The sequence below is a fragment of the Rhinopithecus bieti genome, unplaced genomic scaffold (assembly GCF_001698545.2).
Source record: "Rhinopithecus bieti isolate Rb0 unplaced genomic scaffold, ASM169854v2 scaffold_9981, whole genome shotgun sequence".
Lineage (NCBI taxonomy): Eukaryota > Metazoa > Chordata > Mammalia > Primates > Cercopithecidae > Rhinopithecus > Rhinopithecus bieti.
Window position 1 is genome coordinate 2,622,295 of NW_016806838.1, and position 124,121 is coordinate 2,746,415.

General features: G+C 51.7%; 9 protein-coding genes and 1 pseudogene across 17 annotated transcripts; 5 read left to right on the top strand and 5 right to left on the bottom strand.

Annotated features, from left to right (window-relative positions):
• Nucleotides 1-12,859: 12,859 nt before the first annotated feature.
• Nucleotides 12,860-26,093, top strand: AARS2 (alanyl-tRNA synthetase 2, mitochondrial). Of its 2 annotated transcripts, XM_017878103.1 has the most exons (22): nt 12,860-13,136; nt 13,965-14,156; nt 14,696-14,841; nt 15,070-15,237; nt 15,796-15,940; nt 18,846-18,991; nt 19,211-19,319; nt 19,707-19,745; nt 19,848-19,959; nt 20,770-20,903; nt 21,348-21,492; nt 21,723-21,895; nt 22,007-22,120; nt 22,218-22,358; nt 23,113-23,250; nt 23,361-23,470; nt 23,628-23,736; nt 24,031-24,153; nt 24,384-24,494; nt 25,106-25,189; nt 25,304-25,414; nt 25,890-26,093. In XM_017878103.1, exons 1-22 carry the CDS (start codon nt 12,894-12,896, stop codon nt 26,052-26,054), a joined length of 2,958 nt encoding a protein of 985 aa, XP_017733592.1. In that variant the 5' UTR covers nt 12,860-12,893; the 3' UTR covers nt 26,055-26,093. The 2 variants fall into 2 exon arrangements, with proteins under 2 accessions (XP_017733592.1, XP_017733593.1); XM_017878104.1 differs by lacking the exons at nt 18,846-18,991; nt 19,211-19,319; nt 19,707-19,745.
• Nucleotides 26,094-27,529: 1,436 nt separating this feature from the next.
• DRC5 (dynein regulatory complex subunit 5) lies at nt 27,530-47,300 on the top strand. Of its 4 annotated transcripts, none has more exons than XM_017878108.1 (5): nt 27,530-29,760; nt 38,950-39,319; nt 40,339-40,907; nt 44,311-44,499; nt 46,483-47,300. In XM_017878108.1, the coding sequence occupies exons 2-5, from the start codon at nt 39,043-39,045 to the stop codon at nt 46,690-46,692; spliced, it is 1,245 nt and encodes a 414-aa protein (XP_017733597.1). In that variant the 5' UTR covers nt 27,530-29,760; nt 38,950-39,042; the 3' UTR covers nt 46,693-47,300. The 4 variants fall into 4 exon arrangements, with proteins under 4 accessions (XP_017733597.1, XP_017733594.1, XP_017733596.1 ...); XM_017878105.1 differs by having other exon boundaries at nt 44,311-44,760; nt 46,483-46,708; XM_017878107.1 differs by having other exon boundaries at nt 29,209-29,277; nt 44,311-44,760; nt 46,483-46,708.
• A 93-nt stretch (nt 47,301-47,393) lies between these two features.
• Nucleotides 47,394-54,062, bottom strand: TMEM151B (transmembrane protein 151B). Its single transcript, XM_017878109.1, has 2 exons — nt 52,992-54,062; nt 47,394-51,418 (listed from the first exon to the last, which is right to left on the bottom strand). Exons 1-2 carry the CDS (start codon nt 53,352-53,354, stop codon nt 50,285-50,287), a joined length of 1,497 nt encoding a protein of 498 aa, XP_017733598.1. The 5' UTR covers nt 53,355-54,062; the 3' UTR covers nt 47,394-50,284.
• A 29-nt stretch (nt 54,063-54,091) lies between these two features.
• LOC108533517 (transmembrane protein 151B pseudogene) lies at nt 54,092-54,680 on the bottom strand (annotated as a pseudogene).
• A 7,034-nt stretch (nt 54,681-61,714) lies between these two features.
• On the top strand, nt 61,715-69,562 carry NFKBIE (NFKB inhibitor epsilon). The gene is given in 7 exon segments (XM_017878115.1): nt 61,715-61,855; nt 61,857-62,497; nt 64,825-64,927; nt 65,634-65,856; nt 67,218-67,306; nt 67,474-67,713; nt 68,470-69,562. Coding segments are annotated over 7 exon segments (1,503 nt in total). The 3' UTR covers nt 68,536-69,562.
• A 614-nt stretch (nt 69,563-70,176) lies between these two features.
• SLC35B2 (solute carrier family 35 member B2) lies at nt 70,177-73,625 on the top strand. Of its 2 annotated transcripts, XM_017878112.1 has the most exons (4): nt 70,177-70,341; nt 70,859-71,052; nt 71,245-71,399; nt 72,086-73,625. In XM_017878112.1, the coding sequence occupies exons 1-4, from the start codon at nt 70,331-70,333 to the stop codon at nt 73,022-73,024; spliced, it is 1,299 nt and encodes a 432-aa protein (XP_017733601.1). In that variant the 5' UTR covers nt 70,177-70,330; the 3' UTR covers nt 73,025-73,625. The 2 variants fall into 2 exon arrangements, with proteins under 2 accessions (XP_017733601.1, XP_017733602.1); XM_017878113.1 differs by lacking the exons at nt 70,177-70,341; nt 71,245-71,399 and having other exon boundaries at nt 70,972-71,052.
• A 212-nt stretch (nt 73,626-73,837) lies between these two features.
• HSP90AB1 (heat shock protein 90 alpha family class B member 1) lies at nt 73,838-80,725 on the bottom strand. The gene is given in 14 exon segments (XM_017878110.1): nt 73,838-74,231; nt 74,342-74,539; nt 74,542-74,674; nt 75,167-75,435; nt 75,556-75,703; nt 75,827-75,924; nt 75,927-76,016; nt 76,220-76,385; nt 76,836-77,144; nt 77,278-77,411; nt 77,595-77,754; nt 77,857-78,063; nt 78,680-78,826; nt 80,223-80,725. Coding segments are annotated over 13 exon segments (2,169 nt in total). The 5' UTR covers nt 80,223-80,725; the 3' UTR covers nt 73,838-74,121.
• A 79-nt stretch (nt 80,726-80,804) lies between these two features.
• Nucleotides 80,805-94,762, top strand: LOC108533446 (cuticle collagen 2-like). 3 transcript variants are annotated; one of them, XM_017878117.1, is made up of 3 exons: nt 80,805-81,091; nt 92,403-92,528; nt 93,863-94,762. In XM_017878117.1, exons 1-3 carry the CDS (start codon nt 80,915-80,917, stop codon nt 94,106-94,108), a joined length of 549 nt encoding a protein of 182 aa, XP_017733606.1. In that variant the 5' UTR covers nt 80,805-80,914; the 3' UTR covers nt 94,109-94,762. The 3 variants fall into 3 exon arrangements, with proteins under 3 accessions (XP_017733606.1, XP_017733607.1, XP_017733605.1); XM_017878118.1 differs by lacking the exons at nt 92,403-92,528; nt 93,863-94,762 and adding exons at nt 81,367-81,512; nt 91,789-92,396; XM_017878116.1 differs by lacking the exons at nt 92,403-92,528; nt 93,863-94,762 and adding an exon at nt 81,367-82,194.
• On the bottom strand, nt 94,071-104,566 carry SLC29A1 (solute carrier family 29 member 1 (Augustine blood group)). Its single transcript, XM_017878114.1, has 13 exons — nt 104,252-104,566; nt 100,866-100,945; nt 98,749-98,830; nt 98,429-98,631; nt 98,174-98,313; nt 97,739-97,873; nt 97,555-97,652; nt 97,346-97,424; nt 96,766-96,861; nt 96,121-96,231; nt 95,799-95,884; nt 95,224-95,423; nt 94,071-94,811 (listed from the first exon to the last, which is right to left on the bottom strand). The coding sequence occupies exons 2-13, from the start codon at nt 100,892-100,894 to the stop codon at nt 94,700-94,702; spliced, it is 1,371 nt and encodes a 456-aa protein (XP_017733603.1). The 5' UTR covers nt 100,895-100,945; nt 104,252-104,566; the 3' UTR covers nt 94,071-94,699.
• Nucleotides 104,567-110,312: 5,746 nt separating this feature from the next.
• On the bottom strand, nt 110,313-116,445 carry MYMX (myomixer, myoblast fusion factor). 2 transcript variants are annotated; one of them, XM_017878296.1, is made up of 2 exons: nt 111,583-111,615; nt 110,313-111,099 (listed from the first exon to the last, which is right to left on the bottom strand). In XM_017878296.1, exon 2 carries the CDS (start codon nt 111,075-111,077, stop codon nt 110,823-110,825), a length of 255 nt encoding a protein of 84 aa, XP_017733785.1. In that variant the 5' UTR covers nt 111,078-111,099; nt 111,583-111,615; the 3' UTR covers nt 110,313-110,822. The 2 variants fall into 2 exon arrangements, with proteins under 2 accessions (XP_017733785.1, XP_017733786.1); XM_017878297.1 differs by lacking the exon at nt 111,583-111,615 and adding an exon at nt 116,401-116,445 and having other exon boundaries at nt 110,320-111,099.
• Nucleotides 116,446-124,121: the final 7,676 nt, after the last annotated feature.

Below are 124,121 nucleotides of genomic sequence, written 5' to 3' on the forward strand. Positions count from 1 at the left end.
GGCCACTGCACTCCAGTCCGGGCGACAGAGCGAGACTCCGCCTCAAAAAAAAAAAAAAAGAAAAGAAAAGAAAAGGAAGAAGTGCTATGAAGAAAATGAAATAGTGTAAGGGCATGGAGAATAAAGGAAGGAGAGGCAGGACTCAAGGCACAGTGCTCAGAAGGCTGTTATGAATTTAATTCTCTCTTCTAAGAACACCAGGAAGCAATTTTATACTTTTTTTTTTTGTAGAGAGATTAGATTAAAATTCAAGCACTTAGTATAGTCTGTATAGTAGTTACAGCTCAATATATTTATCTATTATGTCAAAGAGGACAATGGTAACACAGTCAGGGTTACATTTATGTTAAATAGAGGCCTTATCATTTATCATTAAATTTTCATTTCAGCAAAATTCAAGAGCTCTTTCTTTCAGTATTTTATTTGTTCTATTATATTATCTTTTTTCACCTGGTCGCAACATTTTGCATGAAAAGCAAATGTGATAAATACATCTTTGTTGAAAGCCAAGTGAAAAGCATCTGTATATATGTATATGTGCATACACATATGTATTAGTCGGTTTTCACACTGCTGATAAAGACATACCCGAAAGCCAGGTGTGGTGGCTCACGCCTATAATCCCAGCACTTTGGGAGGCTGAGGAGGGCAGATCACAAGGTCAGGAGATTGAGACCATTCTGGCTAACATGGTGAAACTCCGTCTCTATTAAAATAAAATAAAATAAATCGCTGGGCATGGTGGCGGGCACCTATAGTCCCAGCTACTTGGGAGGCTGAGGCAGGAGAATCACTTAAACCTGGGAGGTGGAGGTTGCCGTGAGCCGAGATCACGCCACTGCCCTCCAGCCTGGGTGACAGAGTGAGACTCCGTCTCAAAAAAATGGACTCACAGTTCCATATGGCTGGGAGACTTCACAATCATGGCAGAAGGCAGAAGGCACATCTCGCATGGTGGCAGAGAAGAGAGAATGAGAGCCAAGCAAAAGCGGTTTCCCCTTATAAAACCATCAGATCTCATGAGACTTATTCACTACCACAAGAACAGTACGGGGGAAACCACCTCCATGATCTCCCACCAGGTCCCTCCCACAACATGTGGGAATTATGAGAGCTACAGTTCAAGGTGAGATTTGGGTGGGGACACAGCCAAACCATATCACATATATGGGTACATACATAATATACATACATATGTGTGTATACACACATACACTCTTTATGTGAAAGAATGCAATTTTCCTTAAAATATAATTTAGGCAATTTTCCTAAAAGTCCATGACCATATACTGCTGGATTTTGGCTTTGACTTACGGCTGAGTCAGAATAAGCCAGGTCTTAACTCTGGAGACTAGAGAGGTAAGGAAAAAGTTTGGGGTGAGACCCCAGGAATGCCAGCCTCAAACTGCATTTCAGGGAAAGAAAATTCTCATGACTGACCCTACTCTACCTTTATCTTTCCTCGCTTCTCCTCTGCCTTCTACTGTCTTCTATCCCAACTACCAGAATCTGGACTCTCTTTCTGAGTGAATACTCTCTAAGGAAAAGAGAACGTCAGGTATCTTTCAGATATCAATATTTCTGTGAGACTGCTCCAAGGTAATTAATTACTGACTTTATTTCACCGTCTGGCAAGTGCCATCTTATACTTTCGACTGATCATTCCCCACAGTCTCCAGCTTGGGCAAGGGTAACATCATCGTCCTCAGACCTGACAACCAGAGTTAAATAATTTGTCCGTCCTCTATCTGCCTGTCATTGAGGATAAGGGTGAGTGAGTTCCCACTTCCGTGAGCACTGTTTTAACTCCCCGAGGCCCCTGGCTACTCCTTCGGCTTTTATCGCTGCTTAAAGATGAAGGAAGAGATGCTATCAGCTAAGGACCCTTCCTAATCCTGGGTGATATAGCCTAGGTAATGTCTGCTTACCTACAGTGCAAGACAGCACATTGGCCACCCAAACGTTCACCAGAACTTGTCCCATGGGTGCAAGGAGCTTGGAACAAGAAGGAAAGGGGGTAACTCAAGATGTTAGTTTCATGGGTCACATTTCTCAAGGAAGAGAGAAGCTTCTGGATCTGGATGGGCTTTTCAATTCCAACTTCCATAAAACACATGTACTCCTTTCTTTAAGGAAAACTCAACTTGTCTTCGGCCTTAGGACTGTTTGGCCATCTCTCCAAAGAGCCTTCCCTTATGCCCTAAGCCAGGGCTGGATTCTGTGCTCCACTATCCCAGATCACTGTTAATGTCTGCATGCTCATCTGTCGGTGTCCCCCACACTCCAGTGACTGAGAGCTTCCTGAGGGCAAGGCTCTATCAGCCTTGGCTAGAGCATAGTAGCCATTCCATAAACATTTGTGGAACTGAATTGAATTCACATGCTCTCTTTATTACATCCAGCAAATAAAGTATACCTCCTTTTACTGTCATCATTAAGGAATTTTCCAGAGATATTTCCAAAGAATTAAAGTTGCCCCTCTTAGGACTCAAAGCTTGTTTGTTATTGAGTTTCTAAATGCTTTGAATAATTTCTTGACTTGTTAATATAAAGTAGCCTTTCTTTCATGCCCTGGGATAAAATCATTGGCTTGGGAGTTTGGCTGCTATCATAGAGATTTAAAGCATCTTAAACAGAAGAGTTTATTTCTTTCACATATAATAATGCAGGAATAGATAGTCCAAGGCATCCGTGGTAACTCCACGGGGTCGGAACCCAAGCTCTTTCCAACCTCTTGCTCTGCCACCCCTGGGTGTTACCTTTCTTAGCACTCTGACCCCTAAGACCAGATTCCAACTCGTAAAAAAGGAGAGGCAGAAGGGCAGAGCTTACATGACCTGGCACATCTCACTTCTGCTCCTAGTCCAGGGACCAACAATGTATCCACATGGCCACATCCAGCAGCAAGACAGACTCAGCATCTGTGGTCTGTGCAAAAGCTGTTGTATATCTAAAAGAGAGAAGGAAACATTGAGCATGGCAGTTAATAGCACGGACTCTGGCCCCAGGCTGCCTGGGTTCAGATTCCTGCTCTACCATTTACTGTCTATATGATGTCCAGCAAGTCACTTCACTTCTCTCACTTTCTTCATCTGTAAAATGGGAATTAGAACTTACCTCATTGGATTGTTGTGAGGATTAAATAAGTTATTACATATAAAGCATGTTACCTGGTACATAGTAAGTACCCAATAAAGAGTAGCTACTATTAATAATATAAAGGAAGTTACTGATTCCAAGGGCCCTGAGTGAGTGTGGGAAAGATCCTCCTTTGAATTGAGCTTCTCAGACTTTATGGCAGCACTTCTTGCTGCTCAGAGGCCTTTTTTGCTCACTCCCATGCTCTGGGCTGTGTCCCAGATGGCTTAAAGCCACTGGAAGCTGGTGGGTCAGAGAAATGGAGTGCCATCGTAAATTGGAATCAACTTGAATTTGATGTTTTATCTCACTCACATCCTGCATGCATTTTTAATAGCATCTCAAAGACAATGGAGTAAATTGATAGCAAATGAAAATTGCATTAATGTTAGGATTCTTAATTCTGTGTTTACATTTCCATTCTCCAGACATCCTTACAGACAGAGGGCCCATTTCAAGAAGGCGTAATGGAATTCTCTGTTCTAATTTATTAAACACTTTTCATGGAAAGGCTTCCTATCACAGGTTTCTAGACCAAAGACAGAACAACTATCTCCTTCCCTAATAGCTCAAATGAAAGATGGAAGTCAGATACTCTGGTAAATGAGCCAATTTGACTCCCAAGAGCCACAGACATCATATAACACCTGACTTCGTAGCATGTCTTCTGAAAGATAATGTTATTCTACAAACAAAAATCCCGCATTTAGCAAGGGATCTGTCTAAATATCTTTAATATCTTTATGAAAGGAAAGGACTTGGTGATAAACTTACCTGTAGAATAAACAAGCAAAATAAAACTAAGCAAAGAAAAATGAAACAAAAACAAAATAATGTACCTTGACAGCAGAGCCTCATAGACATTTACTAAGATGCGGAGTCTCTGTCTCACAGTGTGGTGCTCGTCTTTGTAACTGAAATTATGTTTAATCAGGGAAAGCCACAGCCTAAAATTTCCTTCTCTTATTTCTTCCAAGGACATGGAGAACATTGTTTCCTGTTATTCTATGTCTCTCTTTTTATATTTTATTTATTTAATTTTGAATGGAAAGTTCATTTATATAGCTTGCAAAATCAAAAACCATAAAAGGCATACAGGGAAAGCCTCTCTGCCACCCCACACCCCGGCCAAGCCCCACCTCCACCCCATCTCAGTTAAAACCACTGTTATTTCTTTTTTCTTTTTCTTTTTTTTTTTTTTGAGATAGAGTTTCACTCTTGTCACCCAGGCTAGAGGGCAGTGGCATGATCTCAGCTCACAGCAACCTCCGTCTCCCAGGTTCAAGCTAGTCTCCTGCCTCAGTTTCCCAAGTAGCTGGAATTACGGTTACGCACCACTACGCCTGGCTAATTTTTGTATTTTTAGTAGAGACGGGTTTGCCATGCTGGCCAAGCTGGTTTTGAACTCCTGACCTCAGGTGGTCCCCGTGCCTCAGCCTCCCAAAGTGCTGGGATTATAGGCGTGAGCCATTGCGCCCGGCAACCACCATTATTTCTTATGTGTCCCTTCCAGAGCTACACAAGCAAATATGAGTACGTGTTTGGTTTTTGTTTGTTTTTTGTTTGTTTGTTTGTTTGTTTTCATTCCTTTATATGCAGTAGTAGCATACAATCACACTATTCTGCATGTTTTTCTTTTCAAGCTTGGAGATCTTTTCATAGCATTACATACGGACCTTCTTTATTCCAGATTTTCTAGAGGAAGGGAAAAACACTACACAAGACCCCTGGCCTTGGTTAATTCTGATGAAAAAATTGATTCTTAATTGTGAGGCCTCCAGGAAAGCTGCCCAGACACTTTGCCACATGAGCTTTATTGGCTAGTCAAACGCACTGCTTAGCTAATAGGGCTGGGATTATAGATGTGTTCTTTGTGCATCTCAACCCCTCTTTCCTTCTTCCTTCCCCTTCATAGTACCAAAGCATCTCAGGTCCATCACTGGAAGGCAGTCTTCTAAACAACACAAACCCAGCATTCACAACTACACTTTAAAAAAGCTGCTTAGCCAGGCGTGGTGGCTGACACCTATAATCTCAACTCTGTGGAAGGCTGAGGTGGGCAGATCACTTGAGGTCAGGAATTCAGACCAGCCTGGGCAACATAACAAAACCCGTCTCTACAAAAAATACAAAAATTAGGCAGGCATGGTGGCTTGCACCAGTAGTCCCAGCTACTCAGGGGACTGAGGCAGGAGGATTGCTTGAGCCCAGGTGGTAGAGGTTGTAGTGAGCCTAGATTGCCCTATTGCTGTCCAGCCTGGGTGATGGGAGTGAAACTCCGTTTCAAAAATAAAATAAAATTAAGGCTGGATGCAGTGACTCACGCCTGTAATCCTAGCACTTTGAGAGGCCCAGGTGGGTGGATCACCTGAGGTCAGGAGTTCAAGACCAGCCTAGCCAACATGGTAAAACCCCATCTCTACTAAAAACACAAAAATTAGCTGGGTGTGGTGGTAGGCACCTGTAATCCGAGTTACTCTGGAGGCTGAGGCAGGAGAATAACTTGAACCTGGGAGGCAGAGGTTGCAGTGAGCCGAGATCATGCCACTGCACTCTAGCCTGGACTTTCATATCGAACACTGAATGACCTCTCCATGTAGATGTCTAATTTGAAACTTAACATGACCAAAGCAGACTTATACAAATAAACAAACATACTCCCTAGAGCCCACAGTCCCATCCAGCCTCTACTGTTTGTTTGGCTCTTTCCTGAAAAATTCCTCCAGAGTTGCCTATGCTTCCTGTCTCCACCTTCTTGTCTCCCCTCCTCTCCCACTCCAGTTGGGCTTTCCTTCCCATCATCCACTGAAACTGCTCCCATCTTGCCTGATCCATTGGTTAGGTCTCCGCTCTTTTTCTGCTTAACCCCGCACAGCACCTGGCACACTGGCCACTCCCTTCTTCTTGAACACGGTCATCTGGAGGCCTTGGTGCAACCACACTCTTTCCAGTTTTCCTCCTGACCCTGACTGCCCTCTCAGCCTCTCCTACAGGCATCTCCTGTTCCAGCTCCCCAGGAAGCACCCAAGATCTCACCTTCCTCTCTTTTTCTCCATCCTGATCTTCCACTAGATGATCTCATCTCATCCAGGACCACCAATGTGCTAGTAACCCCCTAAATCTACAGCTGCAGCTAGATCTTGCCTCTGCACTCTGGACTTTCATATCGAACACTGAATGACCTCTCTGTGTAGATGCCTAATTTCAAGCTTAACATGACCAGAGCAGACTTTTTATTTCCCTTCCACAGACCCGCTCGTTCTCCAGTTTTCCTGTCTCAGTGAATGGCACCACCACCCACCCTGTTATTCGGGTCATAAACTTAGAAATGAATCTTCTACCCCTTTCTCCGCATCCCATCCATTGGCAAATATAGCCCTACCCTCACATGCAGCCTGAATCTAACCATTTCTCATCTTCACAGCTGCAATCCTGTCCATCATCTCTCTCCTAGACAATGTCAGCAACATCCTTATAGGCATTGCTGCTTCTGCAATGACCCCCATAGTCAACTCTCCCCTCAGTGGATGGATCTTTCAAAGGCATAAATCAGATCATGTCGCTCCCCAGCTTAAAAACTTCTAACGAAACATTTTATCTGTAAATATATATTCCTCCTGTCTCCGTACTCTATAAAAATCTGGAAACAATGACTGACCCAGTAGCAATAAGTATCCCTAGTACCTAGATTGTAGTGTCGAATTACCTTCTCACATTAAAAGTAGCTGGGACTTTTGTAAATGGCTGATTCCAGGTCTAGGGCAAAAAATGGACAAAATGAGCCAGAAATATCTTGCCATAACAGAAAGCAAGGAATCTATCAAAGATTACTAGAGTCATGTCAAATGAACTCAGAAGCCAAATCAAAAAAGTTCCCACTAACCAAAGATGAGACACTTTTAGCTTTAATGGACACAGCACTGTAATTGCAATGGATTGAAACCATCAAATAGGCCAAAATCCATGAGTTCACAATGATGCTGAAAATATAATAATAGCTCACTTTTGGAGAGTGATAGGAACAAATTCATTATCTTGAACACTGATAATCAAAGGGGGAAAAATCAAGCATGTAGCCTTTTCTACATTAACTATACCACTGGTTAACAAATAATTGATTAGGGGAAGCATCTCTTCATAAAAAGACTCCGATTAATAAATGAAAAAGAGATGATAGAATTAACATATCACCACGTTGCACCTTCCAGTGAGTTAACAGATATAGGCATTATGTTATCAGGGCCTGCTAAGATCACAGAAATACAGACAACCAAACATTGATGCACCCTCTGGTGAAGGAGCACCTATGGTCTTGCCAAAGGGATTCAAAATTGTGTCTAATCAAATCTCTACATCCAGGTGCTAATTTGCATGAAATAGAGAAGACAGAGGAACATGTTGAATATGAGTTGAATGTCGAATATGCAGTCAGCAAAAACTTAGACTGTGGGAAACCACAGATCAAATCTCCCTAGCTATGCAATAGATATACTGTAAGGAAAAGGATGGAGATGGAACCTATCGATAAAAAGATGTAAAATATCAAGTCGATATGCTTTTTTAAAACACGTGCAAGCCTATAACGTCTAAGGATGTACATTTGAGTGATAAACTGTAAAGAAATGCAATGCAGGCCGAACTCGGTGGCTCACACCTGTAATCCCAGCACTTTGGGAGGCCGAGGTGGGCAGATCACCTGAGATCAGGAGTTCAAGACCAGCCTGGCCAACATGGTGAAACCCCGTCTTTACTAAAAATACAAAAATTAGCCAAGCATGGTGGTGGGTGCCAGTAATCTCAGCTACTCAGGAGGCTGAGGTAGGAGAATTGCTTGAACCTGGGAGGCAGAGATTGCAGTGAGCCAAGATCGCACCATTGCACTCCAGCCTGGGCAACAAGAATGAAACTCCATTTCAAAAAAAAAAAAAAAAAAAAATGCAGTGATTACTATGAAAGTCAGGGTAATGGTCACCTTTGGAAGAAGGAAGATGGTTGGGGGCAGGGCAGAATCCATGGAGGGGCCGTGGGGTGGCTGCAAAGTTCTATTTCAAGACCTGGGTGGTGGATACAAAGATGTCTGCCTTTGAATCAACAACATTGAAACAAGTCAACATTTGTTTTGGTTGATTTTCTGCATCTATGTTTTATGGTGTGATTTTTTAAAAATCTCTATTGTAGTGTCTGGCAAACTTTTTATAAAAAGGGCCACATATTAAATATTTTAGGCTTTCCAGGCCAAGAGGCAGAATCGAAGTTGTTATGTAGGTATTTCTATAACCATTTAAAATGTTTGCCTTGGAGGCCAAGGCGTGAGGAACACTTGACACCAGGAGTTCAAAACTGGCCTGGGCAACATAGCGAAACCCCATCTCTTTCAAAAATAATAAAAATAAAATAAAATAAAAATAAATAAAATGTAACTACAGTATTTTTTTTAATGCATAAGGATAAACCTCTAGAATTGAGACCCTCAAGGGTTCACCAATACTTGAATTCCTAATCCGGGGGCTCCAACAGCCACTGGTGTGCCCTGATGACTTTGCCAGATTCCCATGGTAACCGCTCCCCTTCCACCCTGGTCCACATTAACCTCCATGTCTCCAAGCCACAGGCAGACGCAGTCACCACCCTCACTTCCCTAAGAAGCTGGGGGAGGGAAGGGGGCGAGTGTTCTTGCGCACGATGAGCTCCCAGCTACACCCACCAACTCTGGGTGAGCACCCCTCCTAGGAGAAAGGGAGAACCTAAGGGCACCTAAGTCTTAGGCCCCAGGACCCTACAAAAGAACGTTTCCTAAAGCCTGTGTCCAGAATCCCCTCACGAGTCCTTTACTACATCCTTGTCACTCAAGGTATGGTCTAGTAGACTAGCAGCAGCAGCAGCAGCATCGGGGAGCCTGCTAGAAATGCAGAATTTCACCCACTCCAGACCTACCAGATCCTAGTCTGCATATTTAACAAGATAGCAGGGGATCCATATGCATATTAATGTTTGACATGTGTTGGTCGCTTTCACAATCCAGATAAGCCAATGCCATAAATAAACACATCAAACCAGAAACACCTCTCATAGGTTGACTTTTTAACCTAGACACTAAAAGACTGCTTTTATGATTTATAAGAGGAAATTCCCAAAGTTGAGTTCCCCATGCTCAGTAAGAGTGAAAATTCCCTCCTATCCTCTCTGACCATCAATCCAGGACAGAATGTCTCACCGATCTTGGGGTCTTGCTCTCAAAGCCAATGGGGAAATCAGAAAGGACACTTTCTACTCCTAGAATAAGAGTGTTACGTCTTTTAAACAAGTGAAAGGGAGAGCACAAAGAATGGCTGGATGCCTTGAACGTACCAAGATAAGTAGGTCAAATGGCGACATAAGGGAAAATCCCAACTCCAGGGAAGATAAAACACCACTGTCTTAAACAATGAAAGGAGCACCCCAAACGTTACTCACAAAACCCAGCTGAGTAACTCCCAAAAAGCAGACCCTATTTGCATGTTAAACCTCAAAATGAAATTCCCACAAATACTGAGACAGTGGATCAGTACCCTTCAGAGAAGTTCCCAGGGTTGGTAACTTCCCTGTCTGATGAGTTTTCTCCACCTCCATCTATCTTGGGAAGCTGCAGGCCTTCAGTTTAACTTCCTCATCAGATGACAGTTGCAAACCAGAACAGACACATCCCAATCCTAGATGAACCACTTTGCTTCACTGGGAAATATTAAAAAGAACCTAATGATTCACCAAAGAGCACCACATTTAAAGAAAAGAAAATTATCATTTTAGTGGCAAAGACAAAATAAGATGAGAGAAAACCTACTTCAAACAGAAAACAACTAAAACATTTTTTTAAAATCCAAGGTACATGCTACAACACAGATGAACCTTGAAAACATTATTTTATGTGAAAGAAGCCAGTTACAAAGAACTACATATTATATGATTCCATTTACATGAAATGTCCAGAATATACAAGTCTGTAGAGACAGAAGGTAGATTAGTGCCAAGGGCTAGGAGGGCTAAGACGATTGGGGGTTAATGGCTAAAGGATTTGGGGTTTCATTTGGAAGTAATGAAAATGTTCTAAAAGGGATTGTGGTGATGGTTGGGCAATTCTATGTAAATATACTAAAAGGCATTGAACTGCATACTTTATTTAAATGGGTGAATTGTATAGTACGTAAATTATATTTCAATAAAGCTGTTTTAAAAAATGATATGGCTCCATACTAGATCCATGTTTGGAGTTTCTAATATAACACAATGACTTTCTGGGCAAAATCTGAAAAAAGACAGTTGATGTCAGTACTGAGTAGAGGCCCCACCAGGTTTGTATGGCAAAACACTCCCATCTCAGTTTGGGAAATAATTTCACAGTCTTGTCTAAAGATCATCAATCTCAGCTGCGCGCGGTGGCTCATGTCTGTATTCCCAGCACTTCGGGAGGTCGAGGCAGGCAGATCGCCTGAGGGCGGGAGTTCAAGACCAGCCTGACCAACATGGAGAAACCCCATCTCTACTAAAAATACAAAATTAGCCAGGCATGGTGGTGCATGCCTGTAATCCCAGCTACTCAGGAGGCTAAGGCAGGAGAATTGCTTGAACCCAGGAGGCGGAGGTTGCTGTGAGCCAAGATTGCGCTATTGTATTCCAGCCTGGGCAACAAGAGCGAAACTCCATCTAAAAAACAAAACAGGCTGGGCGCGGTGGCTCAAGCCTGTAATCCCAGCACTTTGGGAGGCCGAGACGGGTGGATCACGAGGTCAGGAGATCGAGACCATCCTGGCTAACACGGTGAAACCCCATCTCTACTAAAAAATACAAAAAAAAACTAGCCGNCGCGCGGTGGCTCATGTCTGTATTCCCAGCACTTCGGGAGGTCGAGGCAGGCAGATCGCCTGAGGGCGGGAGTTCAAGACCAGCCTGACCAACATGGAGAAACCCCATCTCTACTAAAAAATACAAAAAAAAACTAGCCGGGCGAGGTGGCGGGTGCCTGTAGTCCCAGCTACTCAGGAGGCTAAGGCAGGAGAATTGCTTGAACCCAGGAGGCGGAGGTTGCTGTGAGCCAAGATTGCGCTATTGTATTCCAGCCTGGGCAACAAGAGCGAAACTCCATCTAAAAAACAAAACAGGCTGGGCGCGGTGGCTCAAGCCTGTAATCCCAGCACTTTGGGAGGCCGAGACGGGTGGATCACGAGGTCAGGAGATCGAGACCATCCTGGCTAACACGGTGAAACCCCATCTCTACTAAAAAATACAAAAAAAAACTAGCCGGGCGAGGTGGCGGGTGCCTGTAGTCCCAGCTACTCAGGAGGCTGAGGCAGGAGAATGGCGTGAACCTGGGAGGCGGAGCTTGCAGTGAGCTGAGATCAGGCCACTGCACTCCAGCCTGGGCGACAAAGCGAGACTCCGTCTCAAAAAAAATAAAAAACAAAACAAAACAAAACAAAAATCATCAATCTCGCAGAAATCCCCAGCTGATTTTAGCTTCCTGTTCCAGAAACACTGGAAAAACCAAAATAGGCCAAACACACTTTCAAAACAATACCTTTACTCTATGTGGGCAAAGGGAGAAAAAGGGGATCATGGAATAGGAGTTATAGGTGCTGTCAGAATACAAAGTTGAGAATTAACTATCACTATAGAAATTCAAGTCCAATGTAGATTCCCCAAAGAAACTATGTATCCAAAGACCCCAAATAACTTAACACACACAGAATGGTGGCTAAAATAGACCACCTGGATGGTTAAGGCCTTCTCCATTATTACACTGACCTCAGCGCTGGAACTTCTATTGAGTTTTAGCTTGGCAGATTCTCTTCTCTCTTCCCAATCTGTTTAATTTTCCAAGCCAAGGGCATCATAAGAAACCCCATGAGCACCCTGACTGCATCCACAAGGGCCTGTTGGCTTCAGGGTCACAGCTGCTACTATGGAAAGACAGAAGGGAGAGGTAGGACGGGTATATCTCTTACCTTAAACGAAAACACACAAAACCTCAGTGCATTAGAAGGCTTAGAGAGTGAAATCTCTGCAGCTATCAGCCAACAGCTTCTTCCTGCCTTGACGACCTGGATTCTCCCTGATCCCCAGGCAAATGACAAGACCAAATGTTAGGCAATTAATAATATAGCAGATGCTGTTTGGTTTCTGTGTTCTCCTATAGACTCCTGCTTCAAGGGCAAAATGGCGGTGTCTGATGCCAAGGTCCAAGGGAACTGGCAAATGCCTAGAACGTTGCCTAGCACATACTAGGTCTTCAAAAACTATTTGTTGAATACCTCTTGAATGAATGCTGATACTCCTCTGTCACTCTCTGCCTTCTTCCCTCAGCCTGGAAACACCCACACAAAACACACACACACATACACACACACACGAAGTTGAATCCACACTTGTTTATTGCAACCCCATTTGTAACTTTGCAAAACTAATAAGCACAACAGCAATTACTGCTAGAATACAGATTTCAATGGGCAGGGCATTTTGTTAATTTTGTACCCTAAACGCCCAAAACAATGCCTAGCACACACTAGGCTCTGAATATGTGTTTAATGCCGAATGAATTAAAAACCTACTATGTGCCAGGCGCTGTGCTAGATCGACTTCTGCCAGCGACCCAATCGATTACTTCCACACCGGCGGCAGAGCCGCCCCCTGAGTCCTCCTACAGCCAGGGGCCGCTGTAGGAAACGCCTGGCTTCCTTTCCTCGTCACTCTTTGACCCCGTAAAGTCACTGCCCGGAGCTAAGATGGCAGCGTCGGTGGCAGCTGCAGCCCGGCGGCTGCGGCGGGCCATTCGAAGGTCGCCCGCATGGCGGGGCCCCAGCCATCGGCCGCTCTCATCCGAGCCCCCTGCAGCCAAGGCCTCGGCCGTGAGGGCCGCCTTTCTGAACTTCTTTCGGGACCGCCATGGCCACCGGCTGGTGCCCTCCGCCTCCGTGCGGCCCCGCGGCGACCCCAGTTTGCTTTTTGTCAACGCGGGCATGAACCAGGTGAGGGCCGAACCATACTGATAGGGAGCGGAGTTTGTAAGTTTTCCGGTGAGAAAGACGCTGCAGGATTGGGCAAAAGAAGCGAGAGGCGGAGTTCGTAGCTTTTGGGGAAAGAGGGCGGTGCTTGGTTGGGTAAAGTGATGGGGGTACGGCGCTCAGAGTATAGGGAGGGCTTGGGGAGGGCTTGACCTGGGAACTTCTGAATTGGAATTGAGTATTAGGTCCAGAAATGGCTGGAGTGGAATCCCGTGGGGGCAGACTGGTGGGGGAAATCCCATTTCATTTATTCGCTCTTTAAATAAAGATAACGCTTTCATTAAATATTTACTGATCACCTGTTGGGTGCTGAGTACTATTCTCTAAGCTTTTGATTTTTATCAGCCACTTACCTTTTCTAGACTTCATTGTCCTCATCTGTAAAATAGGGGCGGCGTAAGTTAACCTTAGAGGCCGTCTGGGATCCCTACTAAATAAGTCTTAGTTTTGTACCCTGAAGTTATTGGGTGTAGTTGAAGAAGCCGAGACGGAGGATGCCACATTTCAGTGCCCTGTTTCCAGCTCCCAACACATTCCTCCTTTTACCTTGCTCATTTTACTAGCAGAGGGTCTCCGGTTCATGATTTATTTACCTCTTCTGTGCTCCCCACATACCAGAGATGGCTGTCTCCAGGCTCCCAGGTTGTCCTCCTAGACCAAGATTACAGTGCACTCTCAGGGGCACCGTCAGCCTTCGGTCTGAACAGCCATCCCTATCCCCAATCCCCACATTTCCCTTCTACTGAGAAATTGGGATATCCCTCTCTCCTCCTCCCCGCCATGTGCTTCCAGTTCAAGCCAATCTTTCTGGGCACCGTGGATCCACGAAGCGAAATGGCAGGCTTCCGACGTGTGGCCAACAGCCAGAAATGTGTGAGAGCTGGAGGACGCCATAACGACCTGGAAGATGTGGGTCGAGACCTTTCCCATCATACCTTCTTTGAAATGCTTGGCAATTGGGCCTTTGGAGGTGAATATTTTAAGGTGAGTCTCTAGGGAGCATTGATCAGCCAAGAAGGGAGTCAGTTTGTCCTGTTTCCATTGTACTGTCTGCTGCTTAGGCAGGGCCTAATACCAGATGTGGAGGCAAAGTGCTAGTTGAGCAAGTGTTAACAGGAATTACCTCGCTTCCCTGATTGGATTGTAAGTCCCTGAAGGGCAGAGACTCTGCTTCCTGCCTAATGACTACTCAAAAATTGTTGTTTGAGTAAATGGTCAAATAGCAATGCTAAGGTACTTACTAAAGTTAAAGATCACTCCAGGCTAGAGTAGGCAGCGAATTTCATGTGAAAGTGGGACTTGTTCTGGGACTTGAAAGAAGATAGGATTTAGAAGAAGGGGAAGCTTTCTGGGCAGTAAACACTCAGAGGCAGTAATGGTTCATGGCTTATTCTGGGAACAAGATGGCCGCAGAAATGCTTCTGTCTTAAGTGGGGAGCTAAACTCATGTGGCTTGATTACTTCAGTGGGGTCTCCGTCTCACCCATCTTTCTCCCCCCACCCCATGCTGGTTTCTGCTGCAGGAGGAGGCATGTAGCATGGCCTGGGAACTGCTGACTCAGGTCTATGGGATCCCTGTGGAAAGGCTCTGGGTCTCCTACTTTGATGGTGACCCTAAGGCAGGGCTGGAGCCAGACCTGGAGACCAGGGACATTTGGCTGAGCTTAGGGTAAGTCAACCCCCTACTTATGTTCATTCCTGGAGGGCAGGAGGACTGGATAATGGAGACTACCAGCACCAATCCTCAGAGTCTCAGCATTTCATTCCAGGATACTGTGGACTTAGCCCTGTTCTTCCTCTTGCTGAGCTTCGACTTGAGGGAGGGGCTGTCATGGCAGAGAGGGTCCCAGCTTCTGGGTCTGTCTGTCTCCCACCACTCGCCTGCCTTTCTCCCCAGGGTGCCTGCTACTCGTGTGCTTTCCTTTGGACCACAAGAGAACTTCTGGGAGATGGGGGATACCGGCCCTTGTGGACCCTGTACTGAGATCCACTATGACCTTGCTGGTGGGGTGGGAGCCCCACAGCTGGTAGAACTTTGGAACCTGGTCTTCATGCAACATAACAGGTAAGGGGGTGCTGAAGCAGGACGAGAATCCCTGGCTAGAAGTGGAAAAGGTGGCAATTAGAAGACTTTGATCTGTTTCATATAAAAACAAACACGTAAATGGTGCTTACCATGTGCCAGGCACAATTCTCATCACCTTATAGATGATAACTGATTTAATTGTAGTCTTTGCCTGTGACAGCTTAAACAAGTCACTGCTATTCTCTGTTGAACTTGATGATCAACAAGTTGAGTTGAACTTGATGATCTCAGATTTTCTTCTAGCCTTAACATGTTTTTCTAGGGGCAAAGAATTCTGTCCCAAGATGGGATGTCTGCTGCCCAGGCAAGGGCCCAAGCAGGGGTGAGAGTGGAGATAGCTCTATATGAGAAAGGACGGGACCCCAAGGCCATCATCATCTGCTATTGCAGGGTGGCAGGGGAAGATACTGATTGTCTGGTTCCTCCCATTGTCAGCCCCCTTGGGCTCCCCGCCACCCAACATTTCTCTACTCCACTTGGGCATCTCACACCTGTAATCCTGGGTGGGGCCTCACCTTGCACACCTTCCCTGGACAGAGAGGCAGATGGAAGCCTGCAGCCCTTGCCCCAGTGGCATGTGGACACAGGAATGGGCCTGGAAAGGCTGGTGGCTGTGCTGCAAGGCAAACACTCCACCTATGACACTGACCTCTTTTCCCCGCTGCTCCACGCCATACAGCAGGTAAGTGCCTCTTCCCTTCCAGAAGCCCTCCAACTTGCTCATCACAGCCCTCAGCCCCATTGCATTCCATCTTTGTTGAGAACTCAAGAGTGTTCTCAGCATCTGAGGACAATAACCGACCAAGAATTCCAAGACGTCAAGCAAGACACTGGGATTCATTACTTATTACCTGCTGTTCCTCCTAACTCCTTACCTCTTTCATTTATTCAGAAAATACTTGTTGAGTGCTTGCTTTATGTTAAGTCCTTTGTGTTTGGTACAGAAGACACAGCAGTAAGCAGGAAAGAGATCATGGAGATTATATGCTAGCATGAGAGATAGACAGTAAATGTGTTAAAGAACAAAGTAATAGCTTACAGATTGTGAACAGGCAGTAAACATGGGTGAAAGTAACTAGGAAGAAGGAGGGGTACAGAGGAATCTTAGATAAGGTACTTAGGGAAGGCTCACCAAGAAGATGACCTTTGAGCTGAGCCCCGAAGAAGGAGGAGTCAGCCACAAGAAGCTCTTTCCAGGCAGAGGGGACAGCAGGTACCAAGGACCTTGGTACTGATGGATTAGATGGGGAGGGGAAAGAGACATCAAAGATGGCTCCCAGGCTATTGGCTTGAGCAACACAGTGAATGGCATGACTGTTTACTGAGATGAAGAAGCCTGGGGAAGAGAAAGCTTTCGAGCTAGGTGAATCAAGCTCTCTGCTTTGGAGCATTTCCATGTGTGTATAGCTTATACCCTCCCCATTGCCCCCCAAGAAAGGGCTTGACATATGCCAGAAACAAAAAGGTGGCCAGCCAGCTAAAGGAGAATCCCATGGGATATAATAGGAACATGTGTCAATTAGCTTTTGCTGTATAACAAACCACCCTAATGCTCTGTGGCTTAATCACCAACCATGTATTTGACCCCTGAGTCTGTGAGCTAGAGTTTAGGCTGGGCTTAGCTGGCTCATTCTTTGGTCTTGTGTGAGCTCACTCATCCATCTGTGGTCAGCTAAGAGGCAGCTCCTCCTCTGGGGCTTGGCTGGCTGTCAGTTTGGAGGCAGTAGGGGTGACTGGGCCATGTGTCTGTCATCACCTAGCTGGCTGGTCTGGGCTTGTCCACATCACAGCTCAGCAAGGTTCCAAGACAGAGAGCAGACACATAGGCTTAGAACAGTGTTGTTTCCAGTATATTCTGTGGGCCAAAGCAAGTCGCAAAGCCAGCACAGATTCAGGGGATGGAGAAACAGAGTCTATTCCTTGATGGGAAACAGCTGTAAAGTCCCATTTTTAAAGTGGCATATGCATAGGAAAGGGCCATTTTTGTGAACAGTCTACCACAGACAAGAGGGCAGAGTTCAGTCTTGTGGGCCTTGAAGTCCAAAGTGGGGCTTTGATTCTCAGAGTGGCAAGAAGGGTTCTAAGGGCTGGGTGCGGTGGTTCATGCCTGTAATCCTAGCACTTGGGGAGGCAGAGGGAGGTGGTTCGCTTGAGGTCAGGAGTTGGAGACCAGCCTGGCCAACATGGCAAAACCCTGTCTACTAAAAAATAGAAAAATCAGCAAGGCATGCTGACACATACCTGTAGTCCCAGCCACTTAGGAGGCTGAGACAGGAGAATCACTTGAACCCAGGAGGTAGAGGTTGCAATAAATTGAGATCGTGCTACTGCACTCCAACCTGGGCAACAGAGTGAGACTTCATCTCAAAAATAAATAAATAAATAAAAATGTACATCAGGTCATGCCACTCCCCACTGAGAACTCTTCTTTTTTTTTTTTTTTTTTTGAGACAGAGTCTTGCTCTGTCACCCAGGCTGGAGTGCAGTGGCATGATCTCAGCTCACTGCAACCTCTGTCTCCTGGGCTCAAGCGATTCTCATGCCTCAGCCTCTAGAGTAGCTGGGATTACAGGCACCCGTCGTCACACAAAAAATCTATATTTTTAGTACAGATGGGGTTTCACCAAGTTGGCCAGGCTGGTTTGAAACTCCTGACCTCGGGTGATCACCCGCCTCAGCCTCCCAAAGTGTTGTGATTACAGGTGTGAGCCACTGTGCCCAGCATGATGTACACTTTTAAAAGCCTACTCCTGTTACTGTGTGGAGGATGAACTGGAGGGAGATGAGAGCAGAAACTTAGGAATCAATTGGGAGGCTATTATTGATCCAGGCAAGAACCACAGGGCATGACTTCGGCTAACAGCAGTGGAAGTAGAGACAAGTAGATTGAGTTGAGAGATCTCATGGAGGTAGAAGCGAAAGGATCCACTGATGGATTACGATGGGTAGGGGAAAGAATTCAAAGATGGCTCCCAGACAATTGATTTGAGCAACACACTGAATGGCATGACTGTTAGATGAAGAAGTTTGGGGAAGAGAGAGGTTTGGAGCTAGGTGAATCAAGCTCCCTGCTTTGGAGCATTTCCATGTATGTAGTTTACACTCTCTCTCCCTGCCCACCCCCACAAAAGATGGGAGAGGCAAGAACAGGTAGTGGAGAGCACCTGGAGTCCGACAGGCCCGGCTGAGATCTCAGATCTGCTCCTTGAGAGCTGGGTAGCCTTGTGTCACTGAGTTCCTCTGAGCCTCAGCTTCCTCTTCTGTAAAGCAAGGATACTAATACCTCCTGGAATGGGCTGTTTTGGGGATTAGAGGTCATGTTGTTCAAGTTCTCACCCAGTTCTGATAGAAATTCAGTAAATGATCACAGATATGTTCACTTGTAGCACCAAATATGAGCCCCGTGAGGGCAGGGCCTGGCTCCTGCTCATCCGTGAGGCTTCTCAGCCCAGGACTGGACTGGCAAGGCCATTCTGGATGTGGTTGGCTTTAGGGCTGAAGGCAGATGCTCTAGAGGCGATAAAGAGCACCTGCCTGGGCCAGTTCAGGCAGGGCCACTGGCTGACTCTTTCTCTCCTGCTTCCCAGGGCTGCAGGGCACCCCCTTACTTGGGCCGGGTAGGGGTGGCAGACGAGGGGCGCACAGACACAGCGTACCGCGTGGTGGCTGACCACATCCGCACACTCAGTGTCTGCATTTCTGATGGCGTCTTCCCTGGGATGTCAGGTCCCCCGTGAGTCTGGAAGGGCTACAGAGAGGACAGGGGCTGCTGGGGGTCACAGGTGGAGGAGGGAAGGAAGAGGAGAGGTGGGTCTGGTTGAGCCAGTAGGAGGAATGGGGAGAGGGAGAGCTTTGGGGTGGGAGCACACACTGTGGATCTTGTCCTTCTCACTCCCCATATTGCTGACCATGAGCTGCTAGGGGTTCATGTCTGGGCTCTGAACCCCTTTAGGCTGGTTCTTCGTCGGATCCTCCGTCGAGCTGTGCGTTTCTCCATGGAGATCTTAAAGGCACCACCGGGCTTCCTAGGCAGCCTGGTGCCTGTAGTGGTGGAGATATTGGTAAGGACAGAGCTTCTTCTCCACTGTGGGCCTCCCTGGGCACTCTGGGGAGCCTACCACTGAGCCTAGACAGTGCCCCCAGCCTGGGTGCCCAGAGGTCCCCACCCTAAATGTCCAGCCCAGCATCCTATCAGCAAGCTAAGAAAGCTGTCCTTGCTTACAAGAAGCAGGAAAACTTGAGGCTCCTTGTCCAAACTGCTGAGCCTTTGACCTCATGAGCCCCTTCTGCCACCCTATAGGGAAACCAGTTCCCCATTTGAGTCCCTCTCCCAGCCCTTCAATGTGTCTGAGCCTCCAGGGCAGGTGTCCTCAGGGAGGCCCAGGGTGGGGAGGTGGGGGTGGGTTGGTTGCCTTTCACACCTCCTCAGCCTTCTCCACCTCCCCCAGGGAGATGCTTATCCAGAACTGCAAAGGAACTCAGCCCAGGTACTGGATTCCAGTGGGAGAGAAAGGGTTTGATGGGAGAGTTGTGGAGAGAGACCCTCCTTCCAAGGAGACCCAGCTCCACTTCTGCTCTGTCTGGTTCAGATTGCCAACCTGGTGTTAGAGGACGAGGCAGCCTTCCTGGCCTCCCTGGAGCGGGGTCGGCGGATCATTGATCGGACTCTGAGGACCCTGGGACCTTCAGATATGTTCCCTGGTCAGTGGGATACCGAGCCCATGCACAAGGGACTTGCTGAGACTCGCCAGGGTGGGCAGAGGAGGGAGCTCTGGGCCAGCCCCTTGCCTCATGTCCACCCCCAACCTCTGCCCAATGTTCCTATCTCCCTGGACTCTCCTTCCATACCCAGACCCCTCTGCAGCAGGAACACCACCCTGCCTCTCCCTATGTCCACACTGCCCAGCTAGCCCTGCCTCCTGCTTTCCTAGGTTGGCTTCATAAATAGACTGAGCTTCCCTCCTCCCTTGAAATGACCTGTGCCCAGGGAGTACCCTGGACTACCCCCAGCTCTGGCCTTGCGGCATGAAGCCTGAATGTGACCCCTCTCCTGAGGCTACCCAGTATGGAGGGGGTATTTGTGTTTGGCATCTGGTGGCTTCTGCGTGGTTAGAAGGGCCCTGGACCTTATTTTTCTCCCCTTCTTTGTCTAATCCCTCCGCTTGTCAACACTCTTTTTTTTTTTTTTTTTTTTTTGAGACGGAGTCTCACTCTGTCGCCGGGGCTGGAGTGCAGTGGCCGGATCTCAGCTCACTGCAAGCTCCGCCTCCCGGGTTCACGCCATTCTCCTGCCTCAGCCTCCCGAGTAGCTGGGACTACAGGCGCCCGCCACCTCGCCCAGCTAGTTTTTTTTGTATTTTTTAGTAGAGACGGGGTTTCACAGTGTTAGCCAGGATGGTCTCGATCTCCTGACCTCGTGATCCGCCCGTCTCAGCCTCCCAAAGTGCTGGGATTACAGGCTTGAGCCACCGCGCCCGGCCAATCAACACTCTTTGTCTTCCTTTCTTGAAGCTGAAGTGGCCTGGTCCTTGTCACTATCTGGAGACCTGGGGCTCCCCTTGGACATGGTAGAGCTGATGCTGGAGGAGAAAGGGGTCCAGCTGGACTCCACTGGACTGGAGCGGTTGGCCCAGGAGGAGGCCCAGGTACAAGCTGTGGCACCCCCATGCTGGGTTCTGTTGGGACACCCCTTCCCCAGCCCTGAGCTCCTGGGGGAAGAGCTGTGGATATTGAGAGAAATCAAGAATCTGAGATAGGATCTGTCCCCTCACCTGGGAGGTTTCTAAAACCTCAGGCCACAACCTGTAGAAAGCAACACTAGCCAATGGGCTAAACACAGGAGCAGAAGCCAGCACAGCTTCCTGGAGAGGGGCCTTCCAGGGGCAGCAGTGGGCAAGAAGGCCTAATCCCGAGGATCCTACATGACGGATGGTTCACCAACCAGCCCAGGGGCTCAAGCAGCCAGCCAAGCCCTGAATTCTTATTCCAGAAGGGCTGCAGAGTCCACAGCTGTGTGGCAGGGACAGGGACCTGCGAGGCTGAAGTCCCACTTTCATTCTCCATGTAGTTCTTCCATGCCCATCCTGCAGCACCAGGCACGGCAGGCTGAGCCAGTTCAGAAGCAGGGATTGTGGCTTGATGTCCATGCACTGGGGGAGCTGCAGCGCCAAGGAGTGCCTCCAACTGACAACAGCCCCAAGTACAACTACTCCCTGCGACCCAACGGAAGTTATGGTGAGAGCCTGGACCGAGGTCTGCCACCGCGAGCTTGCCTGACCATTACTGAGAAGAATGTCCAAGATAGTTGCTGCTAGCCCCTATGTATTCCCCAAGATGGCCACCAGGGGTCTCTGTGGCCCCCCCAGCTGGAAGTGCCCTGCGGGGTGCCTGTTAGCCCCAAGGCAGACCCATCTTCACATCTCCAGCCCCTGCCCACCACTAATAACCATTCTGTTCCCTGGCAGAGTTTGGCACCTGTGAGGCCCAGGTATTGCAGCTGTATACAGAGGACGGGACAGCAGTGGCCTCCGTGGGGAAAGGCCAGCGCTGTGGCCTCCTCTTGGACAGGACCAACTTCTATGCAGAACAGGGGGGCCAGGCTTCAGACCGCGGCTACCTGGTGCGGGTAGGGCAAGAGGTGAGTCTCCACCACAACCCAGGCTGATTTCTGTGGGTGGCAGACCCAAGCCTGGGTGGGAGCCAAGGGAAGGGAAAGGCTACAGGCATCCTGACCCCTACCCTCCCCCAGGACGTGCTGTTCCCAGTAGCCCGGGCCCAGGTCTGTGGGGGTTTCATCCTGCATGAGGCAGTAGCCCCTGAGTGCCTGCAGATCGGGGACCAGGTGCAGCTGCATGTGGATAAGGTAAGGATCCTCCCTGACTGTTCCCAATACACTGCAGCCTTTCACTCTCCCCACCCCCTGCCCTCACCCAGGACCCTGGGTGACAAAAGTATTTCAGGCCTGGCGTCTAGGCTGCATGGCGAAGCACACGGCCACCCACCTGCTGAACTGGGCACTGCGGCAGACCCTGGGCCCTGGCACAGAGCAGCAGGGCTCCCATCTCAATCCTGAGCAGCTGCGCTTGGATGTGACCACCCAGGTGAGCCCGGCACAGAAAGACAGGCTTCATGTGAGGTGACAGGCTTAAAGAGAGACAGCCTGCTGTGAGCGGGTTGCTCTTAGAGGCCTGGGCTCTAGGCCCAGCACATCCACCCAATCACTATGGGACCCTGGGCAAGTCCTTTCCCCTTGGGCTCCTCGTGCACCAGTGAGGAGTCAGGCTACAGAGTATCTAGGGCCTCACTCAGCTCTGATGTGGGATTCTGAAGGCCCTCCAACAGGGGCCCTCCCTTCACCTCCAGCCACTCCTTCCTTGTTTCTACTGTCACCGGAGACATTCTTGCTCAAACTGGGCTGTCCTCTCCCTCTGCTGCCACCCTGTCTCCCTGCCCTTCTTACACATCTGGCTCAAATCCTTTCTCCAGGAAGTACTTGCTGGCTAATCCCCATCCCACCTGCTTATTCCCTGCCCCTGCATCTCCTCATCCTGTAGTTCTCTCTTCCATTGGACTGCCCCTTGTAAGCTCCATGTGGGTACAGCCTCCTTTTTCTGTTTCTTCAACTTTTGGTGCCTAGTGAAAGGCCTGGAGCTTCCAGTAAGCCCAACTCCCTGATAGCTTTCTATGGAAAAGAATTGTCTACTCAGCTAGTGTTTACTGAGCACCTATCATGTGCTAGCCACTATTCTAGAACCTGGGGATAGCTCAGTGAACATTGACCATGTTTCAGTGCATCAGTTACAGGTGTGGGACTGACTGCATGTTTGTCTTTCCATTTCCTCCCCACCCCTCCAGACCGCATTGACCCCAGAGCAGCTCCGGGCAGTGGAGAACACTGTGCAGGAGGCCGTGCAGCAGGATAAGCCTGTGTACATGGAGGAGGTGCCCCTGGCGCTCACTGCCCATGTCCCTGGCCTGCGCTCTCTGGATGAAGTGAGTTGGGGAAGCCCTTTTGGTGGAGATTTTGGGCCTCCTTCAGGCATACCTGGAGGCTTTATCCTTCTCCTTTGGCAGTTAACGGGCCTGTCCCCTCTTGACCTCAGATTTACCCAGACCCTGTACGGGTGGTGTCAGTGGGGGTACCCGTGGCCCATGCATTGGACCCAGCCTCCCAAGCCGCACTGCAGACCTCTGTGGAGCTATGCTGTGGGACGTGAGTCACTCCTTTGTGCTGCCTGGCCCAGGGGCCCCAGATCCTCGCCCTTCCCTTGGTCTTTGGAGCCATCAGCCCTTGATGGGAGATGCACTCTGGCCTCTCCCTTGTCTCCTGTCATGCCCCCTGACTTTCTGTTACCTCCTTCCTCCCACAGGCACCTGTTACGTACAGGGGCTGTAGGGGACCTGGTTATCATCGGGGACCGCCAGCTTTCCAAGGGCACTACCCGCCTGCTGGCCATCACTGGGGAGCAGGCCCAGCAGGTCAGCTTGCCAGTAGGCCTGGGACTTCTGGGTTGAGTGGGTGCATGGGACACAGGCAGGTGACATGCTCGGGCTCAGGGGTGCCCAGCAGCAGAGCCAGTATTAATACTTGCACACCAATGTGGCCATATCAGCTGTTGGCAGCTGGCATGTGTTTTATTTGGTGCTGGTGCCTTGATTGGTCTTGATTGTTATATCTTATTTGTCCCTGACCAGTAATGAGTTGAGAGGCCTTGTCCTGGGGAGATGAATGTAAGCCTGGCGGCCCTGACCCTACCTGTCCCCTCCCTGCAGGCCCGAGAGCTAGGCCAGAACCTGGCCCAGGAAGTGAAAGCAGCCACTGAGCAACTGAGTCAGGGGAGCCAGGATGTGGCAGAGGCACTGAGGCTGTCTAAGGACATAGGACGACTCATTGAAGTGAGGGCCACGCCTGCTGTGGAGCTGTTCCCCACCCTCTCCTGGCCCTATTCCCTCCCCTATTCCTCCCTGGACCCCTCCAGACTCTCCCTAGCACTCCAGTCGGGTTGGGCTCCAGCTGGCCCAGATGTTTGTCTACAGGGTGGGTGTCTTCCCTGGCCCTGCTGGTCCCTACCTCAGAGACTATGGCTCAGGGAAGGGCAGGGGTGATGCACTGCTTCTGGCCATAGGCTGTGGACACTTCTGTGATGCCCCAGTGGCAGCGGCGGGAGCTGCTGGCCACACTGAAGATGCTGCAGCGGCGTGCCAACACTGCCATCCGTAAGCTGCAGATGGGGCAGGTGAGAGGAGGTTTGGCTGCACCTATGTGCCCAGAGACACTCCAGCACATATACTGAGAAGTCTCAAGGGCTGGGGCATGGGGGTGAGTCAGAGGCTGTGCAAAGACATGGGGACGGGGTGGTGGCAGCTTCTTCCTTCTCCCGCCAGCTGAGAACCATCACCCAGGCCATTCCCCCACTTCTGTCTCTTTCAAACTGTGTTTCTCCCCCAACTCCCAAGTCTGGCTCAGGCCCCCCAACGCCGGAAGCCTGCTGACTTGATTAGTGCCATTCAGGCCTGATTACACCTCCACTGTGGATCCCCTTTCTCCCGCCCACTCCTGGTCCATCTGTGCTCTGACCTTCCTCCTTTCACCTTCAGCGACCTATTTGTAGGGGCCTGAAGCTATGATGAAAGGAAAGTGGTGAGGGAGGTGAGGAAGGACACATGTGGGACCCAAAAAGGAGGCCACCCTAGGCAGAGTCCCTGCCCCCTCTGCCTGGAGCTGATGACCTTTGGGGTGGGTGGGGGAAGCAGGGGATTGCTTAGCTGGGTCTCAGTTCAGAGGTGGGGGCTAATTGGAAACCTGCCTCTGAGCCTGACCCCTCTGCTCATCCTTCCTGCCCCATAGGCTGCAAAGAAAACTCAGGAGCTGCTGGAGCGGCACTCGAAGGGGCCTCTGATTGTGGACACAGTCTCTGCTGAGTCTCTCTCAGTGAGTGCTGGCCAAGCGGGGCTGCCCCAGGGTCTGAGGAGGGCAAAGTCCTGACCAGGAGGTAGCTAGGGGTCTGGGAAGCTATGGGCTCACTATCTGTCTTTCATGGTCCAGGTGCTGGTGAAGGTGGTACGGCAGCTGTGTGAGCAGGCCCCCAGCACATCTGTGCTCCTACTCAGCCCCCAGTCCATGGGGAAAGTGCTGTGTGCCTGTCAGGTGGCCCAGGTGAGGGAAGTGGGAGAGCAGCCCACCACCCCCATTAATACCCATCCTGGTCCAGCTGTCTGATTCTACACCTTTAATTCTTCCCAGACAAAGGGGCCAAGACTGGGTGGAGGTATCTATGAGAATACTCCAGGACAGGGATAGGGGAATCTCCTTGTTCCTAAAAACAGCCCCTCCCCACTCCAGAAAGCACCAGAGATTCCTTAATTACCAACCCCTCCCAGGCCTCACATCCCTTGTAAACAAGTAGCAGATGTTCACATTCATAAACCTCCCCACACACATTTCCAGCCCAAACCTTCTCCAGCTTGTCACCCGACTGCCCCACCATGTGCCCAGCTGGGAAGGGCACATGATCACCTTCAGCTGATCACCTTCAGCTGATCACCTTCAGCTCCACTCTTGAGGATACCTTGGGTGGATGCTGGCAGGGAGGGCCACTCTGCATCGCTTCCCCTTCTGATTCTGTTCCTAGGGTGCCATGCCCACCTTCACAGCAGAGGCCTGGGCACTGGCAGTGTGCAGCCACATGGGGGGCAAGGCCTGGGGCTCGCGAGTAGTGGCCCAAGGCACCGGAAGCACTACTGACCTGGAAGCTGCCCTCAGTACAGCCCGAGCCTATGCCCTCAGCCAGCTCTGACCCAGGCCCGCCCAGGGACCCACGTGGACTGAAGGCAATGCCAGGAGCCCTGAAGGAGCCAGCAGAACCTTCCCACTGGCTGAAGCGAGGACTAGAGGCTGGAGGCCAAGCAGCTGAGCCAAAGAGGATCACCTGGGCTAGGCCCTACATGACACAAGGAGACATGGGCTAGGGAAGGCAGAAGTGGGCCCAAAGACACACACCCCCTTGGTGAATGAGAAGACATGGGCAATTATGGCTGTGACTGTACATTAGAAATTATTTCACTGGGCTGGGCGCGGTGGCTCAAGCCTGTAATCCCAGCACTTTGGGAGGCCGAGACGGGCGGATCACGAGGTCAGGAGATCGAGACCATCCTGGCTAACACGGTGAAACCCCGTCTCTACTAAAAAATACAAAAAACTAGCTGGGCGAGGTGGCGGGCGCCTGTAGGTAGTCCCAGCTACTCGGGAGGCTGAGGCAGGAGAATGGCTGTGAACGCGGGAGGCGGAGGCTTGCAGTGAGCTGAGATCCCGGGTAAGAGGAGACTCCATCTAAAAAAAAAAAAAAAAAAAAAAAAAAAAAAAAAATTATTTCACTGGCCGGGCATGGTGGTTCACGCCTGTAATCCCAGGACTTTGGGAGGCCGAGGCAGGATCATGAGGTCAAGAGATCAAAACCATCCTGGCTAACACGGTGAAACCCTATCTCTGCTAAAAATACAAAAAATTAGTCAGGCGTGGTGGCACACGCCTGTAGTCCCAGCTACTCGGGAGGCTGAAGCAGAAGAATCGCTTGAACCTGGGAGGCGGAGGTTGCAGTGGGCTGAGATTGCACCACTGCACTCCAGCCTGGGTGACAGAACGAGACTCTGTCTCAAATAAGTAAATAATTTCACAGAGGACAGGAAGCTCCAGAGGTTCTGTTACTTTAAGAAAGAGTAGTTTTGCCCCTCCCAGCAACCTGGTATGGGTGCCCTAACACCAGTCTGAACTCATACTGTCTGAAAGGCCACCCAGGATCCACATCAGGCCATCTTCATTGCCATGAGTGTTCAGACAGGCTCTGTGTGCCAGGCAACAGTGGGCACTGATGAAGGGCTCCCTGGCTACTGGGACGACACAGAACCATCCTGTGAAAATCATTTCAGCAGTGGAGACCTTTGCTATCACTTCTTTAATTAGCAATGACCTCTAAATTAAATTGGGCCCTGCTGGTTTGTTGATGAATTGAGCAACTGAGAACGTGGCGGGCACCAAACACGATTCCTTCCTTCATAGAGCCTGCTTCTTGTGGAGGAAACAGGCAGTAAAGCAAAAGAAGAGGGTCAGGCTTGATGGCTCATGCCTATAATCCTGGCATTTTACGAGGCTGAGGTTGGAGGATTGCTTGAGGCCAGAAGTGCAAGACCAGCCTGCGCAAACACAGCAAGACCCTGTCTACAAAAAAAAAGTGATCTTCCTGCCTCAGCCTCCCAAGTAGCTGAGACTACCCACGCTTTGGTCCCAGCTACTTGGGAGGCTGAGGTGGGAAAATCACTTTAGCCCAGGAATTCAAGGCCACGGTGAGCTATAATTGCACCACTGCACTCCAGGCAACAGAGTGAGGCCCTGTCAAAAAAAGGGAGAAAGTGTCAGATGGTGATGAGGTCTGGGGGAAAATAGATAATGGGGATTAGGAGTGTGGACGGTGGTAGTCCCTTACCGAGAGGTAGCATGTGAGCAGGCAGCTGGGAGGTGAAGGTGTGACCCATGTGGAAATCTAAGGGAAAAGCATTCCAGGCTGAGGGAACAGCCAGTGCAGATGCCGTGAGGTGGGGGTGAGGTGGCCAGTGCCACTGAGCAGTCAGCTGGGATAGGAGCAGGTGATGAGGTTGGAGAGCAGAGTCAGACGAACAGTACACTTCTTAAAACAAGTTGTACAGCACCTGCCTCAAGCCTGAGCTGAAGCTGAAAATTGACACCTCAAAGCAGGAGGAAGCCAAGAGAGGGAGGAAAGCCCTCCTTCCCTACCAGAATGAGTCCACCTCAGACAGCCAGATGTTGGACCTCTGTCTCTGTTCCTAGATCTCTGTTGAAGGAAAGGGCCTCAGGGGACCTATGTTCAAATCAAGGGCTCCCTGGGTACCAAGTTCTCTCTAGTAAAAATTCTAGCAGCGTGGGCCTGCCTGGCATCATTTTCTGCACAGTTTCTCATTCTAATTAAGGCACAGATGATTTGCTGTTGAGGCACTGGTGAGGCCTTGGACGGACCCAATCCCCGGTGCCTGGCCCCTCTGCTTGCAAAGCTTTGCCTCAGCATCCTGGCCACTGGAACAGTAGTCACTGTTCAGCAGTGCTCACCACAGGCCCTGGTCCAAGTTCCTCCGCGGGCGCCAAGATGAGTTGTGGCACCCCTGATTTATTGATGAGTTAACAGAGCGAGATGTACATCCAGGGTAACCAACTAGTAGTCCTCGGCAGAGCTGAAATTAAAGCTACCCTTTGAAACCCCCACCACCCTGGCTGCCTCTCTCTCCCTGAAGGCCAATTTCTTTTTTTACTAACCGTCCCTCTGAAGTCTGTCCCTCTTACCCTCCAGGAGATCAGGGGCCCCAGCCACATCTTGTGGCGCCAGGGCTGGAAGGGTGTTTGGCACAGGGCATGGGCTGTGTGAAGGAGCGCTGTGTTGGCCTGGAACCTTCCTGCGTCTGGTGCCAGACTTTCAGCTGGGGAAAAGGTGGAAGGTGCCCTCCCGCAGGGCCTAAGGTCAACAGGAGACCTCAGGGGAGTTCAGTGACTTATACAGGTTCCCTGGAGAAGGTCCGTCCACCCTCCTCATCTTCCACAGACGCTTTTCCTGGAGCAGCTCCCTATCCATGGCCACACAAAAGCTACCAAGAGAGCACAAGCACTCCAGATCAGCAACCTGCCCGACCTCCGCCTCCCGCAGAAAGCCCACCCGTTCCTAGACACGTCCCACGGGAGCACAGGGCATAGCGCAAGGCCACGGTCCCACTACCCCCAAAGCGGCCGCTTCCACGGAACCGTCCGAAGGGCTGGCCTCGCCACCCTGCGCGCGAGTGAGCCGCTTGCCGGGCGCGCAGCTGCAGCCGAGGAAGCAGCAGCGCCTCCTCCTCCGAACCGCGGCGCACTCGTCCTCCCAGCCCGGCCCGCTCCTAGCAACGCGGGGCGTCCCCAACGACAACGACCGGCGCCGGCGCGCGGGACTCTGCGTGAGGCGAGCGCCGAGGCTCCCGAAGCCGGTGAGGCGACCTCGGGGAGTGGGGACACATAGCCCCGGTCTCCCTCATCGGGGTCTGCTCAGGTCAGCTGGGCCCGGGAGCCCCTCTAGCGTCCTCTGCCCACACCTGCCAGAAGCCCACAGGCGGCCATTGCCTGGGTTCCGTTTTCTGTGGCGGGGAAGCGCCGGTCCGTACCAACGGGAGAATCCACGCCCTCCATGCGAGGACGCCCAGCGCCTCCTCCCCACCACAGTCACTGTCTGCAGACCGTCTGGCCCGGGGCTGGGGATCCGAGTGAGGCGAGGAGAGGGCATCCGTAGGGCGTGGAGGAGAGCGGTCCCAAGCTCTGGGGCCCCAGGCTTCTCCGAAAGGCCGTCCCTGTTCCCAGCACCCGAGGGCTGTAATCCCTCCCTCGTGTCCAGAAGCTTGCTTCTGCATCTCCCTCCCACTGCACTGCCTGTTTTCCTGGGTTACCAAGGAGAAACCAGCGCCTCTACACCCCAGGTAGGATGGGGGAGGGACCCCGTGGCCTTTGGAGCTGAGCTTCCCTGCTAGGGTGTCTGAGCTGAAGGTAAGGAGGGGTGGGAGCAGAGCCGCTGGAGTCCCTTTTGAGACAACAGACCTGAGTGGTCAGGAGTTGGGAGGAGGCCAGCCCAGGGGCTGTGATAAGTGAACTGGCGGTTTCACCCAGCCCAAGTCCAAGTACGCGGGCCGAAGCTCGGTTGAAGAAAGTTTTTTGCCCTTCCATAAATGAAATTCCCAACTTGGGAGTGACTTACCCCAAAGTAAGACATGGTGGGCATGAAAGAAATGGAGGAGGTGAGTGTAGACAAAAACCGAGAGTCCTGAGGACAGAGGAGGGCTCTCCTGAGGGAATCTGGGGTGGGAGTGGCTGAGAAGGCAGTCAGAGAAGTGAGTGCACAGCCAGCTCCTAGGGAAGTATCCCAGGCACAGAGGTGCTGTCTGCCCAAAGAGGACTGGGTGTCTCCACTTCTCGGCTAAGAGCAAGGGAGGTGAGGACAGTTGAGGACCAGGACTGTGATGCACAAGAAGATGAGAATGCTCACCTACAGCATCTTCCTCGTGTTCCCATTAGGGCAGGTGGAAGGAGCTCCTGCCCAGAATGGTTAGATTTAGCTGGGGACCTGAGGAAGGATGGAGAAGACCGGAGACTTCCGGTGGAGGGAATGTGCCAGGGGCAGGAGAGCACCACTCTGCAGCACTCCGTTGGGCTCCTCGGGCCCTCCAAAGGATGCAGGCAGTGGTCCAGCCTTGCAGAAGGCTCCTGTGCCCAGCAATGAACTGGAAGAGGGAGCCTGGACTATTTAGGTCAGCACCAAGGGGATAACCCTGGGCTCCGTGTTGGTGAACAAGAGAGTTCATGAGCTGGAGAAAGTGGGAGACTCACTGGAAAAGAGCTGTGAATGACTGAGTTGGGAGCAATTTATAAGCAACCCCAGCATCTCATGGAAGTAAGAGCATTAGACAGACGCAAACTAAAACCTCAGCTTCTCCACTTACTAGCTAGTGACATTTAGTAAGTTACTTAAGCTTTCTAAGTTTCAGTTTCTTCATTTGTGAAACAGGGACAATAGTGTTAAATAATAATCCTCAATAATTAATTTGAGAATTTAATAAAATTATGTAAGTAAGCCATCTAGCATCTTCACTATATCTAACACACATCTTGAGTGCTGGCTCTGAGCCCAGCACTATATGAAATGTCTCACACACATTAACACCTTAATCTTCTGAGTAATCCTATGAAATAGGTACTTTTAAGTACTGTCTCCACATTATAAATGAAGAAACTGAGGCAAGCGGGGACCTGCCCAAGGTTGCACAGATAGTAGGGGGCACAGTGGAGATTTGACTTGAGGCAGCAGCACAACTCCTGAGTACTTAGCCAGCTGCTGTCCTGCCTCCTGCTATGTACATGCTATTGAAGGCCTGGAGCTCTCAATAAATCATAGCTATATATAGCCAAGGGTATGGTTCCCAGAACACCTGTCCACCAGATTCAAGCCATCAGAAATGAGGACAACTCTGGCCAAACTGGAGCATCTTGTCACTTTCTATTACCCGTGCTTGGGCATGGAAAGAGCAGTCCTTCACACCCGGTCCTTTGAGTTAATGGCCTGGTATGGACGTTATTCCCTGTGTGTGATTTCAGGACCCTGGACCCTGGTCCTGAGGATGCACAGTAGGGACCCAGGGGAGGAGGACTGGCCCTTCCCTAGGGACTGTGGTACCGGGTTAGAGACACAGCCATGTGAAGCCAAACAAGCTGATAAAGGCAGGTCCCAGAGAAGTGAAAGTCCACTGCGTATGTCCCCACTCTCCCACTTTCCCCCTCTGAGAGCACAGCACATCCTTGGATGGGGACACCAGGTGGTGGCACAAGACATACCCACTCCTCGTGGCCCTGACATCTCTGGAATGTCAGGATTCCTGTCCTGCCCATGTTCAAGACTGGAGTCTTGAGCGTGCTCCTAGTCTTCAAACTCTGGGATTCTCTGACTGACCCAACAGGTTCCCCAGGGAAGGAAAGCTCCAGAGAGGAAGGTGACCCTTCAGCCACCTCCAGGACTGCCCTGGAGTCATTGGGGACTGTCCATGTGCTCCGGGCCCCCAGCTATTGGGTATGCACCCATCCCTGCAGGCTCCCAGGGAAGATAGTGCCGCCTACTCGCACCCTCAGCTGCAGGCTGGTGACTGCCAGGCCAGACTAAGGCCAACCTGTGAAGCAGGCAGAGCTCTCTCAGACTCCTGTCTTCTCCTGTGCCCACTCCCTCCCCACCTCCTCTCCTCTCCGTGGTTATCCCCCTTGCCTTTTTTTTTTTTTTTTTTTTTTGAGACAGAGTTTTGCTCTTATTGCCCAGGCTGGAGTGCAGTGGCACAATCTCGGCTCACTGCAACCTCTGCCTCCTGGGTTCAACCTTCGTTTTTTTTCCCTAATTATCTTATAAACCACCTGCCTCAGCCTCCTGAGTAGCTGGGATTACAGACATGCGCCACCATGCTTGACTAATTTTTGTATTTTTAGTAGAGATGGGGTTTCACCATGTTGGTCAGGCTGGTCTTGAACTCCTGACCTCAGGTAATCCACCCTCCTCGGCCTCCCAAAGTGCTGAGATTACAGGCATGAGCCACCACACCCGGCCTTCCTTGCCCCCTTTCTAACTTTGCTTTGTAACTCATTCACACTAAGGTGTGGAATGAATATATATATCCTCATATAGTCATGTGTATTATACACGTAATTTCTGCACACTTAAACTGTCAGAAGCAATAGATTACAAAGTCTACTTTTTAAAAAGTTTGCTACATTAGGCTGGGCACAGTGGCTCATGCCTATAATCTCAACGCTTTGGGTGGCCAAGGTGGGCGGATCACCTGAGGTCGAGAATTCAAGACCAGCCTGACCAACATGGAGAAACCCCATCTCTACTAAAAATACAAAATTAGCCAGCCATGGTGACGCACGCCTGTAATCCCAGCTACTCGGGAGGCTGAGACAGGAGAATCGCTTGAACCTGGGATGTGGAGGTTGTGGTGAGCTGAGATCACGCCATTTTACTGCAGCCTGGGCAGCAAGAGCAAAACTCCATCTCAAAAAAAAAAAAAAAAAAAAAAAAAAAAAAAAAAAAAAAAAAGTTTGGTACATTAGTGTCAGTATACATTTTATGATTTACTATGCTTTTGTTTGACCTAAAATGATGAGATGTGTTTTTAAAAAGCAGCTCAAGGTTAACATATGGATATAGGCACACAAGTATTGATATTAAATTTTGTTTCATTTAGGGGGAAAATGCATTTACCCTAACAGGGATGAAAACTGTACATTAGGGCCCTGAAATTCCCACAGTAAAGTACCAAAGGCCTGGGAGGGCTCTCAGCCCAGGGAAGCCCTCCCCACTTCCCAAGGAGCAAGAATATTCTTTCTTCTTTCCTAGTAGAGGGCAGGAACAGCCAGGGGAGGGGGACATACTGAGTGACTGTGGAGGGGTAGTGTATTGTGACTAGAGGTAGGACATCTGCCCTCAGATGCTGGCCCCAGCTCTCATAGGTGTTTTAGGGCCAGTCATTTCCTGTTTCCTTGTTTCTTCATCTGTAAAATAGGGATAAGGAAGCCCATCCTAGCTCCATTATAGGGTGGTTGAAGAATCACATGAGATTTTTTTTCTTTTTTAGAGATGGTATCTCGCTATGTTGGCCAGGTTGGTCTTGAATTCTTGGCCCCAAGCAATCCTGCCTTGGCCTCCCAAAGTGCTAAGATTACAGGTGTGAGCCACCACACCCAGCCTTTTTTTTTTTTTTTTTTTTTTTTTGTGAGGATAGTTCTGAAAGAACCTTGAAAGGACCTTGTAACTGTTAAGTGCTGGACAGTTGTAAGGTGCTGATACTGTCCCAGCCCTGGAGACATGGAATGTGAGACTAGAGGCTCAATGTAGTCAAGAGAGGAAGAGGCCACAGGAGTGAATCAGGTCCTGTGAGTAATAACCTGGGGGCCTTTGACCCTTCTCAGCTATCCCATTGAACTCTTTCATCTACTGATTTAGGATTTTTCCCATAATTTCACTCACCAAACAGTGAGCCTTTTGGTCAAAATGGGGCAGGACCTTTTGGTCAAAAGGAGTAGAAACCCAACACTTAGCTTTGGCAAAGGGACTTATTAGAAGGCTGCCAACTTAGCTCTCAGAGCTGAAGGCACTGCCAAGGAGCCAGACAGCTCTGGGAGCCTCCGGGACTAGGCATGGGGATCGAAGATACCAGGATGCTGTCTGGGTCTATCTTTCGTTTCTGCTGCTCTCCCTCAGGCTTGATTCCCTCCTGCCACAAACAGACCTTATAAGTGTGGAGAGAAATGACTTCCAGTAGCAGGAGATCCAGATCCTTCAAGGACACATGTCCTTCTGTCTCCCTCCACTTGGACAAATCTCAAGAAGGACTCTGATTGGCTTATATCAGATAGCCACCCACAAACAAGTTGCCGTGACCAACAGGATACTCCTGTTGGCCAGAATCTATTATCAGAAGCCAGTGGAGCAGCCCCAAACACCAGCTACCTCGCCTAAAGCAGACCTACCACTAGGAATTGGAAACAAAACTGAGGAGGAGACAGCCCCTACACCTCAAGCAGCTCACAGTCTAGTGTGGGTGTGGTGAGAGGGTGGGCAGTCAGGTCACTGGAGTGATGCAGGTACTGGAAAGATGGGGTCTGACAATGGGAGGGGTTGTTTTGTGGCATCAGGGACAAAGAAGCACCTTGCCTTCAGAGAGGAAGTGGTGCCTGAGTTCAGACTCAGAAGACCAGTGATTGTTCCTTTCTATGGCTGAGATGGTGGGAAAGGCATTTCAGAGGGAACAATTTGAGCAAGGGCTTGGCAGCATGAACTGGGCTGCTCTTTGCAACCCAGATGCAAAGAGGAGCTTATTTCCAACAAGGTGTCCAGCCACGGAGGGCCTTACACACCAAGGTGAGGAGGCTGGATTTTACCGTAAGCAGTGCTGAGCCACTAGAGGGCTTACAAGGAGCCTGCCACAGCGGCTGTGTGAAGGCTGGATGTGAGAGAACCAGACTGGATGCCAGAGACTACATGCCCAACAGCTGACGCTGTGATCCAGACAGACACTGGGGCCCTGAGCTAAGACGGCAGCAGGAAAGGAGAGCTGCCTGGGTGGGAGGCAGAACTGAATCAGTAACTAGATGGTGGGGTGGGGTGGGAGGGCTGAAAGAGAGGTGACTCCGTGGCTTCTGGTGCTAGCATCTGGATGGATTGAGTTTGAGGGACCTAGGCAGCATCCCAGTGGACTCGAGTCTGGAATGCAGATGTAGGAGAGTCTGGCATTACTCACACCACCACCCCCCAGCCTCACCATCCTGGTAAGCAGTACCCTCTGCTTCTCCTGGGACATCACAGTTAGGAAACCCCACCTGGAAGAGGTGAAAGCTAGAGCCCATCAGCAGGAATGAGTGGATGACTATGGCAGAATTCTGAGGGACCTTGGCACATGGGGGATGGCCAGAGGGAGAGAAGTCTGTGGTGAAGACTTTTGGAAAAAGAATGGTCGGAAAGTAGGAAGAGAGCTAAGAGAGTGGCACACCAAAGGGTGGCCCTCAAGGGCAGGGGTCAGAACGTGGCCTGCCGAGGGAGGAGCCACACTCCATATCCTCCTCATAACAGTGATAGCGGGGCAGCAAGGAGTTAGTTTTGCTCGTTATCCTTTTAAATATACTTTGTTTTCTATTTTGTTAGTTTTAAAAGTAGATTTTTAAAAAACACTTAGAACTAAAATCCTCCTTAGAAGAATCTTCTGTGTCTGGTAATAATTTGCCTGCCAAAATATTTTTGTGATATCCATTTTTTAAAAATCAAGAGATGATTAAATGAAAATTATCAACTCTGATCTTACGCAGTTAATTTTTTCAACATTTGCCTGCCTTATGGTATGGATGATCCTGTAAATGCTGAAGGTGGTAGGGGCTCATTTTTATACCAGCCATGCACACGGCAGCCATGTGATTTGGAGTGAGGCCCTGCCCCTTCCTTCTGAGAAGTTGGTTCAGGGCCCTGGAATATGCCCCGATGGGTCCTGCTGTGTCATGCCCAGAGGCGGGCTGCAGGCACGAAACAGCAGCAAGAGCAATTAGGACCAGATGGCAGGAAGAACTCCAGGTCCTGAATATAAGGTGCTAGGTGGTGGGACTAGAGTCACCTCATTGCAGAGGCATCCCGCCTGGCCCCGGGTGGGGTTTCCCAGGTGTGGCTCCCCAGGAGAAGAAGGAGAAGGGACTGCCTGCCAGGATGCTGAGGCTGGATGGTGCTGTGAGGAATGACTAAAGAGCCAACTCCAGGGCAATGCATACCAGCAACCTGGGGCTCCCCCTGCCAAGCCTGGTCCTGCTCCCTGGGTGTGGCCCATGGGTGTCCAGGGACATATCTGGGACCAAGGGAAATTATAGAATGTTTTAGGCCAAAACCAAGCAGGAGTTGGTCTGGTCTGTTGCCTCTGACCTTTCTCCATTGCCTCTGTCGTGCTGTCTGTGAGCCCCCAACACCACCCTGCCTCCTTGCCCTTCACATCGATCCTGAAAATAGGGAAGGACCTCAGAAACTTTGCACTTATCCAAAGATACCATCTCGGGTCAGCATTCAAGAAGCAGGTCTCCAGGATGTGTTCTCTCCAGCCTCAGACCCCTGCCCCTCATAGTACCTTCGTTCTCCACACACCCCTCCTATATTCTTTACAATGATCAATATTAACCGACCATTATCTCAGGGGGATCTCCACTACAGCCCATGTAGGAAGATATTATTATCCAGTTTCACAGATAAGGAAACTGAAGCTCAGATAGGTTAAGTAACTTGGCCAAGGTCACAAAGACATACCTGGCAAAGTCAGAAATGCAAAGTCAGCTGGTACCGCTAAGCAACAACCCCCTCCAGCCCTACACTCTGAGAGGCCATTAGTCAAAAAGCACGATCTGGTTATTCCACAATTCTGGACACAATCTGTGTGTGAATTTGCATTTGATTTGCATAAGGGATGTCACAATACCTAGATATCTTTCCTGCACTATCCCTCTCCCCGCCACCTGCCTCTCAACCAGGATTTTCCTCCTTGAGATGCCTGGCAGGCTGGGGAGCACCATCTGGTCCCTCCCTCTGCCAAGGACGCCTTTGCTGGTTCAGAGTGTTCCCTCCCACCAGCCACTACCCAGTGCACTGAGTTGTCAGGGTGCACATCTGATGGGAAACTGCCTGGAGGAGGAGCTAAGTGCCAGCAGCCCCATTTCCTCCTGCAGATCTCAGGGCAGGAGTATAAGGGTACAGGAATGGGCAAATGGGGGAGGGTCCCCAGACCAAGACACATCCTCTGTCTTCTGTCTTCAGCCCCAGATTTAGCTGCCTTCTCGCCTCCCACGCCTGCCCGCTGCTGTCTGGAATGCTGGGAGGCTGGGAGAGCTAGAGGCAGACTGGATGGGGAGATGGAAGGGAAGGGACCTGGAGCTTGAGCTCTCAGTGGGAAGGAGGAGAGGAGGCTGCTGGCACCCTGGGCAAGGCATGGGTCTCTTTCCCCTCTCCTTTCTCTCTCAACCTGCACTTTCCAAAATGGTAGCCACAGGCTTAATGTGCCCATTGAGCCATCAGATTTTGAAGACTTCATATGAAAACATAGTATATAAAGTATCTCATTAATAATTTTATATTGATTATATGATAGATAACATTTTAGACATACTGGGCTAAATATAAAATTAATTTCATGGTCAGGCACCATGGCTCACGCCTATAATCCCAGTACTTTGGGAGGCTGAGGCAGGTGGATCACATGAGGTCAGGAGTTCGAGACCAGCCTGGCCAACATGGTGAAACCCAATCTCTACTAAAAATACAAAAATTAGCTGGGTGTGGTGGTGGGCACCTGTAATCCCAGCTACCTGGGAGGCCGAGGCAGGAGAATCACTTGAACCCAAGAGGCGGACGTTGCAGTGAGCCGAAATTGCACCATTGTATTCCAGCCTGGGCAACAAGAGCAAGATAGAAAAAAAAAAAGCTACTAATTTTACCTGTTTCTCTTTACTTTTTTTTTCTTTCTTTGAGACAGAGTCTTGCTCTGTCACCCAGGCTGGAGTACAGTAGCGCAATCTTGGCTCACTGCAACCTCTGCCCTCCAGATTTAAGTGATTCTCATGCCTCAGCCTTCTGAGTAGCTGGGACTACAGGCACCTACCACCATGCCCGGCTAATTTGTGTATTTTTAGTAGAGATGGGATTTCACCATGTTGGCCAGGCTGGTCTCAAATTCCTGACCTCAAGTCACCCACCCACCTTGGCCTCCCAAAGTGCTGGGATTATACGCATGAGCCACCACGTCCAGCCTTGTTTCTCCTTACTTTTTAAAATGTGGGCACTAAAGAAATTAAAATAGCATATGTGGCTTGCATTTTGGCTTGCATTATATTTCTGTTGGCCAGAGCTGTTCTCAACCCCATCCTACGGATCAGGCAGTTGCTGTTCTATAAAATACTTAGTGCAGGGTCCTGTTTTGAGTTGAATGGCTCTTTATTATACCTGTCTTTTGGCAATATACACCCCTCACCCTCAGAGGGCCAGTCCAATGTAGGGTTCAGAGTATGAATTTGACAGACTGAATTTAAACCCACCTGTAATATTTCTAAGCTGCATGACATTGGGCAAGTCAATTTGCCTCTCTGTGCTTTAGTTTCCCAGCAGAAAAATGGGAATAATACAAGTGTCTATCTGAAAAAGGCTTTTCTGAAAAGGCTTTTCTGAGGACACATGAATTAATAGGCATAAAGAACTAAAAAGATTGTCTGGCACAGACCAATTACCGTAATTGCTGTAGAGCTATTATCTAAAATTTTGGGCTGCTCCTTGCTAGTTTCATGTGTCAGATAATATATTATGCCCTTTGGATGCATTATTTTATCCACTCCTCCAAATAATCCTACTGGAACTGCGACCTTCATTTCTAAGAGGCAGCATCTGAAATTCAGAGAGGTTCAGTAACTTGCCCGAGGTCACACAGATAACCAGTGGATGTGTACCTGGATCTGCTTCACTCCAGGGACTGATCCTTAAGCACTATTCTGTACCACCTCTCTTAGTAAATGCCCACCAAGACCCTCCAAAGTAACACCACTACCTCTTCCTTTTGCTCCAGATCCCTACCTGTATCAAGGACCTGCCAGTCTGAGAAGTTTCTTGTCATAAGGCCATCCAGGGGCCACCCACCCCTACATTACCAGACTCCGGCATGCAGGATACCGTAACAACATCAGCATTGTTGGACCCCAGCCACTCCTCGGTCTCCACCCAGGACAAGTCCTCCACTGGAGGACACACTTCAAGCACAGGCCCACAGCTCTCAAAGCCTTCAATCACACCAGTCCCTGCAAAGTCCAGGAACCCACATCCTGGGGCCAATTTCCATCGGATGCGCCGGATCATTGCTGAGGATCCTGAGTGGTCACTGGCCATTGTGCCCCTCCTCACAGAGCTCTGCATTCAGCACATCATCAGGAACTTCCAGAGTGAGTCTGTCCCTGCTTTGGGTGGGAAGAAGAAGGCCAAGAGTGGGGCAAGGTGGGTGGGGACTCTCTGGAGCCAAGACTGCAGAAGCTGGGTCCTGGGGCAGCCCCTGCTCTCCCGTATGGCATCCTCATACCTACTCAACACTTCCCTTCCACCCAGGGCCAAGGCACTTTCTCCTTCTGTTCCCACTGGCAGATCCCACCAGGCTTCCACCCACACTGCACCCTCCATGCCTCTGCCCTCTCCTTGCCTTTTCCACTCTCTCCAGCAAAACCCAGCCTGAGCCATATCTACTTCCTTCTCCAGAAAGCCTTCCCAAGTGAACCACCCTCCACTCTGATGGCGTCTTCCGTGCCATGTAGGGTCTCTTGGTCTGTTCCATATTTTGTGCTTTGTAATATGGATCCTTTCCAAAGATGGGTTACCAGCCTCTCCTACCAGATGGAGCGCTGTCTGAGGACAGGGCCATTATTTCATCTCCAGCAACTATCGTCACCCAGTCTCACTCATTTTACTTGTTTATTGTCAGCCTCCCCTCACTGGAATGTAGACTCCAAAAGGGAGGAGCCCTGTTTTGCTTACTCTTATATCTTCAGCACGTGGGACATAATAGTCTCTCATAGTGGTACCTCCAGTTTCTGGCACATAGTAGGTGCTCAAAAAATTTCTTGTTTTGAAATGGATGAATCAAATAAGATTGGAAGCCTCTGACCTCAGGAATTGTATTCCCCATCAGACCAGGTGGTAATTGAGAGTTGGACCTGAGAGTCTTCCTCAGTCTGGGAGCTCCCTGAGAACAGATGCTGAGATGTCCCCCTTCAGGCAGGGAACATCCCAAAGCTAAAGGCTGGTGTCCCACCCTCCGCCTGATCCCTCCTGAGAGGAGAGGCTGTCTATCCCCTAAGCAGGGAAGGGTCTTCCCTTTGCCTGGTGCTCCCAGGCAGGCCCAGCCTGAGGCATCATGTTGAGGTGTCCCCCAACACTGTGACCCCCTGCTTTCCTTCCTCTGTTCCCAAAGAAAACCCTATCCTGAAGCAGATGCTCCCGGAACACCAGCAGAAGGTCCTGAACCACCTGTCCCCTGACCTACCACTGGCTGTGACCGCCAACCTGATAGACAATGAGAACTACTGGCTCCGCTGCTGCATGCAGCGCTGGCCCGTGTGCCACGTGGCCCACCATGGCGGCAGCTGGAAACGCATGTTCTTTGAGCGGCACCTGGAGAACCTGCTAAAGCACTTTATCCCAGGCACCACGGACCCCGCGGTGATCCTCGACCTGCTGCCGCTCTGCAGGAATTATGTGCGCAGGGTCCACGTCGATCAGTTCCTTCCGCCAGTGCGGCTCCCAGCCCAGCTCCGGCCGGGCGACCAGTCGGACTCAGGCAGCGAGGGAGAGATGGAGGAGCCCACCGTTGACCACTATCAACTAGGCGATCTGGTAGCTGGCCTGAGCCACCTGGAGGAGCTGGACCTGGTGTACGATGTCAAGGACTGCGGCATGAATTTCGAGTGGAATCTCTTCCTCTTCACCTACCGCGACTGCCACTCCTTGGCAGCCGCCATCAAGGCGTGCCACACCCTCAAGGTACTGTCTGCTCCCAGCCTGCCCCCCACCCCTCCTCAGCATCTCTCAGATTCCCTCTCCCCTCCTCTTCCTCCTCTATTGTTACCTTCTTCCCATTTCCTTCTCTTTCATTGGTCAAGTGTTTTTTTAATGCACCCTGCACCAAGATACACGGTTCTGGGGGTGTAGAGATGAACAAGGTGCTGCTCTCCCAGTTCACCAGTTTGTTTCATTGAACAAACATATGCACTCCAGGCCCTGTCCTAGGTGCTGAAGATTCAAGGATGAGCAAGATTGTGCCATTTGTGCCCTCTGTAGCTAACACTCTTGATGGGATAAAGGCACTAATCAGCAATCATATAAACATAAAATTGATACTAGAATAGGGTTGCCAGATTTAGCAAATAGAAATACAGGATATCCGGTTAAATGTGAATTTCAGGTCCAGGCACGGTGGCTCACACCTGTCGTCTTCCAGTGACTGAGGAGGCTGAGGTGGGAGAATCCCTTCAGACTAGGAGTTCAAGCCTGCAGTGAGCTGCAATCACACCATTGCACTCCAGCCTGGATTACAAAATGAGACCATCTCCAAAAAATTTGAATTTCAGATAAAGAGCAAATAATTTTTAGTATATGTCCCGAATATTCCATGGGGCATTCTTATTTATCTGAAATTTATATTTAAGTGGGCATCCTGTACTTTTTTCTGGTACCCCTGAATTGGGATGAATGCCATAAAGAAGAGATACTCTTATGAGAGATTATAAAGGAGCATTTGACCTTGCAGGGGAAGGCTTCCCTGAACAAATGTCACTTACATAGAGATTAGAAGGAGGAGTAGGAGTTATAGTCTCAGAGGGAGGAACATTCCAGGCAGAGGGAGCAGTGCATACAGGCTCTGTGGGCAGAGCGAACATGGCCAGCTCAAAGAGAAAGAGAAGACTGTGTGGCTGGCACAGAGTATGAGGTGGTCAGCCTTGCTGGGTAAAGGAGGCCTTGTCCAGGAGGCTGTCTTTATCCTTAGGAGCTCTGGGACACCATCCAAGTGTTTTAGGCAAAAAGGTAGGTACCATTACTGGATTTCACACGTGAAAATGTCACTCCGTCTGTGAGGGAGGATGGCCTGGGCAGGGCAGCAGTGGACGTGCAGATTACCTAGGAGATCATTGCCAAATCCAGGTGAGGGTGAGGGTCATTTCAGCGAGGGTAGTGTCTGTGGAGTCTCAGAGGAGTGGAGAGAGTCAAGACATATTTAGGCAGACATGTGTCTGGCATGCACGGGCCACACTGGCATAGGGAGGATCTGAAGGAGAAGGAAGGAGAAGGAGGTGAAGTGCAAGACGTCTGGCTTGTAAGCCTGGATGGCTGGAGGGGCCATTTGCAGAGACAGGGAATGTGGGAAGAGGATCAGTTTTGAGGGGGAAGAGTGTAAGTTTCAGTTTGAGGCATCTCAAAGAAGGGGTCATTTTGTTAGTCAGGTAGAGGGTCCGAAGCTCTCAGATGAGAGGTCTGAATTGAATGTGGAAATGTGTGCCGTCTTCATGAAGGTGGCAGTTGCAGCCCTGGATTTGGATGGAGTCTCACAGGGGAGAGCCAAAAGCAAGACAAGGAGAGGCCTGGCATGTGGTCTTAGTGGAAGAAGAGCTTGCCAGGAAGCCAGAGGGAGGAGGAAATGGGGGACATGGCATTGTGTCACAGAGCAAGGGAGGGGTATGTTTCAAGTACAGGGAGTGAGCAACGGGGTGGAATAGAGCTGAGGGCTCGATTTAGTGAACGTGGAGGTCACCTAGGGGAGCTATTTCAGTGGAGTGGCAGGAGCAGAGGCCAGATAGCAGTGGTGTCTGGGGAGAGTGGGAAGTGAGGAATGGGTGGCTGTGATCAGCTCTTTCAAGAACTTGGCTGTGAAGGGGGAAAGGTACAGCCATAACAGATGAGAGCTTTGGGTTCCTTCAGAATAACTCACATATGTTTAAAACCAGTGTAAGGTTCCATCCAGTTGCAAGAAAGGGGATGAATGTAGAAGAGAGGCACGGGTTCATAGACCAATAAGTCAGTGCTTGGTATCAGGAAAATGACAGGTTCCCATTCAATGGCTGGGAAGGCAAGAGGAGAGTTCACCTGCTGAAAGAGGGAGCTCAGCAAGGAGGCTCCTGAATTATGAGGAGGCTGCAAAAAGCTGAAATAGTTGTTGTAGATTATAGGCAAGTATTTTGGCCAGAAAAATATAGTTAGATTGGCATGCAGCGTTACAAGCCTATTGGTGGTTCCAGTGATAGCAACCAGTCCCGTCAGCTGATGTTTTCTATTTTGTCAGTTGCTTGCACACAGGCATGCAGAAAATAGAGAGTGGGGCTGATCCAGGGTAGGGCTTTGCCAGAGAGATGCAATGAAAAGAGAAGAGACACAAAAGACTCAGCTGGGTAAGAGGGGTATAAAGAGGAGTGAACTGAAGGCTAGGGAGAGAGAGGTCAGACACTCAGAGGTCTCAAGGGAGAGAGAGGAGCAGGATAAGCCAGCAGGAAGGTGAGGGGGAGAGGCTCCCATGGACAATATTCATACTGCCAGCCCCATCCCCTTTCCTTCATTCCTTTATCTCATCCTTTTCCTGCTTCTCTACCTCCCCACTTTCTCCCTGGTTCTGCCCTGGCAACCTCCTTCAAAGAGGTCCTCTCCTTGCCCTGGTGGATCTTGGCTGGCAGAGGAGGATGCAGTGAGGGGCTGAGGCCTCAGGCAGGCTTGGATTCTGAACCTGTCTCCACTGCTTCAATCACTGTATTATTCTGGGGAAATAATATAAGCCTCCATTTTGTATCTGCAAAATGGAGAGAACTTTCTCTTCTTCATCGAGATGCTGAAGGTTAGAGATAATGGTTAAGAAAGACCCAAGCGGCCGGGCGTAGTGGCTCATGCCTGTAATCCCAGCGTTGTGGGAGGCCGAGGCGGGTGGATCATGAGGTCAGGAGATCAAGACCATCCTGGCTAACACGGTGAAACCCCGTCTCTACTAAAAATACAAAAAATTAGCCAGGTGTGGTGGCGGGCGCCTATAGTCCCAGCTACTCAGGAGGCTGAGGCAGGAGAATGGTGTGCACCCGCAAGGTGGAGCTTGCAGTGAGCCGAGATCGTGCCACTGCATTCTAGCCTAGGTGACAGAGCGAGACTCCATTAAAAAAAAAAAGAAAGAAAGAAAGAAAGAAAGAAAGAAAAAAGAGCCAAGCATGTAGTAATTGCTCAATAAACAGTGATCTTTCCCCCCTGCTACCTGCCACCAATTCTACACTACTGTGCCATGCTGGTAGGCCTGGCCCCCTCCAAGACCCAGCCAGGTGGCCAACACTAGGTGAGCCAAGTTTGCCAAAGATCTAGGTGGGCAGGCTGATTATCCCTGGCTGGCAGGTGCCATAGACCCTCTGCCTGCCCACAGATCTTCAAGCTGACCCGAAGCAAGGTGGATGATGACAAGGCACGCATCATAATTCGAAGTCTTCTGGACCACCCAGTCCTTGAGGAGCTGGACTTGTCACACAACCTCATTGGGGACCGTGGTGCACGAGGTGCTGCCAAGCTGCTGAGCCACAGCCGCCTGCGTGTGCTCAACCTGGCCAACAACCAGGTGCGTGCACCTGGTGCCCAGTCGCTGGCTCATGCTCTGGCACACAACACCAACCTCATTTCCCTCAACCTACGTCTCAACTGCATTGAGGATGAGGGTGGCCAGGCTCTTGCCCATGCCTTGCAGACCAACAAGTGCCTCACCACACTGCACCTCGGTGGCAATGAGCTGTCTGAACCCACCGCCACACTCCTGTCGCAGGTGCTCGCCATCAACACCACACTCACCAGCATCAACCTGTCCTGCAACCACATCGGGCTGGTGAGCCACCTACTCTGGGCTTGTGAGGGTGGGTGTGGAATCCAACTGCCAGGAGTACTTGTGGGATAATTATGAAGATCACAGACTTTACATACTACATACTGCATCGAGTATGCACACATACTGTGTATCCCAGTGATTATTTTTCCTTTAATCCTTACAGTTATCTAAGTAACTGTATATTAACCCTAAGCGTATTTAACTCTAAATATATTTAAGTATATAACTAAGTATATTTAACCCTACTTTCTAGATGGAACACTAAGTCTCAGAGAGGATTATGAATTGCCCAAGGGCATCAAGTCAGTAGAAAGTGGCAAGGCTGTGGTTCAAATCCAAGATTGATTGAAAACCTGAGTCCTTTCTAATAGACTGTGTCTCTCAAACTTTCTTAACCAAGTCTGAGAGCAAGAAATGCAACTTATGACCAGGCACAGTGGCTCACGCATGTAATCTCAACCCTTTGGGAGGCTGAGGTGGGTGGATCACATGAGGCCAGGAGTTTGAGACCAGCCTGGCCAACATGGTGAAACCTCATCTCTACTAAAAATACAACAATCAGCCCAGTGTGGTGGCATGCACCTGTAACCCCAGCTACTCCGGAGGGTGAGGCAGGAGAACTGCTTGAACCCAGGAGGCGGAGATTGCAGTGAGCTGAGATCGTGCCACTGCACTCCAGCTTGGGTGACAGTGCAAGACTCCATCTCAAAAAAAAAAAAAAATGCAATTTACATGAACACCAACATAAACATAATTTTGAAATTTATGACTTGTGATATATGCTGATATTTTCCTTTACATTCTACTATATTGTATTTTTAAATGCTTCTGTGACCCATTAAATTGACTTTGCAACACACTACTGGGTCACAACCACAGAATGGTGGCATTCTGCCTCCCAACATGAAATTCTTTCACATTGGGGCTAGCCCACCCAACCCAGCAGGGGTTGGAGCTGTGATAACCATTGAGCGGGGCCCTCCGTTAGGTCACTGAACCCTCTGCTAAACCTCCCCATGAGAACCTTGCTCACCTACACAGGCACATACACGCGTGTGCATGCACACACACACACATACACACACACACATTTTCTAGAGGGGGTGCTGTTGACTGCAAGTAATAAAAAGCTTAACCAGAAATGGCCTTAAGCAGGAGGAATATTCAGTGTCTCCCACAACCAGAATTAGAGGGTTATAGGGTTGGTAAACCCCTGGGTTCAGTGCCACCCTCTGCTCTGCCCACCCCAGCCTCATGGCTAACGCCTCTCTAGTGCTTCTCTAGGTCCCAAGATGGCTGCCACAGTTCTGACATCTCACATAGGGACATGCGCAGAGGCAGAAAACAGGAGAACACCTGCTCCCTTTTCTTCTCTTTTTGGAGTGAGGAGAACCTTCCCAGAAGCCACCCCCTCTCAGCTTCCCCCTTGCATCTCATTAGAGTTGTCCCACAAGCCCATGGCTGAACCAAAGGAATGGAATTCTCATCACTGCCAGAGATTATGTTTTTCAAGCTAGTAGGGTTGAGAAATAAATTTAGTGGGTATTGGCTACCATTTTTCAAAAGGAAAAGAATAGAATATGTCAACGTGCGTCACAAAAAGGTTAAGTATTGTTTTGCGAAACTTTATGTTTTAGTCACATCTACATGAAAATGTGTAGTATGTATGTCAGATCCTGGGTAGTGATGTATATGACCCCTTCCTTTGCACCCTTCTCCCAGGATGGTGGGAAGCAACTCCTGGAAGGCATGTCAGACAACAAGACCCTCCTGGAATTTGACTTGCGCCTGTCAGATGTGGCCCAGGAAAGCGAGTACCTCATTGGCCAGGCCCTCTACGCAAACCGAGAAGCAGCCCGCCAGCGAGCCTTGAATCCCAGCCACTTCATGTCAACCATCACTGCCAATGGCCCTGAGAACTCTGTGGGATAAAATGATCTGACTTGGATCATGGCCCCAGCCCTGTCCCTCATTTCATACCCCTGCCATGCCTGCTGCAGAGTATCACTCTGGTTCAGAGGGAGCGGGGAGGGGGACCATGAATATCCTTGGAGTGATCAAGGGTTGTATGGATGGAGACATGAGGCAGGAAAGGGAGACTGGAATGGGGGAAGAAAGGGTATGCAGTAGGAACCCAGCCCCTGTGCCCAGGGAAAGGATATTACTGGACCCCCACAAATGACCAACTTCTTCCAGGAATAGGGAAGTCAGAGAGGTGTCTGAGGGACTGTGCCTGCCAGAGTCTCCCATGGGGGCTGCCTGCCTCCCTGACTCCCCTCCCCACCATTTTCTTCTCTACCAAACAGATCCTTGATCTTCAAACACACACACACACTCTGGCTACAGAGCTATGCCTGGCTCTCTTTGCCACCCTCACCCCTGTAGATGCATTTCCCTGTTGCTTGACTCTGCTTTAGGTGATCCAGTTCTATAGGCCACGCCATCCCCTATTTCCCCAACCCCCAACCTGGGAAGGGGACAACGAAATGACACCAGAGACTCAGACCCAGTGGCCTCCTCTGGGGAGGCAGCTGTAGATGACGACTTCCAGGGAAGGATGACACGATTTCTGCCACCCACCCCAGAGAGCTTCCCTGGGAGGGAGGGAAAGAAGTGCCACACTGGGACAGGAAGTCAGTGAGTCATCCACAACTTTATTATCCACCAGTTTGATTTGTACAATCTTTGCGCTTAAATCCACGACAAAAAGGCCACAGTGTGATGCACCCAATTGACAGAGACCTGTCTTCTCCCCAGCCAGGCCCAGCCCACCCCACAAGCCCTTGTCCCCAGGCCACATGGAGCCTTCCAGGTGCCCTCCATGAGTCCCCATCACTCTGTAGCTGTCCACCTGGGGCCACACCTCCAGGAATCACATCAGCCCCAGGGCCTCAAGAGACCTAGCTGACTGATTCAGGCTGAGCGCCATTCCCCATCCTCCTCAGGCTGATTTATTGGCCCAGAGCCTCCAGAACTGTGTCCCCAAAGGGCAGGTCATGGGCTACAACCCCAATCCAGGAGTGCCTGCTCTCCAAGGACTCCTTCCACTAAGCAGACGCTAAGCAGAGCACCAAAGGGGGCTTGGGAGTGACTGCATGTGTATGCCTGTCTAGGCAACCTAGAGTCTGTCTGTGCCTGACACCCTCTGACAGTTCCGGAGTGCAAACGTGTAGGTGTGAGGGTGTGTGTGTGTGTATAGCCACAGCTGCTAGCAGAGGTTCTAATTAGAGAAACAAGAACATTCAGTGTAAAGTTTAATTTTAGAGATTAATTTTCTGGTTTTTGTTTTCCCTGGCAATCAATAAAGCTACCAAGAAAATAGACCAAAGAATTGGTTTCTCTCTAAGTCTGTGCGTGTGTGGGAGATGAGGCTGTCTGAGACAACCTAGGCAGAAATGGTCAATACAGGCAAAAATAAAAATAGAGGTCCCCCTTCCCCTCTTCTGAGACCAGGCTCTGTCTCAGGAACAGGCCTGAGGGAGAAGGAGCCATGTTCCTCCTCCCCTGGAGCCCTGAGGTGGCCAGGCTGTCCCCACACAGAGCATGACATCCGGGTGCCAGCTGGCTAAGAAATGGAGCCTGAGGCTGCAGCTCACCACCTGTACCTCACAGATGTCCATTCAGAGGAAAGAAGGGTGCTCCAAATGCCAGGCCCCCAAGAAGCACAGACTCGGGGTCCAGGCAGGTTCAGTGCTGATAGGCAGGTGGGCACTGCTGCCAGGGAAACCTGGTGGGCAGCTGTTTCCCCTGCCCAAGCCTCTCTCTCTCTAGCCTCTTCTCCCTCCTCACTCAGCCATCTCTACCTGAAAGTAAAGCTAAACTCTTTAGAAGCCATGGGCCATGGTATCCCCACAATTTGGGCCCCTCTCCCTAGGAAGAAGAAAAGGGGAGCCAGAAGTGATGTTGCATAGGTGGAGGCCACACAGTTGGTGGTGCAGGCCTGGCTGGGCTGGAGGAAGATGAGAGGGGCTGAAGGAGGGGAAGGAGGAGTTCTGATGGCTCAGGCGAAGTAAGAAGCATCAGGGGTGAGAGATGTGGGTGGCCCAAGGGTTATCCTCTCTAGCCTGAAATGTGAGCTCAATCCCTGGGCACTAAATCTGCTGGGGAGATTGGGAGGGCAGGAGGGCTGTTCACAGACATGCACACTGAAGCACATTGGGGTGGAGGTGGTGGGGTGAGCACAGGGAGAGAAGGCGGTGTCAGAGCTTTAGGGGAACAGGATGTGGGGCCAGCGCCCTGGGGTGGTGGCAGGATGCCCCTTTGAAGACCCTGGGACACACAGCAGGGCTTCAGCTCATAGGATAGGGGAGGATGGAAGGGTTGGGCAAGATTTAGAGAATGCTTGCCTCTGACCCTGCCATTGGAATTGAGTTATTTCTCCAGTTGGGACTTGTGACAACATCCTCAGCCCCCCAGAGATGTGTTTGAGGGAGAAGCACGCTCCACTCCTCTGCACAGGTTTAGGGAGGCAAAGGCTGCCCCCACAGACACCCCACCTTTGGAAGTCCTTTCCTCCACCCTCCACTGCCCTCTCCTCTCTTACTCCCACCTGCTTCCAGAGGTCCCCGTTGTCACCCAGGTCTATGTCATGCTCTCTCCCCTTAGTCACTCGCCCTGGCCAGCTTTAACAAGTGTCGCCCGCCCGGGTGTATCTCACACTCTCTAAAGGGAGTACACACCCAGAACCCAGATGAGGAGGCCCCTGCTGGGAGGCTGCGGAGTTTAGAGAAAGGACTGAGGTACACAGTCCTCCACATTTCACTCTCCTCACCACTGCACCCTGGCAACAGCTCTGCAGGACCAGGGAGTGGGAGATGAGTGCCGTCTGTGCGGTGAGCACAGTCCCTCTGGACCTGGAGTGGGGGCCCAGTTAGATAAACAACAGCGGAAGGAGCGGCAGAAGGGAAACCCCAATCTTGGGGTCAGCGCCAAGAAGAGGATAGCAACATTTCCACGGTGTTGGATGGAGGCTTGGGGCTGACACCTGGCCCCAGCCTCAGACCCGCTAAGTGCATTAGCTAGTTGGAATCCAGCCTGCTGGTCACCAAACCACTGCTCCCTCCATAGAGAGAGGCCCCAGGGGAGTGAGGCCACGGAGGAAGGAAAACCCCAAGTTCCCTTCTCCACAGCCTCTAAATCTCCCAGCTGCACGCCAGGACGTCTCCCTTCAGACAAGGCCCAACGCGGGGCCCACAGCACGGTTGTCATCTAACAGTCCGAAGATCTGTTGAAGGGCTGGACAGGAGGGAGGTGTCCCTTTAGGAACTCAGGGGTAGGGCTGTAAGAATGACTCTGCCAGGGGGATCTCGGGGAGCAGCCGACCCCCTCCCACCCATCGGTCTCTTTATGTACAGGGACGACAGGGGTCTCGGTCCCATCCGGGTCTGTCTTGCGGCCCTCACCTCCCTTTCCCTGCCCCCCGCGCGGCTTCAGTCACCGTGGTGACTCGCCCTGCGTCGCACAGGGAGCATAGTCCCGCGAGGGGCAGGAGGGAGGGCGGCGCGGGCCACGCCGGGGACGGAGGTCACAGTGAGGTCTCTACGCAGGAGCCGTGGCGGTGCAGCGGCCGGTGGCTGTGGCCCAGACACCCCTCCTGCCGGTGGACGATGAGGACCGGAAAGTAGAGGGCGTCGTGGTAGGGCGGCGGCGGCCCGGCCTCCTCCTCGTCGTCGTCCTCGTCGTCCCCCATGCTGGCCTGGCTGGACAGCCGCGTCTGCTCCGTGGGGCAGCTGGCCTCGTTGACGCTCCCGCTGCGGCTGCGCCACAGACAGCTGCGCCGGGAGCCGTAGAGACGGCCGAGCGAGAAGCGGCTGCCCCCCCGCGCCGCGCCCCACCGGGGCCCGGGCCGGCCCGCGGGCCTGGCGCAGATTGGCTCAGGGCGCTGCGCGAAGAAGGATGGGACGAGCTGCTGACGGCGCGCTGGCCAGTGCCTCGCAGCTGCGCCGGTAGGGAGCCACGCCGCCGCGCCCGGGCCCGCGCTACCCCTGCCGTAGCGGCACGAGGGCGCGTAGCTGCCGCTCGCCCCGCCGCAGCGCGTCCCGAGCCCCGCCAGGTCCATGAGCACCGCCTCAGAGTAGCTGGGCACCAGCTGCTGGTTGGAGCGGATGTGCCACTCGAGCTCCGTGCTGTCCACTGTGTTGACCCGCGGCAGGCGGTGGGTGAGCGGGGGCAGCAGCTCGTCGCTGGGGCTGAGGCCGCCCTCCGCGCTACTGGCCGACCCCGGGCCCTCCAGGCCAAAGAGCTTCTCCACGTGGTAGTGTGCGTAAGCCGTGCGGTACTCTGCCAGCACTCGCAGCGGCCACGACAGCGTGAGCAGCGCCGCGGCCCAGAAGGCCGAGGAGCAGGCGTACCAGGGCGGCCGGGCCGGGTCCGGGAAGGCCACCATGAACTCACGGAAGTCCACGTTCTTGAGGTGCATGCCCTCGCGTGCCTCCATGTAGTCGTCCAGGCCCTCGTTCTCTGCGAAGAAGCGCGCGCGCTGGCACAGGTACGCGTTCTCGGCCTCCACGCTGGCGAAACTGAAGCACTTGGTGAAGCGCAGCCGCGTGGCCGGCGCGCCCTCCAGCCCCACCAGCGTCTTGGACACGTCGCGGACGCCACAGCGCGCGTAGTCGAACTCGGCCTCCGCCACGTGCGTGTTGACACGTTCGTGGTAGACCTGCGGCGCAGGGGGCAGGCGGCAGGGTCGCGAGGAGCCCATCAGCGGTGCTCGCTTCTGCCCACTCACCCTCGCCCGCCCCATCGCTGCACTGGTTGCCCGGTCGGACCCTAAGTGTGTCTTGGTTTAGGTGCCGGTTGGAGCTGGTTAGGATCTTTCCTTCTGAGTTGCAGAGCAACTGACGCCCTCTGCGTAATCAGACGTGAGGACCAGACTAGAACCAGCCCTACCTGTGCGTGTTTAAATTCTAACTAAACCCTGCGTCCTCTAGGAGTCAGGCCCTGGCCACGAACTGCCCCTCTGGCTTGCCTGATCCATTTGCCACTGCCTCTGTTTTCCAAAGTGCTCCAGCATCACCACAAACAGCCTTCTCTTCTTCTTTCTTCCCTTTCACAATTGTGTTTCCAAATGGGTTCCCCAGAAGCACTCCCTAACGAACCCCTCTGTCTCTAGCCTTCCTGTTCAGGCTATAGCTATCACTCAGCCTCCTTCCTGCTTCTCACCGGCCCCAGGCTTCTGTCTGTTGATCCTTATACTAAGACAGATGGCCTACATCTGGGAACGTCTCCTCCAGGACTCCAATATGTCTCATCCTGGCGAGTCCACAAAGTGCTGATTGACCTGCCCAACCCCAGTGAGACTTCCTATGCCCACCTCTTCTTAGACCCTTGAACCTGAGATCCAGGAAGCTGGGATTGAGCCTAGCACTACCACTTAAGAGCAGCAGACTTTAGACAAGTCACTGAATTTAGGTGTCCATACCTGTGAAAGAGAACTCGGTAGCAGTCACCTCACTGAATAGGTAGAGCATGCTATGATATTGGGCATGTGAAGCCATCTCCAACCATTAAGCACTAATTTTTTTTTTCTTTTTCTTTTTTTTTTTTTTTTTGACATGGGGTCTTGCACTGTGGTGATCACAGCTCACTACAGCCTCAACTGCCCAGGCTCAAATGATTTTCCCACCTCAGTTTCCTGAGTAGCTGGGACTACAGGTGCATACCACCACATCAGCTACTTCTTTTTATTATTTCTAGAGATGGGGTGTTACTATGTTGCCATGAGGCAGGCTGGTCTCAAACTCCTGGCTCAAGAGATCCTCCTGCCTCACCAAAGTGCTGAGGTTACAGGCCTGAGCCACCACACTCTGCCATTAATCACCAAATAGACCCATTAAGCACTAAATAGTATACAGATCCTGGAGCCAGACTGCTTGAGTTCAAGTCTCATCTCCACCACATACTGCCTATTTGACCTTAGACACGTTACTTAAACTCTCCAGGCCTCAGTTTCCTCATCTGCAAAATGGGAATACCTGCCTACCTCATAGGGTTGTTATGAGGGTTAAATAAATGATTTGATGTGTGTAAAATACTTAGAGCAGAGCCTGGCTCCTGGTCGTTGTTTGCTGTTATGACTATGGTTGTTGCTATTGCCCTGCTGTTGCAGTGCTCATGGGAGCTCACTGCCTTGTGCTCCTCCCACCTTCCCCCAGGGAGGTGGGGAGGGAGTAAGGCAGGGCCAAGTGCCACCTCCCATGTTGAATGTCTTGCACTCCCCACCAGCTCCTCACCTGGGTGGTGGTATAGGCGTCTCCGTTGCGGTATCTGGTGACCTGGCGGGTACGGCGGACATAGTGGTAGCTGATGGCCTTCCACCAGATGCAGGGTGTGGCTTGCTGCATGCGGCCCACACGTTCCCGCACACTGCTCACATCAACACGGTGCTGCAGCTCATGGCGGGCTTGGCAGTGCCAACACTCCACCAGGTAGACGGCGTACAACATGAGCAGGAAGGCCAGGGGGATGTAGACATAGCCGTTGGAGCAGGGGCTGTCATGGTACATGAGGCTGTTGCCCTGGTAGGCGCTGCTGAAGGTGAGGCGCGTCACTGTGGTGACGTGGCACCAGGCCACTGCCCCCAGGCAGCCGTACATGAGCAGCGAGAGCAGGAGGCACTTCCAGTGGGACTCACGGCAGAGGGACTTGGTGAAAGAGGGCTGGATGGGACGCTGCTGCTCAGGTGGGCAGGGAGGGGGCCGAGATGAGTGGGAAGTGAGAGCAGGCAGGACCCAGCACAGAGATGGATGCAGGGATGGAGGGGCAGAGGCCAGCACCAGAAATAACAAGCAAAGAGAACAAGGATATGGAGAGAAAAGGTGAGACCAAGATGGGAGTCAGGGGCCAGAGGTAGAAATGGAAGTGACACAGAGCGAGCCATGAGGATAGGAAAGGGGACCAGAATGCCAGTACAGGCAAGTGCAGAGAGAGAGACACCCCAAGAGGCAGAGAAGGATCAGAGCCAGAGATGGAGGCCCAGGCAGCAAACACAGATGGATAGGATGGTACCCAGAGAGCGTCCAGAGACAGACATAAAGACGGCAATGAAACAGGAGAAGGTGTGGACAGGGAAGACAGGGGAGGACAGACAGACAGGCATCAGCGAAGGCAGGTCCCCAGCCCAGACCCCTTCCAGGTCCTCTAGAAAAGGGGGAGGGACCCACTGACATCACCTCGCCACTTAACAAGTGGGGCCCTCACTTCCAGATTTGTTTCAGTCCTAGGTTCTAGAGGAGCTGCTCCCCTCCGACCCATCCACCTCCCTAACCCTCACAATTAGCCTAACACCTCCTTTGGAGAAGGGCCTCCAGAGTGCTGTTGCAGTGCTCATGGGAGCTCACTGCCTTGTGCTCCTCCCACCTTCCCCCAGGGAGGTGGGGAGGGAGTAAGGCAGGGCCAAGTGCCACCTCCCATGTTGAATGTCTTGCACTCCCCACCAGCTCCTCACCTGGGTGGTGGTATAGGCGTCTCCGTTGCGGTATCTGGTGACCTGGCGGGTACGGCGGACATAGTGGTAGCTGATGGCCTTCCACCAGATGCAGGGTGTGGCTTGCTGCATGCGGCCCACACGTTCCCGCACACTGCTCACATCAACACGGTGCTGCAGCTCATGGCGGGCTTGGCAGTGCCAACACTCCACCAGGTAGACGGCGTACAACATGAGCAGGAAGGCCAGGGGATGTAGACATAGCCGTTGGAGCAGGGGCTGTCATGGTACATGAGGCTGTTGCCCTGGTAGGCGCTGCTGAAGGTGAGGCGCGTCACTGTGGTGACGTGGCACCAGGCCACTGCCCCAGGCAGCCGTACATGAGCAGCGAGAGCAGGAGGCACTTCCAGTGGGACTCACGGCAGAGGGACTTGGTGAAAGAGGGCTGGATGGGACGCTGCTGCTCAGGTGGGCAGGGAGGGGCCGAGATGAGTGGGAAGTGAGAGCAGGCAGGACCCAGCACAGAGATGGATGCAGGGATGGAGGGGCAGAGGCCAGCACCAGAAATAACAAGCAAAGAGAACAAGAATATGGAGAGAAAAGGTGAGACCAAGATGGGAGTCAGGGGCCAGAGGTAGAAATGGAAGTGACACAGAGCGAGCCATGAGGATAGGAAAGGGGACCAGAATGCCAGTACAGGCAAGTGCAGAGAGAGAGACACCCCAAGAGGCAGAGAAGGATCAGAGCCAGAGATGGAGGCCCAGGCAGCAAACACAGATGGATAGGATGGTACCCAGAGAGCGTCCAGAGACAGACATAAAGACGGCAATGAAACAGGAGAAGGTGTGGACAGGGAAGACAGGGGAGGACAGACAGACAGGCATCAGCGAAGGCAGGTCCCCAGCCCAGACCCCTTCCAGGTCCTCTAGAAAAGGGGAGGGACCCACTGACATCACCTCGCCACTTAACAAGTGGGGCCCTCACTTCCAGATTTGTTTCAGTCCTAGGTTCTAGAGGAGCTGCTCCCCTCCGACCCATCCACCTCCCTAACCCTCACAATTAGCCTAACACCTCCTTTGGAGAAGGGCCTCCAGAGAACCCCAGGCCTTGTCTCATTCCCCATGTTCTGGACCCTGGTTCCCCTGTGAGTCTCCCTCCTGTGCCCTGACATCCTTCCCTTTGTCCTAGGATGGGAGGGAGGGGGCTGGGGTCCCTGAGCGGCAGGCAGTCCAGGAGGAGGTATCCAGAAGGACAGAGGCACGTGGCTGAGGAGAGGACAGGCATAGGGGATGTAGGACCAGGGTAGCAAGGACGACGTTTGAAGCCCAGCAATTTGTCAAGAGAAATGATTTTTGGTACTCTCCTGGAGCCTGTCTGTTAAAGCACTTGGCACATTCTGTCCCAGGGTTGGCCCAGGATTTGTTTACATGTCGGGCTCCCCACTAGATTGGGTACTCCTGAGGACCCACGCTTCATTCTCTTTGCATCCTAGGTGCCTACCATGGTGCTGGCCCCCAGCAGCCACATCCTAATTGAGTGTTGAGTTTGATTTATTGTAGTGGCCTCTGTTTTCCCACCCCTCCTCTCTGCTTTCTAGCTTTAGGAACCCATCCCCCCACCACCCACACACACACACACACACACATACACACACACACACACAGCCTCCTGCTGGGATCCTGACTTAACCCCTCAATTCCTCAGGTCTGACCTAGAGGCCAGCCAGGGAAGAGAGGAAAAGAGTGGAAAAGAAGGTACAGTAATAGGCATCGAGTCCTGGATCTAGAAGTATGGATAGTTAGGCGAGCTAGGAAATAGCACACAGTACATGTGGATGAGGAGGTTAGGGTACATGTGCCTTTCGGGGAGGCGAGCCTTGTCCTTAGGCGGTATGAACATATGGGCCCCTTCGTGTGCCTACCTGGTTGTGCGCTTGTCCCCATGTGGGTACCTCTGAAAGGGGCTTCACCTGCAGGCCTATTCCCGCTTGTGTGCCTCTGCCCTAGTGCAGGGTGCATGCGTGTGCACAAGTGTGCATGGGAGGCTGGAGTGGGGGTGCTCCTGGTACTTTCCTCCGTCTCTTTGTCTTCAGGTTCAGAGGACTGAGGACTAGTGACCCCAACTAGGGATATGAGGAAGCAGCAGGAGCCTCGTGAGAGGTGCACACACACCCCCCACACACACACACTCCCAATGACCACAGGGGGGATCCCCCTGTACACATCTGACCTCCTTAGGGTCCCAGATCAGATAACACCACCACTTCCCCATGGTACCCTGCTCGTTCTGTAGCCCCTACAAGTCTCCCTTCCTGGCCTTCAAGGGAGAATCCCCCTCTGTGAGACAGGATCCCTGCCACCGTCCCCACCCCAGTAGAGCCTAGCCCCCTCTCTCATAAGCCCAGGGTCCGCGAGGCTCCGCCCCTAGGCCCCTCCCCCTGCTCGGGACCCCTGAGCCCCGCCCCTGGCGCGGCCCCTTCCCCGGCACCGCGGACCGCCGCCGGGTGGGGCGGCGGCGCGGACTGCGGCTGCAGCTGCCGGCTCNCCCGCCCCAGCCCCCCAAACTCCGCCTTCCCAAGCCTACCTAATAACCATCCCCCGAAGGGGTAAAGCAACAGGGACTCCCCACACCCCTTCCCGGCTCCCAACCCTGCTCACTGCACCTCCCTCCCGCACTCCCATCTTGGGAGAATCTATGCCGCAACTCCTCTCCATCTGTTCTCCGTGGACTGTGTCCCCGAGGTTCAACCAACAGCACCCCCACACACGCACACATCTCTGGTTCCCCCAGGTTCCTGGGGCACAGGAGTGGGGAGAGGAAATTGATCCTTGGAACCCTAGGGAAGATCCTTACTCCCAGTTGCATGGTGAAGGGTTAAGGCAGAAGCTAGACTTCGAGAGGAATGGAATAAGGTGAAAGGGAAGAGATTGAAGCTAGAGGTGGGAAAGGACTAACAGAGGGCAGAGGAAGGACATTGGAACCGGCCTTCACTGAACCATCTTCCTTCCCTAAAAGAGCAGCTCCAGAGAAGCAGTGAAGTGTGTGCAATGCCCTACGCTGGAGGGCAGGAAACCTGAGTTCTAATTCTCAATTCTGTCTCTGTCATTAAGGAGTTATACGACCTTGGGCAAGTGCCTTCCTCTCTCTGAGCCTGAATTTCTTCATCTGTGCAGTGAGGAATTTGACTGGACAATTTCTAAGGCTCCCACTTGTGGGTGTAGGAAGCAGGCCAGGCTGAGCCACTGCAAGCAGGCTATCCTTTCAGGCCATCCCACACTGCTCTTCCCTGCATTCCCTGGCACAGCAGGAAGGACCCTGACATTTATTCATTCATTCATTCATTCCTGGATGTCTCCATTCAGTAAACAGGTGTTGGGTACCTATTGTGTGACCAGTACAGAAGTGAAACACAGTTTCCTTCCCTCAAGGAGCACAAAGTCTAATGGGGAGAAAAGAACACGAAAACCAACCATTATGAAGAATGTAATAAAAGCCATGCATGATCAATCTTGTGCATACACAGTTACTGTGGAATCCTACTATGTGTCATTAGAGTCTTTGACATACAGTAACTGTTCTCCCCAATTACTCATAGGGAAGCAAGGCGGAGGGAGAGTGAATGGCTTACTCAAGTTCACCTGCTGGCACTCACACAGCTAGTCCTAGAATTCAAATCTTTCCCACTCAAAAGTCTATGGGGAATATTTGTGGGTAGGAAGTTAGTTTGGGGCAAAGCCTCGATGTCTGATCTTGGGGGATAGGGTACAAGCACACTGATCTGCCCAGAATGTTCCTTCCCCTTATTGGGAACAGCCACTGTTCCCACCCCTCTAGTACACTCCTGGCCCTGTCTTCGTTTTACTCTCTTCCCTTTCCAGGCAGGTGAAGTTGGCTCTCTGTCCGCCTATTGCTTAGAGCTATCCAGCCTGCATGGCCCTCTCCAGGTTGATGGGTCCATTCTCCCTGCCCAGAGGAAGGTGGCTGTCCAGAAGAGGCGAGGGTCTTGTTCACTGCCTTGGCAGAGGCAGAATCTCACTTGGTGATTCATTCCAGCATCTTCCGCCCATGCTTTTTGGGAAGCTGGCCTCACAGCTAACTCCAGCCCGTCTTGTTCCAGTTTCAGCCCCTTCCACGCAATTCAGTCCTCACTGCCCACAGAGAGCAGAGCCCCTAACCTTGGCCTTTCCAAACCCACAGAGGATCCTCTCGTGCTCCCCATTTAGGCACTATAATCTTCCTCTTGACACTCACCCCCACTGCCTTCCTGTCTCCACTTCAAAGGGCTTTGGAGGAGGGACAGTTTAGCTCTTTTGGCCAGCCCTAGAGCTCCCAAGAGACAAAAGGCTACCCCTGCCTTCTCCATTCACACACAGTACCCTTCCCTGGAAGCTACAGGAAAGGGGGGTGAAGGAGGAGGGGGCGGTGGAAGGAGCCAGCTGACCGGCTGGTCACCATGGAAACCAGGCCTGTTTCCTGAAGATGAGCCTAGCTGGGGTGGGTGGAGGGGGGGAATGGGGGCACAAAGGGAACCAGAAAACAACAGAGAGAAACACCAGAGGCCCAGCCTCAGAGAAGACTGGAGCTGCAGAGACGAGGTCAGGTCCCTAACCATGCTGTGGCCTAAGTCAAAGTCCCCAAGTCACGCTTTCAGATAACACTGCTATGGTCCCTCTCCCCATTTCTGGAGTGTTGGAAAGGATTCCTGTCAAGAGTGCAAGCTCTGGTACTGGGGCCAGTGGGTGACTCAATGCTGACCTCATGTGGCCATAAAAGGGACTGCCACACACCTGTTATGGCTCAGGGCCAAACACCTGGCTGAGTTGAGTGGGTTTTTCCTTAAATTCAGACTCCGTATGACTAAAAAGGAGGTCCTTGCACACTCGTCAGTTCTTACGTCCTTGCAGAGGGGTCAGACACTCCCACCCTATGTGGTTTACATCTTGATAAAGAAAAGAAGCTTTCACTAAAAAATATATAAAAGTTTTGGATTACATCAGAAGCATCTCTGCACTTTCTATTTTACCTTGAGCAAGCCAGCTCACCTCTCTGGGCCTCAGTTTCCTAGCATTAAAATGTGGATGATAGTGTCAGATTTTGTATGGGTGTTTTTGGTTTTGTTTCTGTTTTTTGACTGAGTCTCACTCTGTTGCCCAGGCTGGAGAGCAGTGGCACGATCTCAGCTCACTGTAACCTCCACCTCCCAGGTTGAAGTGATTCTCCTACCTCAGCCTCCCAAGTAGCTGGGATTAATTACAGGCATGTGCCACCAGGCCCAGCTAATTTTTGTATTTTTGGTAGAGACAAGGTTTCGCCATGTTGGCCAGGCCAGTCTCGAACTCCTGACCTCAAATGATCCACCTACCTCAGCCTTCCAAAGTTTATAGGTGTGATTACAGGCATGAGCCACTGCGCTCAGCCAAATTTTGAACCCAGTTGGTCTGGGTCTGGAGTTTATTACTATACTTTTGCTGCAGCCTTTGAGGACTGGAGAGGAACATGTCAGGGGAGGAGATTGAGAACATCTGAAATCATGCTGACACAAAGGAAGGAGATGCTTCAATTTGCTGGGCCTTTCCCCTCGTGGCTGCTCACTGGGCTTCATGCTCATCACATCCTTCCCACTCTGGTCCTACATGGGGTTGAAGAACAGGGGGCCATCTTCTCCCCTCAGCCCTCCCCCAACTCTTCTGTCTCCAATCACCCCCTAGAGACTAGGTCCTTCTCCTCTCCCTATCTCTCTTCCCTTCCCATTCTCAGTTCAGATGGAACATTCCTTACCTCTCACCCCACTGAGTAGCTGGCCCCACTGTGTGCCCCCACAACACCCTGTTCTCAGTTCTGTCTTATCCCAACCACTCTGAGCTGTAATTGCCAAGGAGCTTTTTTAGGACCATGGGATTTTTTTTGTTGGTCATAGGGGGGTGGTTATGGGTTATTACTGTGATAGTCAGTTTTGCTTCCAATAGAAAGAACAAAGTCAGACATTACAGGAGATCTTCCATACATGTTTAACAAGTGGGTGAATGATGGATGAATAAAATGAGGTTGCAGGGGATGGGCAGTGGGAAAGCTGGCCTCTCCCCTGCAAAACGTTGCTATCTACACTCATCCACCTTCCTTTCCCCAGTGCTGGAGGTGGAAAAGCTACATGTTTCCTTGGGGATAACCCTGTAAGGGCATTGCTGGCGCTAGGCTGATAGCACTTGGAGTAGTGGGGAGGAACAAGGGAATAAATCATGGGGCATGGGCTTAGGGCTCACTTGTAGTGGGGTTCTCCCACGGCCTTCCTAGGCCCAGGGACAGCGAAAGAGGAAAAATGTTTTCGTACTAAGATTGGGGCTGTGTTGGGGACCTGAACAGAGTGCAACCAAGCATGTCTGGGGCCTCCCCAATCTGATCCCACTTCCTTGACTGCTGGGGTTGACCAGAAACTGTAACTACCTAAGGCCAGGGTTTCACCCTTTGAGGAAGAAGAAACCCCATAACCACTTTGCTTTTTAGATAACAGTCTCCATGAGAAGACGCTCTTTCCAAAAAAAATTTTCATGCCCAATTCCATGTGATGTAGGACGTTGACACAGGAGACCGTCTTCGAGGACCCAGAAGAACTGCTCCTTTAAAGATAATGGGAGTGGCCGGGCGCGGTGGCTCAAGCCTGTAATCCCAGCACTTTGGGAGGCCGAGACGGGCGGATCACGAGGTCAGGAGATCGAGACCATCCTGGCTAACACGGTGAAACCCCGTCTCTACTAAAATACAAAAAAACTAGCCGGGCGAGGTGGCGGGCGCCTGTAGTCCCAGCTACTCGGGAGGCTGAGGCAGGAGAATGGCGTAAACCCGGGAGGCGGAGCCTGCAGTGAGCTGAGATCTGGCCACTGCACTCCAGTCCGGGTGACAGAGCGAGACTCCGCCTCAAAAGAAAAAAAACAAAACAAACAAAAAAACAAAAACAAAAACAAACAAAAAAAAAGATAATGGGAGTCCCCTTTCCCTACCAATACTCCTGGGCACTGATAGGGAAAGATGAGAAAGCAAGAGAAATTGAGATAAATGGGCAGGGGATAGGAAGCAGTGCTTCCCCAACCCATCACCTACATGCCCTCCCCCAAAGATGCCAGCTTGTACAGACAATTAATAGATATTTCTTTTAAAACAAATGAATGGTCCAGGCCCAGTGGCTCGCCGCCTGTAATCCCAGCACTTTAGGAGTCCGAGGCAGGCAGATTGCTTGAACCCAGGAGTTCGAGACCAGCCTGGGCAACATGGCGAGACCCCCGTCTCTACTTGTAGTCCCAGTTACCCGGGAGGCTGAGGCAGGAGAACCGCTGGAACCCAGGAGGCGGCGGTTGCAGTGAGCCGAGATCGCATCACTGCACTCCAGCCTGGACAACAGATCAAGACTTGGTCTCGAAAAAATAAAAAATAAAAATAAAACAAATAAATTAAAAAATAGACGTGACGGAAACAGTACATGCGTGTAACTAATGAGTGAAGGAGGAAGGGGGAAACCGTGAATGAATGAATGAGTGAATGAATCAACGAAGGAGTGAGTCAAGGCCCGGGAACCACAGACTCCAAGCCTACGCAGAGCCCGGGAAGGGGGATTCCGGAGGGGCGGGGCCTCTTTCCGGAAGCGCCCTCCGGGGGCGGGGAGGGGGCGGGGCCATCCGGCGTGCAGCGACCCTGTTGGTCCGGAGGGGCGGGGCGAGGAGGAGGACCCGCTTGGGCGGTTCGGCTGCCCACAGTAACCGCTGGGTGGACCCGGCCAGCGCTCCGAACCTTCTCCTTGCTGTGCGCCGGCCCCTCGGAGCCCCACAGCCCGGGAAGGAGGCCGCCGCGGGCCGGGCGCCCGCTCTGCCAAGCGGACCTGCAACCCGGAAAGGCGGCGCGGCAGAGCCGGTAGCCGGATCCTGCTTAGACCAGGCCCCCGCGGGCCAGCGCCGCGGGCATGTCGGAGGTGCGGAAGGGGCCGGACGAGGCGGACGAGAGCCAGTACGACTCTGGTATTGAGTCTCTGCGCTCTCTGCGCTCCCTACCCGAGCCCACCTCGGCTCCCGCCTCCGGGCCCTCGGACGGCAGCCCCCAGCCCTGCACCCACCCTCCGGGGCCAGCCAAGGAACCACAGCAGAAGGAAGACGCGGATGGGGAGCGGGCTGATTCCACCTACGGCTCCTCCTCGCTCACCGAGACCCTGTCCTTGCTGGGGGGTCCCGAGGCTGAGGACCCGGCCCCACGCCCGCCACTCCCCCACGTGGGGGCCCTGAGCCCTCAACAGCTGGAAGCACTCACTTACATCTCCGAGGACGGAGACACGTGAGTATGGGGGCTAGGCTGAAGCGGGATGCTAACTCTGGGCCTGCCCAAGAGCTGCAACAGGCCGGGCACCCCCACTCCCTCGTGAGGATCCTTCAAGTCCCCATTCACTCTTCCAAACTCCAGACTTAACTCTCAGCCAACTTTTGAGGTCCAGCCAGGCCATGGCATCATCTCTGTTCTCCCATTTCGGGGTGGGCAGAGCTGGCAGGACCCTTAACTCAGGGACCCCAGCCAGCATCTTGGAAATCTACCAATAATCCACCCTTAGGAAGAGAAAATTCCCCTGACCGAGTCCAGTTTTTTTGTTTCTTCTTGCTGGGGAAGGGGACATCCTTATTTGCTCAATATCTGGGATTCCCAGTTCCTGACCTCAGAGTGTTCTGTCTCCAGGAGCAACAGGTGCCAGTTACAGGTTGCCAGTAGGGGCCAGGAAGCTAGGCGTGGGGGTGCCACCAGGGTGTAGGATTGGGGCTGGTCCTCAGGAGGAGGGGGTGAGCCAGGCTGGGGCACTCTTGCCCCAGCAGACAGACAGGCGGCTGGCTGCCCCAGCTTACTTCCTCCTCTGCTAAGAAAGGGGAAGTGAGGGCTAGAGTCAGCGTCCCTGATATCCTCTACCTCCAGAGACCCCAAGTCCCACTAACTGTCGTGTCTTACTCCCTCACTTAACCCTTCCTCCTCCATACCCAGGTGGAGTTTTGTGGGAGTGGGCCAGAGGGCAGTTGAAGTAAAAGGCAGTTGTGTGTGATGGGTTGGCCAGCTGAGGATTTAGCCCCCCAGGAAGAAGAAAACATTGACAGAGGAGGGAAAGGTTGGGATCTGGGGATGAGAAATAGAGTTGGGGAGGGCTGGAATCCCTGATGAAGGGTGCTCATATAAATAGGAGTAGGGGAAGCAGGAGGTGGCTGTCCTAACCTGCTTTTTGGAGATGCAGGGTCCCAATCCTGGGTGGCCATTGATAAAGATAGCTGGTGCACACAGTGGGTGGGAGAGGAGTGACCCAGTCCTTTCTGTACTCTGCCTGGATCACCAGCCCTCAGGTCCAGAACCCCAAGGTTTTGGGGGCTGCATGCAAGATACCTCTGATGACCTTTGATCCAAGGAGAGGGGACTTTTGACGCTGCCGTCTTTTGTTAGCCTCTCAGCCCCAGCCTTTTCCATCTCTAGTTAGAAGCAGGTGTTGTGTCCAGACTGGGTGTGTGTGTGGAGGGGAGAAGTGTCCGGGCTTCCCAGCGAGTCCCCAGAGAGGAGGGGCACTTTCCTCCCTCCATTGGAGGTGTCTGGGCTGTGGGAGGTATGGAAGTGGGAAGAGGAAGTGGGAGGAGGGGATACTGCGGAAGAGAGGGAGGTGGCTGCAAGAATGTGACCCAGAGAGCAGGCCCTGGCCTAGGGGATTTCCAGAGCAGTTCTTCCCTCCCTCCGTCACTCTCCTGGGCCTCTCCTGCTGCCTGCCACCGAAGCCTGCCGCCCTCCTCCCCAAGCAGTCCCCTCCCCAGGCCAGACGGGCCTTTTAGCCAAGCTACTCCCCTCACTAATGCCCCAAGGCAGCTGTCCCGGCCTAGACCCTCCAGCACTGGCTTTCATTTTCCCCACCTGACGTGGGGAAACCCCAAGACTGGAACTTCCCCTCCCAACTACCCCCATTACCCCTAGATTAAGGTTCTTGGCCCCCTCAACAAATACATTTTCTGCACTACAAAGACCTCCTCTTGGAGGTGCACACAGGAATGGACGGCATCTGTTAGGCCCGACCTGGTCTGTGCTATCTGAGAGGTGTCTCTTGACTCCCAGGGAAGGGCAGCAGGACAGGATGCTGCACTGTCTCCTTGCTCCTCTTCCAAGAGTTTCTGTGTCTCTCCCTTGGAATGTGTAACATTGAGTTGCTTGGGGGTATGGGGTGACCCTGCATCTGTCTCCTTCTTTCCTGTGAGCTGGGGTAGTGGGGTGCTCGGCCCTGGAAACCCCCTCTGGACTACTTCGGCAGCTTTCAATTTGGCTTTGAGCTGCGACTGGCCGGGCAGAGCCCTGAGGGCAAAGAGGAGTGGGTGTGGGCAGGCTGGACAGGAAGGCCCTTGTCCTGTCAGCACCCTGCCCACATGCCCACCCAGCCAAGGCCCTCCTGAAGGCCAGCAGTGGGAACTTGGAGCTCCAACCCCTAGGATCCTGGCTTCCCACACCAACCCTCACTTCCTGGCCCACACTCTCACTTCCTGAACCTACCCTATGGGTAGCTAGTTAAAGTTTGATGTGTTCCTTCTAACCCCAAGACCCCAACCCACTCCCTCTGGCCTGGGCCCTAATGCTAAGCCCTGCCTCTGCTCCCCTAGGCTGGTCCACCTGGCAGTGATTCACGAGGCCCCAGCGGTGCTGCTCTGTTGCCTGGCTTTGCTGCCCCAGGAGGTCCTGGACATTCAAAATAACCTTTACCAGGTTGGTGGCGAGAGAGGGTTGTGCCTAGATACCTGTTTGTGCCCTGGCAGCCATCCCCAGCAGCCACACCAGTCCAAAGGCTGCTCACTTAGGAAACCATATGCCAGACACTGAGCTAGAAACTGAGGAGACAGACACAAGTAAGACATGGCCTCTGCCCTGAGGTGCTTGCAGCCTGGGCTGGGGGACTCATATCAACAGCTAAATACACAGCCTGGTGACAAGAGTTGTGATAGAGACACATACCAGCTGCTCTAGGGTCCAGTGTCTGTGTGCAGCAGCCAGGGAAGGCTTACAGAGGAGATGACATCTGAATGGAGCCTTAATAGAGAGTTTTGCCAGGGAGAGACTGCCTGGTGCCTCTCTTTCCTCCTGCAGCCTAACTTCTGGGAGTAACAGGTTTCCCCACGGGGTGAGGGGCTAGACTCTGCCCCCACATGTCCTTTCTCCAGGGCCTAAGGTGACTTACAAGAAAAGTAGGGAGCTACTTTCTTCACCTTGCTTCCAGAATTGGGATCATAAGAGCTTGGTAGGGGAGGGGTGACAGGGGAAGGGCTTGGTAGTATTTCCCTGGAAGAACAGGCTATGGCCTTAATAAGCTGCTTTCAAAGAAGATGCTGGCAGCTGGTGATTCTTGAGGCCAAGCATGTTCCCAGAGGTGGGAGCATGCTGCAGTGGCCCCATGACCCTCTATTTGTGCCTCCAGACAGCACTCCATCTGGCTGTACATCTGGACCAACCAGGTGCAGTTCGGGCACTGGTGCTAAAGGGGGCCAGCCGGGCACTACAGGACCGGCATGGTGACACAGCCCTTCATGTGGCCTGCCAGCGCCAGCACCTGGCCTGTGCCCGCTGCCTGCTGGAGGGGCGGCCAGAGCCAGGCAGAGGAACATCTCACTCTCTGGACCTCCAGCTGCAAAACTGGCAAGGTGTGGACAGTCTTAAGGGCCTGTGGGATGAGGAGGGCATAGGAGATAGGGACCCCACTCTTGGGGAAGGGAGGGTCCCAGCTTATCCATTGGTGCCCCTCCCACTCTAAACGCATAGATATTCCATACATCTTTGCTAAATGAATGAATGGATGATTTGATTTTGAATTTACCCAGTACCTACTGTGTGCTGAGCAGAAAACTAAATCTTGCCCTTAAGATACTTAGTTTAAGGGCCGGGTACAGTGGCTCATGCCTGTAATCCCAGCACTTTGGGAGGCCAAGGTAGGCGGATCACAAGGTCAGGAGATTGAGACCATCCTGGCTAACATGGTGAAACCCCGTCTCTACTAATAATACAAAAAATTAGCCGGACGTGGTGACGGGCACCTGAAGTCCCAGCTACTCAGGAGGCTGAGGCAGGAGAATGGCGTGAAGCCGGGAGGCGGAGCTTGCAGTGAGCCAAGATTGGGCCATTGCACTCCAGCCTGGGTGACAGAGAGAGACTCTGTCTCAAAAAAAAAAAAAAAAAAAGATAGTTAGCTTAATAGAGATTAGATGACCTGATTCATTCATTCAGCAGAAATGTACTGAGGGTTTCCTATGTGCCATACATTATCTTGGGAGCTACACCTGCATCTGGGTGCAAAATAGAGAAAGGTTGAGACGAGCAATAAATATAAGAAGTGAACTATGTAATATGTTAAAAGGAAGTAAGTGCTGTAGTAAAAAGTAGAGCAGAGTGAGAGGAAGGAATGTGGGGAGTAGGAGAGTTGATATGATTGTTAAATATGGTGGTCCAGGAAGGCCTCATGGAGCCAATGACATCTGAATAGGGCCTTGAAGGAGGTGAAGAATGTAAATCTGAATCGAAATCTCTATTACTAAGCAAGGGTCATGAGTGTCCAGACCAGAAAGGAGAGCAAAAAGGCCAGGGGGTCACACAAGGAAGTGGCCACTGAGAAAGGGCTGGGGACATGAGGATCTTAGGTGGCTTTTCAGAAAAGGTGGCTTTCTGGGCTTGAGGGCAGGTTGTGTGTGTGTGTGTGTGTGTGTGTGTGTTGTGATTTGTGTATAGGAGGAGGGTGTTCTTTGGGGGTGTCACTCAGCAGACTGACCCCTGAAGCATGAAAGTTTCAAAAACATGACTCTGAAAAGGTGGAAACTTTGAGTTCCTTTCCCCTTAGACTTTTGAGGGGGTTTTGGGGTTTGCATTTTAACAGTCTTGTGATTAGAGACATTGAGTGGGCAGTGAGTCCCTTGGGGCTGAGTGATAGGGAGGTCCCAGAAGAGTGGGAGTTGGTGGATGCAGATCAGCAGCCCTCACCCTCACCCTCACCCTCACCCTCACCCCATCCCAGGTCTGGCTTGTCTCCACATTGCCACCCTTCAGAAGAACCAACCACTCATGGAACTGCTGCTTCAGAATGGAGCTGACATTGACGTGCAGGTGAGGCAGCCAGCAAAGCACTGCCCAGCCCAGGGCCTGCCCCCACCTGACACAGCCCCAAGCCCCTGCCCAGCAGTCAGAAGTGGTGGCATTCACCTCCTTATCCAGAGCCCAGGCCCAGCACACTGCCTCTGAGGGCCTTGGCTGACATCCTTATTCCTCCCCAGGAGGGCACCAGTGGGAAGACAGCGCTGCACCTGGCTGTGGAAACCCAAGAGCGGGGCCTGGTACAGTTCCTGCTCCAGGCTGGTGCCCAGGTAGATGCCCGCATGCTGAACGGGTGCACACCTCTGCACCTGGCAGCTGGCCGGGGCCTCATGGGCATCTCATCCACTCTGTGCAAGGCGGGTGCTGACTCCCTGCTGCGGAACGTGGAGGATGAGACGCCCCAGGACCTGACTGAGGAAGTAAGAGGCATATGCTTTGCTCTCCAGGGCCTCACTCACCCACAGCAGAGAGGTTCTGTCATTAGCTGAAAGGGCCAGGGAGTCAGGAGTCCTGGGGTATAACCAGGACTCTATCACTGACCAACTCTGGGAACTTGAGCCTGTTTCCTTAGTTGGTCAGGACCAGGGAGCCAAATTTGGACTCCCACAGGGACCCTGCAGTTAAAGTGAATCAGTGAAGTTGGCCAGGTATGAGACAGTGGTGTAATGAGGCCTGTAAGAACCCAGAGAGCCATCCCTGAGGGTCTCTGTACTCAGCTTGAGCACAGGCTTACAGAGCAGGAGTGTAGGTCAGTTTTTCCTGGTCTTGGAATTTTTTGGGAGGTGAAACTCAGATTTTCTGTACAGTCTTTCCTATTTTTAAATGTTCAGTGTAAAAAAGAAACCTAAATGTTCTATGAGTACCCAGCACCCCCTCCACCACCCCCCACAACAACAAACAACTCCAGGTCCATGGGCTGGATCACCTCTAAGGTCCCTCCTAAGTTGGATATTCTGGCATTATCTTAGAAAAGGAAGGCTTGCCTAAGTCCTCAGGGCTCTGCCAAGCCCAGAGGGGCCACTATTTTGAGGATTTGTATGAAGATTTGTTCCCTGATGGTCTTCAACTGTCATTTGGTGGGGAGGGAGTGGCCCAACAGGTTTCCCTGAGTCCCCTTTCCCAAGTTGCCTTTTCCCGTGTCCTCTGATCTTGCTTCTCTCCATTCTCCTTCTCAGTCCCTTGTCCTTTTGCCCTTTGATGACCTGAAGATCTCAGGGAAACTGCTGCTGTGTACCGACTGAAGCCAGGCAGGGTCTGGGATCCTCGGGGCTCCATCTCTTTCCATTTGGAAGCCGGAGTCATAACTGCTGCAGTTTGGGGCCAGGCTGTGTTCTTCTGGTGCCCTAGGGACTGCTGTCGCCAGAGCCTGGGGCCAGCCAGTACAGTCCTGAGCTGAGGAGGAGGGACTGCAAGTGAGAGACAGCCAGTCTGGAAGGAAGAGCTTTCCAGGTGGACAAGGATTCTTGGAAGATCCCCAAAGTCCCAGGTATCCTGGGTGAAGCCTGTTTGCCTCTCTTGAAAATGGGAGGTGCTCTTGTTTCTACCCATGTTGGGTCAGGCTGAACCTGCCAACCAGTGGGAAACATGGACTCTCCTGAGTGAGAAGAGACTGAAATAGGAGCAAGCAGAACCCTGAGGGGTGTCCCATCTTATTGCTGTTGAGGACCCTTAAACACTGCTGTTTAAAGACTTCACAGAGAAGGTTCTGAACTGAGCCACTGGGGAAGGAACTTTCAGTAACATGACACTAAAATGGCAAGAGATGTTAAAAAAAAGCTTTTCCCTTCTAGAGCTGTTTTGTGCGCATGCATGTCTGTGTGCATTGGGGCTTTTTAGACAGGCCTGCCCTGTGACTTTGTCGTGGAGGCAGAGAGAAGGAAATTGTCCCCTGACCCACCTTGCTGGGTGGGGTCAGAGGCCAGTAGTCCCTAGGCCTTTCTCTGTGTCCAGCACCCTGTCCTTGCTGTGGAAATGATGAGGGATAGAAAGAGAGGAGGAAGAATGAGAGGACACAGGCCCTGGAGCCCTCACCACTGCCCTGGGGGCTGCCATCTGGAGAAGCCTGGAGACAAGGGTAACCCAGGGAGGCTGGGCACAAGGGAGCTGACTCTACGTTTTTCCTCCCATTCCTCACCTTCGAGGGCCCTGCTAGGTCAGCCCTATGCTGGCATGAAGAGCGTGGGGCAATAAACCAGCACAGTCGCTGACCACTCATCCAGTGAGGGAGACAGCTGTTCAAAGCATAAACATCCAAATAAAGATGTCCTTGCAAGTTGCAGTGGGTGCTATGAAGGAAAAAGAATAATGGGAAGGAAAAGGATGGAGTTGGTAGAGGGTCATGCTTTGGGTGGTCCGGGAACCCCCGCCTGAGGAGTATCATCTCAACTGGGATGTAAGGATGAGTAAAGGGATGGGGGCAGAGCATTTGGGGGAAGGCCTGTGAATTAGAGGAAATGAGAGCAAGCCAGCGGGGCTTCACAGCGGGTGAGTGAGTGGGCGAGGAACGCTGGTGAGGCCATGTGGAGCCTCGAAAGTCATGGGAAGTGAGGGGACAGAATTACTATCCAGCCAACAAAGGAAGGAGACACCTTCATCCTGTCAGAAAACGGGGGAACTAACACAGAGGAGGGTCTTGGGATGCAGAGCCTCAATGTCCTGTCCACAAGATGGCAATGGTCACCATGACCTCTGGGACGCTTATGAAGGCCAAAGGCGATGACGATGCACAGGGGACGCGCCGGGCGGGCGCATCTTCAGGGCTGGGGCTCCCCACGCCCAGGGCAGGCCAGCTCGCCGGAACCCGAGCCGCGTCTGCCTCCGAGCCGCGCGGGGGCGCTGTGGCCCGGCGGCGGCCCGGGGCGCTGCGTGGTCGCGGTAGGGGCGGAGGGGACCGCGGGGAGGGAGGCGGGAAGAGCGCGGCACTTCCGCTGGCCGCGGGCTCGCTGGCCGCTCCTGGAGGCGGCGGAGGGAGCGCAGGGCCGTGCGGCCCGGGGACTCGCATTCCCCGGTCCCCCTCCACCCCACGCGGCCTGGACTATGGACGCCAGGTGGGGGCTAGGGCAGTGGTGAGCTCACGTGACCGAGCCCCCGGGCCACGTGACTGCCGCACATCTGCACGGGGGGCCGGGTGGGGTCCCGGCTGCTCGGCCGTCGGCCAGCATAGGAGCCAGTGGGGATGGGGGATGCGGCTTGGTTTTGTGCTCCTTGGGGAGCTTCGGGCGGAGGGGCAGGGTACCCTGACGCCCTAAGAACGTGGAGGGGAGGGTGGGGGAAGGGGCGCTGCCTCTGGCTTGAGCAGCGGGCCAGCGCTGGAGGGAACAGAGGAGACCTATGTGGCCAGAAGGGCGGATCCACCCCCGGGGAGGGAGGAAGCCCTGCCGGGCCAGCGCCGGCGTGCCCTCGCCCCTCCTCGAGAGAGAGAGAGAGAGAGAGACACTCTTTGTCCGGGCCGGAGCTGCAGCGGAGGGGGCGGGGAGGAGACTCCGGGCACTACTCCAGTGTGGTCCCCTCTGGAGGGCGGAGGGGATAACTGCGCCCTAATGCTTATGTCCGCTTTCCTTACAGGTGGTGGGCAGTGGTGGTGCTGGCTGCGTTCCCCTCCCTAGGGGCGGGTGGGGAGACTCCCGAAGGCCCTCCGGAGTCATGGACCCAGCTATGGTTCTTCCGATTTTTGGTGAATGCTGCTGGCTATGCCAGCTTTATGGTACCTGGCTACCTCCTGGTGCAGTACTTCAGGCGGAAGAACTACCTGGAGACCGGTGTGTGAAGCAAGGGCGGGGAAGTGAGCTAGGTCGGGAAGGAGGGTATTTATTTGGCCAGCAGTCCAAACGGGATATGAGTTGGAGAGGGCGGGGCGACGGTAGGCCGGACAGCAGGGCAGGCTGGCTGCTCTGGGGAAGAGGAAGTGCTACGGAGAAAATTTGGGGCTTGACTTTGTGTGCTTTCTTCAGGTAGGGGCCTCTGCTTTCCGCTGGTGAAAGCTTGTGTCTTTGGCAATGAGCCCAAGGCCTCTGATGAGGTTCCCCTGGTGCCCCGAACAGAGGCGGCAGAGACCACCCCGATGTGGCAGGCCCTGAAGCTGCTCTTCTGTGCCACAGGACTCCAGGTGGGTAGGTGGGCTCAGGCTCTCTTCCTGGGTTGGATGCCGGTGGGCAGGGATTCTGCGAAGGTTTCCATTTTACCAGTCCCAGAGCTTTGCTAGTTGGTGTGTTTCATGTCCTGCTCCCAGGGGCACACTGCACCTCCATCTTGGAGGTGTTTGGGGGAAATGCTCTTTTCTTTCCTCTTCTCCTCTCCAGCACTGGTACTGAAAGTTCATGCTGTTGTTTCGAGATGTCTGGTGCAGAAGACTTGCCCTATTCTCTGTGATTTCTACTGTGCCGTTATTATACTTCCTTCCTGCACTGGTGTCTCACATACTGTAAACCCACTGATAAAATTGTGGGGGAGCCATTCCGCTTTCCCCCAGTACTGCATGTGAGAGAGTGCTAAGATGCGGGCTCCATGGCATTTTGCAGTGGGTACTAGTTCCACCTCGAATATCATTTTGAACTACAGATACCCAATTCTGAGAGTTCTTGCCTCCCGGAATTGGTTTTTCACACACAGTTGATTCATTCCCTACAAGGTGAATCCAGACTTGGGAGAAGAAACTTCTACAGAGGAACCAAAAAGTGTATATTTTCCTTTGAATCACTTAGGCATCATCCTGAAGAAGAGGGAGAAGTCAATTTTTGTCTACCTTTTCATTATCTTGCTTATTGTCTCCTTTGCCTCTACCTTCCCCAACAGGTGTCTTACCTGACTTGGGGTGTGCTGCAGGAAAGAGTGATGACCCGTAGCTATGGGGCCACAGCCACATCACCGGGTGAGCGCTTTACAGACTCGCAGTTCCTGGTGCTAATGAACCGAGTGCTGGCACTGATTGTGGCTGGCCTCTCCTGTGTCCTCTGCAAGCAGCCCCGGCATGGGGCACCCATGTACCGGTACTCCTTTGCGAGTCTGTCCAATGTGCTTAGCAGCTGGTGCCAATACGAAGCTCTTAAGTTCGTCAGCTTCCCCACCCAGGTGCTGGCCAAGGCCTCTAAGGTGATCCCTGTCATGCTGATGGGAAAGCTTGTGTCTCGGCGCAGCTACGAACACTGGGAGTACCTGACAGCCACCCTCATCTCCATCGGGGTCAGCATGTTTCTGTTATCCAGCGGACCAGAGCCCCGCAGCTCTCCGGCCACCACACTCTCAGGCCTCATCTTACTGGCAGGTTATATTGCTTTTGACAGCTTCACCTCAAACTGGCAGGATGCCCTATTTGCCTATAAGATGTCATCGGTGCAGATGATGTTTGGGGTCAATTTCTTCTCCTGCCTCTTCACAGTAGGCTCACTGCTAGAACAGGGGGCCCTCCTGGAGGGAACCCGCTTCATGGGGCGACACAGTGAGTTTGCTGCCCATGCCCTGCTACTCTCCATCTGCTCTGCATGTGGCCAGCTCTTCATCTTTTACACCATTGGGCAGTTCGGGGCTGCTGTCTTCACCATCATCATGACCCTCCGCCAAGCCTTTGCCATCCTTCTTTCCTGCCTTCTCTATGGCCACACTGTCACTGTGGTGGGAGGGCTGGGAGTGGCTGTGGTCTTTGCTGCCCTCCTGCTCAGAGTCTACGCACGAGGCCGTCTAAAGCAACGGGGAAAGAAGGCTGTGCCTGTTGAGTCTCCTGTGCAGAAGGTTTGAGGGTGGAGAGGGTCTGAGGGGTGAAGTGAAAGAGTCTTCTCACCATTCTCTCCTTCTACTGTAACCCGAGGGAGCTGGCTCAAAGGGCAAAAATGCAGGTGTTTTCTCAGTATCATAGACCAGCTCTGCAGCAGGGGGTGGGGAGCCCAGGAGGCAGCCTTCCCTTTTGCCTTAAGTCACCCATCTTCCAGCAGGCAGTTTATTCTGAGCCCCAGGGTAGAGACAGTCCTCAGTGAGGGAAGAGTTTGGGGTCAAGAGGGCATAGGTAGGTTCCACAGTTCCCCCTCCCAGAAGTTTCCTTAAGTCTTGCCCTAGCTGTGCTCTGCCACCTTCCAGACTCCCTCCTCTCTGCAAATACCTGCATTTCTTACCCTGGTGAGAAAAGCACAAGCGGTATAGGCTCCAATGCTGCTTTCCCAGGAGGGTGAAGTGAAGATGGTGCTGTTGTGGAAAGGGGATGCAGACCCCTGCCCAGCACCACCTCCTATGCTCCTGGATCCCTAGGCTCTACTCCATGAGCCTGTTGTAGGTTTTGGTACTTTAGAAATGTAACTTTTTGCTCTTATAATTTTATTTTATTAAATTAAATTACTGCAATGGACTTGGTCCTGTGTTTTGGTTGACTGAAAAGGCATTATTATATGGTAGTTTTTCAGAAAAACTGCCTTTAGCTTCAGTGTATGCACTCTTAAGACTCACTGGTATTCTGTATCTTAGCTACAAAACCAGCTCAACTTGCTGTGCTCATGAACACAGCAAGAGCTGTGGGGATAGAGAAGCTAGGGAAGAATAACATCCACTTCACAAGGGAGAGCAGAACTGTATAAAAACGGCATATTCTTTATTTTGCATACTTTAATTTCAGAACAAAATGAAGAAAATAAAATAAACCACAACACACAACATCCAATCCTGCTGTCAGAGTAGAGAGGGAATGGGGCTTGACACCCTTGGTTTCCTGCCTTCAACAAAAGGACAGGAGAGGAAAACAACACTAGACATCAGCAGGGGGAGCCAGGTGGGACAGGGGCACTTGAGGCTGCAGTGGGAGCCACAGGGACACTATACAAGGGCACAAGTTTTCCAACTATGAACTTCTAATCGACTTCTTCCATGCGAGATGCATCCTCATCGCCCTCAAGAGGGGGGATCTCATCAGGAACTGCAGCACTGGGTTCCTCTGCTGCCACTTCATCTTCATCAATACCTAAAGTAAAATTAAGCCATGTAAGACTTGACTAAATAGCATCAAGTCAAATCCAGACAGGAGCCTAGTTGCACAAACTCCTTGCCACACCAAGTACCAAAGCTGCTTACCTAGACCTAGCTTGATCATGCGGTAGATGCGGTTGGAGTGGGTCTGGGGATCCTCAAGGGAAAAGCCTGAAGAGAGCAGGGCGGTTTCAAACAGCAGCACCACCAGGTCCTTAACTGCCTTATCATTCTTGTCGGCCTCAGCCTTCTGCCGCAGAGTCTCCACAATGGGGTGGTCGGGGTTGATCTCCAGGTGCTTTTGGCCATCATATAGCCCATGGTGGAGTTGTCCCGAAGTGCCTGGGCTTTCATGATCCGCTCCATATTGGCTGTCCAGCCATAGGTGCTGGTCACAATGCAGCAGGGTGAAGACACAAGCCTATTGGAGATTGTCACCTGTGGACAATCACAAAAGCCTTAGATTTGCATTAGATCAGTGACCACTTTGAAAGAGAAAACAGACACTGTCAAGCCTGTAATTCCAGCAGGGGGAGGAAGAGGTGGACCAATCACTTGAGTTTGAGACCAACCTGGCAAAACCCTCTCTCTACAAAATATATAAAAAATTAGCTGGGTGTGGTGGCACATGTCTGTAATCCCAACCACTCAGGAGACTTGAATTTGCAGTGAGCTGAAATCCAGTCCAAAAAAAAAAAAAAAAGAAAATGATATTTTATCTACTCTCAGAAGTTAACTGAAGCAATGCCTAATCTGTGCCACATTTTATTAAAATAGCCTTAAACCTGGCTAGGGAAGAGAACAAGAGGCAAGAAGGCTTCCAACAGTAAATAGGGGGCCTCAAGCCACTAACTGTGTAGAAACATGATTGTGATGGAGCCCACCTCAAAGGTATGTTACAAAATATATCCTAGCTCCAGAATGGCTTACCTTCTCAACCTTCTTATCTAAGATTTCTTTCATGAGCTTGCAAAGGTTCTCAAACTTTGCCTTGCTCTCTTCCATCTTTTTCTTCTCCTCCTCATCCTCAGGCAGCTCCAGACCCTCCTTGGTAACTGAGACCAGGCTCTTCCCATCAAACTCCTTGAGCTGCTGCACACAGTACTCGTCAATGGGCTCGGTCATATATACCACCTCGAAGCCCCGTTTCCGCACTCGCTCCACAAAAGCTGAGTTGGCCACCTGCTCTTTGCTCTCACCTGTAGGGTAATTAAATGGACTCAGTGACTAAAATGCCTCATACTGCCAGTTCCGTTCCTAGGTAGCCCTGAAATGTGCTCCCCACTCCTCCAAAAAGGCTTCCATCAGAAACAACGCACCAGTGATGTAATAGATGGACTTCTGTGTCTCCTTCATGCGAGAAACATACTCTGACAAAGATGTCATCTCATCTCCAGACTGGGAGGTGTGATAGCGCAGCAGCTCAGACAGGCGGCGGCGGTTAGTGGAGTCCTCGTGGATTCCAAGCTTGAAGGGTGGGAAGAGAAAAAACAATCCAACTTAACTACAATTCACTTTCTATGAGAATGGAAAAATTTGTTAGTAATTACTAAGAAAAGTGGTAAAGGGAATAAGCATTTGCCTCTTTACCTTGAGATTTTTAGAGAATGCCTCATAGAATTTCTTGTAATTCTCCTTGTCTTCTGCCAGCTCAGAGAAGAGCTCAAGACACTTCTTAACAATGTTTTACGAATGACTTTCAAGATTTTGCTCTGCTGGAGCATTTCTCGGGAGATGTTCAGGGGCAGATCCTCAGAGTCAACCACACCACGAATAAAATCTGCCATCAACCAGGATGAGAAAGCTCAGTAAAAATAGCTAGACCAGAGCTGGTACCCAGATTCAAACAGAAGGCTCTACTAGCCTCCTGAACCCTTACACTTACTATGCATTGCAGAAAACCCTTAACCTAGGATATCCTAGCAGAATGCCGAAAACCTCCCAAGACTTCACCCAACTAAATTAGGCCAAAGAGATACTCACTGAGATACTCTGGTATTAACTCATCACAGCTGTCCATGATGAACACACGACGGACATAGAGTTTGATGTTGTTCTTTTTCTTCTTGTTTTCAAAAAGGTCAAAGGGAGCCCGACGAGGAATGAATAGCAATGCCCTGAATTCCAACTGACCTTCTACAGAAAAGTGCTGAAAGAAACCAAAAATAAGCAAGTGATACATTTCAAAAGAGGGCCTTTTAGCCCCAACACCAAATTACCTAAAAGTGGAAGAATGATCCTCCCTAAGCCTAACGGATAGAGCGCACACACACGCAGTTCCCGAGAAAACTGAGCCTTAATGCCCTCAACAATCTACACGAATACTAGCTGTATATAGGAAACAGTCTGCTCTGCTCAGAACCCTGGATGTGTAAGGCTGCCAATAGACATTACCCAGATTTCCTTTAGAGAAAGTGAGCTCATTAGGAAGGATGGCACTTCACTATGACAGGGTAATCAGTAACTGAAAATACATGGCTCTCACATTTCTTTTATCAGCTGGACACGCTCCATGTGTCTATTACCTGCCAACACCCTTCCACTTACACTCATTCCTCTCCATATTTGCATGTTGACCCAACATGCAAAGGCTTCTCACCTTGACTGCCAAGTGGTCTTCCCAGTCATTGGTGAGGCTCTTGTAGAATTCTCCATACTCCTCTTGGGTGATGTCATCAGGGTTTCTGGTCCAAATAGGCTTGGTCTTGTTTAGCTCTTCCTGATCAATGTATTTCTCTTTGATCTTCTTAGTTTTCTTCTTCTTATCCTTACCACTGTCATCCTCCTCATCTGAACCCACATCTTCGATCTTGGGCTTTTCTTCATCATCTTTATCTTCCTCTTCTTTCTCACCTTTCTCTTCCTCTGCCTCATCATCACTAATTTCCTTCTCTCGCTCCTTCTCCAACTAAGTAACAAAAACAGAAATTAGCCTTGGAGTACAAAACACCAGGAAAAGCAGAAGCCAGGGACCATGAGATTCTCCAGAACAGGAAACATCCTGCACGCTAAGTGTAAAAGGTTTAAAAGTCCACACTCACATAAAGGGTGATGGGATAGCCTATGAACTGAGAGTGCTTCTTCACTACTTCTTTGACGCGCCTCTCTTCTAAGTACTCTGTCTGATCTTCTTTAAGATGGAGGATCACTTTGGTACCTCTGCCAATGGGCTCACCTAGAAGAGTTAATCACAAGCGTGTAACAGGGTGAAAGTATATGCAGTTGAGACTTCACCAAATTAATAAAGTGTAAGTAGAACTGCTATGAAAAACTGCTTGACAGGATGCTCAAAATTTCTGCTACTGGTGAGCCCACAAAACTCTAACCCAGCTACCTTGTAACAGAAAAGCTAACTTACCATGGTCAGCCCGCACAGTGAAGGAACCTCCAGCAGAAGACTCCCAAGCATACTGTTCATCATCGTTGTGCTTTGTGATCACAACCACCTTCTCTGCCACCAGGTAGGCAGAATAAAAGCCAACACCAAACTGTCCAATCATGGAGATGTCTGCACCAGCCTGCCAACAAGTTTTTTTAAAGTCAAACACAAAATTTAAAGAAGCAAAAAAATAAAGAACACTGATGACTATGAATGGTGTATGCCAACAGAACTGCAGTACCTGAAGAGCCTCCATGAATGCTTTAGTACCAGACTTGGCAATGGTTCCCAAATTATTTATGAGATCAGCTTTGGTCATGCCAATGCCTGTGTCTACCAAAGTCAGGGTACGTTCCTGAGGGTTGGGGATGATGTCAATTTTCAGCTCTTTACCACTGTCCAACTTCGAAGGGTCTGTTAGGCTCTCATAGCGAATCTTGTCCAAGGCCTGAAAATAATACAAACAGCAACTTACTTTTGCTCTCTCCCAGACAGGCAATTGCTCTGTTGCCCAAGCTACAGTGCAGTAGTAGCAAGGATGACAGCTCACTGCAGCCTTGACCTCCCTGGTTCAAGTCATCCTCCCACCCCAGCCTCCCAAGTAGCTGGCACTACAGTAGGCACATGCCACTGTGCCCAACTAATATTTAATTTTCTGCAGAGACAAGGTCTTGCTGTTGCCAAGGCTGCCCTCAAAACCCTAGGCTCAAGTGATCCTCCTGCCTTGGCGTTACAGGTGTGAGTCAACACGCTCGGTCACTTTTGCTTTCTTAAAGCCCGTGTCTTCAAAGAAAATCTTGGTTTACCTCTCTCAGCCTCAAATCTGATTGTCCCTTATCTTGAGGCTTTAGAACTACAGTTAGTTCCATGAGCCCACCTTTTCTGGACATAGTCCCTTCCCTTTCAAGTTCAAGATGACCAGAGAGTAAGACAAATCTTTTTGGAATAGTTGCAAGTTTACCCCCTTAAATAGTAGTCCCCAACAAAGCCCAAACCACTCCTTTCCTCTCTTCTAGAATGTCAAAAAAAATAAACACACCAAATATGGAAACCAGAGCACTTACATCAGAAGCATTAGAGATCAACTCCCGAAGGAAAATCTCCTTGTTGGAATAGAAGGTATTGATGATGAGAGACATGAGTTGGGCAATTTCTGCCTGAAAGGCAAAAGTCTCCACCTCCTCCTCTCCATGGTGCACTTCCTCAGGCATCTAAAATAAAAATTATCATTAATTACAAAACATGAAGGACTCATATTTAAAAATCCTAAAGGTCATCTCATTTGTTAAGACCTTAAGGAGTTGAGACTGGTTTGACCTGACTACTATCCCTTCCGAAGAGACTGAAAAAGCATTCTCTTAAAATTAGTGTTAAAAAAAACACACTAAGTGGGAAGCCTGAAAATTCAGAAGGAAAAAGAAAATAAGCTAAATGTTCTTCAACCAAACGTCACAGAACCCAGCTACTTAGAGTGGTGACCAGCAGGCTCAGCGTCATCCGGTAGTATGGCAGAAACTCATAATGCTGGTCCAACCCAGGTATCCAGAGATCCCAAATAATCTTTACACAAATTTAAATGTGAAAATCACTACCTACAGTTCTTCATTTGGAGATCAAAGTAACTAGTCTGGCACTAACTTTAAACTGCTCCCCCTGAGATGTCTTCCTAAGACCAGCCCAAGGGCGGGACACTCCTGCCCCACACTGCAGGGAGGAATAACCTGGGATGCAGAGAATACTCGCCCGAAGGGCAATTAAATCCGGACAAAGAATCGATAAAACAAAAGCTCCACTACGACCCCTTCACAGGACAAAATTACAGAACAGGACCAAACCCAACACAAGGAAGATGGTGGCCGTAACCACCAGGCCGACACTCGTCACTGCCGGACATGCGTCGGCACGGACCACGCGAGGAGGGGGCGCCGCCGTGCACCCTCCTTCGCCCCAGCATCCGGGCACTGGGGCGGGGCGCCAGAATCCAGAAGCTTCCAGAACAATCTCAGCTCTAGAGGACGGGCGGAGGAGGGAGCCCATGAATCTTCCAGAACCTGCCCCCCTCCCCGCCCCTCCTCCACCGGGCCTGCAAGAAAGATCTGGAAGGAGACAGTATGGGGTGCCGGAGACCGAAAGCACTCCTCCCACACCATGAACCCTCACAGAACCAAAGCACCCAAGGCGGCTTTAACAATGCGTCCGGTAAGAAAGGTGGCAAAGGCAGTCCCACAGGACCGTGCTGAGTCACCCGAGCGAGCACCCCGCCATCCTGCGGTCCCCTCCAACGCCCTATAGCCGCGTCCGGAAGTGGAGGGGCAAAAATGGCAGCGTCCCGGGCCGCGCGGCCACCACGTGCAGCTGCCCGCCGCGCACTGCCCCAGCCCCGCAGCCCACCTCGCTACGGCTAGGAGGAGCGGAGAGAAAGCCCCACCGCCCAAGCACACTAGAGAAAACCGAGGAAAACTCAAGAGCCCTCACCTACCACTACCCTCACCCTATAAAAATCCAGGGCGTTATCCAAAAGCCACCCGACATCTAGGCACCCTAAAGGACAGAAAAAAAGCAACACGAAAGAACACCAAAGAAGCCTAGCAAAGAATTCAGCCTTACCTTGAAAAAAAAACGCTTACACGTATTAGGGAACAACGTGGGCTCGGTTTCTGATAACCAGGAGGCACAAACGCTGCGCCAGAGTGACTAGAAAGAGCTGCTGCGTGCCCCCAAGGCTCCCTATATAAGGCGAAGCACAGAACAGCCGCCCTCCCGTGGATCCCTCCGCCTTAAAGGAGCATGCTTGTCAAGCCCGCACCTGCAGCCACCAGCCCACCTTGACGTCATGGTCCGAAAAAAGGAGGGGGCGGGGAAGAACCCAAACAACGGATCCACCCACACGTTTGCTTGTGATCACAGCCCCATATCTTCACGTCTAGGACCTGACCCCATCAAGAGCTGGGATAAGGAGTGCTCATTTGGCATATGCGGTGTCTCTACGGGCGAGGAACCCATTGACCTCCCCAAAAACCTGTGGGGCAAGAGTCCCCACACCCAAGGACGCGGCCGGAGCGGGGGAACACCTAAAAAGAACGGAGGCAGTTAACCACTCCGACCGCCGCTCCCAGACCCAATCTTCTTCCTAGTATATGCCCTACACATTTCGCATCCCGACAGAGGGACTGGCATTCGGGACCCGACCTTGGGTAGCCCCAGATGCTGACTCTCCCAGGAGCAGAGGAAGGGCGGAGGGTTCGCGGTGTGGGGTATCTCAGCGTGGGGGAAGGGCGCCGGCGGGACTCTTTGCCGGCATGCGGCGGAAGGCGCCGCAGCACTGCGGCTTTCCAGCAGTTTCCAGGCCAGTCTCGGCGGTCCCGCCCCCGCCCGCCCCCTCCCCGCGGTGCTCCGCCTCTCCGGCTGCGGCCAGGGCAGGATTTTTGCAGCGACCCCACCCGGGGACCGACTCTGACGTGTCCGAGAAGACGCAGGTACTAGCCCAATCCTCAGGGATGGGATGGAGCGCTGGGGAGGGATCGGCTGACCCCTCCTTCCCCGCGTCAATCACACAACACCCAAGCACCTGGGGCGACTCTGCGGGCGTACCGTTTTGCACTCTGAGACTGGAGTCGCTACGGGAGGGACCCCCTCCAGCCCCTGCGGCCGCCACGTACACGGAGCACGGGGACATGCGCCCTCCCTACGCAGGCACGTCAAGCCATTTCTCAAGCTGGTTCGCTTTTTTTCTCCCATTTCCCTCCTGCAGCTATTTGGACGTGGGAAGGAGGGAGTCTCTAGGAGCCACTGCAGGGCAACAGGAGCTCTTGGAGGCCGCGTGACGACGCTGGCCAGAGAGCGAGCGGCTGGCCAAGTTGTTCCCCTTGGCACGAGAACCCCTAGGCCATACCCCTGGTCAGTGAACTGCGGCCGCCGTGTCTGGCCTGTCTCCGCCCTTTTGCCTGCCCTCCAGTCGGCAAGCTGTCCTTGCCTTTCCAAGGCCTCATCCGAAAGCCTGCTGGACCCACAGCCCCTCCAGGAGAGAATAGCCACTCCCTGCTCTGTGCCCTGTAGATGTCCATCTGGTTCCCTTCCTGGCCCACCCCTAGGATGCTTGGGAAGAGTTTCCCCACAGCCACCCACATCGTCCTCCCTCACCAGCCCTGTTGTTACCCAGTCTACATTCGTTAACAAGCTTTGTTCATGTGTTGAATACCAAAGAAAAAGGAGGTCCCTTGCTTTCCTCTTCCTTGTCCCTGTCCACTTCGCCATGCCTGCCATCATCATCCCGATTTTATATCCTTTCTCCCTTTCATTATGGTCTGCAAAAAGCCTATGGCTGGGAGAAGTCTATAAGAAGGGGCATTGGGTGCTCTATTCCTGACCAAAACCGCAAACCAGAGGGAGCGTGATCCCTTAACATGCCCTCTCCTTCTAAGCAGAGGGACCTACGTCATTAAAAATCTGCTCCCCAGTTTACAGAGAGCATTCACAAACTCTCACTGTCCTGTGAGCGGATGAAAGTCAGTGTGCACATTATATCAACAGGGAAGTGGCTTTAGTGACTCCCAGGGTCCCTCTACTCAGAGCCTTGCTGCGCTAGCTCCCTTTCTGCTCCAGAAATGGAGCAGGGATGTGATCTCACCCCTAGGACCTAAATCCAAAGCAGGAATCACTCCTGTGGATGGGCTTACCCTGAGCTAGATCCTTTCAGTGTCAAGACTCAGCTGCTTCCTGAAGACTTTGTAAATGGGAAAATCTCAAATCTTACACCAGCATAGAAATTCCACTTTCTCTGCCGGGCACAGTGGCTCATACCTGTAATCCCAACACTTTGGGAGGCTGAGGTTTGTGGATCACCTGAGGTCAGTAGTTCGAAACCAGCCTGGCCAACATGGTGAAACCTCGTCTCTACTAAAAATTAGCTGGGCGTGGTGGCACTTGCCTGTAATCCCAGCTACTTGGGAGGCTGAGGCAGGAAAATCGCTTGAAATCGGGAGGCAGAGGTTGCAGTGAACCAAGACCACACCATTGCACTCCACTCTGGGCAACAAAAGAGAAAACTCCGTCTCAAAAAAAAAAAAAAAAAAAGGCCGGGTTTGGTGGCTCATGCCTGTAATTCCAGCACTTTGGGAGGCCAAGGCCAGCGGATCACGAGGTCAGGAGTTCAAGACCAGCCTGGGCACTATGGTGAAACCTGTCTCTACTAAAAATACAAAAATTAGCCGGGCATGGTAGCGCCCGCCTGTAGTCCCAGCTACTTGGGAGGCTGAGGCAGGAGAATCACTTGAACCCAGGCAGCAGAGGTTGCAGTGAGCCGAGCACCAGTCTAGGTGGCACTCCAGTCTAGGTGGCACAGTGAGCCTCCATCTCAAAAAAGAAATTACACTTTCTCTTCCAGGAAGCCTTTCAGGACACTGCCTACCTGTGTCCACAAGCTCCATCCTTGGAGATCCTGGGGATGCAGAGGTGCATACACAGGACTGGGAGCCCTCAACACACTGGAGGCTGCAGCAGGCCAAGTGTGAACCATAGGAGGATGGGAGAAGCAGCAGAGGCCCTCAGCTCAGCTTGGGAAAGGGAGCAGTCTTAGGACCATGGCTAGCCAGGCCATGACATGGAAAGCATGGAAAGGCACAGAGCCCCATTAGAGGAACTATAGCTCAGGAACCCCAAAGGGAAGCACAAGGAGTTGAAAGTAGCCCTGCAGATGGGGGTTAGGTCAGAGAGGGCTGCAAATGCCACTGATAAGAAGTTCTGACCTTAAGGGTGAGAGAAGTGAAAGTTACTAAAGACAGACTTAAAACTGCATCTTCCAGACTGGGCACCGGTGGCTCATGCCTGTAATCCCAGACCTTTGGGAAGCCAAGGCGGGTGGATCACCTGACGTCGGTAGTTTGAGACCAGCCTGACTAACATGGAGAAACCCCGTCTCTACTAAAAATACAAAATTAGCCGGGTGTGGTGGCGCGTGCCTATAATCCCAGCTACTCAGGAGGCTGAGGCAGGCGAATCGCTTGAACCCAGGAGGCGGAGATTGCAGTGAGCCATGATTGCGCCATTGCACTCCAGCCTGGGCAACAAGAGGGAGACTCTGTCTCAAAAAAAAAAAAAAAAAAATACGTCTTCCGAAGCCTTATTCCCAGCAGCACTTGGAACCACCAATGTTCCCAAGATCCCTTTTATTCCTCCATGAAACCTCCTAGGCCCAGCCCAACCTTCTGCTGTTGGAGGGTGGCCAGCTAGAGTAGAAATTAACAACCCAAGACCTGCAGCTGGTGGGCCTGCTGTTTGTTTTTTGAATGGCCTGTGGGCCAAGAATGGTTTTTACACTTTTTAATGGTTGAAAAAAAAAAATCAAAAGAAAGTTACTATTTTGACATGGGAAAATTATATGAAATTTGAATTTCTGTTTTCATGAAGTTTTTTTTTATTGTTGTTTTTTGGTTTTTGAGACAGAGTCTCACTCTTATCACCCAGGTTGGAGTGCAGTGGCAGGATCTCAGCTTACTGCGACCTCCACTTCCCAGGTTCAAGCGATTCTCCTGCCTGAGCCTCCCAAGTAGCTGGGATTACAGGCGCCCACCACCACACCCGGCTAATTTTTGCATTTTTAGTAGAGACGGGGTTTCACCATGTTGGCCAGGCTGGTTTCGAACTCCTGACCTCAGGTGATCTGCCTGCCTCAGCCTCCCAAAGTGCTGAGATTACAGGCGTGAGCCACCGCGCCTGGCCAATTTTAATGAAGTTTTGTTGAAACACAGCCCTTGTCTTTGACTGCTTCTGTGCCATAAAGTCAAAGTCAATAGTTGTGACAGAAACCATAATGCTTGCAAACCCTAAAACATTTACTCTCTTGCCTTTTACAGAAAACGTTTGCAGATCCGTAAGCTCCATAAAGCTCAGTAAAGTCTTGCAGGGAGCACAGAGATTCAGCCTGGACAGAGTCTCTGGGGTTCAGAGAGGCCGAGGGGAGTTAGATAAAGCTCAGTGGATGAATAAAACAACTCAGGGCAACAGGACATCAGAGATATGAGCATGGAGAGTAGCTGTGGACCCTGAACCCCTCCAACAAGCAGCCTCTTAAGCTCAGTGCCTGCCAGGTGTGTCCCGTTACTTTCTAGGCCTTCCCAGTTCCATGAGGCTTAGCTCTCTGAATTCCTGAGGGAATACCCTGAACTGACACCCTCCAATACTAGTGAACCTGACATTCAGATGCATTGGACAACCGGGCAGGTCTGCACAGCCAGCGTGGACTCCACCTCTTTGCTTCCATTTTCACATTCCATTAGAACACAAGAGAAGTCTCTTGCACAATTTTTGCTCACTGTATTGTTAGTATTGTTATTTTTTTGATGCCATAGAAAATGGAAATTTTTGTTCATTTCCTGTTTCCCAGAGAGTTCAAAAAGCAATTGAGCAATTGAATTTTTGTTTATTGATCCAACAAGTTGGTAAGCTAGCTTGTTAATTCTTAATTTGTCTATAAATGTTTTGATGATATTTTATAGGTACAGCCGTATCATGTGAAAACAATGACAGTTTGGTTTACCCTTTTCTGATTCTTGTATCTCTTATCTCTTGTTTTAATGCACCAGCTAGGACCTGCAGAACAAGAATAGTGATTCTGGGCATCCCCATCTGATTCCTAATCAGAAAATTAAAGCTTCTAACACTTCACCATTGAACTTTTTTTTTTTTTGAGACAAGGTCCAGGGTCTTGCTCTGTTGTGGGGGCTGAAGTACAGTGGTACATAGCTTTCTACAGCCTCAACTTCCCAGGCTCAGGCGATCCTGCCACTTCAACCCCCAAAGTAACTGGGACCACCATGCCTGGCTAATTTTTTTATTTTGTAGAGACGGGGTCTCCCTATGTTGCCCAGACTGATCTCAAACTCCTGGGCTCAAGTGATCCTCCCACCTTGGCCTCCCAAAGTGCTGGGATTACAGGCATGAGCCACCCGCACCCAGCTGAACATATTTACTCTTTCTATTCCTAACTTGCTATAAATTAAAAAATAATAATAATAATAAAACCACCATGCCCAGCTAATTTTTAAAAGTATCTGTAGGCCGGGCACGGTGGCGTGAGCCACCAAAAGACAAAAGACTCTTATCTTTTCAATTTTTCTTCTATCTAAAGTATGTCTTCTGCCAGGCGAGATGGCTCACACCTGTAATCCCAGCACTTTGGGAGGTCGAGGTGGGCAGGGGCCAGGAGTTTGAGACAAGGCTGGCCAAAATGGTGAAACCCCTTCTCTACTAAAAATACAAAAATTAGTCAGGCGTGGTGGCGGGCACCTGTAATGCCAGCTACTCGAGAGGCTGAGGCAGGAGAATCGCTTGAACCCAGGAGGCGGAGTTTGCAGTGAGCCAAGATCACGCCTCTGCACTCCAGCCTGGGTGACAGAGTGAGACTCTGTCTCAAATAAATAAATAAATAAAATTTAAAATAAAGTATGTCTTCATTTCTAAAATTGTTTTTCATGTCTTATCTCTTTTTTCTTGTACAATTTCACCAAAGGTTTGCTTGTCTTACTTATATATTTGTTTTCGACTTCTTTAATTTCTGTTTAATTTTTTTTTTTGAGACGGAGTCTGGCTCTGTCGCCCAGGCTGGAGTGCAGTGGCCTGATCTCAGCTCACTGCAAGCTCCGCCTCCCGGGTTTACGCCATTCTCCTGCCTCAGCCTCCCAAGTAGCTGGGACTACAGGCACCCGCCACCTCGCCCGGCTAGTTTTTTTGTATTTTTTAGTAGAGACGGGGTTTCACCATGTTAGCCAGAATGGTCTCGATCTCCTGACCTTCTGATCCACCCGTCTCGGCCTCCCAAAGTGCTGGGATTACAGGCTTGAGCCACCACACCCGGCCTAATTTTTTTTTTTTTTAGACAGAGTCTCGTTCTGTCACCCAGGCTGGAGTGCGGTGATGCGATCTCGGCTCACTGCAACCTCTGCCTCCCAGGTTCAAGTGATTCTCCTGCCTCAGCCTCACTAGTAGCTGGGACAACAGGTGTGCCTGCGCGCCACCACACCTGGCTAATTTTTTTGTATTTTTAGTAGAGACGGGGTTCCACCATGTTGGCCAGTGGGGTCTGGAACTCCTGACCTCAAGTGATCCGCCTGCCTCAGCCTCCCAAAGTGCTGGGATTATAAGTGTAAGCCACAGTGCCTTGCCTAGTTCTGTTGTTCTTGTTCTATTTTCTTAACTTTAGTACTTAACACATTAATTTCAGCCTCTCTGTTTTTCCAACATAAGGATTTAAGGCTACAAATTTCTCCTTATGTACTATGTTTACTATAGTCCACAAATTTCCGTATATTACAAATTTCAAATAATATTCAATATTTTTTATTACAATTCAATTTTAAGGATTTTCTGATTTCTTATGGTATCCTCTTTAATTTAAAAGTGTTTTACATTTTCAGTTTTTTTTTTTTTTGAGACGGAGTCTCGCTCTGTCACCTAGGCTAGAGTGCAGTGGCACGATCTCGGCTCACTGCAAGCTCCGCCTCCCGGGTTTACGCCATTCTCCTGCCTCAGCCTCCTGAGTAGCTGGGACTACAGGCGCCCGCCACCATGCCCGGCTAATTTTTTGTATTTTTAGTAGAGACGGGGTTTCATCGTGTTAGCCAGGATGGTCTCGATCTCCTTACCTCGTGATCCACCCGTCTCAGCCTCCCAAAGTGCTGGGATTACAGGCGTAAGCCACCACGCCCGGCATTTTCAATTATTTTTTATATACCCTTTAATTATGTTGTAGACATACAATGTGGTATGTATGTTACTGGCTCTTTTGTATTTTAGACTTTTTTTTTTCTCTCTTTTTTGTTTTGAGGCAGTCTCACTCTGTCCCCCAGGCTGGAGTGCAGTGGCCAGCTGATGGCCCACTGCAGCCTTAACCTCCTGGGCTCAAGCGATCCTCCCACCTCAGCCTCCCAAGTAGCTGGAACTACAGGCATGTATCACTAGCCCTGGCTGATTGTTTAATATTTTTTTGTAGAGATGGGATTTTGCCATGTTGCCTAGACTGGTCTCAGATGCCTGGGTTCAAGTGATCTGCCAGCGTTGGCCTCCCAAAGTGCTGTGATCACAGGCACGAGCCACCGCGCCAGGCCTGTATTTGAGACTTCATTTGTAACTTTAGAAGGTGGTTAATATCTCTAAATGCTCCATATGTGCTTGAGAAAAAACAAACAAAAAAAACCTAGTTGTTAGGTTAAATCTTTTTTTTTTTTTTTTTTTTCAAGACGGAGTTTTGCTCTTGTTGCCCAGGCTGGAGTGCAATGGCGCAATCTCAGCTCACCACAACCTCCACCTCCCAGGTTCAAGCGATTCTCCTGCCTCGACTTCCCGAGTAGCTGGGATTACAGCCATGCGCCACCACACCCAGCTAATTTTGTATTTTTAGTAGAGACGGGGTTTCTCCACGTTGGTCAGGCTGGTCTCAAACTCCTGACCTCAGGTGATCCGTCCGCCTCGGTCTCCCAAAGTGCTGGGATTACAGGTGTGAGCCACTGTGCCCACACAGGTTAAATCTATTAAATCAAACCTGTTAATTGTGTTGTTCAAAACAAACACACAAAAAACTGCTTGCATGCTTTTGTATTTGAGACTTTTTTTCTCTCTCTTTTTTTGAGACAGTGTCTCACTCTGTCGCCCAGGCTGGAGTGCAGCCCTTTATTCAAGAAAAATATAACCTACTTGAAGGCTGCACAGGACATAGCTTGGAGAAGAGAGAGGCTGAAGGTCTCTCTAGACCAGTCAGGGGTGGGGAAGAGGAGGAGTATAAGCCTTGTCTGAGGAAGAATGCTAGAACGTAGGGGCTTAGGGGGAAAGCAGGGATGGAGGGCCACTCTAGGTTGGAGGTCTGCTTTAAGCATGTTGCAGGGCACCAAGGAAAGATGTCTAGTAGGCAGAGGGGTATGTAGGAGAGGCCTGAGTTGCAGTCTTAGATCTAGGCATCATGCTGATGTGAAGTCATGTGCAAGGACAAAAATCACAAGGGAGTGCAGTGAGAAAAGGGCCAGAAATTGTGGTCTAAGACACTCCTGAATTGTAAATCAGACATTTAGTAACCTGCTCTATTAATACACATATGACTATGTCTCACCTTTTTAAGGATTTATCAGTGGCCTAAGGGGTGTGACTAAGTCCTACCTTGCTACCATTGTCAGCCTAGTGCAAAATGTCTGTCCTCCTTCTCTCATCATGCCCACCAGGCATCCCTTTTTGTCTTGGGCATTGTTCAGTGTTCCAGGCCCCTTTTGACTAAGAAGGTAAAACTTAACCCCAAATCAGTTCATCCCAGAGCAGATTATAGCCAGTGGAAAGTGCAGGGGGCAGGTGGCACCACAAACAACCCTGATCTACTTAACTGTTTTGCCTGCCACCTGGCCTGTCCCAAAATGAAGTCATTCCTTTTCAGCATGTAGGTTTCAATGGGCTGGATTTCTGGGCCATTCACTGGCCTCACTGCCACCCCACCCAGATGATGGAATGGTAGGACTGTGATAGTGCTGCTGGGGGGAGAGGAGATCACACCCAGGAGGGGCTGAGGTTAGACATCAGGAGGGACTTTGCTGGTTTCACCTGGTGAGATTATATGAGAGGTCAATGTCCCAGGATTCTTGGGATCCCCGAGGACTTGAAAAGAGAAGACAAGAGTTGTCTTATGTCCAAAATAGGGGAGGAAGGTGGACCACATTTGCATTATGGTGCCATATGATGCCTTGTATTTTTGTGTTCCCTTCACTGACTGGGAACTCTCATAAAGGGAGGAGAGAGAGAGAGAAGAGAGAGAAATATATTTACCTAGTGCTTTGCAGCTTACAGAATATTTTTCCATCCTTTAACCTTTCAGATTCAGTTTCCTGGAGTAAAATGAGCATAGCAATAGTCATCACTTTACAGGGTTATTGGGAAATCAGATAAGGCCATGTAAGACAGTGAGTACAGGGGTGGCTGGCCCAAGTAATGTTGTTATTCACTAGTTCAGTGAATAACAAGTTTCACGACTCACGCGGTTGTCAGGGCAAGTGTGACTATCCCTGCCTTACAGATGAGTGGCGCCGCGACGGAACGAGCCTGGCTCAAGGTCACCCGGACACGGGGCAGTGGCGTGGGTCTGACACGCAGTCTGGTCACCCACCGGCCAGGACGCAGAAGCGCAGAGCAGTGGGGCTGTCCGCCCGCCAGGGGGCGCGCGAGCCGGGTGACCTCACCCGCTCCGCTTCTCGCGGTGGGATGGGGCAGTCCCCGTCCCCAGCACTTTCCACTGGCTATAATCTGCTCTGGGATGAACTGATTTGGGGTTAAGTTTTACCTTCTTAGTCAAAAGGGGCCTGGAACACTGAACAATGCCCAAGACAAAAAGGGATGCCTGGTGGGCATGATGAGAGAAGGAGGACAGACATTTTGCACTAGGCTGACAATGGTAGCAAGGTAGGACTTAGTCACACCCCTTAGGCCACTGATAAATCCTTAAAAAGGTGAGACATAGTCATATGTGTATGACTATACACATACAGGGGCCTGGTCCCCGTCGCCCCTCTCGCTGTCCGCAGCCCCACGGTTCTCCGCTGTCCGCGGGGCTTAGGGACCCGCGTGGTGGTTCACGCTGGAAATATCTGGAGTAGGGGAAGTGAGGCTTGGGTCTCGAAGCTTCCGGGGACTGGAGATGCGGGGGAGGGGAATGAACGCAGGTGGGAAGCAGCCTGGAATAGGCTAGGTGGGGGAACGTACGGTGCGGGGAGGGCCGTCCTGAGGCTCATCCTGGTAAGTGATGGCACCACGTAGCTCTGGGGACCTCACCTCCTGCATCCCTGCTCTCCTGCACACTTAATTTACTTAAGTCAACACATATGTCATCCCCTTGTAAGGACGAGGAGGCGGGGCCTAGGGGAGGAGTGACTAATCCGGGATCACAGCTGGTACGGGGCAAGCCCAGGAGAGAGGACAGAGGCCTTCGTGGGGCCCTGCTGACTCACATTTAGCAGTCACCCTGCAGTCTGGTGCCAGAACGCCAACTTGCTCACTTCCAGCGAGCACCAGGACTGCCAAGGATGCAGAAGGCTCTGAGTGGGCACGTCCTCTCCCTGGGAGCATCTACACAGGGACCCAGGTCTAACGAGATGAGCTGGAGGAGTCCAGGCTGGACACAGGGCCACTGATGAGGTTGGGGCCAGGGGGAGTTCGGCTCTGCCCATTTCCACCCTTAGTGCCAACCTGCCCAGGAAACAGTTGGTCCCCAAGGGTCTGGGGGGACACTGCCAACCTGGCCTCTGAGTCAGATCTGCTGGCTGACCTGGGGACTGCCACTCTTCCTGTGTGTGAAGACTTGGCTTCCAGGAAGGGCTTGCTGGACAAACAGCCCTATTTCCTTAAGGTGACTGCATTTTTCTGTTTACATCCATTTTGAATTACTGTCATAGTTTAACTCTAGTTAAACTTTAACTGGGGGCCGGGTGTGGTCACACCTATAATCCCAGCACTTTGGGAGGCAGAGGTGGGCAGATCATGAGGTCGGGAGTTCGAGACCAGCTTGGCCAACATGGTGAAACCTCGCCTCTACTAAAAAAAAATAGCCAGACGTGGTGGTACGTGTCTGTAATCCCAGCTACTCAGGAGGTGGAGGCTGTAGTAGATCTTGGCAGGGCCAAGATCATGCCACTGCACTCCAGCCTGGGTGACACAGCAATACTCCATCTCAAAAAAAACCAAAAACACTTTAGCCAGGCACGATGGCTCACGCCTGTAATCCCAGCACTTTCAGAGGCCAAGGCAGGATTACCTGAGGTCGGCAGTTCGAGACAAGGCTGACCAACATGGTACAACCCCATCTCTACTAAAAATACAAAATTAGCCAGGCGTGGTGATGCATGCCTGTAATCCCAGCTACTTGGGAGGCTGAGGCAGGAGAATTGCTTGAACCCAGGAGGCGGAGGTTGCGGTGAGCTGAGATCGTGCCATTGCATTCCAGTCTGGGCAACAAGAGTGAAATGCCATCCCACCCCCCACCACCAAAAAAAGCAAAAACAAAAACTTAATTGGGGTTCTTTTGTCAAACGCTCTCCTAGCCCTGGCTTTATATTGCCTCCACCATGGTATTTCCGTATTCACCTCAAAGAATAGATATACAGATACATTCTGACTCATAGACTATACCTAAGGCTTCATTTCTATTTTCCAGGATGGCTGATTACTACGGCTCTTAGCTTTTCAACTGTTTAAAGCCCCAACATTTCATCATAAAAGATTAAACAAGAGGGACATTCCTGTGTTGCAATGGCAGCCACTCCAGGGACAGCAGTTGAAATATTGACTGTTTTGAGCAGAAAACATGACATGGAAGGAAGGTGATGACCAGCAGCAAGCAAGGGCAGCCAGGGATATCTGGTGGATTTGCATGCTCAGCCTTCTCTACTTTACAGGCAGCAAGGTGCTAGCAGGAAGGTGGAGGACCCAGAAGAGACCCCTGCTCCCCGAAGGGCAGGGCCTGCGAGCACCCACTTGGGGTCAGGAGCCATCCCTGCAGCTGAGTGGGCAGGAGACCCAGGAGCTGCTTTTCCTAACCTCCTCACCCCCTCCAGGTTTACCTGTGAAAACACTGAGGTCTGGAGAATGGAAGAGACTGACATTTTTTAGCATTTGTGTTTAAAAATTTTGGGGAGAAAATACTCTAGTAATTTCCTTCAACATCAATTTAAGTACAGGAAGGGAGAAAGGAACTGTATCCTAGTTTTTCCTTTCAAATCAGTGCTGGGGTTGAGAGGAACCTACTTAACATCCCCATCTCTATCCCAGGGTCACAAGCAAGGCCTGCTACCACATGGCTGGAGTGGGGCATGTGAGGACTGTGGAGATGAATTCTGCCTTGGTATAAGGCACATACCATCAAGCCAACATTTTCCAAGTACCTCTGGGAGGCAGGTATGACATAGCTTGAAAAGCCAAAATAGGAGTAAAAAGTACACCCTAACCTCAAAAACATGACAGTGGTAGCTGGAGTAAGGTAAGAACAAGATAGAAAAGTCACAAAATTATGAAAGCTCTGAGGTGCAAAGAAATTGCGCAAACTGGCTGTCGGTGGTAGAGGATCAGAAAACGCTCAGGACACAGACGCATGCTCCAGAGAGCAAGCAGCACCTGCTAGATTCGCTTTCAGATTATTCTTGTGGCCATGTGTGGAATGGACTGGAAGAGACCTGGAAGTCCCAATGGGTCAGGCAGGAGGTGATAAAGCAACCTTAGGAAGAAATACAGAATCCTGAGGCACTGCTGGTGCTGAGGAAGGAAACCCATAGGGCTCTTTGGGGCTTAGGTACAATGGGAGGACTGAGGACAAGAAAGAGCTCAGGTTTGTATGTTCAGCTTGACTCACTCCCAAACAGCACTGCAGACTGGGGGAAGGACACTCAGGGAACCCCTCAGCTTTTGAGCCTGATCCAAAAGGAATGCCTTGTTTTCCAACACCTCAGATAAATACTGTGGTCTGACAAATGATTAATAGCATATGAACTTCAGTTCCCAGTGCCCTGGTATACTTAGCTACTCCATTAGGGCTTCAGAGCTCATCAAAGAGCCTTAAAAATGCGCCAACAGCCCTTAATGAGGCCTGAAGTTCTCAATTAAATTAAACTCCAGTGAGAAAGGAAGGACTGACAAAGGTGCCAACTCTGTAGCCATCCGCTGGCCAGGGCTGAGTGAGCAGCCCGCACTGAGAATTCAGGAATGTCTTCTGCTTTCTGGGAGGAGTCTGAGACTTGTGGGAGGGTAGGGGGTGCTAATTGCAGGGGTGCTGCACTGCGGCCAGAGCTCTGGTCCCACCTCCAGTCAGGAGGTCATTCTTGAGATGGGGGTCCCAGTGGTAGGGCCCTCTCCACTGAGACACTGTCATAGTTCCATATCAACCCACTCCTCCCTAGGCCAGAGTTTGGGTTGAGAAGGGGAGGGTTGGTTTCACTGTGTGGACACACAGGCCTCTTGTTCCCCAGGAAGTCTGGCAGGCTGAGCTTTGGTGTCAGGGCTGGTTGCCAGGTAGGGGAGAACCCTCAGGCCTCAGCCTCTTCCTGCCTGGTGGTATGGGAGTGAGGCCAGGAGCTGGCCAGTTTTGTAGAGTTCATTGCTGGGGCTGGGGACAGAGTGGAGGGAGTGGCAGTGAAGACAAGGGAAAGATGGGGAGCTATCTCCATCCTCTGTTCTGTGAAGCAAGGAAAAACCTGTTCTCTCTGTCTTGGCTAACAGTCTTGGTGTTCTGGTTCTAGGCCTGTCCCTCCCCTACGGCCCCAGCAGGGGGCATTGCAGCCCCTCTGAGGCCAGGAGGACTACCCACCCCCCACCCCAACCCCCGGGCCCTTGGACCCAGGTCCAGTCCTGGCCAGGGCCCAGCTGGGTCATGCTCATCTCCCGGACTCCGGCTGCCAGCCCTCTACCCACTCCAGGGCATGAAGCCACGGCTGGAGGACACAGGGAGCCAAGGAGAAAAAAACAAGAAAGCTTTATTTGAATAAGAGAGCCTCTGAAGGCACCTGGTTTCTGTCAAATATATTTTTTAAAAAGGCAGTAACGTGGCAACTGTACAGGGTACATGATGGGTAGGAACTGGGCATGGGGAGCTGGGAGGGGGACATGGAGAGAACACAGAGGAGGAGGCGCAGGGGAGAATGGAGGGAGGGGGTATATCAGGTCAAACCGTACAACGGTCAGACCCAGCTCCTAGCCACCCCGGGACAGGCGGACAGTCAGACAGCGACACAGACACACAGACACACACACAGAGACACACGTGTTCTCCAAGCCCAAGAGCCTCCACTGGCCTGCACGAGCAGGGATCAATCAGAGCCAAGAGTGGAGAAAGTCAAGCAGATGCCGAGGCTACACCCTTTCCCTCCACTCTGAGCCCCAAGCCCACAATGTCCCCACTGTCCGTCCAAAGGCTCCCTCCCCAGGGCCTGGAGATCTGGGCCCAGCACACGCCGTGGAAAGCAGAAGTCAGTTAGAAGAAAAACCTCCAGACCAGTCAGGCTCACCCCTGGCAGAAGGAAGGGGCAGAAGGCAGACAGGGAGGGAGGCAGGCAGTCCTTCTGTCCATCCATCCTTTGTCACACAATTGCCCGGAACAGGAAGGAGAAAACAGCCCCCAGTGCCAGACCCAGACACAGGAAGAAGGCCATGATGGCTCCTGCGGTCTCCGCCTCAGCCGGCTTCACTTTCCTAAGTGGGGAAGGAAGGGCACGGCTACCTCAGAATGGCTGTACCCCAGCCCAGAGCCTCTGGGTGGAAGGAGGGGTGGGGTGGGGTGACTTGACTGTTGAACCTCATTCTGCTGATCAACCCATCCTAGCTGCCTAACCTCAACCTGGCTTCTCCTCCTTGAGGCAATGTGTATGGTGGGGTTGTCTTTCACTCCCTGCGAGCCCGTCTCCACCTATACCCAAGTAAGCCTGGACACCCACCTCCACTACAGTCACTATCCCCTCAGCCTAGGAGCCCCTCCTGAGCCATCTCTCCTTTCAGCTCTGGGAGCAGGGAGGGACTCTCCTTTTGCCCTCCCTCTACTGAGTGTCCCCTACTGGAACTTTAGATCCTGTCTGACGCCACCAAGTTCCCTGCCAGCCCTACTCACTTGGGCCCGAAGCACATGCAGAGGCTGGCGAGGTAGCCGTTGGAGAAGGCAAAGGCGGCCATGAAGAAGATGAACCAGGCATCGTGCTCGAAGACCACAGTCAGGTAGTGGCGGGGCTTGATGTTACACAGCAGCAGCAGCGGCACAAACACCAGCCGGGCCAGCACCAGGCTTGGCAGCCAGCGGCTGTCCTTCCCAGGCTGTGGGCACCAGGCAGGGCCTCAGCCCAGGCCACCACCCCAGGGCACAGCCAGGACCCCAAGGATCCATCTGGGGCCTCTCAGGACCTGAACTGAAACCTCAAAGCCTGGTTCGCCTTAGGGGGTTACTCTTGAAAGGGGCACGGTGGAGCCCTCTGGAATGCTGGAAATACTCTATATCTCCATCTGGGCAGGTATGCATATATATATATTCATTAAGTTGTACACTTAAGACTTGTACTTAACTATACATAAATTATGCCTCGACTTTAAAACAAATGGTCCCCTTACTACCATACTTTTTTGGTTCCCTCTCTGGGTCCAGGCTGGACTCTTACTTCCCACAGGGGCCTGGGGCCCTCTTCCTTCACTTACCCACATGAATACAGCTGTGAGGCTCCGGCCCAACCAGTCAAAGATATTGAAAGTCAAGAAACAGGACACAGGAATGAAGTAACGTTCTGGAAGAGGAGATGAACGGGTGGTTATCAGGCTCACAGAGGCAGGTATAGCAAGCCTAACCTTCACTGGGCCTCAGCTTCCCCAACAGTAAAATGGAGAAGATGCTTCCAGCCCAGGGAAGGGCAAATGAACCCAGGAAATGGGGAGAAGGTGACTCAGGCTCCCTCTCTTCCCTACTTCCAGCCCAGCTCAAGATCCTGTCTGTTCCCATCCTGGGAACCTGTGGCATCCTCACCCCAGGTGCTGCCGCCTGCAATGCTGGACTTGACCTCAACAGTCACGGCTGGAAACATCCCAATGGTGATAGTGAAGATGAAGCAGACAGAGAAAGCCAGGACTGAGATCTAGATAGAAGGGGTAGAGTCACCCAGGTGCCTGTGTCTTCATGGTGGCTGTGCATTAAAGAACCACGAATCCGGGCCAGATGCGGTGGCTCACGCCTGTAATCCCAGCACTTTGGGAGGCCAAGGTGGGTGGATCACCTGAGGTCAGGAGTTTGAGACCAGCTTGACCTGGTGAAACCCTGTCTCTACTAAATACAAAAAATTAGCCGGGCAGGGTGGCATATGCGTGTAATCTCAGCTACTTGGGAGGCTGAGGCAGGAGAATCACTTGAACTTGGGAGATGGAGGTTGCAGTGAGTGTAAATTGTGCCATTGCACTCCTACCTGGGCAACAAGAGTGAAACTCTGTCTCAAAAAAAAAAGGGAACCACGAACCCCACCCCTGGCATGCACACATGGGCACACATGCACACACAAAAGAATCCAGGAGCGACCACTCTCAGGTCAGAAAGGGAGGAGATGGGTGGCAGAGGGAGGGAGCAAAAGGAGAGAAAGAGGACAAGGGGTAGAAGGTAGGATAACCTTCCCTACATACATTTTCAGGATGGCTTTGATAGAGTGGCTTTCGTTGGTGGGCTGAGAGTTGGAAACTGAAACTCCAGACTCTTCTTTGCCTGCTCTTGGCTCCTCTCCTGCGGGGTGGAAGAATCTCCAAGTTGTGGGGAGGACAGCGCAACAGAAGACAACACAAACATTCCCCAAAAGGGCTGGGATCACTTGAAAGTAGACGCCTCCTTAACCAGTCCCAAACCAGTCCCAGCCGTACCCTAACCTTAAACCAAACCTCGCCTCCAAATCCCTACAGCTCAAGTCCCGGGGCCTGGCCTCTCCCAGGAGCCTCAGGTCATGTTATTCCTCACTGAGGAATCTGCAATTGCTTCCCACTGCCTTTAGTCCAAACACCTCAGGCGTTCCAGGTCATCCAGGATCTGCCCCATTTTATCATTGCCGGCCCTTATTTCCTATTGTCTTCCTCTCCCCACCCCAGTTCTTCGGTCCTCCTCTGGCTCAGGGCTGCTAGCTAACACAGTGCACTCATCTTTGTTCTCTTTGCTCGTGCTCTCCCCGCCTGGTATACCATCCTCCTCCACCCCAGCTTCCTCAGGCTCTTCGGACCTTTGCTAATGAGGTCCAACTTGGTCTCCTGCTCCCCGGGTCCTTCGAGCTTGAGCTGCTGGTAGTAGCGGTAGAATTCCTATCAAGTAAGGGAGACGGGGAGGTGGATTCACAGGCAGAATATCCAGAATCCCAGCCTCCTTCAGGTTTTATCCTCAGAACACCCCAGACCCCTATACCCCAAACCCCAGCTCCCTCCATTTACTCACCAGGCGGGGCAGGCCCAGGTAACAGATGATGGTCAAAATGATAACAGCACAGGCTGTGATAAAGTAGCCAAAGGCACTTTCTGATAGCTCCGAGCCACCTGGGGTGGTGTCAGTGATCAGAGATAGGCCCCATCCCTTCTCCCCACCACACCAGGGCACTGGGCAGGTAGACAGCCGGACTTACTGGCAATAGCGCAGATCATGGCCACGGAGGCAAAGAAGCCTGCTAGGCCCTGGCCACTCATGATGGGGGCCGTGTAGCTGGCAGGCAGGAGGCCAGCCAGACCAAACAGGCTGCCCTGCAGGATGGCACCAAACGCTGGGGAAACAGGGTGGGCATGAGCAGGGGCGCTACGGTTGGCGGTTGGAGGTGCCCAAGAAGACAGGTCCCTGTCATTCCTACTTTACTCTCGGTGGGCCTTAAGGCTGAGCTGCCCTTCTCTCTGCCCCCTCCCAGCCCTGGTCCAGGCCCACTCAGGCCTCTGAATCCCAACTGCTCACAGCATCCACTCCCTTCAGGCAGAGGCTGGGCTTCTCTCTGGCTAACAGTGGGTCTGAAAAAAGAGTGGGGGTAGTTGGGCATGCCTCCTCCCACAGGCCCCCTCCTGGCCCAGCTTACAGTTAATGAGTACGATCTTGATCATGGTGATGACAAAGAAGGGCAGAGCATCCAGCTGCACCTTCACCAGGATGGCAGTGATCAGAAACACCAGCAGGATGGCCACCAGGCTGCCCAGGATCCGTATGGACTGCGGGATCCTGCCGGGAGAGGCCAAGGGTGGCAGAAACAAGTGGGCAAAGCTGGGGCTCAGCCAAGGGGGTGCAGGAAACAGTGAGGGTCAGGCTGGGGGCTGGGGAGGGGGTGGGCACTCACCTCTGATGCAGGAAGGAGTTGAGGTAGGTGAATAACAGCAGCGGCAGCATAGCACATAGGGTCATGACATTGTTGAAGATGACACTGAGAGAGTTCCGCTCCGGCAAGGGTGCTGCAGGGGCGGCTGATGCCTGGGCGTCCTTGCTCAGTTCAGCAGTGACCAAGGACACATTCTGGGACATGTCCAGGCGGTTTGTGAAATACTGTAGGAGTTGCAGAGAGGAGTGTTGAAATCTCTCTCCCTGTGCCTACAAGCACAGAGTCAGATCCTGCAGGCACAGTGGGCAATGCCCCATGGAGCCCAGTCCCTCCGGCCTCACCTGAGTGGCCGTCATGAAAAAATTCCATGGGAGCAGCGTTCCCAGACCCAGCATGAAGAAGATAAGCCAGACAGCTTTGTATCTGCAGTGGAGGAGGAAAGAGGGGCCAAGTGACGCACCATCCTGCCCCATTCCACGATAAGCCCCAGGGAAGCCCCTGTCCATCCTCAGTCTCTCTAGGTCCCAGGGCATCTGTGTTTGTGTCCATTTGCATGTGTCCTCTTATGGGTGTGGGGGGAGAAAAGGGTACACGGCTTGTTGGAATTCGGGGTGGGGAGGGGGTCAGGGTCATAGGACTGAATGGCATGGCTGACAGGACCATAGTTATCAGTCCTGGAAGGCCTGGGGGACTCTGCAGGCTGGGAACCAGTGTGACCCACACATCCGGAGATGGTTTTGGAAATCCTGCCGAAGGGCTGGGGGTGGGTGGATGAATGAGAAAGCAAGCAGCAAGTGTCTTCCACCCCCACCAGGCAGGCTGGAAGTAATTATGCTGTCTGGTCAGGGACTGTGTTGCTCCCCAGAGAGGATTCTGAGGTTGAGAAACTCCCATACTATTCTGAACCTACAGGGGCAGGCGGGCAGGGTGCCTCAGGGCCGCTGTGAAGAGAAGGCCTTAGAGCTGTTTTCTTCCTGGCCAAACAGAACTTTGTAGTTCATACCACCCAGGGCAGGCCAGGAGGTATGGGGCCACTGGAGGTCATCTGGGCTTCAGGGTATAAATAAGGGCTGCCCTTTTTTGGCCAGGGAAATGCCCCAGGCCCTATACTTCAAGGCCCTTCCGGTTCAGGCCAGCTTCTCCCAGGTAGGCCTTGCCTGAAAGCTGAGTAACCCCAGCCCAGCCCATGTAGATCTCCAGTTGGGTCTGCACACCCTCCCCAGAGCCAACACCAGCTCTTTTCAGAGATGGCAGGGATAAAGCCCAAGGCAGTGAGAAGACAGGCCTGGCCAGAGTGCAAGAGCCTGGACGGCTGGCAGGCCTCACACAGGGATGGAGTGGTGAGTGCCCCACGTGAGCATGTCTAAGTTAATGCAACTGCAGTCCCCCAGCCCCCTCATATACACGCTTCCCTTGGAGAAGCTAAAGCCTTGGTTCAGAGGCCCAAAGTGGAAGGAAAAACTCCCGAAGTCACAGAGGAGAGAGGATTGGGGCAGGGGGCGCTGTGAAATGACTGAGCTGTGCAATAAGGCAAATGGAGACAGCGAGGGCTTCAGGGAACTGCCCACAGGAGAGCGGAGGTGGGGACAGACTGGGCAGGCAGCCTGGGAATGAAACACAGGAGACAGGGAAGCACCCTGGGGCCTGGACTTACTGCCATGCCTCCTTAAATTCTCTTACTTCTAGATCCACTGCCTGGGAAGTAGATACTTTTAGTTCTATTTTACAGGTTGGAAAACAGTCCCAGAGAGATGAAGCTACGTGCTCAAAGCCCCCACAGGCACAAGTGGCCTAGTTTCATAGCCTTTGGCACAGGAGGGAGATGAGATGGGTAGGGCAGACGTGATGGGTTTCTGGGGCCTCAGCTGGAGGGAAGGACAGAGCCTGATGCTTTGAAGGAGCTTTGGATATCAGGCATCACTTCCTCAGCCTTCTTTGGTCCCAGATCCCTTTAAGAAATTGAATTAAGCTACAGCCTCCTCTTCCAAAACACATATTCACAGTCATAACTGCAAGTCTAACTTGATTGGGAATTCACAGGCTCCAGAGGCGGGGAATTGAGAAGAAGATCAGTTAGAGAACCAGGGTGGGCCAGGTCATCTAAGGCAGAGGCCCCAGGGCAGTTTTGCCAGATGTGCATTGGAAGGAGGGGTGAGGCAAGTATCTCCCCACAGTGGTGGCGGGAGGAGCCAGAAGCCGCAAACTGGCTGGAGAGCAACAGTGGAAACACAGACACGCCAGGGAGGGACTGCTGCCCACGCACCCTGCCCTTCCCACAGACACCCCAGCCAGCACCCAGCCAAAGCACAAGGGGTCCCCGCCCCTGATGAAGACCTGACTCATAGCTACCTGGCTGGAAGGCCAGCCAGCAGTGGCAACCCCCAGTTCCAAAGGACACTGCACCTAGATCCCTGAAAACCCATTCCCTGGATCCACAGCCCAGCCCCCTACCCCTTACCTGTCCTGAGGCTGGTGACTGGTTGTCATGGCGATGATGTTCTCGGTTTTGCCTGGCTGACAGCTCCCTCCCTCAGGGGCCTGCTAGGGGCAGGAACAGTGTAAGGCCCTGTCTTGGCCCTGCCACAGGCCTCCACGGGCTCTTAAGGGGAGAGGGGGCAGGGCTGACAGAACAGGCCAGTCGAGGAGTCCACTAAGACCCCCTCTGTACCCTGCCCTCAGGACCACTTAACTTGACCCCACCCAGCCCCCTGGCCCAGCAGGCCAGTCCTGCACGGCCCCCCTGCCTGCTCAGACTCTACCTGGCTCCCGGCCTGGCCGCTGCCACCGCTATTTTTATCCAGCAGCCGAAGCAGTTTATAAGCTGGGAAACAGGAGGGTGGAGAGCAGGAGGGAAGGAGGAGGAAAGATGATGGGAGGGAGGGAAAGACAGTCAAAGAAGGCAGGGAAGAGGACGAGAGGGGTCAGGGACAGTGATGACAAGGGAAGGAGGAAGACAAATGGAGGAGACACAGCAAAGAGGTCAGGGGAGGAGGAGGAAGGACACAGAGCAGGCAGATCTGCAGCAGCTGAGACAACGGTGATGACGGCTGAGGCCAAATCAGAGGCTCCCCAGGCCCCTCTCCACAAATCTGGTCTCTCCACCCTCCCTGGGAAGCCCCTGGATTCACTGCTAGAGTGGGGCTGTCCTCTCCTGGAGGCACCCCAGATTCCAGCTTCTCTGCTGTTGGCACCTTAACCTTTCTTTCCAGCCACTGCCCAGGAGCTTCCTAGTTGCTGGCTGGTTTTCCAGGAAAATATTTCATAATGGATGTGGGGGTACAGCCCTTCCTCCTCCCACCTCCTGACCCTAGGGTCACCTAGTGCTCCCTTAGTTCCTCTGTCACAGGCTTCTGTCCTCTTCCCCTTTCTGAGAGTGACCTTGTAAAGAAGATTGGAGGGGTGGATCCCAAAGCTCCTATCCTTCTCCCTCAGCGTCCCTCTCCTGCTCCCCATTTGTGTAGGGGAAGACCCCCTGGCACCACCAGATTCAACAGTTTTCCCATTGGATGGCATGGGAAGCCAGGCAGATGTGCACTGACACATCCCCCACACTCAGGCCTAGCTGGGCCCAGGTCTTGCTGTTTGGGGTGAAAGGACAGCTTCCCCTCCCTCCCTTTCTGGGCACTTACCAGGTGCCCAGACTGGCCAGCGGAAGGGTCAGAGCAGAGCGAGCCTGGGCAGTCCCTAGGAGGTGCTCCTAGTTCAGGCTCAGGCAACGGGCCTTGTTCACGGGCTCCTGGGTGCGGATCCAGAATGAAAAAGGTGGCACAGGGCATATCAGGAGAGAGTCCCTCAGGCTTCATGGGGCCCCATTCTGAGAAGGCTTGCAAGCAAAGAAGCAGAAGCACACCCAGGAGATAAAAAGCCACCCGTCACTTGGGAGATAAGAGAACAGGGAGTCTCAGCAGGGGAGCTCTCACAGGTGCAGCATTGCTCCAGGGCCCACTCAGACAAACAGAAGCAGCTGGGCACCATGAGATGTTTTATGGGCTCTCCCACTTCCCTGTAGTTCCTCTCAACCCTCCCTGGGGAAACTCCAAGCTCTCAGAGGTCCTCCTCGGCCCCTCAGCCCACACCTCCAGATGGAGGCAGAAGGATTCCTCCAATCACCCCTTCAACAAATATTTACTGAGGACCTCTGCATGCTAGCCAGGCACTGTCCTAGGCACCAGAATGGTAAATAATCATATTTACATTTTCTAGAGAGATGAAGGCAAGAGGGCATTACTGGGGTGGGGGTGGGGGAAAGGCTCAGGTCTCAGGTTTTCTTTTCTTTTCTTTGAGATGGAGTTTTTGCTCCTGTTGCCCAGGTTGGAGTGCAATGGCACAATCTTGGCTCACTGCAAATTCTGCCTCCCAGGTTCAAGTGATTATCCTGCCTCAGCCTCCTGAGTAGCTGGGAATACAGGCTCCTGCCACCACGCCTGGCTGATTTCTGTATTTTTAGTAGAGATGGGGTTTCACCATGTTGACCAGGCTGGTTTGGAACTCCCGACCTCAGGTGATCCACCCACCTTGGCTTCCCAAAGTGCTGGGATTACAGGCATGAGCCACCGCACCCTGCCTAGGTCTCAGGTTTTCTATTAGGTAGTAGGGACTCTTCCTCTAGGTTCTTACCTCATACCCGCATACCCTGTACTCCACCCCACAGGCAAGATTCCTGGCAGTAAAGGGCAGGTGCAACTTCAAAGCAGATGGAGGCCTGGGGTGGGGAGAATAGCTCCTGTTCTCCTGGGTAAAACTGGCTTGGGCTTAGAGAAGAAGTATTTATTTCTTCCCTATCCCCCAGCTACACCCCTGCTCTCTCTGTTCTCAGGAGTTCCCATTCCAGTCTTGGGCACAATTCAACTCCACCACGGGCAGCCCTCTCCTCCTGCCCATATCCTAACATTCAGCTGGCCAGCCTTCATGTTTTGCTCGTCTGCCTTTGCCCAGCAGCAAACAGGGATCTGATACCAGCTCAGAGCATCTGGTGTCCCTCCAACTATGCCTTGGCCTGCTGAGGTGGGCCCCTGAAAGCAGCCACCAAATTGAGTACCTCCCTGCCTCCAGACTCCCAACACCTCTCCTGCAATTCTCCACTCCCAGGATCTCATATGGGGCCAGCCACTATCTGCAGATCTCTCGTCTTTTCCTCACAACCACCCATAAGCTAGTACTAGCACTGAATAGATTGGGCCAGCTGAGGTTCAGAGAGGTTGAGTAACTTGCCTGAGGTCACAGAGCTGGTGAGTGGAGGAGCTAGAATCCAAATTAAATGTTCAAGCTCCTTTTGAATGGAGAGAAGTATAAAAGCTGCTTCTCAGCTAGCCCTGTAGACTGGGAGGTGGGGGGGAACTCTGATCCAACTAAAGGGAAAAATTAGGTGGAGACCAAGATCATTCCCAGCCTGACTTGAGTGTCAGGCACCTCAGCCCCGCCCCATCACACACATCCTGGCATGGGGAGCTAACACAAGCAGGAGGAAAGTTAAAGGGTCAGGAGGCCACCGAGAGGAGTAGGCAAAAGGACGACCACGGGGCTGCAGAGAGACCCCTAGAGGTGTGAGGGCAGGGTTGGAGCCAGCCTTGACCTACGACTGCTGTCTCCTGATAAGCAAAGCCGAGGAGTGTGTGTCTTCGCCCTGTCATATACTCTCACAGTAAACCAGTAAATGAGGACGTGCGCTGGAAGGAGACGCCAGGGATACGACTTTAGCCAGTAAAAGACCCAGGTTAAAGAGACAGCCCCGCACCTTCGCTCGCGAGCCTCCATCCCCATCCCCATTCCCCTCCGCCAGCGCAGTCGGCGGCACGGCCCCTCCCTGTTACCGACCGGATAGACCGGGATCACCCGTCCACTCGCCTGCCCCTTGCGGAGGTCAACGTGACCGCAGTCTGTTTCAGGCCAGGGAGGCAAGCCGCCCAGCCCAGCTCGGGTCCCGGTCCCCGCAGGGTCCTCCGGCTCCCTGGCCCGTGCGCGCCACGTGCTGCGCGTCTCCGCACGCTCCGCACTGGGGCCCCACCCGGCGATCCTTCTCCGGGCTGCGGAGCCGTCAGACCCGGCCTCCCTGCCCTCCGTGGCAAGCGGGCAGCGGCGTCTTCCCCCCTGGCGGTCCCCAGTCCCCGGCCCCGGGCAGCACCTGCCGGAGAAGCAGTGCTCCGGCGCTGAGATCCGCGCGCTCTTCCTGCAGCTTCCCGCGCCCGCCGGGGCACATTCAAACCCGCCCTCCGCTGGGCCCGCCCCGCCCCGAGCCCACTGCCACCTCCCTCCCCTACACCCGCGCGCCCGCGGCCCCGCCCCCGGCCCGCCCCTGCCACCCCACGGCGACTCTGCGCGCTCTGCGGTCCCCACCCCGAGCCCCTGCGCCTCCAGGGCCGCCTGGTGGTGTTATTTCGGTAGACAGGACCTCTTTGGGCCCTGCCACGCCACGGTTGTCCTTCGTGGACAACCTCCAGACATGGGTCTGGAGGGTACAGCCACACATTAAGGACCTGAGCAGACTCCCATAAAATCTATCTAGGGACTGTTCCACTTACACACCCGCTACTCAGAATGGCCCCGACGCCCTACGGCCCACTGCACCTCAGATGTTCCGTTATCTCTTCCCAAGCCCCGCCCACGCTGCGCTTCCTCCACACTGCACCTTTTTCCTCCCAGCGCCCTCCCTTTCAACGCCCCCTTCTTTCTTTCAGTCCCCCTCTTATTTTCCTTCAAAACTGCTTCTGTCCCCACCTCCCATTTTCTGTGAGCAGCATGATGGTTTCCCCATCCCTGACACATCCAGTCCCAGCCACAGACGTACAAACACCACACCACCCACAACTTTGACTTGGAGGGGTATGTGCCTCTGCCTGTGCTTGTGTGTGCGCGCGGAGGTGGACAGGGGCACAACCCTCCAACTCCCTCATAATTCACCCTTTCTAAATCCAACACTTTGGAAAACTGAGGCATAGCTGGGAATGGGAAGAGAAAAAGCCAGGAACAGCCTTACATCCTGAGTGAATCCTATTGTCCCAGCCGTCCTGAGAGGCGGAAGCCTTGCTGATCACGTCCTCCACTAGCTGAGGAGGAAGGTGTGGGTGTGCTGAGGGGTGGTCCAGCAAGTCCCTCCAAGGGAGGGGGAGGGAGGCCCTCTCTTTGGCTGAGCAATAAATGGGGTGGGGTGGGGTGCACTCCCTGCCCTTCCAGCAGCACTTAGTGCTAGAGCGTGATCCTAAGGCTGGAAAGGTCCTGAGGAGAAAATCCAACCCACGCTGCTCACCCCATGCCCACTGACCTGAAGGGCTTGTTCCCTAGAGAAGCCACAGACACTGATTAACAATTGGCAGTACCTCACATCATAGGGATAAGGTAGTCCTACCCTGTCCCCAGAGAAACAGACAGAGCCCTAAGGAGAGAGGTGGCTTTTCTACTTAGGGTCAGTGGCTCTCCCCAAGCTACTCCAAAATGGGTGTCCCCAGCCTTGTGCTTCCATGCCCCACAGAGATGACACACATATTCCTTCCCAACCCTCACCCACCCCACCCATCCCCCACATCCCCGCCAGCCCTAACCAGAGGGCAGGAAGATGGGTTTGGGTGGTATTTTTCTAGGCACTGCTCCATGACTTGAGAGTGGCTTCATGTCTGTCCACAACCCCCTAATTCCCGCCCTCATGTTTGTCCAGTCTCTCTCTCTTCCTCTCCTAGCCCTCCTCTCCCCTCTGCCTTGGCCCCCTTCCTCGCTCCCCACCCTCCTTTCCTGGTCTCTGGGTCTGTGGGGGTGGCAGGGCTAGTGGTCAGAAGATCTGCCAGACATGGCAAGGCTGGTGGCCAGTGGCTGCAATTGTGTACAAAGGGGACTGGTGGTGGAAGAAAACTGGAGGGAAGTGGTGAGGGTCTCAGGCCAGACTGGGGAAGGCTGGTTCCTCTCCCCACCCGCACTGGGGCCCTGCCGGCTAGGCAGACGGCAACAGCCAGTGCTGTTATTGTTGGAGAGAAGTCCATCTGGCATCCATCCTGCTGGGCCCCTAGCCAGCACCCACACCCCTCTGTAGCCACCTCCCAAGCAGAGGAGGTTGCTGGGTGCCAGGGCCCCCTGCTGGACAGCCTGGGGAGCCCCAACTCACACAGGCCTTGCCTGGAGTTTTTCTAGCCAGGCCTTGCCAGCTCTCTTCAGTCTCTGCCTGGTCTTCTGGCCTCTCTCCCTCCCTAAGCTCCCTCAGGTCCCTGTCGAAGGGGTGGGGTGGGAAGGGCTGGTCCTGCCGCACCCCTACTCTCCACCTTATCCACCACCCTATATGGGACGGTGGCTTGCCCCAGACTCCCTCCCCTACTTGGCAGGCCCCAAGCATGACTTACCACCTCACACACAGTCCTCTCTCTCCCCAGGCCTGTGTCCTCTCAGCTGTCACCAACAAGTCATCTGTGTTTGCTGAAAGTGTTTGTTTGGCCTGGGGGTTGGTAACCAGCACATGTCTCATGACTGTCTATGTTCTCAGTTGTGTTTGTGACTATATCTCCATGGCCTTGTGACAGGGCTGGGACTAGGGAGAGGCCAGTGAGGCACTTGCCAGGGGTGTAAAATGTAAGGGGAAGCCAAAAACCTCATTAATCAAGATAAATTTTAGGCCAGGAGCAGTGGCTCATGCCTGAAATCTCAGCACTTTGGGAGGCCGAGGTGGATCACTTGAGCCTAGGAATTCAAGACCAGCCTGGGCAACATAGACCCCATCTCTACAAAAAAATTAAAATAAATTAGCCAGGCATGGTGGCTCCAGCCTGTGGTTCCAGCTACTCCAGAGGCTGAGGCGGGAGGTTCACTAGAGCCCAGGAGGTCGACGCTGCAGTGAGCCATCATCCTGCCATTGCACTCCAGCCTAGGCAACAGAGCAAGACCTTGTCAAAAAAAANTCCCTTATAACTGAGAGGAAGTAGAAGATAGGTATGGAGAGCCTACATTTGACAGGAAATGACCCAAGAATCTAGGAATAACTGAGGACTCTGAAAAGTTAATCCCCTATGTGTAGACGTTAAGAAACAAAACAATACGACTGTGGACATTCAAGATACACACCCCTTCCCCAGAGTGAAATAATTCAGCCAAACACACATTGGCATTTTACTGGAAAAGACCTTGAATAAGACTCAATTAAGAGTAGGTTTAATACAACTTAATGCCATTCAGTACTTCAGAGCACACAGGACTTCCCTCACCATTTGATACATTAGAGGAGTGGTTCTAAACCAGTTAGAGACTGACATATCATGGATTACTTGGAAGGGGAAGGGGAGGAGTTAAAACATAATTCTCGGCCCACTCTATCTGACTATTCATCCTCTGAGTTGTATGTGTGACTGAGAATCTCACCCACCAAGTGTCTTTTTTTCAGATGGAGTCTCACTCTTGTTGCCCAGGCTGGAGTGCAGTGGCACGAACTCGGCTCACTGCACCTTCTGCCTCCCGGGTTCAAGCAATTCTCCTGCCTCAGCCCTCTGAGTAGCTGGGATTACAGGCGTGTGCCACCATGCCCAGCTAATTTTTTTTTTCTTTTTTTAAGTAGAGACAGGGTTTCACCACATTGGTCAGGCTGGTCTTGAACTCCTGACCTTGTGATCCGCCTGCCTCAGCCTCCCAAAGCACTGGGATTACAGGCATGAGCCACCGCGCCCGGCCCTTACTAAAATAAGTTTTAATGCAATGTCTACAAATCAAGATTCCATGATGCCAAGTGCAGTGGCTCACACTGTCATCCCAGCACTTTGGGAGGCCAAGGTAGAAGAATCACTTGAGCTTAAGAGTTCAAGACCAGCCTGGGCATAGTAGGGAGACTCTATCTCAAAAAAAAAAAAAGTTAGCCAAGCATGTTGACACATGCCTGTGGTCCTGGCACTTTGGGAGGCTGAGGTGGGAGGATGTCTGGAGGATGATTTGAGTCCATGAGGTCGAGGCTGCAGTAAGCTGTGGTCACACCACTGCCCTCCAGCCTGAACAACAGAGCAAGACTCGGTTTTGTTTTGTTTTGTTTTAAAGACTCCATGATGAATAAAACATCAAAAATTTTTAAGTAAAGACAGGTGTGTTCACAGGGTGGGTACTGGCTCGGGGTTCAAGAAGACTTAATTCTTTGTTCAGCTAGGTCTGAGCTGGTCTAGGTTACTTTTCCACACCTCTTCCCCCTACCCTATGTTCCTGGGGCATCTGTAAGTGGTTGGGGAGTTTGGGGCGGCAGTCATCTAATAACGGCCTTTGAAGTTCCAGAAAAGTGGCCCCGCATCCAGAAACCAAAGATTCTGACTCCCCTGAGACGCTGTAGCCCAGCAGGTTCCCCTACTGGCCCCCTGTCCCACCAGGCAGCGTGGGAACAGCGCAGACCTCGCCCCACCCCAGGTCCCCGGCCCCGCCCAGCGCACCTGCTGAGACTGTGGAGCTGGCATCCGGACTTGGCGGGGGACGGAAATTCCCAGGCCTGCGGGCCCCTAGTTTTCTCCCTCCTCATCTCGGGGCTGGGGCCATAGCCACGGCCGGAGAGCGCAGCCCGCGCCGGGCCTGACCGGTGCTGACCGCCGGGCGGAAGAGAGGCTGCAGCAGGCGACCCCAGCGCCCGCCCAGAGCTCCGCAGCCGGCTCTGCCCAGTCCTCACGGCTCGGGGGCGGGGAAAGCAGAGCCTACCTACTCAGTGGGAGGGGCCCGTCGGGCACCGGACTGGCGGCAGGCGCCTTTGGCCACCCGAGGCTTCGGAAAGGGACGGGGTTAGGGGCCCAGGGGCTGGGACTCCCTTCTCTCTACCCCTCCCCCAGGTCGCCTCCCTGAGACCTGGGAGCACGTGCACTGGCTTTGAAGACTCCCGAAGGAAGCCGATGGGGTGGTGGGGAGGGACGGCATGCGGCTGGCCGAAAGCCCCTCAGGGCTGGGACTGGGGCACACAGCTCAGGGCTCACTTCTTCCCCAACCAAGCCTTCTAACAGGTGTGGAGAGGAGACTGGAATCCCGACAGGGTCCTGTACTCCTCACTATCCTCTGAACCTAGATAGAGCCCAACATTCACCCAGAGAGGGAGGATTATTGCCTGGAAACAATAAGCAAATTATCCGGAGGCTGGGATGCAAATGTGTCTTTTTTTTTTTTTTTTAAGACGGAGTTTCGCTCTCGTTGTCCAGGTTGGAGTGCAATGGCGCAATCTCCGCCTCCCAGATTCAAGCGATTCTCCTGCCTCAGCCTCTGGAGGAGCTGGGATTACAGGCATACTGTCACTATGCCCAGCTAATTTTGTATTTTTAATAGAGACGGGGTTTCTCCATGGTGGTCAGGCAGGTCTCGAACTCCCAACCTCAGGTGATCCGCCTGCCTCGGCCTCCCAAAGTGCTGGGATTATAGGCGTGAGCCACCGTGCCCAGCCCAGACTGTACTTTCTGTGTTTCCTTAAGCATGTTGATTGACTCTTCTGGGTCTAACTCTTATTTGACCCCTCAGGGGCCTCCCACTAGGGAGAAGGAAATGATGAAGTCAGTTCTTAAGGCCAGTCACCCACCCCTAGTCTCTTCAAGGGTGGGATGACCCTCAAGGGGATGGATTTCTGCACTGCCTCCCTGGGTGGCCTCCCACCCAGTCTCTTAGCAAGTGTATCACCCCTCTGTCTCACCACCACTAGCTGAAGAAGTCCTCCAACTCACTGGAGGACATTTTCTTCCTTACTGTTCGCTAGCCAGGCAAACTTCCTCCTAGACTCAAGCCATTTCTGGGTCACAGTGTGACATACTGACCGAAACTAAGCAGGGAGAAACAACTTCCAGGCTGTGAGGACTGAAACCACAATGGAATAGGTAGCAAAATAAACCCTTGTACAATTGTCCATCTCTCCTCTCCCCCACCCCCACCAGCTGCCAGGCCAGGTTAAACTGTTCTGCAGGGCAACAGTCTGGGTGATTAGACTTTCAAAGGCATGGAAATAATTCAAATCAAATATTTATTGAGCACTTGCTGAGTGCTGGGCTGTGCAGGCAGGTCTGCCTCCATAGGGAACTCAGATATTATTTTAAGGTAGGTCCTGAGTCTGGAAGACAGTCTGGATTCAAATCTTTCCTCTCTGCTAAATTGTCACTTGTCCCTCAGTTAAGCATTGGGAACCTTGATGTTCTCATTTGCAGGGATGGCAGGGGTGGGTGGGTGTTACTTCCCCTCCCACCTGAGGCCAGAGGTGATTAGGAGTGGTCTTTGGGAGGAACTGCTGGAGGACAGAGGGGCAATGATCAATTTCGTGCTAGATGCAAGGCATTCTTCCAGAAAGACATTTCTGTTGGGAGTGGAGAGGCATGTCTGTGGCAGATCCATCTCATGCACAATCCTCACTCTATCTTCTGTTCACTGGGCAGGCTTCGGTCAGTGCTGGTGCCAGGATTATCCTACTCCAGAAGAAAGCATTTTGTGGATTCAGCTGCTGCCAGGACTCGTGGCCTCACTTCTGGGGGCCTAACCTCTCCCTCCTCTCCAGGCGGTCCACTCTTGAGGCCTCCCCAGCGTCTGGCGAGTGTTGCTGGCTGAGAATGAACAGCAGACAGCCCAGCAAAGCCTCTCGCATGTCCTGGGAGCCCAGGCGGCGGGCCAATCGGCGCAGGAGGGGCAGGAGGTACTGGCGGGCCAGGCGGGCGACAGGCAGCAGCAGACGGGACAGCAGCAATCGAAGCAGCAGTGGGAACAGTGGCGCGGGCATGGCAGGGCCAGTGAGTCAGTGCCTGGGAAGACAACACAGACTTTAGGCTTGCATGTCCTGCTTCCACCTCACCTGGCAAGGACATGGGGTGGGTAGGAGTTCCGCCTCCCTTCAGTTTACGCCTTCCTGCTCCTGACCTCAATTTGCAGGTCATTTTTGCTTTCATGAAGCCCTTTCTCTTGGCAAGGCAGCTAAGGCAGGAAGGTTCTCACCATAGCACAGACAGGGAGACTGCACCAAGGAAAGAGTAAACCAAGACCTACAGTTTGCCATTCCCAGCTCCAGGCATTCCTACTGCTCCCTGGCCCCTCCCTTCCTCTAGTCACCCCCTCCTCTTGCAGCACAGCCTCCATGCCCCTGAAATTCCCTAACCCTTCTCCCTCAGTCTAGCAGTTCTTCTCCAGGAAATTCTAATTTTTCTTTTGGGGCTCTTGATCCACCCTGACCTGCTGACACTTCCTGACCTCCCAGTCCCCTATCCCCACCAATCCATGGTAGCTCTCACCAGGCAGAACTGCTGCTCAGAATCAGTCTCTGGCTGGATTTGCCTGGAGTGGAGATAGCCCCAGTGGATTCAACAAGGGGGTAGCCCCGCCCTGCTCTGCCCCACCAATTACAGTCTGCCTGGGTTGGGGAACAAGGAAGAAACAGCTGTGTTCTAGCACCTGGTATATTGAGGGGAGCGGGCAGCTGGGCTGGCCCCCACTTCCAGTCTAGGGGGAGGAGAGGGCAGGGAACATATGCAGGATTTCCCTCGGAGTTGGAACCCAGACTGCACTTTTTTTTTTTTTTTTTGAGATGGAGTTTTGCTCTTTTTGCCCAGGCTAGAGTGCAATGGCGGGATCTCAGCTCACTGCAACCTCTGCCTCCTGGGTTCAAGCAATTCTCCTACCTCAGCCTCCCAAGTAGCTGGGATTATAGGAGTGTGCCATCATGCCAGGCTAATTTTTTTGTATTTTCAGTAGAGACGGGGTTTCACCATGTTGGTCAGGCTGGTCTCAAACACCTGAGCTCAAGTGATCCACCCACCTCCATCTCTCAAAGTGCTGGGATTATAGGCCTGAGCCACCGCGCCCAGCCCAGCCTGCACTTTCTAATTGTGTTTCCTTAAGAATGTTGACTCTTTTGTGCTCCAGTCCTCTCCGCTGTAGCCTCAGTAAGTGGGAGTAACTAGAAGGAGTAACTGGAACAGGACAATACATGAGACCCGCTTGCCTAAACCTCATAAGCAGTAAGCCTATGGCCCCCACACACACCTGAACACCAGGCATGCTCAGAGTGACCGGGACAGGGAGACTAGGACCCAAGCCATCCTCCCATTTCAGTCTCCCCAGTAGCTGGAACTACAGGTGCATGCATGCCCAGTCAATTTTTTTTTTTTTGTAGAGACAAGTTCTCACTATGTTGCTCAGGGCTGGTGTTGAACTCCTGGCCTCAGTTGATCTTCCTGCCTCAGCTTCCCAAATGGATGAGACTACAGGCATGAGCCACCAAGCCCAAATTCTAGTTTTGCATAAGTGTATTTTTTTATATTAAGGCTAATTTACAAAACCTTTTAAATAAATTCATTCAATTTTAGTCAGTTTGACTAAACAAAATTCTCTTTCTCCCAAAGTTCTATATCCATTCAGGTATTTTTGTTTTATTTTATTGATAATTGTTTATATTTATGGGATACAAAGTAATACTTCAATACATATATACATTATGGAATAATCAGATCAGAATAATTGGCTTATATGTCTCCTCAAATATTTATTATTTTTTCGTGGTGACAGTATTTACTTTTTAAAATTTTTATTTATTTATTTTTTGAGACATGGTCTCACTCTGTCACCCAGGCTGGAGTGCAGTGGTATGATCATGGCTCACTACAGCCTCAGCCTCCTGGGTTCAGCTGATCCTTCCACCTCAGCCTCCCCAGTAGCCACTACAGGTGCATGCCACTACACCCAGCTAATTTTTTTATTTTTAGTAGAGACATGTTTGGTCATGTTGCCCAGGCTGGTCTTGAACTCCTGAGCCCAAGTGATCCTCACGCCTCGGCCTCTCAAAGTGCTGGAATTACAGGCATGATCCACCGTACCCAGTAGACAACATTTTAAATCCTCTCTTTTAGCCAGGCATAGTGCTACATGCCTATAGTCTCAGTTACTTGGGAAACTGAGGCAGGAGGATTGCCTAAACCCAGAAGTTCGAATCTAGCCCGGCCAACATAGCAAAACCCTGTTTCTAAAAAGAAATTCTAGACTAGGCACGATGGCTCGCATGCGTAATCCCAGTACTTTGGGAGGAGGAGGTGGCTGGATCACTTGAGGTCAGGAGTTCAAGACCAGCCTGGCTAACACGGCAAAACCCCTTCTCTGCTACACACACACACACACACACACACACACACCCCTACCTGGACATGGTGGCATGTGCCTGAAATCCCAGCTATGCTGGAGGCTTAGACACAAAAACCACTTGAACCAGGGAGGCAGAAGTTGCAGTGAGCACAGATCACACCACTGCACTCTAGCCTGGTCAACAGACTGAGACTTCATGTCAAAAAAAAAAAGTGTTTTTTAGTTGTCTTGAAATATATAATATATTGTATTAACTATAGTCACCTTGATGTGCAGTAGAACACTAAAACTTATTTCTCCTATCTATATTGCTCTCACTGAGCAATGCCTTCCCTTTCCTCATGCACCTCCCATTTCCTTCTTTCATTCTGAAACAACCTTAAATAACCTCCAAACTATACAAAATTAGTATCTTCTTTTACCCCCCAAAATTCTTATGCCTTGTAAGTTTCTTAACCAAAAGTATGCGTTAATTTTGTATTTTGCATACAAAGTTTCCCTTATAATTTCTAGTTTTAACTACACATACTTAAAATTCTTAACCCTTAGTAACCTTAATTTCTAGTGAAAACTAGGAAGCAGTCACAGACTGTTACAGCACCGTTCTGCAGATTGACAAATCTATAAATACATCATTGTTATTTCTAAAAGTATGTACTTTCTCATAGTATAATTTTATTTATTTGGACAGGGTCTTGCTGTACTGCCCAGTGGAGCTATGATAGCTCACTGCAACCTCAAACTCCTGGGCCCCAGTGATCCTCCCACCTTGACCTCATGAGTAACTAGTACTATTGGGTCTGGAATTGGTGGGTTCTTGATCTCACTGACTTAAAGAATGAAGCCATGGACCCTCCTGGTGAGTGTTACAGTTCTTAAAGATGGTGTGTCCCAAGTTTGTTCTTTCAGGCGTTCAGATGTGTTTGGAGCTTCTTCGTTCTGATGGATTCCTGGTCTCACCAGAAGTGAAGCTGCAGACCTTCGTGGTGAGGATTGTAGCTCTTAAAGACAGCACATCTGGGCCAGGTGCGGTGGCTCAAGCCTGTAATCCCAGCACTTTGGGAGGCCGAGACGGGCGGATCACGAGGTCAGGAGATCGAGACCATCCTGGCTAACACGGTGAAACCCCGTCTCTACTAAAAATACAAAAAAACTAGCCGGGTGAGGTGGCAGGCACCTGTAGTCCCAGCTACTCGGGGAGGCTGAGGCAGGAGAATGGCGTAAACCCGGGAAGCGGAACTTGCAGTGAGCTGAGATCCGGCCACTGCACTCCAGCCTGGGCAACAGAGCGAGACTCCCTCTCAAAAAAAAAAAAAAAGAAGACAGCACGTCTTAAGCTGTTCATTCTTCCCAGTGAGTTCGTGGTCTCGTTGACTTTAAGAATGAAACTGCAAACCTTGATAGTGAGTGTTACAGCTCATAAACGCAGTGTGAACCCAAAAGGTGATCAACACTTGCTGCAAAGAGCACAAAACCAACAAGAACCCAACTAGATTGCCGCTGGCTAACTCGGGCAACCTGCTTTTATTCCCTTACCTGGCCCCACCCACATCCTTCTGATTGGTCCACTTTACAGAGAGCTGATTGGTTCACGTTACAGAGAGCTGATTGGTCCGTTTTGACAGAGTGCTGATTGGTGCATTTACAATCCTTGACCTAGACACAGAGTCACTAGATACAGCGTGCCAATTGGTGTATTTACAAACCTTGAGCTAAACACAGAGTACTGATTGGTGTATTTACAAACCCTGAGGTAGACACAGAGTGCTGATTGGTGCGTTTACAATCTTTGAGCTAGACACAGAGCGCTAGACGGAAAAGTTCTCCAAGTCCCCACTAGGTTAGCTAGATACAGAGTGCTGATTGGTGCACACACCATCCTCTGGTTAGATATAAAAGTTCTCTAAGTCCCCATCCGCTTCAGGAGTCCAGCTGGCTTCACCCAGTGGTGATCCTGCACTAGGGCTGCAGTCGGAGCTGCCTGCTAGTCCTGAGCCGCGCCTGCACTCTTTAGCCCTTGGGCTGTGGAGGGGACCGAGCGCCACGGAGCAGGGGCCGGCGCCCGTCGGGGAGGCTCAGGCCGCGCGGGAATCCACCGCAGGGGGAGGAGCTCAGACATGGCGGGCTGCAGGTCCCGAGCCCTGCCCCGCGGGGAGGCAGTTAAGGCCCTACGAGAATTTCAGTGCGGCGCCAGCGGGCGGGCACTGCTGGGGGACCCGGCTCTACCTCGCAGCTGCTGGCCCGGGTGCTCAGCCCCTCACTGCCCTGGGCCGGCGGTGCTGGCAGGCCGCTCCTTGTGCAGGGCTCGCCTAGCCCGCGCCCGCCGGAACTCACACCGGCCCGCGAGCGCAGTCCCGGTTCCCGCCCGCGCCTCTCCCTCCACACCTCCCCGCAAGCAGAGAGAGGAGGCTCCGGCCTCAGCCAGCCCAGAGAGGGGCTCCCACGGTGCCGTGGCGGGCTGAAGGGCTCCTCAAGCGCCACCACAGTGGACGCTGAGGCTGGAGGACGAGGAGGCGCTGAGAGTGAGGGCTGCTAGCACATTGTCATCTCTCAATACTACGGGTCTTGCTCTGTCGCCCAGGCTGGAGTGCAGTGACATGATTATAGCTTACTGGAGCCTCAAACTCCTGGCCTTAAGTGATCTTCCTGCTACAGTTTTCCAAAGTGCTGGGACTGCAGGGCTGAGCCACTGTACCCTGCCCCAGAGTACAATTTTGAAGTGGCAAAGGATGTATTTACTGACAGACCCAGGTATCTCTAGTTCCTTTGTAATAAGACAAAAGTACGTAAACTTATGTTCAGCAATTATATGTTTCAGTATTTTATCTTGTTGGGAAATGATCTAGATATGCAATGAATAGCCATCACTTAATCTAGTATAACTTTAAGAGAGTAAATTACTGAAGAGATTTGGGAAACAATTTTTAAACAGACATATTATAAAACGTAATTATTGACCAGGCATGGTGGCTCACCTGTAATTCCAGCATTTTGGGAGGCCAAGGTAGGAAGATCGCTTGAGGCCCGCAGTTGGAGACCCCCTGGGCAACACAGGGAGACTGTCTCTACAAAAATAAAAATAAAACCATCAGCCAGGAGTGGTGGTGCACATCTGTTACTCGGGAGGCTGAGACAGGAGGGTTGCTTCAGCCTGAAAGTTCGAGACTGCAGTGAGCTATGATCAAGCCTCTGCAATCCAGCGTGGGTGATAAGAGGAGATCCTGTCTCCAAAATGAAACAAAACAAAACATGATTACTGTTAAAAGGTATATATATCTGCTGGACATGGCAGCTCACGCCTGTAATCCCAGCACTTTGGGAGGCCGAGGTGGGCGGATCACAAGGTCAGGAGATTGAGACCATCCTGGCTAACACGGTGAAAGTCTGCCTCTACTAAAAATACAAAAAATTAGCAGAGCATGGTGGCTGGTGCCTGTAGTCCCAGCTGCTCAGGAGGCTGAGGAAGGAGAATGGCATGAACCCAGGAGGGGGAGTTTACAGTGAGCCGAGATCACGCCACTGCACTCCAGCCTGGGCGACAGAGCGAGACTCGATCTCAAAAAATAAAATAAAATATAACATAAATACATAAAGAGAAGAAACAAAACCAAAGAGACATTTACCAATCTCACTTTGACCATATCCTGCAGGCAGAGATCTAGGAGCCTAATATGGTAAGACTCTTACCTGGAATCCTGCGTTGTGGAGTATTGGAGCTAGCAGGTCCCAGACAGTAAGGTCCTTTGTAACAGAGCCTATATTACTAAAAAAGAAACAACAACAACAAATGAGGTATTCTTTTTTTTTTTTTTTTTTTTTTTTTTTAGAAAGAGTCTGGCTCTGTCTCTCAGGCTGGAGTGCAGTGATGTGATCTTAGCTCATTGCAACCTCTGCCTCCCAGGCTCAAGTGATCCTCCCACCTCAACCTCCCAAGTAGCTGAGACTACAGGAATGCAACAGTACACCTGGCTAAATTTTTTCTTTTTTTTTTTTTTTCTGAGAAGAAGTCTTGCTCTGTCGCCCTGGCTGGAGTGTAGTGGCATGATCTCGGCTCACTGCAACCTCCGCCTCCTGGTTTTAAGCAATTCTCCTGCCTCAGCCTCCCAGGTAGCTGGGATTATTGGCGTCCGCCACCATGCCCAGCTAATTTCTGTATTTTTAGTAGAGATGGGATTTCACCATGTTGGTCTTGAACTCCTAACCTTGTGATCCGCCCACCTCGGCCTCTCAAAGTGCTGTGATTACAGGCATGAACCACCACGCCCAGCCGCTAATTTATTTATTTATTTATTTATTTATTTATTTATTTATTTATTTGGTAGAGATGGGGTTTCTCCATGTTGCCCAGGCTGGTCTCAAACTCTTCGGTTCAAGTGATCCACCAGCCTCAGCCTCCCAAAGTGCTGGGATTATAGATATGAACCACTGCTATTTTCCTTTTTCTGTGTCCTTTTCCTCTTCCAATGGATAATTGCTTACACATAGTCATTTTGGTAGAGGTTAATCACTAATAATTGATTAACTTCTTACCCTGACCCTGGGGGGTTGCCCGCAAGACTAATGAATTTTTTTTTTTTTTTTCAAAGAACGATGGTCTCTAGGTCATGCAGACCTCCTTGATGGCATCCAGAAAGTTTGATCGACCTAGGGCTGTTAGCAGCTTTGATCATTGGGGAATCTCACCACCCACAACCCACCTTACTCATAAAAGCCCCAGTTATGTCCAAAGGCAGGTCGGATTTGAAAGTTTGTCTCTCCCCGTCGAGCGCAGTGGCTCACGCCTGTAATCCCAGAACTTTGGGAGGCCGAGGCGGGTGGATCACCTGAGGTCGGGAGTTCAAGACCAGCCTGGCCAACATGGCGAAACCCTGTCTCTACTAAAAATGCAAAAATTAGCCGGGTGTGGTGGCAGCACCTGTAGTCCCAGCTACTGAGGAGGCTGAGACAGGAGAATCACTTGAACCTGGGAGGCGGAGGTTACAGTGAACCGAGATCATGCCACTGCACTCCAGCCTGGGTGATAAAAGCAAGACTCCGTCTCAAAAAAAAGAAAGTTTGTCTCTCCCATGCTCACAGGTTGGCCAAATCAAATCAACCATTTTCTCTTCCAAAGCACTGATGTGTCACTGTTTGGCTTCCTGCACATCCGGTACTCAAACTGAGCTTTTGGGATTCTACAACTATAGGAGAGAAAAAAATATTGCCTCTTCTGAGTTCTTTGGCAGGTCTATGAATTAAATTGACATAGACAGATTTACAAGAGAAAAACATTTTTAATTTCATATGTATGCACAGGAGTCCCACAAAACTATAAGACTCCAAGAAACAGCCCGAAAAGTAAAGCTTATGTACTCTCCTGAGCTACAGAATAGGGGATTGGGGCTTCTAGGGGTGATGGAGACATAGGAGGGTGAAGGGAGGAAATGGGTGGTAAAAATAAAGGGTGCCTTGTTATGCAGATACAAGTCTCTCAGGTGATAACAATTGTCTGGAGTAAATCTCTTCCTGATATAGATGCCCTCTCTAATGAAAATTTTCTTGTTAGATGTAGATTTCCTTGATAAAAGAACAGCTTTTCAGAGCAACTCCCATGTCTGCAGTTTCTCAAAATAACCAGCTTGAAATAATCAATATCCCAAAGAGATATATTTTGGGTGGCATAGTCTAGTCACTGGCAGTTCTGTTTTGGAGTGGTGTGTCCTGAGCCCCTAAAGCACCTACTAAAAGGGTCTTTATCCAGAAATCTACGTGGCTTCATCTCTGACCTCCTTCAAATCTTTGCTCAAATATTACTCAACCATCCTATTTAAATGTACACTCCTTCCACCCCACCTGCAGCTGCCCTGCCATCCTTTCCTCTACTTTCTTTACCTCTCTGCTAAATCACTGTCAGACATGCTATATCTTTTACTTCCTTATCTTGTTGGTTATCTGCCTCCCTTACTAAACCTAAGATCCACCAGGCACAGTGACTCACTCCTGTAATCCCAGCACTTTGGGAGACCAAGGCGGGTGGATCACCTGAAGTCAGGAGTTTGAGACACCAGCTGGGCCAACATGGAAACCCAGTCGCTACTAAAAATACAAAAAATTAGCCAGGCGTGGTGGTGTGCGCCTGTAATCCCAGCTACTCAGGAGGCTGAGGCAGAAGAATCGCTTGAACCCGGGAGGCAGAGGTTGCATTGTGCTGAGCTCATGCCACTGCACTCCAGCCTGGGCGACAGAGAGACTCCACCTCAAATAAATAAATAAATAAATAAATAAATAAAATGTAAGTTCTGTGAGAGAAGGGACTTGAGAGTAGGAACTATTTTTTTTTTTTTTTTTTTGAGACGGGGTCTCCCTCTGTCGCCCAGGCTGGAGTGCAATGGCCAGATCTCAGCTCACTGCAATCTCCGCCCCCCGGGTTTACACCATTCTCCTGCCTCAGCCTCCCAAGTAGCTGGGACTACAGGCGCCCGCCACCTCGCCCGGCTAGCTTTTTTGTATTTTTTAGTAGAGACGGGGTTTCACCGTATTAGCCAGGATGGTCTCGATCTCCTGACCTCGTGATCCACCCGTCTCGGCCTCCCAAAGTGCTGGGATTACAGGCTTGAGCCACCGCGCCCGGCCGAGAGTAGGAACTATTTTGTCTGTTGTTGTGGCCCAGTTCTTGGCAATAAATACTTGTTTAAAATGTAAGAAATGTGAAAGGAAAAGAGACCCCAAACTCACAAAGGGGAAAGTTAAGCTTGGGAACTGAGTCACACAAAAACTGTCTTATTTTGGTTCCTAAACAGGCAGCTGCAGCAATGGAAGGCCTCATATTTTCCAGGTGACCTTTCTCACAAATTGCTCAGGAGGAATTCCTTGTGGGCTCCAAAGTCCTCACCCAAAGCCAAGTTCTGTTGAATCTCACCCTAATAGTGCAAATTAACAGCTTGTCTTCACAGGTATGGGATAAAGACAAGACTAGAAGTCATCCCTTTGCCCACCCCAAGACCAACGCATGTTTGACTTCTTCCTCTACTCTGTGTTCGCTTTATCTTACATAAAATGCAGATTTACTGAGCCAAGGTGAAGGTGTAATGGATTGTTTTCCCTCCTGCCGCTCTTTCCCCTTTAAGTATGGAAATCCTGAAACTGTCTTTGGAAAAAGGACAGGCCACAGAGCCTCCTGTAATTTTTGTCTCTTTTTCCCAGGCTCATCCTCAACCTTGGCAAAATAAACCGCTAAGTTGACGGAGATCTGTCTCACACACTTTTTTTGGGTTTATGGAACAGATAAATGAAGGATCTGTGGCAGGATCCAAACCCAGGTTTGCTTGCCCCAGAATCTGTGCAGCTGGGGCACACTCCTACGATGTGTGTGAGAACCCCTGGACTGCACAGACAGCTGGAGAGAGTCTCGAGGGGAGGAACGACAGGCCCTGATGGCTCCCTCTGAGAACTACCAAAGTGCATACTCCGCGGGGAACGGTGGAGGCCCCACCAAGCACTGGCCCACATCTGTGATTGCTGTGACCTTGGCTAAGTCACATCTCGCTCCTCCCAGCCTCAGTTTCAATAGCTGTGGGATCTTCCAGCGGTGAGATCCTTGGACCCTGGGGCGAGGCCCAAAAATACTCCTACCCCACCGCTGCCTCTTGTAAACAGAATGAGGGATTCCTGGGGCCTGGGATGGTGAGGCAGGTAAAGGAAACTGGCTATTGTGTCTGGGAACAATGGGGAACTCCAGAGGGGTTTGGGCAGTGAGGTGGGGGAGGTGCAGTGGCTGGCTCCAAGGAATGGATCTAGTCTTTTTTTATTTTTTTGAGGCGGAGTCTCGCTCTGTCGCCCGGTTGTAGTGCAGTGGCCGGATCTCAGCTCACTGCAAGCTCCGCCTCCCGGGTTTACAACATTCTCCTGCCTCAGCCTCCCGAGGAGCTGGGACTACAGGCGCCCGCCACCTCGCCCGGCTAGTTTTTTTGTATTTTTTTTTTAGTAGAGACGGGGTTTCACCGTGTTAGCCAGGATGGTCTCAATCTCCTGACCTTGTGATCCGCCCGTCTCGGCCTCCCAAAGTGCTGGGATTACAGGCTTGAGCCACCGCGCCCGGCCTGGATCTAGTCTTAGTTTACTCTGTAACCCCTGACCCCTCCTGGGATTAACTGCCCTCTCCACCACCTTCTCATTCTCACCTCCATTAGCTCCACCCCACCTCCCTTGGCCTGCCCCAGACATTTTCTCCAAGGCAGGAACACTAAATCTGTTGTGGATTTCCTCAGCATTCCTGGAAAAATAACCATTTTCGTCAGCAACAAAGCTGCCAGGGAGTGGTTTCTTCCAGTTCCCAGTTTAGCCTTGTGTCATGGATCCTTCCTGTACTTCCCAGACCTCTGTCTCCCATGCTCTGCAGGCAACTTTGAGGAAACTGACCAAATCTCGTGTTTCCTTAAGGTCAATTAAAAAAAAAAAAGAGTATCTGGATACCAACTTGTGAAGGTGAGGACTGTGGGCTGGCACTAAGTGGCCCCTGGGGTCTGCCTTCGTGGTCCACTCCCCAGATGCCCAGGGCCATCCAGAAATATTCTGGATGATGCCCATACACAGGCTTCAGTTAATCGAGCCAGACATGACAACATACATTGCATGCTGACTGTGTGAAGGCCCGTGCAAGGCTCTGGGACAGTGGTGAAGAGGACAGACACACCAAGAGCCACCAGAGTGACAGACAGCAGACAGGGAAAGCAGGAATGGTAGCAAGAGTTGCACTAGAGTTGGGTCTGGCACCGAGAGTCCTGCTCTTCCCACCCCTTTCTGCATGTCTCCACCCAGGCGCTCAAGAGCATGCTGCCAAAGGCCACTGCCTCCGCATGACTTGCATTAAAAACACATGTCTGAGTCCCAGCTCGTGAAGTTGGCTGGAGGTGCTTCTGAGTTGGTCACTGTGGAACCACATACTGGCTCTGGGACCCTCTCTCAGGGCCCCTCTGGATGCCAAAGCAATCTGTATATTGCACAGCAGGGGTTGAGAGTGGCACCTTCCGGAGCTGTGCTATGGGGTGGCCCTCCTCCCTAAAATGGGAATTATAATACCTACAGCTGACCAGATAAAGAGATGAGGAGAATGTGAGGCTCAGAGTTTGGCTACTAGGAAGGTGTCTCATAAATATTAGATTCCTTCCTTCCACCCTTATGTCAGAGGCCAGTGGAGAACTGGCTGCTCCTTGGAGGCCTTATGCAAGGCAACCTGCTGCTCATGGGCAGCACTTAGATCAGAGGCTGGAGCTCTGTTAATGCTTGAAGAATCAACGGAGGCCTGCGGAGGCTGTGGCCCTCGCTCTGTCGTGTTCCACTGGCCTGTTTTCCTCTCTGGGAAATCAGCACTGGTGTGGGGCCCTTCCCGTTTGTGGGAGGTTGAGGACAGCTCTGACGCCTAAACAACGAGTTCTGACAAGGAGCCAGGGAGTCCTCATCAAGGGCAGGGAGTGTTAAGGGGTGATGTTGCCAAGGAGAAAGTGGGGAGACCTTGGGGCCAGGAACCACAGCCAGCCAGGTATAGGCAGTGTGGGAGGGGAAAGGGCAGAGTTCTAGCCCAGGAAGTGGGAGCTCAGCCCTGTCATTATCACAGTGCCTTTCTGCCTGGGACAACAGACCAGAAACCATCTACCTGAGTGAGGAGCTAGGGGCTAAATGTGACCACTGAAAGAGGAGGTGATGCATTTTGGAGAGATGGTCCCTTATCCATGACCATCATTCCTCTGCCCACCAATCCCAGGCAATGATAGACCTATGCACAGGCGACCGGGCAGTGGGGCACACACTGGGTATGCCTGTAAGACATGAGCAAAATGGGCCAGGGAGAGTAATAGCATAGACAGGTGGGACTTCCCAATCCACAAGAACAGTTGTTCTGGGCAGGGAGGAGGAGGTGGTCCAGGAGAGGAGCTTGTGTAGAATGCAACCATTGTCCCACTGAAAACAGCTGTTGCCCACTGCCCTCCATCCCTCACTCAGCTGACAGGACCCTGAGGGTGGGAGGCGGGGGTCCTGCCCTCTCTGGCAAGGCCTCAGAGGGAACAGTCAGCTGTTAGGCAGGAGACAGCTGTTCCCTGGGCAGTGAGAGGGATGAGGGTGGACAGAGGAGATTCAGGAGAAGGCAGGGAAGGACATGCCTAGCATATCTGATGTGGGGAGGGAGAGCAGAAAAAAACACAAAGCCCCAGGGAAAAAAATCTAATAAAGACTGGGCAGCCGGATAGCTCACGCCTGTAATCCCAGCACTTCGGGAGGCTGAGGCAGGTGGATCACCTGAGGTCAGGAGCTCGAGACCAGCCTGACCAACAAGGTGAAACACCATCTCTACTAAAAATATAAAAATTAGCCAGGTGTGGTGGCAGCCGCGTGTAATCCCAGCTACCCGGGAGGCTGAGACAGGAGAATTGCTTGAACCTGGGAGGCAGAGGTTGCAGTGAGCCCAGATCGCGCCACTGCACTCCAACCTGGATGACGGAGCGAGACTCTGTCTAAAAAAAAAAATAAAAAAAAAAAAAAAAAAAAAAAAAAACTGGGCAAGACCCCAGCGGAGAAACAAATTTTTTTACAGAGAAACCAAAAAAGAAGACCTAAATATTTGAATATTTGAATGAACGAGGCTAGGTAATGATAGGTAAAGTACCATGTTATAATTTTTGTTTTAAAGAGGTAGGTTCGGCCGGGCGCGGTGGCTCAAGCC

Excerpts from the sequence above, each read along its gene's own strand:
- AARS2 (XM_017878103.1), top strand. The coding sequence starts at position 12,894 with ATGGCAGCGTCGGTGGCAGCTGCAGCCCGGCGGCTGCGGCGGGCCATT. Across the intron at positions 21,493-21,722 it reads GCGACCCAACGGAAGTTATG|AGTTTGGCACCTGTGAGGCC; the intron begins GTGAGAGCCTGG and ends GTTCCCTGGCAG. Across the intron at positions 23,251-23,360 it reads GCCTGCGCTCTCTGGATGAA|ATTTACCCAGACCCTGTACG; the intron begins GTGAGTTGGGGA and ends TCTTGACCTCAG.
- DRC5 (XM_017878105.1), top strand. The coding sequence starts at position 39,043 with ATGCAGGATACCGTAACAACATCAGCATTGTTGGACCCCAGCCACTCC. Across the intron at positions 40,908-44,310 it reads AGGCGTGCCACACCCTCAAG|ATCTTCAAGCTGACCCGAAG; the intron begins GTACTGTCTGCT and ends GCCTGCCCACAG. Across the intron at positions 44,761-46,482 it reads CCTGCAACCACATCGGGCTG|GATGGTGGGAAGCAACTCCT; the intron begins GTGAGCCACCTA and ends CCCTTCTCCCAG.
- TMEM151B (XM_017878109.1), bottom strand. The coding sequence starts at position 53,354 with ATGTACGGCTGCCTGGGGGCAGTGGCCTGGTGCCACGTCACCACAGTG. Across the intron at positions 51,419-52,991 it reads ACGCCTATACCACCACCCAG|GTCTACCACGAACGTGTCAA; the intron begins GTGAGGAGCTGG and ends CCTGCGCCGCAG.
- SLC35B2 (XM_017878112.1), top strand. Across the intron at positions 71,053-71,244 it reads GAAGAACTACCTGGAGACCG|GTAGGGGCCTCTGCTTTCCG; the intron begins GTGTGTGAAGCA and ends TGCTTTCTTCAG. Across the intron at positions 71,400-72,085 it reads TCTGTGCCACAGGACTCCAG|GTGTCTTACCTGACTTGGGG; the intron begins GTGGGTAGGTGG and ends CTTCCCCAACAG.
- LOC108533446 (XM_017878116.1), top strand. The coding sequence starts at position 80,915 with ATGCGGCGGAAGGCGCCGCAGCACTGCGGCTTTCCAGCAGTTTCCAGG. Across the intron at positions 81,092-81,366 it reads ACGTGTCCGAGAAGACGCAG|CTATTTGGACGTGGGAAGGA; the intron begins GTACTAGCCCAA and ends TCCCTCCTGCAG.
- SLC29A1 (XM_017878114.1), bottom strand. The coding sequence starts at position 100,894 with ATGACAACCAGTCACCAGCCTCAGGACAG. Across the intron at positions 96,862-97,345 it reads GTTGGACCTCATTAGCAAAG|GAGAGGAGCCAAGAGCAGGC; the intron begins GTCCGAAGAGCC and ends TCCACCCCGCAG. Across the intron at positions 94,812-95,223 it reads TGCATGTGCTTCGGGCCCAA|GAAAGTGAAGCCGGCTGAGG; the intron begins GTGAGTAGGGCT and ends TTCCCCACTTAG.
- MYMX (XM_017878296.1), bottom strand. The coding sequence starts at position 111,077 with ATGCCCGCGCCACTGTTCCCACTGCTGCTTCGATTGCTGCTGTCCCGT.